At 39.3% G+C, this 144179-nt stretch overlaps 1 protein-coding gene across 1 annotated transcript; it reads right to left on the minus strand.

Moving 5' to 3' along the window:
• Positions 1 to 29396: 29396 nt before the first annotated feature.
• Positions 29397 to 97311, minus strand: TDRD3 (tudor domain containing 3). The gene is made up of 13 exons (XM_084272043.1): positions 97233 to 97311; positions 94166 to 94231; positions 82803 to 82963; positions 80557 to 80698; positions 73180 to 73251; positions 72481 to 72630; positions 71670 to 71810; positions 68360 to 68516; positions 67878 to 68003; positions 55335 to 56173; positions 53737 to 53862; positions 35583 to 35719; positions 29397 to 29641 (listed from the first exon to the last, which is right to left on the minus strand). Exons 3-12 carry the CDS (start codon positions 82874 to 82876, stop codon positions 35600 to 35602), a joined length of 1947 nt encoding a protein of 648 aa, XP_084128169.1. The 5' UTR covers positions 82877 to 82963; positions 94166 to 94231; positions 97233 to 97311; the 3' UTR covers positions 29397 to 29641; positions 35583 to 35599.
• Between the last annotated feature and the right edge of the window lie 46868 nt (positions 97312 to 144179).

The raw sequence follows: 144179 nt of genomic DNA on the forward strand, positions 1-144179 counted from the left end.
ATGCAAGAAGAAAAATAGGATAATTTTAAAAAATCAGCTTAGAAACTTATACAAGCTTGGTCTCAAGTGAGACTGACAAATAGAATTCTTTCCATAAAAATACCTTTAGAGTAATCTGAAATTTTCAGGGGGAAAAAAAGGGGGAAATTTTCTTATGCCTGGAGATAATGACTGATTTAAGCAAATGAACATTGTGAAAAGCTTTCTGCCAAAACAAAATACAGTTTTGAATTTTGTATTCCCTGTGGTGAATGTAATTTTTCTGCTTAAGTCCCATCCCCCAGAAAACAAATAATCATCAGTGAATAAAACGCAGGAAAAATCTGTCCTACAGACTGAAACTTCTTTAAACTGCAAAAAGATTCTGGAGAGAGGTAAGAAATGTCACACACTGCTCCATACCCTTTTTTAATTCCCCTGGATATAGATTAGAAGGACCTCTTGCATCAAGGCCAGTATCTCCTAATGGAGTCAATCAAGCTATTTCACCTTTAGTAAATGCATCCAAAACCCATGCTCTTCTGAAGGTTAGTAACCCTCTTCTAGTTTCTAACCTAGCTTTACCCATGGAAAAATGAATACACCTGGCTCCTCTTCTACCATTTTCCTATAAGTCTTGTTTCCTAGCATTTGCCCTGGATGTGTTTCTGCTATGCAATCAGACATCCTCTTGCTAGACTAAACAAGCTTTTTTTCTTTTAACTTGTTCTGGGAAGATTTGCTCTCCATTTCCTGATCATCTTAGTACCACTTTCCTGCAGCATTTTGAAATCATTTGATGTCAAGGAGGTTATATGAGAGTAAATCCGCAGTAGAAAAAAATAGGAGATAGGCTATGGAATGGACTCAATGGTACCTGCATGCCATAGGCTCTATCTGTTGTTTATAAGGGAAGAAATAACACTGTATCAATACCCTGGCCTCTATAGCCTCATTGCTTTCCTTTGTTTCCTCTCAACCTGCTTTATTATTAATTGCAAAGAGCAAATCATAACAAAATTGGAATGCAGAAACTGGGCTGTGCCAAAAAAACCTCTCCCTAACCTCAAGGACATTTTGCCATTAGCAAATGCCTCATATAAAACTAAAAATAAATGCACAGACTCAGCTTACAAGATTTTCTTTCTACAGTTTCTCCACACTGCCAAGCCACAAAAAACCAGGCAAGGGCAATAGAGCCTAGGGTGCTCTATTTCCTCTCCCTGAAGCTTATAATTGCTTATATATTAGCTTATGCTTTGAGAGTTTACAGCGTAAAGCAATAAACTCATTATTATATTAGTTCTGCCTAGCTTCTTCTTTTGGATTTAAATGGAAATGTATAACAACACATATAATTTTCTATTTCATTGGACTGATCCCTGAAGCCGTACAATTTTATATGTGGAAACATATATCTGAAACCTGGATCAGCCCTGTTGCTAACTTGGGTTCCACTGCTAGATCAAAGTTTCCCAAATAAGAAAGGCAATTTCAACAGTATAGGCAAAATATGGCAAGAAGAGCTTACTGAACTCTGTAGTACTTAAAATAGATATTAGATTAGATATTAGTCTCAGGCTGACCTACCAATAGGTGGCAGTACAGCACAGAGTCTTCCAGATGGAAAACAAAACAAAAACCAAAAACCAATTTTATCCGTTCCCTCACCACATAATTGCACCAAACAGATGTGGTAGGACAAAAACATACAAAAAATTCACATATTATATCTAAGTAAATAGGGACCACTTATATCGACTTAAACAGCCTTACTATGCAACAGGTAACAGCTTTAGACTTAGAAAAATGTTGCATATTTTTGCAGTTGAAGTCACTTACTGACTGAAATATTGGCAATACAGTCTGAGAAGGAGAGAGTTCTCCTTCTTAGTCAGAGAGGCATTCCTCACACCCTTCCCCTGCTCCAGGATGGGGTCCAATCCGTGGGAGACAGTCCTTCACGATCTTCTCCAACGTGAGTCCTTTCCCATGTGGCTTCAGCTCTTCACCAGCTGCCCCACCGTGGGTCACGTCTATGGGGTGCAGCCATAAATCATAGAATGTCTGTTGGTCCTCAGGCACCAGACTGCTCTAGCCTGGTCCTCCACAGAGTCACAAGCCTCCCCCTGCCAGCAAACCTGCTCAGACATGGATCTCTCTCAGTCATCTCTGTGTCTCTGCCTCTCTCCACAGGCTGCTGGTGCTGGCAGAGGCTCACTCCAACATGGATCACAGCATCTTCTGTATGTCTCCACTTGCTCCAGGGGCATCTTTCTCCTCAGCACCTGGGATGCCTCCTCCCCCGCTTCACTGACCTCAGCATCTGCACAGTTCCTTACATCTTCTCACTCCCTTCTCTGGTGGCAAAAAGCGTCTGCTTGCAGTTTTTTTCCTCCTAAATGTGATTCCCAGAGGCGCTGTGACCATCACTGGTGGGCTCGGCCTTGGTCAGCAATGGCTCTGGCTGTTTGCTCTCTCTGTTGAGCCTAGGTAAAACTTCTTACTGCTTCTTGCAGAAGCCAATGATTCAATGAAATGTAATAATGCTGAGTAGATTGATATAGATGTAGCTTAAGAGACGATTAATATAGCTTTAACACAAGCATTTGCACCCTGCAGCCCCCTTGTTCTCCACCAGAACCCAGGCACGCAAAACTCCAATGTCAGTGAACATTTCAGAATCATAGACTAATTAAAGTTGAAAGGGACCTCAGCATGTCATCTGGCCTGATAAGGCAATGTGGGAAGCTTTGCCATTAGATAAGGTAGCTCAGGGCCTTATCCAGTTGTTTGGCATATTTTCAAGTATCTTCCACAACGTTTTGAGGCAACCCATTCCTGTCTCTGATTGCCTGTCCCATGATTTGGTGTTTTTCCTAATGTCTAATTACGATTTTCCTGAGGCAGCTTGTATCCACTTACCTCCTCAATCCTTTACCTGTGCACTACTTAAGGGACTAACTCCACCTTCTCCATAGAAAGAAAAAAAACTCTTCTCCCATTAGACAGCCAAAGAGATCAGTTTATTCATGGGAAAGAAGAGAAAGTTAAATGGTATTTACTTTAACAGTCCTGACACTACAGAATATTGAAAGCGTCTGTTATACAAGAACAGAAAAAAACAGCTTCAACCCGTGAATAAAAGCATGTGCTGTTGATTGCTAAGTTAACATCAGTAAGATTAACTTTCTCAAAAATTAGAAAGTAATTCATTGAGATAGGAAGCCCTGTAAAATGTGTTTTATAAACGGGGTTTTTTGTTTACTCCTGCTACTTTGCTCTCTGCCAACTCCAGAATATTTCCATCACATGAAAAGTAGAAAACAATGAAAAAGATTTAAATGATTCAGTGAACTTTGGCATGCACATTATTGAGATAAAACTCATACTCTTCTTTCAGGCAAGCCTTAATGAATTGTAAATTCTTCCCCTGATGGAACAGTGATTAGATATTGATTCAGAAAAGGTGGGTAAAGGGATGTGAACAACCTACAACAGAATCAAATTACAACAATGCTGAATCTCATTGTATGATGAAATGTAACCATCTTATATGCACTACTCAGCATGAGAAGAAAAAAAATTCCAAAACAAACCACCTTGCACAATTCTTTGTCTCAAAGGAAGCAAAGTACAAGTAGAAAAGTCATCATGCATTGCAGAACAGGCAAAATCCATCCCTGGAGTGAGCTACCTGAGCTCTTTCTCAGTCTCCAGATGGATTTTATTAAGCCTTCTATTTCATTCTTTCAAAATTGTCTTCATTTTTCTCTTGCTCAAAGGATGCAGAAAAAGATTTTCTTTATTATTCTTTTTGGAACAAACATTATTCTAGAGCTTCTGCTGTACAAAGAATAACGAGATTCAGTGTGTGTTGAGTGGGTGGCTTGAATAACACCTCTGTGTCTATATTTACAGATGGTTGGTTAAATGCAGAGACTGTTAATTGGAAAGTACCCATAAATTATGGTGGTAATCTGGTTTTATGGAAATAGGGTAAATTGGGCTGAAGTGACATATGCAAATCTAAAAGGAATTAACTTCATTTTCCTAGTTGATTTCAGCTCACCTGTCTCTCTAATATCCCACTCTCCCTCAGGATACTTGAATATTTCACTAGATGTGAGGTTTTTATGCCATACTGTCTGCATCCAAAACTTTAATCTTAAAACAACATGCCACAGCTGATTCTACCTTACCAGAGCACAACTCCACCTTAACCCAGCAAAGTTCACAGTATCCACATCAAACTCTTCAGATTCTGGCAGTGTCCCTAAACCTAATCCCAAACCTGTCTGTTAAACTTCTCTATTGGCTGCTGTCCATCCCAGGTCTTGTCAGAAGTCATGTACCCACTATGCTCGCTTTTTGAGTAGACCAAAGTTTCCAGGCCTCCATGGTCCTAGACTGGTCTTTTGCTACTCTTCACGTAATAGATGCATTTCCCCTTTCCTCCACCTGACAGAGAAGACTCACACCTTCCCCTATCAAAAACAAACAAACAAAGCCAAACAAAACAAAACCTGTACATACACATCTATCTTTTGTAGAAGCAGAATGTGTGCAAGTGTAAACATACATACAAAGGTGAACCCCAGTGGAGAAAAGGTCTGGGAACTGATCTATAGCTCTGAAGTCAAATGGCTCTGACTGTCTCACATCCATACACTGCACAGTGCTTGTGGAAGGGAGGATCCACCCCTCTCTCCTCACATCCATCTTTCCTGTTATTGTTCCTACCACAAAACTTTATTCTAAGTCATTTGCCAGGTCTCCCCTTGTACCCTTTTCCTTCTATTATGTTCTGTAGGTTTAATTCTGCTGTCCACCTTCCTCTGATCACAGTCCTGTGTTGTTTTGCAAATGGTTTCCCTTCACCTACCTTAATCAATCAAAGCTGATCTATTGAGCTTTAAAAGTTTCACACATCCTCTTGATTCCTTTCTTGATTCTTCCTGATCATCTTACTAGGTTGGCACATAATGTTGCACTCTCATCCTATGATTTCTCCTTCAGTGCAACCAGAGGATCCAGTATCCATTTTCCTTCTCCTATTCCTTCATGGTTATAACTACCTTAAATAATTCATTATCATGATCAGATCATATTATCTCAATAGTCACTCCTCCTGTCCAGATTATTTATTGCTATAACAGTACAGATCTATTTGATAACACTTAATCATTGACTTTTTCCCTTCTAGAATATTGATTATTCCTCTTCACTTCATAATCTTGTTACCTCTCCCCAAGAGTAGTTTCTCTTTTATCTGACAGCAGCTCAGATTTTTGAAAGAGCATTCAGTTAATAATCAGTTCAAAGGGTTTTTTGAACTCCAGGTACACCACATAACAGGATTATCTTTATTTATGCATATGTTAATTTCTTCAAAGTTACAAATATACTAAAAAAGAAGGATTGTTTTGGATTTTGTAGAAGGAGGCTGAGGCTGGGGGAAAGAACTGAGATGGGGGGCCAAACACCTGTGAAGAGAGCTTTATTGATAAATTTTGTAAGACTAACAATGGATAATGCAAGGCCTGCTGTCAGAGGTGTTGACTTCCAGTTGGGTAGGGATGCCCAGGTTAAGTACATAGGTAGGGCTAGCCAGGTCTTGAGACAGAAGAGTCTGGAAAACTAGCTTTAACATCGACTATTTGTTGTAGCATCCTACATCCTACAGAAGTAGCACTAGAGTCAGAGCTGGTAAAAAGGAACCATCTTTGAGGCAGAACACATTTGCTGGACTGTGGATCTAACTCTAGACTTAAGGAGAAACTCAGTAACGGTCTGGGATAGGAGGAACTGGAGATCTGAACGACATATTGATAGCTTTTGCCTTAATCCTAGTCAAGAAAAACTGAGATTGTTAGTTTGTGAGGTTAGGTTGAAATGGAAGAATTACATTTCCTAGTAAATCATCCAGAGCACACAGAGCTAAGATGACTTACAGAAACAACGAGGACAACTCGCTCTGGGCCAGATCAGTCCATCTGGTCATAGAAGTTGTTCTTGAGGAAGAGTTAGGAACTTATTGTAACCTCCAAGGATAACCCAGACAGAAAAGAAGGTAATGTAAAGGGCTCTTCAGAGAATGGTACAATTAGGATATAAAGATTAGATATTTGGATATTCACATTATAGTCAAGATTGTGGCTAGAATTAGTAGTATTTGGCCCAACAGGGGGAAAGTTTGACTTCCTGCACATCATTAATGTGGGCCAGGGAGCAGCCAGGAGTCTGTCTAATTAGAGAAAGGTTCTAGGTAGAAATCTAGCTAGAATTATGCTAAACTGAAATTAGGAATCAGTCCACTGGGACTAAAAAAGATTAGGTCTTCCAATACCAGTATGGCTAGAATGAAAGAATGTGCTGGGAGAAACAAGGCTTTGGTTATTGATGTCCTTATCTGAGGTTAGCAGGTATTTCAAGCATGATTAATCTAGGGGTTCAGCTGAATGAAGATGAGGGATAGAGATAAATCAGCTAGGGTTTTTGTATTGAATCATGGAAACCTTGAAGCTGAAAGCTGCTTCCAGGGAGGGAGAATGGCTGAGGTGACTCCTGAGGCAGGAAAGGCACTGTAGACCCCAGCATTGAAGACCTGGAGTTAAGATTAAGTGTATACTTTAACTTCAAGACATTTGGGGGTCTGTGGTAGTTCTTAAGAAATTTCACAGGGGTCAGAATGAACTTGAGAACAGCATATTGCTGGGCTATTTCGAACCTAATCTAGGTAACTCCTGATTTCCAGCCTACATGTAGTCATTGCCAATTTACATTAGGTTGTTGTTGCGTTCAGTTAATGATCTAGTGATACAGGAATCACTGTGCCCATGTTCCAATTACTATGCAATTAAAATCAGCCTCTAGTGCAAATAACTCTGTCGAACTCTTCAAACCAGAAGGAGACACTGTGTGGGTCTTACAGCCTGGGAAGGTTATTTTGCAACTGATCCACCGAGAGCCCTGCACAAGGGTACCACACACTGGTCACTGCCAAAGGCTGCAGGCAAGAGCCTAACAGGGCAGAACAGTTTCTGCCTTGCTTCCTCTGATCATCTTCTCCCCATAGGTAACCAAGCAAGAATATGAAGGGATTTGACATTGTAGAGGCAGGCAAAGCATATTGAATCAGCTTTCACTTCAGATCAACGGCAAAAATATACACAGTCACTGAATCTGAGCCTTCTCCTAACCCAAAACATAATACCATAAAAAAAAAAAAAAAAAAAAAAAAACAAAAAAAACCAAACCAACAAACATGAATCCACAACAAATGTAAAAATGCCAAAAATCTTCTTCAGTTCTTCCAAATACCATGGGGGTGAGTACCCACAAGCAAGAACAGCTTCTGAGGCAGTTCACAGAGAATGAAGTCCTCTCTGGGAAATGCAATACAGAGTAAATACCAGAGCAGCTGGAAGATAAATATAGGAGTTCTTTCCCAAACATGGAAGATTTAACTTCAATCTGCACAGGAGTCTGACTCCTTTTTAAAACTTTTTTTTTTCTTTCCTAAATGGATGATTGAAACTTGAAAATAGATATTTGTCCATCTATATTCTCCCCTCTCTCTATTAATGATTGTGCCTCTTTATGTCATCCAGCAATTCCAAATATTTTCCTGGATTTTTAAAGGGCCACTTATACCCTATTTTATATGTACCCCAAAGGCTTCTCTCCCTCCCCTCCAATGGAATCGAAGCATATACTTCCATGTTTAAACAAACCATGTTGCTTAAGAGGAAGCATCTTGTTGATATTTAAAGTTGTACTACAACAGAGAAGTGGGAAACACAGCTTTGCAGACCAAGATTTTTCCCTTGTTACTTGCTAAAAGATAACAGAAGCAATTATACACATTCAGGCTCACTTTCATCAATAAAATCTGAGGTGCTATCACCTCAGTGTGTTGGAACCACCTAGCTGCAGCCCATTCAAGAAAGGGCATTTAGTAGTTGAAAAAAACCCTAACATCCAAAAAGTGTGTTTAGGGTTCACTGTCCCTTTTGACAGAGCCAAAATAACTATCTATGCCCTCAAAAAAAGTTGCACTCTCATTTTATTTGCATACAGATGCCCATGCACAACTCACCTGCCTTGGTGCTTCTCAGCCTGCCTCAGAATTGTATCTACCAGGCCTCTGTCCACAACTACAAGTTGTTGTTCTCACAAAGCCCTGATATTAAGCTGTTCTTGAAGAAACACCTGCCTGGAGTCATCAACTGTAGAGCCTAAATTCCTTATACTACACTGGGCCAAGCCACCTTGCAGGGTCACCACTCCTCTCCTGGCTTCTGAGATGGGAACAAAAGCGTGATCAGGTAATGTCAGGGAGAGCTTCTAAACCTCTATCTCTCCTTAAAAAATGTACAACAAATTATGGACCCTTCCTTATCTGCCACAAATCTTGCCCTTTCTGGTGAGAAGTTATTCTGGACTCACCTCCAGCAACCATGTAAGAATGAGATTGTTCAGTTTAGATGTGGGGGGAGAAAAAGGCAAATTATAAGCTCTCAAAATGTAAATCCCCTTTTCTACAAGTGAAATGCTTTAGGGTCTGGAGTTTTCTGGTGGTCTGATGCCTTGGTACACTTTCAGATGAATTTCAACCAGTACTGCTGTCACCTCTAGGGCCAGCATCCAGTTGTAATTATCCCATTTCCAGCCTCCCCTTGGGAAAATCTAGATAATTGTTCTAGTGTTATTTGTTTTACTACCTCTTGAGTGAAAATTCTTTTCTGGTTTCAGTCATTGGGTTCAGGAACTCTCCACTCCTTATCCACTCCTGTAGGGCTAAAATCTGAGACAACCTGCTTAATCAACTCCAGCCTTCACACAGGCTTCTTATCTTAATTCAAACCAACTAGAATAGTGAGATGCTTAAGACCATTTAAGTTTAATGATGTATCGCGAGGTAGATAATGTATTCCAGGGCTAGTTGTAGGTATCACAGCAGGAAGCCTTTAAATTATCCACTGCTGTGAACACTCTCTCATCTATTGCAGGTCCCTGTGTCCTTGCACCCACTTAAGTTCTCTCCTTCACAGGACATTTTGGGCAGAACAAGAACTGCTGCTATAATTGTTATATAGGTCAAGAGCTGCTACTATTCCCGTTACCAGACACTTCTTATTCGCTAATCTTTAGCCATTTTGATTGCGTTTTACTCTGTATAAACTGGTTCTCTTTCCCATTAACCATCTCAATAAGAAAATCTCCAAGACACTGGGGTTCTTTTGCACTCAAACAAAATCTGGAAAAAAACAAAACAAAAGAAGGAGAAAAAGAAAAAAAAAAGGATATTTTTACCAATTTCATCTTAACAGAAAACAGCTCCACTTCCAAAAATATCACAGAATGACAGAATGGTTGAGGTTGGAAGGCACGTCTGGAAGTCATCTGCCCCAACACCCCTACTCAAATAGGACCACATTCAGGTGGCTTTTTTTAATATCTCCAAGAACAGAGACTCCACAACCTCCTTGTGGAACCTGCGACAGTGCTCAGTCACCCTTGCAGGATAAAGAAAGTTTCCTGATGTTCAGAAGGAGCTCCTGTTTCAGTTTGTCCCCATTGCTTCTTGTTCTGTCACTGACCACCACTGAAGAGAGCCTGTCTTCTTCACATCCTCTCTTCAGGTGCTTATATACATTGATTAGATTCACTCTGAGACTCCTCTCCAGGATGAACATCCCCTCAGCCTTTCCTCATGCTCCTGTGTCTCCAGCTTCTTGGCATTTTGCTGGACTCTCTCCAGTATGTCCATATCTCTCTCATATTGCAGAGCCCAGAACTGGGCACAGGTCTCCAGGTGTGGCCTCAGCAAATGTCAACACAGGTGAGGGATGACCTCCCTTTACCTGCTGGCAATGCTTTACCTCACACATTCCAGGGCACCATCAGCCTTCTTTGCAGGATGGGCACATTTATTTGCTTCAAGTGACACAATGCACTACGGATCCCCCTGGAGACACAGCCAGCCTCCTTTATCTCAAGAATTATTTTATCTAAAGCTTTCCTTACCTAACATAGAGAAGTCCAAAACTTCTAAATTGAAACTAAGCTCCTCAGGGCTGATTGCTATCAACTGTACCTATTTAAGTTAGCCAGCAGAGCCATTCACCTTTCTAAGGCTTTAAAAGTTCATACACTCTATTGCAGGACCGTAATTCCTTTCTGTCATACCCGTGAGGAACAGACTTACAACAATCTCCTTCCCAGCATCACCCCATTTTTACTAAAGGTCTGTATCTTCTGGGCAATTTAACAGGAACACGCCTGCCTCTGCAATAAACTGTTTCTCATTACTGTTTGCCATACTTCTCCTGAATCTGTCTTTGTCTCTCCATTAGAATTGGAAAACTCGATAAACTAGAGAAAAAAAAATAACTAGAAGAGCTCTAAACCCTGCTGTATATCAAAAAGAAAAACAGCAGCAACAAGAAAAATGCAGAGCTCTCAGCTTGCACCCAGACTACTGACACAGCCATGCTGACTGAAACCAAAGGTCCTATCTGAAGCTGCAAGGATTAAACAGCAGGGCTTTGCCCAGGCATGCCAAAGGGCATGCTTGGGCTGTGAGCAAAAAGGAAGAGTATGTGAGTGTGATCATCACTCCATCTCAAATGATTCTGAATGATTCTGAGGCTGTGGTAGCTCAGGAGGGGCAATACCTGTGATGGACCTAGGATGGGAATGCACGATCATGCAATGCTCCTCAGTGATGCGACACTGTAGCCTCCTTCTGTGTACAACTGCCGGCACCTACAGAGAGCTGTGAGGGGCTGGTAGCTCTTGATCCTGTTCTGGAAAGGGTATCTGAGGTAATGACTCTCTGGAACGACCCTTTTGCTGCAGAAGGAAGGAGTCATATGCCACCCTCCTGGCTCAAGTCCAAGACTGGCTTTTATTCTCTGCTGGTACTGTCCCCAACAGAGCTTGCAAGTTAAGTGCACCTTTTTGTTAGCACAGGTGAACCTGACAAGACTTCATAAAAATCAGGGTAAGTTTCTTCTCATATATAAGGAGTTCACACACAGCAAAAAGGTGCTAGGGGAGAGAAAGGAGCAGAAGAAAAAAGGATGGAAAGCAAGCAGATCCAAGCCCAGCACTGGGGACCATAACTACACTCACTGCAGAAGTTCCACTGAGGTGTAATCCTTACTTATTCATAGGAAAAAGTTAAACTGTCTCTCTCACTCTAATACTGTCCTTCACACAATTTTTTAAAATGCTATCAGAAACTTCTACCTTTGGTCAGTCATACTTGCTGTAAGTCTCTTTAACTGCATCACCTCCCAGTTCTGGAGGACCCCTTTGCCACAGGAGCTCCTGGGGATATGGCTACTATCTCATTAAATTCTTTAGACTTTCATCTGCCTGTATTTTATTTCCTGTCAAATTAGACTCTGTATTTATGAATGCTGTGATCTCTTGTGCATGTTACATCGTGAATTTGGATCTTAGCCTGAGCACTTGCCACCCTTAACCCTAAAAGATCCCAAATGTCTAGGCACCATTTGAACTCATTTCCTCAATCAATTCCTTTTCTTTTTCACCCTGTCAGTGTACATGTGACTCTTAGTCACACACAAAAGACCTACAAGTAACAAAACACCACACTGCCAGAGCCACCAGCACCATATAAATCTGGGTAGTTACAAACTAGTCTAGCTGCATGGAAAAATGCAAATTACTGTAGGATTTTCATGAAATATATACACTACTTGAATTTCCCTGTCGTATTTTGCCTTGTTATCTATCATAGCTGCAGTGGTGAGCAGCTTTCCTGCAAGGTATGTGGCCTAGTTCCTTCTGCAGTTGCCTCTATTAGAAAATATGTGCAAGGAGATACTTTGGAGTTGTGATATGGAGCAGAAATTGATACGATCAGGTGTAAAAATACTACCGAGCTAATAAACCACTTCTCTGCAGGTCCTCTCCCATTCTTGAGAAGAAAACTCAGAAGTTATCCCTGTGAGCTCACTAATATTTTGAGCAAAAGAGTGAAAGTAAGCATTAGTTTTGATACTCATAGTGCTCCCTGGGGCAAAGGAAATGAAATCATATTATTTCTTTGGTACCTTAAGCACCAAATGATCAAAATGCATCCATACATCTGTGGTGGTTTGACCCTGGCTGGAGGTCAGACACCCACTACATCTGCTCTGTCACTCCCCTTTTAAGTTGGACAGGGGAGAAAATACATATTGAGAGGCTTAGGAGTCAAGTTAAGGACAGGGAGAGATCATTCTACAATTAGCATCACAGGCAAAACAGACTCAACACAGAATAAAGGAAAAAAATCTCTCTAATTTATTACACTACCCTGCACACCCAGGGAAACCAGAGTCGGATATTGAGAAGAGCGACCAGATCTTAAAGCACCTTCTTAGCAGACTTCACTTTAGTCAGGATTTCTCATCCTTCTTCCCCATTGTGGCACAGGGAGGGGAAGGGAATGGGGGTTGCAGCTAGTTCCTCCCGAGATATTCTCCTCCTTAATCAGGGGGGCATTTCTCACACCCTTCCCCTGCTCCAGGATGGGGTTCCACCTACAGGAGACAGTCCTTTTCCAACTCTGAAGTTCTCCAACATGAGTCCTTTCCCACAGGGCTTCAGCCCTTCACCAGCTGCCCCAGCATGGGTTACGGCTATGGGGTGCAGTCATAGATCATAGAATGTCTCAGTCTCTCAGGCCCAGACTGCTCCAGCCTGGTCCTCCAGGGAGTCACAAGTGCCCACTAGCAAACCTGTTCTGGCACGGATCTCTCTCTATCTCTCTCTGTGTCTCACCTCTGTGTCTCTCTCCCTCTCTCCAAGGGCTCCTCCTCCAGAACCCAGCTGCTCAGTACATCTCAATTTTCTCTTCTGACTAGAGGAAGTTTATATACTGTGTTCCCCAGACCAACAAGTATTGTCACCTATAGATGATACACCTGCTGGTTGCCTTGCTCCCAAGACAGTTGTGTTTCATAAAAGAAACCAAATTATCTGGTAGGGGAGGACCCTGGGGAGAGAGGAGCTAAAGTCAAGCTCAGTGTCAAGGTGGTGGATCCACTACATCCACTTTGCAGAGCTAAAAAGAGTATGGCAAGAGCTGTATGCTGCTGTAGGTACTAATTAAATGTCTGGAAACATAGCAATTTGTGACAGTCACATTAATAGAATCAACTTAGCAAATCTTCTCATAGGATTATGCAGTTCCATTTGCATGACTTTGTTCTAACTCTAAAATTTATTACGTTATCTCCCTTTGAATGCAGGCAGAAAAGACAAATTAAATAGAAGTTAAGGTTTTCCATGCAATGTTAAACTTGAACAGAGGAACAACTTTTAGATGAAAACAAGAGAGACAATGGGAAAAGCAGTCCTTTGCTGTTGAACTTCACTCTACTTTATAAACCAATAAAAATACAGATTAATAGAGTCCTCATGCAATAAAAATGGAAATAAGACAGATATATTTCCTCCTTGCAACCTATTTAACTAGAAAATTCTACACTGTTCTGTGAGAAATACCTTCTCTGAGGACAGAAAGAGAAGGAATGAAGGGAAAGGTAAGATTTTGTATGACAGAAAACCAGCAAATTATCCAAACTGCATATGGTTCCTGGAACTAATAATACCAAGAAAAAAAAGATGAACGTACTTTGGAGGAAGAGGTACTGCCCTATTACTAGGTAGCCACGCAGCCATGCCCTGAAGCCCCACAATTCCAACTCACCTTTGAAATAGCCATGTTAAAATTTGCTTATTAAATGCAGGCCTGCTAGCCAACAGCAACCTGCTTATTAATAACAGAGGGTACAAAATTTCCATAGAAATAAAGAGTGGAAACCAAAACCAGTTTAAAAAAAAACAAGGCAACTCTTGACTTTTTAAATGATGTAGTGGGGACAACAACTATGCTTAGGTAAACCATTAACAAAGATTTGGGAGGAGCTTTCCAATACAGAAACAGACCCAAGACTAAGGTCACAAACTGAGCATCACCGGTTAAAACAGAATGCAGTGCAATTCGTAGCCAGCACGGTCAGAGGTGTAACATATTCCATTCATTAATGAAGACAAATGTAACTGAAATCAGAAATAAACCCAGTAGTGATTTTATTCATGCTTTTGTACCTTCCATTTCAAAGAATTTTGCACTAGAATCAGATGATTTTACAGAAAGCCGTTAGAGAAACATAACATCTGAGATAAAAAGGAAATTGCAGTTGTCAGACATGTTCCTCTCCATCATTATAAGTAGCATCTGCTGGAAATTATCCCTAATGAACAAACTGTGTTCTTAAATTTCTGCACAGTCTGAAAAACCCTGATTTAGACATTTTTCATTCAGAACTGGAGGGATTCAGCATTAAAAGACTGCATAGATGTTTTCTCAAAGTAATTAGCAGAGAATCACAAAACTCTGTCAAGAGGTGCTAAAAATCCATGTAATCAACATAAGGACTTTGAAGAACACACAGAGACAGAAGCTTAGATATTCTTAAAGTGAATAACAGTGAAGAATTAAGATCCATTTTTTACTGACTCCACTAATTTCCCTTCCCCTTAAAGATGGCAGAGTGAAACATACTGTCTTGAGGAAATTGAGGCAAAAACAATGTATTTGCCTGAAATGTGCTTTCAGTAACACGATTACACCTTTTCTTTTACCCTGAAAACATGGGCTGTCCTAAGGTGTCACACTATATGATTCAGCTGTCAAGGGCAAAGGGATTTTTCTCATTACATGCAGATCCAACAGCATTCGTTATGCAGCCTTCAACTGCTCTTTGATGAGGAATTTTAGTTCTGGACCCCTCAAAGGGATCCTGGATCACGGTAATTTTGGGGGCTACGAAATCTTCCAGCGTAGCAGGGAATGATTAAGCTTTTATAAAATGGAGCTTTGCTGAAGAAGCTTCCAAATAATGAATCCTTACCCATGTGAGGAAATTACTTCATGCAACCCATCAAAGACACTGCGGCTAGCTGACTCAGCTGTTTCAGGGGTGGTAACAGGCACAGGCAAGAAGCCTTTCCAGTTCCTGGAAACCGTATATTTTTTTTTTTGGCAGCAGGTAATGCATATATAAACACATATTTTTAGTCTCCTTACCTATTTATAGTTATTCTGGTCTTGAATACGTAGTGACAGAGGATGGTTATTGAGCACTAGGATGAATGAGCAACGTTTTCTCAGTTTCCCTCTGCTGGAGGAAAAGAAAATAAAGGAAATTTGTACATATAGATTAAGCACTTCCAAAATAAATATTGTAAAATATTTTTTTCATATAGTGCTTCTCCTCATATGAATTTTGAATTTTATTTTGTAAGTAAAATATCGGAGGGGTTTTCTTCGTGAGTTTAGCGAATTCGTCTAAATTCATTCAGTGACACAGTTTGAGCACAGCACAAGCAAAGCTCACTGCAAATGTTTTAGTAGAACACGTATTTTTAAAACCACCAAGCCAAGGAGGAGCCAACAAAAGCACAATGGAGGAATGTTTATTTACTATCAGGGAAAAACTTACCTACTTGTTACTGCATCACTGAAGAGTGAGCTCAGAGCTAATCCAGGTCAACATACAAATTCCATGAATTTCCAGTTCAAAATTCCTGTTCCTATTCAAACTGGCCTCTCAAGGAGTACAAAGGCTGTTTAGATTTGTTTTCAAAATGAAGCAGTATTTTACCTTAGAGATAAGAAAATTTCTGACTAGTATCTCTGTATATCCTGAAATTTAGGGATATCAGCATACAGAGAGATCTTATTCCCTAGAAAAGGAGATACATCACATAAACCATAGTGAGTATTGGAAGTACCCTAACAGAGAAACCAAAAAGTCACAATTCAAAAAAGAGATATCAAAACCAGAGCAAAATTAATGTTAAAATTGATGCTAGAACACAAACAAATATTATTTCTGAAAACTTTTTTTATTCTCTTGTAAGAAGTGATTATTTTAACAATGTATTTGCAGAGTTTTAAAACTGCTGTTGACCCAGGTACTTATTTGCAATTGTGGCATTCTTTTTAAGCATGTTTCTGTATCAGACCATATAGCCTTCCTATACAGCAGTTGATTCCTGCACTGTAAAACAAACAAAAGCCTTTAGTACATAGTCACAGTGTTCCGAGTATTCAACACTCTGTTCTGTTTGTAGAGCTTTAAAATGTTTTGAGTGCACCAGTTACTCCTCAGATCTAGTCAGAAGAAATGCAGTTCTGCCCAGTTTCAGAAGAGCACTTAAACCCAATAGTGCAAATCTGGATTCTGGTGACATAACTGAAAGAAAATTTGCAAGAATGGGCAAAGGTGATTAATCTACAGAGATCACAGATCAATAGAAGACATTTCAAGTCTGGCTACTCTAGATTCACCATTAATTACTACAATAAACCCAGCAGCATTTGCTCTATTTTATATCTCAATTAGAAAATGAGTGAAATACAGCCAGCGCTCACTCCTACTCATTGCCAGGTTATACCTTAATTGCAATGGAAGAATCCTAAGAATCACCAGGTAAATTGCAGGAGTAAATTACTGATTGCAGTAGGCTCACAGGATTCTTTGTCCATGTAGAGGAATAAAGCCCCAGTCACACCAGGGTCAGTACAACCCACGCTACAAAGCACCCAGCAGCTGGGTAAAAGAGAAGGCTGTCAGCTGTGACTAGACTGCTGTTGCCACAGAGCCAAAAACACAAGGGATGAAGCATGGGCAGAACTTTCAATGGGAAGTGGCTGAGTGGATTGCTCTGTTTACACAGAAAGGAGGGTGTTGGTTGACTGCAGGCTGAATATGAGCCAGCAGTGTGCCTGGGCGGCCAAGAAGGCCAATGGCATCTTGGCTTCTATCAAAAACAGTGTGGCCAGTAGGTCTAGGAAGGTAATTGTGCCCCTGTACTCGGCATTGGTGAGGCCACACCTTGAGTACTGTGTCCAGTTCTGGGCTCCCCACCATAAAAAGGACATTGAGCTCCTTGAGCAAGTGCAGAGAAGGGTAACCAGGCTGGTGAAGGGGCTGGAGGGCAAATCCTATGAGGAATGGCTGAGGGAGCTGGGGGTGTTTAGCCTGGAGAAGAGAAGGCTGAGGGGAGACCATATCACCACCTACAACTACCTGAAGGGAGGTTGTAGAGAGGTGGGCGATGGTCTCTTCAGCCAGGTGACAGAAGATAGAACAAGGGGAAATGGCATGAAGCTGTGCCAGGGCAGGTTTAGATTGGATATTAGAAAAACATGTTTTACTGAAAGAGTTGTCAGGGCCTGGAACAGGCTGCCCAGGGAGGTGGTTGAGTCACCTTCCCTGGATGTGTTCAAAAAAAGGGATGAGGTACTTAGGGATATAGTTTAGCATAGGATGGGAATAGTTGGACTTCATGATCTTGAAGGTCTCTTCCAACCTTGTGATTCTGTGATTCTGTGAAAAGGGAGAGAGGATGATTTTCAGCCACAGCCTCTGCATGGCAGAGTAGCACACACGCTTACCTTCCCATAGGGCAGAGGCAGTCATACCCACCAGCTGTGGGGCAGGGTTATCTTCTAGCACTTCCTGGAGCTGGTGAGCCCAGTGTTGCCCAACTTGCTCCCAAGGGCATGTCCTCACACTTCTCGAATGATGGAGACATGACACAAGGAGATGAACAAAAATCCTTCTGCTTTGGCTGCACTGGTACAGCCCCTGCGTTTATGCCACTGTAACCTGTTTCCATAAGGAACAGGAGATGGCCCTTTAAACGACCATAAATCCTTGCAACAGGAGGACTCCTACCAATATAACTAGCTCAGGAAAGAAAAAAAAAGTATACACTTATGTGATCTAGTTATTACAGAGAGGCACATTTCAATGTACCCTAGTCCTGGGCTTACCTGTGTTAAGATACTTATAACAAACTATGTTCTATAAATAGCTGCTCTTTGAGAAGGTAAGGCGTGCTAGGCTCCAAGGCATGCATTTCTCTAAGAATACAAATATTAAATGACAGGCCTTAGGTGAATGAACAATGATCTTAATCAACCACGCTCAATGAACCATAGCATTATAATTTGATCTTGTTCATTACAGATTACTTGGCATTAGATAAATTGGAAGTACTTTTTGAATTTGCCAAGCAAAGCTGAGGCCTCTCCTCCATAATTCCTTCAATTAATCACATAAAGATGTTGACTTTTATGTCATATTTCGGGTTATTTATCTTATAGCATATCATGGCTCATAAGAAATGAGCTCACAGTATAAATCGTCACGCAAAGGAAAGTTTTAAATATGCCAAGAATTTTCATATTTAGTACATTCAACTCAGTGGCTGGAGGAATTGGACCAAAAAAGGCTCAATAAATGTACTCTTAAAAATGTAGTCTCACATAAATCCTCAGGTGATGCTTTAGTTCTACAGTCCACAGGCAAACAGAGAGGAAGAAATGTGAAGCGGTGTGGCAACCTAACAGAAGACAGCATATTCTGATCCTTCAGATTACTCTGTGACCAGCACGGTCTATTCCAAGTTTTATGGGATAAACAGATATATGTTACAGCTCCTGGAGGTAACTGCTAGCAATGAAACATAACCATTGAGAGCAAGTCCTGGAGGAAAAGAGCATTTATTTTTCATTAAATGTGCACGTCAGGATATGCCTACCCTTATGATTTGTACAGTTCCAAGCTTCTTTAGGGGCAGTTTGGAGAGCATGCCAGGAGCACCCTGTTCCTCAGGTCCTGCTTCTGGGAACAGACACATTAGTCCAGCTTCTCTGTTGCCAAGTTGTTGCTTGTCAGACTTTGTTAATCTTGTGCCCAAGGCTAGCCCTGCTCCCAACATTGTCCAAGACACAGATTTCCATTCCACATTGGAAACAAGTAGCTGGCACAGAGATTTTACTCTTACAGTATTAGACTACTTTGCTTCTGGGCCCTACCACAATCACAGAACGTATCACTGTCAGCAGATTACTTCCCTGCCCTACTTCCAAGCATTCCAAACAGCATATGTAAGATTAAAAAAAAGTTGCTCCATCCTGGTAATAACATAATGAGCAACCTCTTCTTCCTCAGGCTCAGTTACTACTGTCCGAGTTCGTACATCAGGTGTGCTCAACTCTTTCCCTGTCTTTATATTCAGGGTGAAGCTTAACATCCAGTCAGGTCAACACCTTGTCATGAAACATCAGCAGGCTGACCCAGAACTCCAGTGTCTGCTAGCAGAGCAGGGTTTTGTTCTGTTGAGTGACAGTCGTTCTGCATACAAGGAGCATGAGTCAAGCTACCGTAGAAACATATTACAGCAAATTGACAGAAGCAGCATGAGGTCAGTCAGCCTTAGCCACTGCACAATCCAAGTCATTCTTTCCACCACGATTACCTCCTTATCTTTACTTCCTTTATTTTTAAAAATACCCTGTTGTTTGATCTCCCAGATGTTTTACAAGATGGGTTACCATAAGATGTAAGAAAATGCACAGAAATTGTGTGTTACAGCATGCTGTAGTAACAGGTACTGCCTGCCATGTAGCCTCCTGGCAAATTCCTCTTCCTGAGCAAAGGTTTCACTTGTCTCTGAAGAACAGATCATCATGGTCTGATAAGCCCCCAATTACTTGAATAATTACCTCATTATTACCAACTAAGCTTTGTCCTACCAACATTTCTTTTCCATCTGCAGTGCTTAAGGAAAGGGAAGATGCTTCAAGGACCAGAGCAGTCACTGAGTGCTGACATGCTTTCTTTGCAGAAGACCAACAAACCTACTGGCCTGGAGACCAGTAATGAGTACCCACAGGGGTGTCTGCTGGGATCTGTCCTTTTTTACATCTTTATCAGTGTCCTGAAAGAGGCAATGAGATGGTTGCTCACAACGTTTGACACCAAACTGGAGGTGAGAGGGTAGGAAAGGACTACCATTCAGATGGACCTGGGCAAGCTGGAAGAATGGGCCAATAGGAATATCATTAATTAAAGGACAAATAAGAAGTCCAGTGCTAGGGAAGGAAGAAGGCCTTGCAGTGCTACAGGCTGTGGACTCGCTGGCTGAGATGTAGCTCTGTGGAAAAAAAGACATGTGGATACTGGTAGACAGGAAATCGAACTGTTGGCTTTCTGGGCTGCAAGTGTCCATTGCCATGCTGAGCTTAACATCATGGACTCGTGCACCTTCAGGTTCCTTAGATGGTCTCAGACCAGATCTTCTCCTATAGTGGCCAGTTCCCCATTCTCCCAGCCTTTGCTTTCTCTGTCCTTGGTGATGAAGACTGAGGCAAAAAATTCATTGAGTACCTCGTTTTCTCCATATCCTTGGAAACCAGGTCTTCCGTTTTGTTCTGGAGGGGGCCCACATTTTTCCTCATCTTCCTTTTATCACTGACACATGGAAACTTTTCTTGTTGTCCTTGATGTCCCTGGCTAATTCTGTCAGGGCTTTAGCTTTCCTGGTTACTCAGTTTCTCTATATTCATTACCAAACTACCTGCCTTTGCTGGAGCACATGCCCGTGTCCTGGTTTCAGTCAGGATGGAGTTAACTTCTTTTGTAGCAGTGGATGGAATGCTGCGTTTGAGAGTTAAAATGAAAGCAGTGCTGGTAACACCCTGATGTTTTTAGTTGCTGTCAGACAGTCAAGCACTTTCTCAGCTCTTCATAATTCTCTATTCATGAGAAAGGAGGGGCGAAGCCAGGACAGGTGACCCAAATGGGCCAAAGAGAGTATTCCATGCCAATTACGTCCTGCCCAGTATAAAGGGGGGCTGATGGGAGGAGGAGTGGGGCAGCTCCGGGACGCGCGGTTTTGGGGGTCAGTTGGGTTCCGGGATGGCTCTGGGTGGCACGGCCTGAGTTGTGGGTTCGGTGAGAAACTTCATTGTGTATCAACAGCTTCATATATTTTTTGATCTAAAGTCCTGTTAGCATTGTTATATTTTATCTTTCTGCTACTTTAGTAAACTATCCTTATCCCAACCCACGGGCTTTTTGGTTTCTTGGTTTTGGGGTTGTTATTTGCCCCTTCCTTTTCCTTTCCCTTGCCTCTCCCCCCGTCCCCGCCCCCTCCTTCCCCTGCTCTTTTCCTTTAAAGAGCAGGCAGCTGCGTGGATCTCGGCTCTCAGCAGGGGTAAAACCATGACAGCCCCATGAGGAGAAGCCAAGGAAATGGTGTCTTGTTCAACTGGAGGAGAAACAGCTACAGACAGAGGGTGCTAACAGCAGCCTTACCACAGGAAGCGTTACCGAAATAGTGCCAGGGTCTCCAGAGTGGTGTATGGCAGGAGGAAAGACAACTAGAATACATTAAAATAGGACAGTTTCAGACTGTATATAAGGCAAGGCTCCCCCCTCTCCGCCCTCCATGAGGGCAGTCAGTCAAACATTGGAGCACAGAAAGCTAATGCATCTGCCTCCCCAAATGTTTGCAAGTCCTGACTGGATAGAGCCCTGAGCAATCGTATTTGATCTCATCGCTGATCCTGCTTTGAGTAGGAGGTTGGCCTAGAGGTCCCTTCTAACGTGTGCTGTGCTGCAACACTATACAGCCTTTTCCACTGATCAAAAGGTGGCAGACACACGAAGAAACAAGCTCAAAGAATTAATCAGTTCAATGAAGGCACAGACAGCTGAACAGAAAGGACTGCCTGCATTATAGGCATGAAGGACCACAATGAGTCATAGAGCCTCCTGTGAGAGGATGCGACCGCACCGCAAACGGTTACTGAACCGGACTCGTGGGGTGCTGTTCTTCCATGCCCTCACGCAGCAGGGTTTGGAAATTGCTTACAAACACCTCAAGGGTCAGATGAGAGCTCTTTCAACTGAAGGTCAATGGTGACATAAGCCCAAGTATGTGTAACTGAACACGTTTAGGCTGTAGTTAGAAGATTTTTAGCTTGCTAAGGAATTAAATCCCGGAACGGTCTGGTAATAGGAATAATTTGGAATAGCAGAACTAAGTGCTTTCAAGAGCTCAGAATTTTATCAAGGGGAGAAGTTAAATCAATGTCCACAAAAAATTAACAAAGTCCTCATATGTAGAGGACTCGGGAGACTCCTATTTACTCCGCTGAAGAAATACCCAGATAAAAGTCTACAGCCTAAGTAATGAAAGTCAAAATTACCTTGAAACTGTGATATTAAAATCTAAAGTAGCACTGATAAGCAGTCTTTTGTATAAAAAAGACAGGGATCTCCTGGAGAGAGTCCCTTATGAGGAAAGGCTGAGTGAGCTGGGACTGTTCAGCCTAGAGAAAAGAAGAATAAGGGGGGACTTCATTAATGTTTATAAATATCTGAAGTATGGGATGCAGGGGGAATTGGCCAGCCCCTTTTCAGTGGTCTGTGGAGACAAGACAAGGGGCAATGGCTGCAAGCTGGAGCACAGGAAGTTCCGCACCAAAATGCAGAATTTTTTCACAGTGAGGGTGACAGAGCCCTGGAATAGGCTGCCCAGAGAGGTGGTGGAGTCTCCTTCTCTGGAGATATTCAAGACCTGTCTGGATGCCTATCTATGTAATATGTCCTAGGGAGCTGCTTTGGCAGGGGCGTTGGATCCAATGATCTCTTGAGGTCCCTTCCAACCCCTAGGATTCTTTGACAAAAGGATCTGAGAGAAAAGTGCAGAGTGGTATTATTCCTGCCTGGTTAATGCTAAGCCAGAAGTTTCCCCTGTTTTACAGATTTTTTTTTTTCCCAGAAAAAACGACATACTAAACCGAAACTAACTATTGTTATTGTTCTGCATTATGCTGGCTTTGAATTGTAGGTGTTACATCATCTAGGGAAAAGTCAGAGAAATGACTGATGCTATGGTTACCAGTTTGCAGGCTGCAGGTCAAAACCAGCCCTACTGAACAGTGTGGTCCAGACTCCGGACACACATTTCCTTGACAGATCCATGAATCACCCTGTGGGTACCTGTCGCCCAGACAGAACATAATTGTACATAATGAAGGAACAGTGTGACTCACCATTCATGAGTGATTTCTATATAGTAGGAAGTACAAAAACTACAGCAGGAAACATCAATGTTTGGATCACATAAGGACATAAATTTAGTTTAGTATCACTAGTATCAAGGAAACAACAGTACATAGCTATGATTACATCTAAACACCAATGAAGAGAGAAAACAAAAAATAAAAAAACCTAGTGAGTGATTATTATTATTGTTGTCCTACTAGAAAACAGCAGCATCCCACCTACACTTCAAGTAAACATCCTCATCAAGATAATTATTAAAAAACAAAAGTCAAACAAATGGTAGTGATACTTTCAAATGATCTTAAATCTCATATTCTTTCTATAAATACTGTGCATTCTATTAATTAGAAAAACATGCAAATATTTAGGTTGGAAAAGGCCTTTAAGATCAAATCCAGCTGTTAGCCTAATGCTGCCAAGTCCACCACCAAACCATGTCCCTAACCACCACATCTACACATCTTCTAAATACCTCAAGGGATGATCACTCAACCACTTCTCTGTACAGCCTGTTCCAGTGATTGACAATTCTTCTGGTGAAGAAATTTTTCTTATACCCAATCTAAAACCTCCCCTGTCACAACTGGAGCCTCTCTCCTATCGTCCCATTGCTTGTTACTTGGGAAAAGAGACTGACACCCATCTCACCACAACCTCCTCTTAGGTAGTTGTAGAGAACAATAAGGTCTCCCCTTAGCCTCCTTTTCTCCACACTGAACATGCCAGTTCCCTCAGCTACCCCCATAAGACTTACTCTCTGGACCCTTCATCAGCTTGGTTACTCTTCTTTAGGCACTCTACAGCACTTTAGTATCTGTCTTACAGTGAAGGGCCCAAAACCAAACAGTATTTGATGTGCAGCCACACCAGTGCTGAGTACAGGGGGGTGATCATTACCTTAGTCCTGCTGGCCACCCTATTTCAGATGCAAACCCAGATGGCAGTTGGCCTTCCTAGCCCCCTGGGCACACTGTTGGCTGATATTCAGCTGCTATAGATCAACAGTCCCATGTCCACGTCAAACCTCTTCATTCAAGCCTTGGCAGCTTTCAAGCCACTCTTCCCCAAACCTGTGGTGCTGCACAGTGGTGTTGTGACCCCATTGCAGAAGCCAGCACCGAGAGCTGTTGAACCCCATACAGTTGGCCTCAACGCATCAATCAAGCCTGTCCAGATCCCTCTGTAGATCCTTACTACCAACAAGCAGATCAACATTCCTGCCCAACCTGGTGTGGTCTACAAACTTACTGAGGGTGCAATCGATCCCCTTGTCCACAGCATTGATAAAGACAATAAACAGAACTGGCCCCAGCACTGAGCTCTGGGGAAGACCACTTGTGATTGGATATAAACTGGATTTAACTCCATTCACCACCAATCTCTGTGCCTGACCACCCAGCCAATTTATTACCCAGCAAAGGGTACACCTGTGCAAGCCATGGGCAGCTAGTTTCTGCAGGAGAATGCTGCAGGAAACGATGTCAAAGGCCTTACTAAAGTCCAGGTAGACAACATCCACATCTTTTCCCTCACCTACTAAGCAGGTCATCTCATCACAAATGGAGATCAGGTTAGTCAAGGAAGACTTGCCTTTCATAGGCCCATGCTGACTGTGCCTGGTCACCTGTATGCACCATGCGACAGCACACTGTATGCTCTATAACTTTTCCTGGCACCAAGGGTTGGACTGGCAGCCTTTTAGTTTCCTGGATCCTCCTCCAGCTCTTCCTGGGGATGGTGTCACATTTTCTAACCTCCAGTCAACTCTGACTACCCTGGTTGGCCAGGGCTGCTGATACATGATGGAAAGTGGCTCGGTGAGATCTTGCACCAGCTCTCTCAGTATGCCAGCTTCCTCATTTAATGCCAAAGATTTGAAGGGATGAATATGGATCTAGGTGCCTGTTTGTTTTTTTTCCAAGGACCAGGAAACAGGGTGCTGTGGCATCTAGAGTAGCCTGTAAGGGTAGATGTATAATGCCTTTTTCTAGAATAAGTCAGAGTACAACCTTTAGTCACTATGCATTCCCCCCCACCCAATAAAGGGTGGAGATTCTCCTTAACTCTCCTTTTGTTGCCAATATATTTATAGAAACATTTTCTATTGGCTTTTATGGCAGTAGCCAGATTAATTTCTAGCTGGGCTTTTAGCCCTTCTCTTTTTTGCTCTGTATAGTCTAATGACATCTTTGTAGCCCTCCTGATTTGCCTGTCCATTCCAAAGACCATAAATTCTCTTTTTTTCCCCCAAGTTCCAGCCAAAGCTCATGGTTAAGTCAGGCCAGTCTTCTTCCCCATCTTTCAGCAATTGCAGCAGCCTGCTTCCGTGCCTTTAAGATTTCCTTCTTAAAGGGTTTCCAGACTTCACAGACTCCTCCACCCTCCAGGACTGCCTCCCAAGGGACTCTCTCAACCAGGCTCCTGAACAGGACCAGGTCTGCCTTCCCAGAGGCTGCATTTCATGATGCAAAATACTTTGCAGGCAGCAGTTATCTGGCAGAATTGTTGCTGTATCATCACTTGGATAGCTATGCTTTTACACCTATCTTGTCCTTGTTGAAGTGTACACAACTGCCCTTTGCAACACACTACTGATACAGTATTCATCCTTACCTGTGCAACCAGAGCCCCAGCTTCTTCCATGTTTTTCAAGTACAGAGTACAGCCTCTCACACTAAGTTAGGAATAACTCAGAGACCAACAACAGCATCTTAACCTCTCTACCTCCGATTTCAACTGAGACTCCCAGCTGCTGCCTGGCTTCTTACAAAGTGCTGGAGTCAGAAGGAGCTAAAGCCAGGTTCCTCACAGGTACACAGAGACTGAATGAAGTGCTGTTTTCAAATATGACTCCTGTATATTGCAATTGTTCAGATCTTCAATACTGTGGAAAAAATGCCAGATTCCACAGCCACAGAACACAAAGGTTCCCAGCTAGCATGCATGGCATGTTTTCCCATTTCAAAACTCTTGCAACTGTTTAAAACTTTCTAAATATGCAGCAGGCATCAGCTTCTTAATTTAAATTCAGCCACATTTTCAGTGGTTTATGTACAGCTGTAAGATTTTAGTCTTTTTTTTTTCTTTTGAAAATGAAAGCTCAAAGTTAAAGCAACTGAGACAAATGGAGCAGTAGAGGTTGAATTTAATTGTAATTTCTGAGGTACCATACACTGAAACTTAGCTACAAGCTCCTACTCCTGATTAATTACACCTTGATGTATCTGAACTTTGCCATAACAATGCTAAAGTTTTTATATACCTTTTAATCCAACCAGTTGGTGTAAAAAGCACACTACCTGACCATCAAGAATGTCTGTTATTAGGAGCATTTGATCATAAAATACCTAAAGGGATTGATATGTCAGAGCAGTGAAATGCCAGAGTACATAATCTGTATTATTCCATCAATTAAACTCATATAAAATCTTTGATAATTGGTAGGAGTGAGGATGAGCTGCCTGCTCTTCCCCCCACCAGCCCCCCTTTTATGCTGAGCATGACATAACTGGCATGGAATACCCCCTTTGGCCAGTTCAGGTCACCTGTCCTGGCTGCGTCCCCTCCCTTCTCGTTAGCAGGGAAATATGAACAACTGAAAAAGTCCTTGATTGCTTGGCAACAACTAGAAACATCAGGGTGCTATCAGCCCTGCTCTCATCCTAGCTCCCAAACAGAGCATTCCATCTTCTATTAGAAAAGAAATTAACTCCATCCTAGCTGAAACCAGGACATTATCAAATTTTCACATTAGATTTTTTTTCAAAGTTGAAGGAAGCTGTTTTACCTACTCAAGTAGCACATGGAACACTAACATCATATATGCTATTCTAGTCCCCCAGTACACATCTGTAGTTTAGAAACATATGGTATAAGATCAAAGCATTCAAGATCCCATGAAATACTGAACTGCCTGAAATAACACGGGTAACTCCTGAGCAACACTTACCTATGAATCCATTTGGAGACAGAAACGTATTAATCAAGCTGGATGAAGTATGACAAGGCACTATGATTACAAATATTTTCCTTAGAAGCAACTGCAGAATTTATTTTTCAGACCATCTATGGTGCTCCGTTGCTACTACACACCCATCGTTGGCCTTCCCACAGACCCCACTCATCAAGAGAACTCCAAAATTTTTCATTTATTCACTAGCTTGATTTCTATGTGGATGATCAGTATCCAGTGCTCCTTATCAACCACTAATAACTACACAGACACAGCCCCAAGTTCAGGAGCTTACTTTTGCTGTTGCTTCTGACAAATTAGATCAGTTTTGAAGACCTGCCTAGTTGTCAAAACGTTTTCTGTACATAATTCTAAATAAATTAATCTTGTTCTTTTGTATATAAAGTTTACTACATTATGGCCACCAAATTACTGTATTTGTAGTTTTGATGGATTATGCAAAACAAGAAAACAATTTTTATACATACCCAGTTTATCACCATGTTATTTCCAGGTACAGGAATCAATAAGAGCGAATTTACAAATTCTTGCTTTTCAGAACAGGTTGACAGAGTTTTTATCTACTCAAATCGCTTGTTCTTCAGATCCTCAACATGCAGAGCTTTCAAGAGAAGTTACTTCAGTCGAAACCACAGCAGAAAAGAACCATAAATCACACCAAGACAGCATGTATTTTCAAGATGACTCTCCAGCTGTTTGCTTACTCTAGGTCTCCAGTTCCTCAGCACCGATGAAGAGACCAGGACATGGCCCTTGCTGTTTTGCAAACAAACCCAACATTCTCAAATATACTTCATCTGCCTACAGGCAGCTGCACATATATAAAGTAATTTCAGAACACCACAAACACTACACAGGAATACTGCATTATATTCCCAGCCTTCAAATTTTCCTAAGTAGGCTTTATGATTTACAGGTCACTACATCAGACTGCAGTTTTCTGAATTTTATGATTTAGTTCACAGCAAGAATCAAGGCTCAAAAAACCCATAAAAATTATTTTAATTTCAGAAATTGCTTTGGTACACTGATTATAGAGCTCATTTAATGCACAGGAAAATCAAACCTGCTTTTTTAGAACGATGCTATGGCTGCATCACTTTATGAAGCTGAATAGCTGCTATCAGTGGTCTGAACAATAATTCTGGAAGTAAAGCATCCAACATCCAACGTATTAGATCTACCATTTATTTATTTGCTGGTACAATTTAGCAGAACTGACCAGAATGACTCATAATATTTGGAAACTGGTTTCTAACTTAAATCTAACAAACTTCATAACCTTTCTCGTGTGTCAATTAATCGTAACTTCAACATTGTAAAGCTCATGTTTTGAGTTTCCAAATTTCTTCAGAGTTCTTAGTGAGTTGCATTGTAATTCTCAAGAAGCTCCTTAGGACCCATTAAGGCAGCAAGCATTTGGTTCCTTACTATTCTGCAAATATTTATGTGCTTGCTAAGATCTGACTGCATTTGGACAGTAATCTACATTATGTACTGCAAATACATTCAATTACATCATCAATATAAAACTTCTTTTCATCCAGATAAACCAGGTTCTGTCCAAACAGTGTTTTGTATGTGCACTCAGAGAAATTCAGTATAATTAGTTGCACAAATTATACCACCAATACATCTCAGGTAAAATTCTGCCTTTACAGAACTACCTCAAAACATATGTGCTACTTTAATCTTAATTAAATGATCAGAATAAAGCTTAGAAGGGATTTGCATGGTACACAGAACTTCAGTGCTTCTCAGCTATAAGAAATAGTGAAAATTCAACTATTTGTAATAATCACATAAGATTCAAAGATACAGCTTCGAATAAAAGTAGTTTGACATAAGTCTTTCAAGCATCAATGATAATTGAAAAATTCTAGTAATATGAGGCAATAAAAGCAGACTTTAAAGCTACAAGAAAGTTAGAACCTACTATTCAACAGGTTGCACATGTGTGCATGTATACACATATTTGTTTAAAATACTTATATGCACCTTTCAATATTTTTGTTTAAACAACTTTCCTGTACCTTCTAGAAACGTTACTATTTCAGCAATATAAATATCCCTAAAAAGAAAATATTTACCTAAAATTACTTTAGAAAAATGACTATTGAAGGTGATTTTTTTTGTCTTCAACATTTCAGTCACAGATCATGGAAAAAATAATGGGCAAATTTGTAATTTGGACTTCAGCAACTTTGGAAAATAAACACAGAAAAGACAGTCAAAACCTATTCATAATTTCACTGTGCAATAACCAGCGTAATTTCTTTTAACATCTTTCACTACAGCTAGGCTAAAATCTAAATTAAATGCCCAATCCTGTCTGCTTTTGAGAAAATACAAGTTTCACTTTGACTTTACCAGAAACAATATTCGAACCAAAATCAATTCAAAATGAGTAAAAATCATGAAACATTAGTATTATGTTAGCTAACAATGGGGGCTCAGTAAAAAGAATACAAGGCAAAGAATAGAATAGTGCACTGTGGTTTTATTGATGGCAGCAATGACAATTTGCCTCTTTCATATGTAAAAAGTATTCAGCTTCATATAACTAAGAACTTTAAAAAAGTCTGTTGTGGTGTCAGGTCCAAATTCCTTCTGCTCACATGAGCTTTCCTCATTCCATCCTGTTGCTTGGGAAAAGCCAGAATTTCTTCTAGAAGTCTTCAGCAAGTTGGAGCTGCCAGTGAATTTCCCCCCCATCCCGAGGTTTCTAAATGAAAGAAATAAAATACAATAGATAAGCATAAAAACTCTCTGGTCTTAGCACAACATGCTCTTCACTGTTAGTTCATTTCCTTCCTCCAAGAATGAATATCTGCTTTTCAGTAGAGATCTAAATCTTTAAAAGAACGAATCAGAAGGTTGCCCTTCAATACAATAAATATGATTGGTATACAAGGAAAGGATGCTTTCTGGAAATTACTTCTCACAAAAATGCAGTTTGCCCATTGGGTAAGGACTTCAGTATAGATTTTATAGCCAAGTTTGACAGAGTGTAAATCAATTCTATCGTGGTATAAAGGAAGAGCCAAGAAACAGATAACGACCAATCGTTCATAGGTTCACACTCTTGGGTTCTTTCAAGCAACTCAAAAAGCCATGATCCTTCAAAACATTATTGATTCCTTGTTCCCCTCTTCTCATACTATCATGACTTTCTATACAGGAAGTGTAAGCTCAGGAAAGAATATTTTATTTTACAGACCTGTTCAAGCTAGTATTTGACTCATTCCCTAAACTACCTAGGGCGGTTCAAGGGCTCTCCGAGCAACACTGATAAAACTCTGAGTTAGCATTCTCTACCTCAAACTGCTGGGTATTAATAAATGTCTAGGTCAACTGTAACCACAGTAAGTACTGACTACCCTATACTTCTGCTACTTCCCCTTAACATTACTACTCTATCACTCTGTCTTCAGCAAGTCAAGACTTCTTGCGAGTCTGTATCAACTTTCTTAACACCTGAAGCATGGAAGAGCGTGGCACCAATCTCTTCAGAAGGACAGCATCATCGAATGGTTTGGGATCAGAAGGGAGCCTTAGAAGTCTACTAGTCCAAATCTCCTGCCATGGGCAGGCAAATCTTCAACTGGATCAGGTTGCTCAGAGCTCCACCTGAGCTAACTGCGAATGTCTCCAGGGATGGGGCACCTAAAACCTCACTGGGTAACCTGTGACAGTGTTTCATTATCCTCATTGCAAAAGATTTCTTCTTTGTATCTAGCCTGAATCTCCCTTCTTTTAATTTAAAAACATTACTCTTTGTTATATCATTACAAGCCCTACTAAAATGTCTGTCTCCTCTTAAGACACCCACTTTAAGCACTGATAGACAGCAATAAGGTGTCCCCAGAGACTTACCTTCTCCAGGCTGAACAAGCCCATGGATACAGATTCCACTTTTAAGAAACAACTCAGGATTAAAAAACTTCAAGTAAGAAAAACAACTTTAAAAACTTAATCCTCCTCACACTTAAGACCCCATTACATTTTTGATACAGATTGTATGCTGGTATTTGTCAATACTAATTGCAGATTTGCCAGGGAAGCTTCAACCCCTAGATAAGTATGCTGAACACTAAGCCAGGAAGCAGTGCATTGTTGCACTAGTGCTAGTAAGTCCTCCCTGTCAAGTGATGTAACATCAACATAGATAGCTCTAAAAGCTTTTGAGTCAAAGGTGACATATCTACAGTATGGAGATAATGTTTCATTTTGTTACATCTCTACCATACTCAATACAAATATGGACAGTGAACTTTATTTTTAAGATGAAGTTGCCTTTCAAAACAAAGCACCTTGGCATTTTAAATGTATTTATAGTATTTAATATTCTATAGAATTTACTAATTTATAATATAAAATAATCATCAACAAGGGCTCTCTACCTCTTTGCAGGAGAAAAAAAAAAGTTACTTTACATAATACAGAAGTACTCCTCAGAGAGTAAAGGTGTCATTAAGCATTCTTCAGTAGTAAGCTGTGGAAAGCGTTGTCTCATTGGATCCCTTAAAACTCCTCCTGATAAATCATGCCTTCATCTAACAAGTTATCAAAAGCATGAAATAAGAACAGTATGCCATGCCCTCAAAAACTCTAGGTAATAAAAAGAAGGAAAAAAAACATACAGGAATCCACTTCCAGGAGATGGCATTCAATATTCCTGATTTTTACACGTCAAGACAGTAAAGCTTCACTGTTGTACAAGTCTGGGTAAGGTGAAAGCAATTTAGAAAAGGACTAAAATTTGACTTTCTGCCTACATTTAAAAATCAGAGAACTCACTACATCCACCACTTATTTTTGGAAAAGCTTAATAGATTTTCATTACTGGTTTCCCCTCGAATTCCACTGTTTAAAACCAGTACCTCATCAGGTCAAGTGTTATGCATTCCAAACCGCAACTGAAGTATAAGATGTATAGTAGTACAAGATGCTCTTTGGGGAGCTATAAGCTGTATCCAATAAATATGGCCACCACAGTACTCACACTAAACACCCACTCACATCACTTTACCTGTCAAACAAGACAAGTGAAGACAGCTACACCGGAGTCTACAGGAACTACAGAAAGCAAATCTAGCAGACAAAAGCTACTCTGTATCACAAAGAAAAAGCTTCTGGACACAGCACTATGATGAGTGATTGGTGAGGTTGCACCTCAAATACTGTGTTCAATTTTGGGCACCTCACTACAAGACAGACACTGAGGTCCTGGAGTGCATCCAGAGAAGGGCGACCAGGAACTGAGGTTGTGTAGTCTTGAGAAGAGGAGGCTGACGGGAGACTTTATCACCGCCTACAGTTACCTGAATGAAGGTTGTAGAGAGGTGGCTGTTGGTCAGGTGATAGGACAAGGGGGAATGGGCTCAAGCTGAGACAGGGAAGGTTCAGATCAGACATTACAAAGAAGTTCTTCACCAAAAGGGTTATCGGTCACTGGAACAGGCTGCCCAGGGAGGTGTCTGAGTCACCAACCCTGGATGTATTAAAAGATGGGTAGATGAGGTGCTCATGGATATGGTTTAGTAGAGGATGGGTATGGTTGGACTCAATCTCAAAGGTCTTTTCCAACCTAGTGATTCTGTGCTATTTTTATTCTCAAAAATATTTGCTATAGAGTGGATCTGAAACTGAGGAAGAAGTTCCAGTTTTGATGCTATTCAGAGATGACCACAAATCCCCCACTCTTCAAGAGGAACGGAATGTTCAGTTTTTCAAATACTCACTTGAACACAGTGGCAGAGGAAAAAAAACTCCCTATTAGAAATTCTAGACAAAAGAAAGGATTGTTTTGACTGAAAATAATACAGGACCTAATTATGCCTACATAGCCCACCCACACTCTGTACAGAAAACATCTGTTGCTTCTCCATTTTCTTTTTCTACCTGAGTGATCCTTGCATTCAAGAATCTAAGATCAATTTCCTGCCGTGACAACTTTTTAGTGTTAACATCCTACAGCTGTTACATTATTTTATACTGGAAATTTTCCGAATGCAAGTCTAAATCTGATCAAGCAGTTTAATTAAAGTAGCTAGATTTAGCAAATAATTTTATACTAAAAATACACAAATATTCAAACTGACTACATTCTAGCCATTTAGAGAGAGTTTTCACTTAACTACCTTTCAAGACAGTTCAGTTGGAGTAGCCAAAGAAGATGGCATTGACCATTTTGATCTAGAAAGAATGAATCTTCCTATCAAACAATAAGTTTTTTTTTTTTCTCACAATCAATTTGCTTACAGCAACAACTATTTAAGGTGTGAATAACTCTTACAACACTTGTTATTTGTATTGCAGGAAAAAAAAAGTGCAGAGTTAGAGAATTCCAGCAGAGTTAGACTTACAAAATTAGCCAAAATTTACCAGGTTTAACCTGCCACTGATTGTACGTAAGAGATTTGGATAACAAATTGGTATTACCTAATTTGAGCAGATGTTGAGGTAAACCATCCTAGGCCAAAAGAGGACACAGGAAATACCTCATTTGATCAACTTAGGAAGAAAGCTTAAAATTACTATGATGAAAAAAAATGTATTTGGAAATACTGTTAATAAAAGATGTACTTCTTAAAGCAAAGTAGTTGCTGAAAAATTATATTCAGCTTGATAACACATTTTTTTTCCAAAATATAGCTTGAATTTTGCTTTTGCTGGATGAGAAGAGTCCATTACTACTTGTTGACAAAGGCATTTCAGTTTATTTAACTGACACTATTTGCCACCTGAAGAAAACCCCTTGCTTTAGAGATGCCTGACAGGAAACAATAGTACTTGGATGGGGGCAGGGTAAGGGATGTAACTGTTTATTTTTTATGGCAGGTGGGTTTTGATACCATGACTGCTGTCCATTTAAATTAGGATCCTGCTAGAACCTTTAATGTAAGCACAGTAAAGAAAACCTGCAAGGAATAACCACCTGTGCCTTAGAAAGGTTGTTCCTTACTTGCCAACAATTCATTTGCTCTTCTTGAGATACAGGAATTACTATCACGCTCTCTAGATGTCTGTTCCTGCCCCCATCCCACCCCAGCTGACTGAAGCAAAACACAGTTTCCCAGATTTATACTGTGAAATAAATACCAGTATCACCTAAAGACAGAAAAAATCCCCTTCCATGGTTCTGAATGCTGCCTACACTGAGCACACTTCATTCAGCTGATCACAGTGACACTCCTCTGAACTAACCAAGCTGGTTTCAAACTCAGCTCCACGCACATCACAGAATTATTTCTGCATAATTTTTTTTGCAAGATGTTTATTGATACACTTAAAATAGGAAATAGAATTGTATGGAGAAAAATAGAATAATTATCACCTTGGCAAAGAGTCAGAAATATTTTTTCTTTTATACTACCAGTACTTCCCCAAATGAAAAAGGTATTTTAGAATACGATCACAGAACTAAAATCATACATTACTGCATCAAAAGCTGCAGAGATCAGCAGCACCTATTAAGCCAACTGAAGGTGGAGGACTGGAGCAAGGAAAGGAGCTGAAGAGAGCTTGGTAAAAACAAACAGGTTAGTAGGAATAAAAAATCTGATTCAAGGCAAAGGCACAATGTAGATGTACACCAAAGAGCATTTTCCTTTACGAAGCTGTCTTCGTTCAGGGCAGACTTGTAATCAACATTTAAAAATTAAGGATTTGCAAGATCCACAAGCAAAATGAAAGCAGTACAGCATACTTGATTTGTTTAGTAAAAGAACTATTTTATGTGGCTATCCTTTTTAGATTTCTATATGCATGTATCAAGTGTATTTTACCAGGATGATGTATAAAACCTGAATTTCTGCTAATTAATAAAGTATGGGTGCAAACGTATCCTCAAGATTCAGAGTATGGTAAATATTCTTAGGCCTTGGAACTCCCCATTCAATAGTGAGTTCACACATGTTTAGATTTTAGAGTTGCAAATTCTCCTTCCCATGCTAAACAATACAGGAAGAGTATTTAATCACATAAATGACATAAAAAGAAGAATATGGGATTTGGATAGATACAGACAGTACTGAGTTCATCAGTGACCACAGCCACTTACTTCAGAGTAAAGAAGCTGAAAAGTACATGAATAAAGGAAAACTGCTACTGCTCTCAGGTAAAAAATTACCAAGTAAAAACCAGATAAAACTTTTTTTAACCCCCCCAAAGTTTAGAAGCAATAGGCCAAACATATCTTCCTTGTAGGTGATCACAAGTAGCTGCTAAACTAAGAAGACTAACAATAAAAATTTCACTTACATGATAAGACACTGACTTAGTATCAGTAGTTCTCTGTAGGTATAGCAATCACTGCCCTATGCTTGCTCCTTATAGTAGGTCATACATATGCTGTTGCTTAGTACATAAATATTTTTAATAAGAAACGAGGTTTTATTTTTAATAAGAAACAGTTTTAAATTTAAACAAATTTAAAGTCGTTTATTTGCTCGTAAAATGGTGATTACAATAATTTATTTGTTCAAAATATTAATCTTCTGCAACCCAATATGGAGTTCTCATGCAACCAACTACTGGCAAAGTTGTAGAAAGTTCTCTCGCAAACTTCACAAAGACTGAAGTTCTGACTTCTTCAGAACACTGAAGATCTGTTTTTCTTTAAATCTAAACCCATAAATAAAACGTCAATATCATATATTTACCTTTTATTTCTTATTAATCAGTTTCTAGCTCTTGGGGGTTGATAAAATTGTTGAGTAGGTCGTGTGGACCGTCTTGGCTGACCATCGCCTCCTCTGCGGAATTCTAGAGTTTGCTCGTAGGTTTCTTCCTCTTCCTCCTGCAGGTAAATGACATTGCTTTAAAATGGAAGTCTAGGTAAACACACTGTATGTAAGTAGGTATATGCATACATACACACATATGAATGAATTCATGCACATAGAGCAGCTGGAGATCATGTTCTGATGACCACTTAATAAAGTAAGTCAGATAAATGCAGTGAGGTGCTCAAACTTCGTCAAGCTAACAAAAACAAGATAGAGAATCTCAAAACTCAAATCCCCAAGGCAGCAGCACAAGTTATTAAATATTTGCAGGGGAAAAAAAAAGCATATATATTGAAGCAAAATTATTTTCCAAGAGTCATACAGGCAACAAACTCAAGAAGCAAGATAACCTCAATAACCTGCCAGAAAAAGAATAATATCAGCTTTTGGGAGTTTAGAAATGTGCATGGAATGAAAATAATAATTAGGAAATGGAAATAGAAGGAATTCTGGCAATATGCATACTAGAAACACAGATCTGAAACAGCAAACAAAAATCTGTGATGAAGCAATAATGAAAAAAGCCTACGAGTATAGTGGACAGCAATTTAGATATGAACTTGCTATGTGCAGCAATAATAAATACAAGCACTGAACAATGAGAGGAGTGGTAATTACATATTTGCAATATTGTATTCTCTCCCAGACATCTCAATACCAGTAAAATATTGACAAATTACATGGAATTCGGGGGGAAGGGGAAGAAAAGAAAAATAATCAGAAGACAGGAGACAGATTTTCAAAGGAAGATTAAAATAGCTACATATTTGATTTGGTCAGGAAATACTGAAAGGAAAAAATCTTAATTTGGTGGAATATTTTATTTTGAAGGTGGAACACATTAAAGACAGCAGAATCTTAAGAGCATTAGCGTTGATAACAGAATTAGAAGGAAAAATTACAGGCTGAAAAAATTAATAAGCTTTCTGAACAGAAGTATGTTCAGGGAAACAGTTAAGAATTTATTTCTTTAATATCCTCACACTGCACTGTAGCAGGCACCAGGTCTAGAGGGAACATGCTGCAAGAAATCCACTTTTGGGAAAAAGTAGTGAGGAAATAACTCTAAATTCCCTTTCATTCACTACACAGGAGCATACAGAAACAAAACTAAAAAACACTGATTAAGTCATTAGAAGTTTGTCAACAATTCCAATGCTCAGGAACTGTCCTAGAGTGCAGCATGCAGGTAAGAGCAAGTCACAGCAGTAAAATATTTCAATGTAAGAGACAGAAAGGAAAATCTACAGCCAGAGTTTTCTTTCTGTTGTGAAAACTCAGATCTTACACTGAGAAAACCGCCCTCTTTGAATCATCTTGAATATCAGTAAACATGCATTTTTAAACTAACAGTTACAGACAACCACATTCCTCGTGGTAATGCCTCCTATTTACAGGGCACATCTGTGGCTATAGCTGCCTTTCCAGAACATCAGATTAAGCCCTACAACAGGGAGTCTGTACAACGACTGCAAAAGAAAACAAGATTTTTCAACATAACTGAATAGAGCACATCTGACATGATCTTTTAGTTTAACCGTAGCCAAAGGCGAGGAACCATGGGTTTCTGCCACAAAACTTACTTTTCTTAGTGTACCTCTTTTACTGCGTACAGCACTATTGATTCCCTCATATAAAGAGGTTCAGAGACATTGATTTTCAAAAAAAAAAAAAATAGAAAAGCAGATGTCTAACAAAATAAATCCACAGTTTGCAATAGTGTCAGTACTAGTACAAACTCTCCACTTAAGTCTATCAAATAGTTTCCTGTCACTGATGATGCAAGATGCACTAGGATCAGAACATTAAAAGATAAGCTATAGGCCTGAAGTGGTCTAAATACCTTTAGTTCTTTCAGTATACTCCAAGAAACCTGAATCCTTGAAAATAGTTCCATGTTATTTGCCAAAAGAGTAAAGAAAAATGCAAGGTTTTTTAAAAGTTCTTTTCCAAAGCTTCAATATAAGATGACCTCACTCTTCAAGAATTGGGGAAATTTCACATGTCCAATACTGTGATATCTCCAGAAATGGGAAAACTAAGTAGCATATATGAATGACTGAAAGTTTAGCACCACAAATTGGTGTTTTCAAGAGACCGTAGCAAATTAGAGGTGAATCTTTTCTTTGTAACCTTGGCAGCCTTACAGACATCAAAATAGATTAAATAGTTAAGTGCATCACATGTCACCTGTACCAGCCAACCCCTCTCTCAAGTTAAGTATCTCAGAGTGTATTTTAGACCGGCAGATCTTCATCCAATCTCAAAGCTAATCCTGTTAATAGTTTGAATTCCATAAAACCCAATTAAAACCGCAATTTGTCTTACACATTGCTGGTTTGGTGCATTTGTATTTAGACACAGAATGAAGAGCTTCAGAGGCATGCATTTCAATTCAAGTATTTTTATTATAACAGGCAAGAGTGAAATCCGTAGTCACACTCACTTTGAGGCTCTGAGTGAAATGAACCCAAGCAGTGCAGCAAATTATAAGAACCAATATCAAAATATCTGAACATCAAAACACCTTTCAACTTCTCCCTCCTCCTTCTCTGTGCAGAGACTCCCCACACAGTTACCACATAGTTATCTTGAAGTCTGCCATCTTTGCATCAGATGACACGTTGTCATTTGTTTCTTGGATTTTACCTGTTCACATTTGATCCTAATTGGATTTAACATTTTAAAAAGTAACAACTTGTTGAGGCACGTCCTAACTGAACATTGCTTCCTGTTTTGCAAGGAATTGCAATTATTGTCTGCCACCATTTCAGTCCACCACTGCTGATCTTTCTATTGCCATTTTGTTTCCCTCTTAAGGATTCTTTCTGGGTTCATCTTTATCTCAATTTAGTTAAAAATCTCTTCATTCCATGCCCGAAACTGCCATCCCTCTTCTGGAAAAGCATCCTCTCTTGGTCAGCCATATTTAGTACCTCCGATGTTCACGTCTTTGTTTTCTCTGTTCTTCAACAGAAGTTTTTAGCTTCAGTTGTCTACATTTCTTCCATCATAACTCTACAATCAGTTAGGTCACACATCTTGCCATCCACTCTATTTTTCAATTCTTTCTTGCTGCTTGCTTTCAATGTTTCAATTATTCCATTTCCCATTTCCTTATCCATGTAAAATCTAGATTACATTTTATAAAGCAAAGGTGGACACAAATTTCTCAGAGCATTTTCATTCTTCTTCCATCACCACTAGAGGTTTCATGTTAACGCACTACTCCAAAAACATAGGTATTTTATTATCTCCATCTTATTATTTATCTAATATTCCAAAATCCAGGACTGATTTTTTTTTTTAGTACCTCCACAATACCTAAACCTAGGGCTCTGTACCCCGAGATAAAACGATACTGCCAGGCACAACTGCAAAAGGTCAGAATAAATCTGGCAGATCCATAGGAAAAAGCAATGACAACGCAAAGAATGAAATGCACAAAGGAATGATTGCTGTAACAGGCTAGATTGTCATGAGACACATGGTGGAGGATGTCAGCGTTCTTTAGGTATGTAGAACACGGTGGTGAACAGGGAAGCATCAGTCACTGCGCATTTCAGCATTCAAGACTCAAAGTCTGCTGTCACTTTTGATGTTTTTGTTGTATCTCATAAGACAGACAAGAACAAAATAAGTGTAAAATTGGAGCACATTCAAGTGCTTTTATTTTGGATCCACATATGGTGAAGAGCTTGTACCACACCACCATACTTTACCAGCTGAGTACATAACTTCAGTCCAGCCAAGTGACTGCTAGCATGCTTTTACATAAAAAATTCAATGTATTTCAGAGCTGAAGAATAAAGTTATAAATCCTGCATTTAAAATATCTTAATCAATTTACTCTTAAAATTAACAATATTAGAGCTGAGTAAATTTGTATTTCATTAAAAGCTTTCTCACTGAATTTCAATTGCAAGACTTAATTCATCATCACATTCACAACAGAACTGTTTAGAAGCCAGGGGAGGTTTAGATTTGGTATTACGAAAAAGATATTCACTGAAAGGGTTATCAAGCACTGGAACAGGCTGCTGAGGGAAGTCGCTGAGTCACCATCCCTGGAGGTATTTAAAAGATGTATAGACTTGGTGCTTAGGGACAATTTAGCAGCGATTTGACAGTGCTAGGTCAACAGTTGGACTTGATCTTAAAGGTATTTTCTAACCTAAACAATTCTACAGAAATTTATTTTTTTTAAAAAATACATTCCTTGAAGCGCTTGCTTACAACTTCTGAAGACAATGAATAGGAGTACGACAGGAAAGAGCAGGACAGAATTTATGCAGTACATGAAAGCTTTACTGAATGTTCTGCTCCCATACATTTGGGATGGAGTTGCAAGTCACAGCTGAGCACCTCCAACAGTTTGCCACCTACTAACTAGTTACCTCTTGTCTAGTCCTGCTTATGAACAGAAAATCCTGCTCTATTCAGTGGGCCCCTTTGCTGTAGTTTCAATTACAGCTCTCTGTGGGCTACTAAGGGATAAGCACAAGAGCCTGCACAAGGAGGCATGAAGCAGTAGTGTGGGGTAGTAGTGTGGGGCCAGGAATCACGGAACGAGACGCAGAAAGCAGAAAAAAAAAGCCACAGTTATTTTCCATTTCAGTAATGTCAAACCACTGCTTCAGGTTAAGTTCTAGATTTAACTTCACCCACATTCTCAACGCGTGAAAGACTTGCTGGTCTCAGTACGTACAAAGAGTGCACAGTTCCTTGCAAAACAGACTTCTTCATTTCAACTCCCAGTTCCTGGTCCAGATTTAACGCCTCTCCTCAAGTGCCCACTCTGCTGGCAACAGTTGTCTCTTGCTGTTAACACACCAAGTGATCTCTTGTTTTTCTGGTAAAACTCCTTTCTAAATAAAACTTGCATTATTTGTCTAATCACCCAGTGTCAATCTTTGAGCACTTTGATTTTTTTGCAGCTTCTACTCAACCCATGTTTACATCAATCAAAAATACTCTTAAGACTTTCGAGGCATATTAAACAAAACAACCAAACACCAACACCCCCCACCCTAACCAAACAGAAAACCTAACCATGTCATGGCCATATTGAAAAAATTCACAAGTTGCCTACAAAAAGCTAAAAATTATTTAAATTTCTATATATAACACATCCTTTGCTACATATAGCAATTTAAATTGCTATATATAACACTTCTTAAGAAAAGAATCATTAGCTAAAGCATCTACAGTATTCAGTTAAACTTTTACGTTACTGAAATGGAATCTTACAATTCTGTAAAAGCTAAGAATGAAAACAGGTTTTGAAGACAAAATAGGTTTTGCCATTTAATAAAAGCACAAGTTACAACCTCAGCTTTAGGGCACAATTTAAAAAAAAAAAAAAGCCAACTATCAAATGAGGTGTGAAAACTCCAAGTAAAAGAGAAATTACCACTAATGTAGATTTGCAAGGATCTTTACCAAGTAGTGACTTTGTGAGTAGAGCACTTTGAAGTGTATAATACAGAGTAACTCAACGTATTTGCTCTTGATCAATTTTCTTTGCAAGTTACGCTTGTTACTTATAATATCAGCTCCTCTCAAAGTAATCTTGGTGAGCATGCAGATGCTCACAATTTTTTTTCCACAGTACACATCTAAATTAGACTGGGCCTATGGCCATAGTAATTTCTGAGTTAAATTATAAGTGAGAAGGACAATTGGGATTCCAGGTTATACTGACAGATCTGCATAGAGCTGACCCCTCACTCCTGTCAGGTCCTGCTTTGGCAGGGGGATTGGACCCGATGATCTCTCGAGGTCCCTTCCAACCCCTATGATTCTATGGTTCTAACTGATATAAACTCTTAGCCATGTGCCTTCAAAGGAGTCAGGATCGCATTACTTTTTTTTTTTAAAGAAAATGTACGTTTAGTATGCTCACACATATCATGTAAGACACGAAGTAATACATTACATAACGAATTGTAAGGATGTAGCTGTGTTTAAATAAAGTTATTTTACAATAACATTTAAAATGTAGCAAATACATGCTAAAATTTACATTAACTTTTTATATAACGTTTAGAATGTTAATTTAAGATCCACAATTACTATTGTTACTTAGCTCTTGCCTGGATACTTTGAAGTCTATCATCACACTACAATTAAATCTTTTCTAAGTCAGGGAATCAACTATGTGACACCCCTTTAAATCGGCAACCTGACTTGTAGGCTACAGTACAGTAAATTCTGGCTACTAAGAACACCACTTTCCTTTCTCTTCTCCTGCACCTTTTTCATCACTTTCTTCCCACTTTTCCTTTCTTGCTCAAGTGTGTAGTTGCAACCTTCACTAATCCAGGTTCAAAGGACAGGATGGGTAAGATCAAGGAGGAAGAACTGCTTCCTTCTGTCAGCACTGCTGGCTGGTAATTAGCCCATCCATGAAACCACACTCGTAATCACTCTTCATAAATCCTTCTTTTCATTAAAATAATCTTATGGAACATGCAATTAGCCTGCCCTTATTCAGCTGCTATGAGTGTGTGAAACAGATTTTGACATTAGAACCAATGAATTAAGATCAATGAAAGGTATCTCTGAGGAAGAAAATACCTTACAGGCCGAAGCAGAACTTACACCTTCTCATCAGACTGCATGCATGCCATTAGGCATGCATGCCAGAGAACATGCTTCCACAGTTACTATTTAGAACAGCAGTAAAAACAAAACCAGCATTAAAACTAAAACCTTTATACAGGTGTATAAGTGAGTACACACTACATGTACAGTACTCACTATGTAATTATTTGATTTCTACAGCAAAAACATCAATAGCTTTGCTGAAACTTTTAGCTTTGGCTTCGCTATATTAAAATATGTCAATATTTATCAACTAAAACTTTAATACATGTTAATTTAAGATACTAAATTTGCAATAAATGTTTCAATAATCCTGAAAAAATGGATATATATAGCATTAATATTTAAATATTTTCATCTATTTTTTCCTCTGCATAAAATATAACTAGAGCTAAGCTTTAAACACACATAATTTTAAAATTATTCTGTTAATATACATCTTCAGTTTTGAGTGAAGCAATAAACATTAGAAACTAAGTAACAGAAAATTTGCAGATTCTTCAGAAAAATCCAGAAATCTAAAAACTGATGGATGGACAAGGAAGCTAATAAAACCTGAAACAACTAAAAGCAACCAAACAGTTAACATGGAGTCAGATATTTCTCTCTACTTCACTGCTTCAACTCTGAAACCAAAGCACTCATTCATTTTCTAAATAGACTATTCAAATTACATTTCTATAAAACTAGGATAATGTAAGTCTGGTGCATGATTATCCTACAGACATTTGCTAGCTTATCTGTTCCCCTTAAGGGTATTGCACACGTCATTCATACTTCCAGTCATTCCCTGTGGCACATATTAAAAAAAAAACACCCCTCTTCTTGTGAGGTTCATAAATGAAACAAGCATTCCCTCCTGCAAGCTGTCACCACGCTCTTAATACAGAAAAAGGTAATGAATTTTAAATGTGTATTTCTAAGGAACTTTTAAGCCATTCACATCACACCCCCGAAACAAAACAACTACCAACTTTTATTGGTAAAAGCTTCTTCACAGTGAGTACTATCAATATCAAACTATGAATACCTAAAGGTTTATTTTTAGCAGTATCTAAAAGAAGGTACCTGCTACATACATAACACACAAGAAGCTGACACATCAAGTTTTCTTAGTTCAGCGCAAGAAAGCCACAAACCAGAAGCAGAAATGTTTTCAACAAAACACATTTAACAACATGAAATCAGTAACAGTAACCACTGTAAGGAGTTACGTGCCGTAAGTAATGCTACTCTAACGAGTAATAGTGCCAGTTTGTGGAAAGCAGCATTGAATTAAAGGTTCATTACCATCGACAGGGGGGTTGGAGCTCTATGACCCTTGGGGTCCCTTCCAATTCATGCCATTCTATGATTCTATGATCCTTCCCCTCATATATAATTCTTAGCCCTTTCCTCTCCCCAATTTTCCTCTTTTAATAAAGTATTCATCCAGTTTTTCAGAACATCCCGTTGAACAAAGATGTTTGGAAACATTTGGGTTTTTTTGTGGTAACACATACGTAGTCCTAAACCTACAGCTAAAGGAACACTTGCATAGTCTTGGGGAAAATCGTTGAGTATTCATTTTCCTTGCATTAAGTGCACTCGCAAGCGAAACCATACACGTGCATATAGGGGGATGGGAGGAATTATCTGCTGTATTACTGGTCTTACTTTAGTATGTGTTCAGAAAATTCTGCCAACCAAAAATTCAGAGAGAAAACACAAAGTAATAGTCTGAGAAATTACCTAATGCTTTGCTGTTAGGGCACAGAAACATTATCAAAACCTAAACAGGGAAGCAGTTAGTTTTGATGACGTTTTAGATGAAACAGAATGCTGGGTGCACACTCTCAACCATGACAAAGCATACCCATCAACACACATGCATATGCAATAAACACACACCATGACAAAAAGTATTTAAAGAAACATGTACAGAAAAAAAATTGAACAAATATATCCCAAATTCTAGAAAAAACCCCAAAACAAACAACAAACCAAAACTGCTTGCAAGTGGTACTGGGACACAGCAATTTAAGAAAGTCTTAAAAGTGAAACTGCCTATAAAGCTACTCAGAATAGTAGCTATTCTGAATAGCCCCAGAACAAAAGAGTATCTTAGCTTGAAAGCCAGAACACCTACATTACACACGTTGTATATTTATATTCCATAATTTTTTATGGATATATAAATTTTATAAAATAAAATACATTGAATTGCACCTATATTTAAATTAACTACTACAGTAAAAAATAATAGACCATGTCATCCTGCAAGTTCTACAACAGGATCAAGAATTATGATGGGCAAAATATGCTTATGAACATTAGGAACTTTTAAAACTGCTGCAGGATAGAAAAAGCTCTGAAATCTAATGTTCAATAAATTTTTATCTATGCATAATTAGTCCATAAGTTAGGAACAAATTAAAAAACAAAAAAAACAACACCCAAAAAACCCAACCCCCCTTAAAAACTTTTTCATTTGCAAGAAAAGCAAAAGCACTACAGAATAAAACCACACACCTCAATTTACTCACATTCATGGCACTTCCATTCCTTCCTTGATATGGAAGAAAGTCCTTTTCCAGGTTGGGAGGTCAACCTTTGTTGAGTAGCTCCCTCCCTTAACTGGCCTGGAACTTGTGGGAGATCAAATCTCTCACTGGGGACTCAACTTCTCTCCTCATTCTGCACAGCAATGATGAAACTGTGACTTGTGATGCAATTTTCAATAGCTAGGCCTCAAAACACCCAGCAACAGGGGTTGCTGACCTGCTGCTGTAAGCTAACAGGTGTCAGACATCAAAAGGAGCCTGATTACATGCACAGCTAAAAGAATTGAGACTGGGCTGGGCCAAGAAGGAAATCAAACAAGACAACAAGCTCTACCAAGTCTGCATCAAATAACCTGTAAAATTTTACTTTCAGCCCTACTATTCAAGAAGGTTCATCATCACAACCTTGTGTAGATCCAGGACTGAAGATTGGTGTCCCTGCCTGTGGCAGGGGGGCTGGAACTCTACGATGCTTGGGGTCCCTTCCAGCCCATTCCATTCTATGATTCTATGCTCACTGTTCTGGAGTGAAAAGGTACACTATGGGAGCGCTCCACCAAACAAGGTACAAACCAAGATTACTGCAATAGCTAAATACCACCATTCTAATTTTTTCCTACACACTATATGAGTCAATATAATGTTGGAAAAGAACAAAAACACCCAGGTGTTCAGGAAACAGATCTACAGAAGGAACAAATTAAACAACAAAACAGAATACTGTGGCATAACTAGACAAATCTTCTTGCCAAACTAAGTAATATGTAATGAAATTGAACTGCATGACATAAGCTCTCAAGATTTCCAGTAAGAAGTCGGAAATAACACTTACACTCTCGATACTAAAAAAATACTTAGTAAGTATTGGTAAGAATGTAATGAAACACAACAACTGCTTGCTTTCATTAGAGAAACAGGTATTCTACTCTGGCAAAGAGCTCTTCAACACCACACTTAAAAGGAGGATGGAATTAATATCAAAAGCCTTTACATTCCACCCCTCCCAGTAAGTTAGAACAATTAGTCAGTTTTATACTTATTAAAGATGCATCTTGGCTAACTTAGCAAAGATATGAAGTATTTTGCATAAACTTTGAGGCACATACTGTTTCTCCAAAACTTTGAAAAGAACATACTGAGGCAGCAAGCAACTTTCATAGGAATGATGTCAGATCAAAACATTTCCTCATCTGTTTATGCTCTCTAAAATATTCTGAGAAAATCTGACAAATTGCTGCTATTCTTTGACAACAAGAACAATTATGTCTCAGACATACACACGCACTGTTTTAATAATAGTTTATAAATGTCTCTCCTGGGACATGAAAGAAGCCTACAAATAGCATTATTAATATGAAGAAAATACAGCATGAGTAGAGCCCTTGTCATTGTTAGAAACCTTAGATTATTCTAATAAAACAAGCCAAGAGAAGGTGAAAACCACATCTCTCACCACCCAACCAAACCAAAAAGCCCAGGAGTCATTTCACACACTTTAATGTTTACAAAAATACAAATCACCTTTCTGCAAAAATTGCTTTCACAGCCAAATTGGTTTTTAGTTCTTACATTACAGAAGATTTCTTGTTTACAGATATTATTCTTACTGATAAAACTTGTAAGTCATCAAGCAAGGAAGAAACAAAAACCCCAAGCATTCCTGACATTAACCATGCCTATACAAGGAAACTTTGGCACATTAAATAACATATACTATATACAGTAAGAGGGACCAAGATCTGGGATCATATACACACATCCCATTACAAATTAGGTTTGTCTTCTGTAATACCAAACCATATTTCTCTTCCCTAAAAAAAGCCATCTGTCAGGAATACTACATCAATTTCTCCAGTTTCATCTTTAATAGAAAAAAACCCCTTTGAATTAATCAATTAAACATGGACAAGCTCAGAACTCTGAAATATAACATAGAGAGGGAAATCAGAAAATGATGGTCACGGCAGTAGTAGTCCTGACATTTTTACACCTCAAACTTCTTTTATGTACTTTAGATGTTCAACACACACAACACAGAGAAATTTGGGCATAAAAATCCTTCAGAAGTCTCCAAACAAGAGTAAGAAAAACTTTCACCATGTGATAATGGGATCGAACATAATACTTAAAACAGGTTAAGCTATGCTATCTCAAAATAAAAATTGCAAGTGCCTTTAAAGGAGGGTGTTTAGTGAGGCATAGTGTCTCTCAAAAAAAAAAAAACCCAAACAACCTTAAGATTCCCATATACAGGCATCACTATATGCAATTACATGTAATAACAAGGTGGGGGGGAAGTGAAGGAAAAGAACAGTCTAATACTTTAAGTTTCCTGTTTTAACTGTCATAAGTTTTTTTCATAACTACAAACTTGAAGAAGAATTGGTCCTTAATCTGATTAGTACATCTGGCAATACTTTATAGCAGTATTTCACAGACTGATGAATATGAAATGTTCTAGTGGAAGACTCAAACATCTTTTGCAATGCCTAGTGATATGGGTAGAAAATTAAAAGCCATTGTTCTATGCCCACTTAGTATAAATTGCTTCCTCTCAATTGAAATTTGCCTTTTACTTTATTAAAAAAGTAAAATCCTGATCCTTAAGCATCTTTAAATGTCAGTTGCTTCATTTCAGCTAAAGGCCAATAACTTTCAACTTAAGTTATGATCACCTGTCTATATTCCAACATGGATACACCAACCCAAAGCCTGATAACCCATCTAACTTCTCAGAGGATATAGATGGTAAAGAAAAATACTTAGTAGCAGTTTATCAGGGAAATGCTTTGCACAACAATTATCTCTAAATACAGCCTCCTAAGAGGCTGGGGAAATAACTGAATTACGTCATTATCCTGAGAGAACCTGAGGGTTAATCCCACTTAAAGGTTATGTATGGCAACGCTCTGACAAAGATGTGATGGAATTTAAGGCAACATTCCCAGGAAGTAAAAAGTATACCCAGTAAGGAAAATTTTAGAAAAAAAATTAGGACAGACTATGTAAAGTAATTTTTCAGTCTGGCAGGACAGAGGCAACTGAAATCACTGCATAAGGGCAAGCTGGAAGAAATAAGGTACATCCCAACAAAATACCTACCTAAATCTGAAGTGGTTTAATAAAGATGACAGACTGCTTTTTGTGGAAACTAAATCCACACTAGTAACTTTTTGGATTTAATAAACATGCACCACCACTCTGTAAGAAGGGTAGTCCAAAATCCTCAGCCTTCATTTAACCTGTAATTATGAACTGTAAATTATTCTAGAGATTTTCCTAACAGTTCAGAAGCCAGAGAACTAGAGACAACAAAATTTTGTCTGATGCAACTCTCTTAGGGATATTTTTTTCTACAGTAAGCTCAGAAATGGTAAGTAGACTGCAAAATGCTCTTTATCGGCCTTGGTTTTAGTCTAGTCAATGAGGACACAAAAGCTAGACAGGAGATTCAACCAAGACACGTTTATCTACTACACCTACTTAATTACTCAATGGGAAAGACTTCCTGCCTGACACTCTACATAACAAGATCATAGTGTGATGACAGGCTGTCTAGGTCAAAGAGCTGTGACAAAACGGCATCCAATCTTTCAAGGAAGAATTTGCCTGTCATGAATCAAGACACTGGAATGGGTTCAAATCTTCCAAAAAACAGGTGGGCAAAAGCCTCTTCCATCTTAGAGGCAGCTGTAAGCCTTTGCCACTAGTGGTTTTCAGTGTTGCTCTCCACTGCTGAAGAAAGGTTCAAACAACTTCTGGAAAACTCAACAGCAGTTTATTACCTTACTTACCTGAAATAAGGGACAGGTGTAAGAATCATAGAATGTCTCATGTTGGAAGGGACCTTTATATGTCATCTAGTCCAACCCCTTCCACCCCCTAAACCCTGAATTATAGTTTAAGATAATTTAACACCCATAGAAGCTGTTAGAGCTCTGTGAGGTACAAGACACATTACCAAATTTGAGCTCTCAAATGTTTGCTGGCATGAGTCAACTGCAATCCAAGACACTTTACTATTTTCTTTCCTCAAGTCATTCCTTACTGGAGCAATGACTTGAGGAAAGCTGCAAAGCGGTTTTTCAGTCACCACAGAACAAAAAAGATTACAGAAGAACTAAGATTCTGCATACCTTAATTTTTGCTTTCTTACCTCTTTAGGCAGAAATACAATGCAAGATACAGGAAGAGGAAACTAAGCTAAACTACAGACTTCGCTCCATAATCAGTATTTTTAAGTGAATTAGTATAAACAGAATGTTCGTATGAATTTTATCTTGTTCTGAACACAATCAGAATAAAGCCATAATGTACACTGCTGGGAAAAACTACAATCTTTATTTCCTTCATATAATAAGAAAAAAAAAAGAAGGGTAACCGCAGTGTAAGTGGCAGAACAAGGCCTATCACGTGACTAAGGAATGCAGAATGAAAAATGGGAAAGTAAGGACTTGTCTTTGGGGGAAAATGCCACAAGATAAGCACTCAGGCTACACATTTTCATAATTTATTAAGGAAAAGAAATCCTACAAGTTAGAGAATAAAAGTAAGGCTTAAAGTTTAAATTATTATCTTGACTTTATTTCATTTATTTTCCACAGAACAAGCTAACAAATGAGTCATGATGACCCTTAATGTTTCATGCTTTTCGGTTGTTAGTATAATCTTACATATTTTACAATAAAAACAAGCAGTTCTTATTTCTACAATGGCTTTTCAGTTAGTTTTTTCATTTGGATTATAATATTTTCATTAAGTGATCCCCACTACATTGAGGGAAACAGAAGGATACAGTATTGTAGCATTACATACAAAATACTTAGAAGCACTCTAAAACAGTGGAATCCAAATGTACTTTTATTATTAAAAAATATTTATGGATTTCACACCTGAAACATTTTACAAGCACTAATAAAAGAGTTTTAGTGTTCTTACATTACTTATGAGTATTGTACGCAACTATGGAAAAAATCCCCACTAGATTTTTTGATTTATTTTATATAAAAAAAACAGGTTTATCTTCTAGCCACACGAGATAAACAGCAGCATATTAGGTGTCAGAAGAACTGAAAACTTACAAGGAATCATGACAAACTGGGTGATGAGTAACATACAGTTAATTATCAAGAAGTCTTAAGATCATCTTTTTCAACTGAAGTGGAAAGCACAATGTATCCTGAGAAGTTCAGGCATATTCAATCTGTACTCAAGGTGGAAAAACAACCAAAACCAAAGCAACCAAACAAAAATAAACCCCAAACAAAACCCACTAAAATGACAAAACTTATACCAATGAAGTGCAGTTCAGTATTAAAGATTCAGCATGAATAGAGAGCAGCTGGGGATAAAGAGAAAATGAAAAACAAGGTAAAGTATTTTTGTTAATTTACTATTTTTGATAATTATAAAGCTTGCTAAAAATAGACCAGAAGCACAGGTGCTGAAACAACAGGTCATGCCATGTGATAGTATTAGCTGCTTCGTCAAGTGACTGGTTGAGCAACTTTTTTCTTTTTATTTTCCTTCTGCCCAGTGGTATCTTTTCACCCGTTTACATTTGTTGGAAAGCAAAATACTTAAATTTAACACAAGTACCAAAACATATGATGAAGAAACAGTACAGAATCAACACACAGACTAGTTTTCTGTCTTTAAGTCAATTCACTAAATCTTTTCTTAGTATCAGTAACTCTTTCAAAAAACTGGCAATATTAGGGCATCAGAACTCACACATAGTATACTTCTACTATACTAGTAAGTCATCAGTACTGACAGCTAAGAAAGATTTCTCATTCTGGAAGTTACCTAGAAGGACTGAAATAAAACTCAGCATAACACTTGTAACAGAACAAGTTTGTTCTTGCTGATAACATCCATCAGTGACAGAAAAGTAATTAAAGCCAATTTAAAATCTGTTTTGCTCCCTCATGAAGAGGGCCTATCACAATGTTATGTCAATCCTATGACAAAACATTAAGTAGTATGAGAACTTTCTTTTGTTTTTGTGTGTGTTGTTTCTACATGTTATTAATATGAACACCGAGGCAAAGAAAATGTGACCAACAGTGTTCAGCTTAAAAGACAAACCTGAATATCAGAGCATGACTCCAATGGTGATTAAGAACTGCAAATGCATAACGAGGACTAGAGTCAGCATCCAAACACAAAAAAGTTGATTAGCACCTTGTTCTTTACTTTCTACTGCAAAAAGCCTATAGCTGAAAGGACCTTTAACCAAGAAAATTGCAAATCCTCAGGAAGAAAAAATAAAAAATTTGTTTACTGTGAAGATGGTAGTTGGCACTTATCTTAAATAACTATATGATCTAAATTTAGTTGCTTGAACATCTGCTTTTGACCTAGCCTCCTTTGAAAGGAAGAAAAGAACCTGGAGAAAGATTTCTCATTTCTGAATAGACTGAAAGGTCCTTAGAAAATCCTTATTTCTCCACAGTAAAAACTGAGGAAGTCTCAATGACTAGATGAGGATGCAGCATGACGTTAGACTCTGCTGCTTTAGCAAGAGAATCAACTCTGTCTCATCTCTGAGTTAGTTTGTTAAAGCTGAGACAAGACAAATTAAATTGGGTGGGGAAAAACAGTCCATTTCATTTGACTCACCCTGTGGCTACACGACTGATGACGCATTAAGGCAGCAGAGGGGAAGAGGAGAAACATGTGGTCAGACACAGGTAGAAGAGGCAGAAAGAAGGACCACTGCTTTAGATCAGCACCTCACTGCTAGATCAACTTAGTCCTAACACTAGCTCAAATTCTTAGACTGTGAGAGCTAACTTTTAGGGAATTAAAACAAAAGCCACTACTCAATATTGCAATCCAGTGTGCGAAGGCTTCTTACTAACACAGAAAAAGGGTCAAAGTAAATACATTCGTATAGTAAGAAACTAGCACCTTACAGCTCAGCTATTAGGATAAAAAGGAAAGGGGATAAAAAACCCCAAACCAAGGTAAATTTTCAAAGAAACAGCAATTCATCACCTGGGAAGTTTCAGGTATCTTTTAAGTATAAAAAGGCCATCTCAAAGGCTGTAAGGGCATCTGAGTGCTACAGCAAGTGCACAAGTTAAAAAAACAATGGCAGAAAACAGTAGTTGACTGTTCAGTCCCTGCAGCAGAAGTAGTATGGCTGTATGACCCAGAAGTAAGGCGAAAAAAAAAAGTCATAAAGTAATCCATATAGAAATATGAGTAGTTTTTGTGCAGCTTTTAGTATTAAGAGTAAGCAGCAAAGAGTTGTGCATTCCTGATTTAAAAAAAGAAATCCACCTCTACTTCCATGACATACACAAAAAACGCTTTTGAAAAATCCAGGTTCCATAAAGAAAATGCTTCATAACCTCATACTTCTAAACCTCATAAACCACATTTTGAGGCATAAACCTCTGCCTCAGTATTTGGTAAAGAAGAAACCAGTGAAAGAAGAATAAAATCATGATACAAAATAAAGGGATACAGATGTCTATTTTTAGCCATACATAGGTAAAAGCCTTCAGAATATATTTTTAAAGACTGTTTCCTAACTTTCACAGAAAAACATAAAATGTACATGTGTTGTAGTTTTGTGTGGCTGGGTTCTGGTGGAAGAGACGGGGGCTGCAGGGGTGGCTTCTGCAAGAAGCAGCCAGAAGCTCTCTGCAGGCCCCAAAGAGCAAACATCAGCTGGCTCAAGGCTGGAGTTGTTGCTGACCAAGGCTGAGCCCATCAGCGATGGTCACAGCACCTCTGGGAATCACATTTCAGAGAAAAAAAAACAACCCCGCAACCAGCTGCTTTTTGCCACCAGAGAAGGGAGAAAATGTAAGGAACTGTGCAGACACCAATAAAGGGGGTGCAGGTCAATAAAGGGGTGTGGGAGGAGGCATCCCAAGCACTGGAGAGAAAGGTGGCCCTCCAGCCAGTAGGGAAGACTATGGTGAGTAGGTGTTCTCTCCGCAGCTCATGAAAAATGATGAGACACCATCTGTGGCCCATGAAAAGGCCCCACACTGGATCAGGTGGAGACATACAGAAGATGCTGTGACCTGTGCTGGAGTGAGCCTCACACTGGAGGAGTTCGTGGAGGACTGTCTCCCATGGGTGGGAACCCACGCTGGAGCAGGGGAAGAGTGTGAGGAATCCCCACATTGCCCCCCGCCCCACTTTCCCCAGCTAAGGAAAACAACTCACACGGAACTGACTGAAACCCCCATTCCCTGCCCCTCCCTGTGCCACAATGTGGGGGGAAGAAGGGAGCAAAATCCTGACTAAGGTAAAGTCTGCTAAAAAGGGAGGGGTGGGGGAAGGTGCTCTAGAGATCTGGTTGCACTTCTCATTACCCAACTCCCGTCTCACCGGGTGTGCAGTGTAGTGTAATAAATTAGGGAGTTTTATTTCCTTCTTTCTGTGTTGAGTCTGTTTTGCCCACAACGCTAGTTGTGGAATGATCTCTCCCTGTCCTTGTCTCAACTCCTAAGCCTCTCAGTATGTATTTTCTCTACCTGTCTAGCTGAGGAGGGGAGTGATAGAGCATCTTCGGTGGGTGTCCGGCCTCCAGCCAGGGTCAAACTACCACAATGTGAAATAAAACAGAAAACTGTTTTTAATAGAGTAAGCAACAAGTTTTTGGCTGAGAAGTAAATTATTCATTTTCAAACAGTACAGCTGAAATTTATTGCACAGGAAGAATACTGCATGATAACACACTTTTATGAAATTTCATATAGACAACTAAAACTTGAGATTTTGTTCATGTATTCACTTAACTATTTTTCTACACATGTAATTAGCACTTTGCATGAGTAGGCATTAATGAAGGGTTACATATTTTGTACAGACTACGTAATTTATATTTTCTAATACATTTTGTTATCACATACCCACGTGTCCGCATGAACAGGCCTGATGTTGCTGAGAAGCACCTCCTCGTAATTTCCATAATCACAGAATTTCACAACTGCAGTTGTCCCAGATGAGTGCAGAGCTTCAATTTCTGCTCGGTAGAACTTAAAAAGAGAAATTTTAAAAAGTCATAAAATAATACCTGGAATACCCCAAATAGCTTAACTACCTTTTTGCATATAATTTTTATATATAGACAGACACAAACACATACATTTAGTTGTAGCATTATAATTTGAGTAAGATTTGTAGCAGATATTAAAGCAGATGTATTAAACCTTCACATGGTAGACTGCAAGGATATGGGAGAACGTACTTAGAATACACACTGAGAAAAATGTGGCTTAAGAAATTATACTGAACATTTAAATACTTGTTTTCATTTGTCTCAAAGCAGAACAAATTCATCACTAATACAAATGCTGTTGTATACAGAGAATTATTACTCAACAAGACTTCTTTGAAAATAAATACATCAGTGCCTATACTGGACATGCTAATATATAAACACATAACAAAATATGATAAAAATATGCTAAAATTGCCCCATCAAAAAGCCCTTTTTCTAAACACAAAGCTTAAATTATTTTTACATTTATGTAAACATAGATCAGGTTTCTTAAATCACTTCTACCTACTTGTCCAAAAAGGACCTGGGACTACTGGTTAATAGCTGGCTTGTTACTGACCCAGCAAAATGCCCAGGTGGTCAGGGAGACCAACAACATCCAGGCTTGTATCAGAAACAGTGTGGCCAGCAGGACTAGGGAAGTGATTGTGCCCCTCTATACTCAGCTCTGGTGAGGCTGCACCTCAAATATGGTGTTCAGTTTTGGGCCCTTCACCACAAGACAGATATCAAGGTGTTGGAGCATGTCCAAAGAAAGGCAACAAAGCCACTGAAGAGTCTAGAGAACAAGTCTTATGAGGAACAGCTGAAATGGGGTTGTTTAGTCTGCATAAAAGGAGGCTGAGGGAAGACCTCATTGCTCTTGACAACCATGTGAATGAAAGGAGGTTGTAGCAAGGTAGTTGTTGGTCTCATCCGGAAGTAAAAAGCTACGAGATTACAGGAAGAGACTCATGCTGTGCAGGGCAGGTTTAGACTGGGTATTAGGAACATTTCACCACCTTCACCAAAAGGGCTGTCAATCACTGGAACAGGCCGCAAAGAGAAGTGGTTGAGTGATCATCCCTTGAGATATTTAAAAGATGCATAGACATGGTGCTTAGGGACACGGTTTAGTGGTGAACTTGGCAGTGTTAGGTTAATGGTTGGATTTAGTGATCTTAGAGGTCTTTTCCAACCTAGGTACGTTTTATGACTAAGTCAAATGCTTCAGTTAGGAGCGTAGTCACCTAAATTAAAGAAACTGTTACCTTCAAGATGACTGAAATTGAAGTTTGACACAATGAATACACGAAAAATAGCTCATAAAATTTAGAAATAGAACAAGTAGCTAGCCCAGATGCATGAACAAGCCCCACAACTCTGTGCTGGCATGCTAAATGTCCCACATACATGTAAAAAAACATTAAATGTAAAATTTTAGGTTCTTATTTAACAAAGGCATACCTTGTTGTCCTCCCAATAAAGAGCAAAACATTCATCCCCTGGTCTCCAACTCTTTCCATATGCCGTATGAATTGATGGTTCTAATATTTTCTCTGGTTTGATGGGCCCAGATCTCCTTTTGGGACCAGTGTTATAATACAACATTTTATCATCAGAAGATGGGATTGTAGTGTGTCCTGGTGATTTGATAGGTCCTACTCGTCTTCCTTTCTGATGATGCTCAGTATCTCCATTTGGTACAGCATTAAAATTATCAGTTCTGCCAGGATTTTGGTAATCATTATTAATATCAAAATGTCGCTCACTTTTTACCATAAAGGCTTCACTACTTATCGTTCGTGTCTTCCTATCACAAAAGTTTTCAGAATTGTGTATTTGGTTTTCCCTTTTCCCACGTTTCTGGTTACTGTTGTCTGTAGTGTCTTGAGCAGCAGAGTTCTCTTTGAATTCTGTGAAAGACACCCCTTTTCCTACTCTGTTTTGCATATTGTTATCCCTTTTTTTGAAAGTAATATCACTCTGGTGAGTGGCTATGGGATAACCCAGATCCTTTGGTCTATCATTTCTAGGATAATGTCTGTCACTTTTATTTTTTTCATCTGTCCAATGTTCTAGAGAGCTGTGCCTTTCAGGACCTCTGTTTCTTGGTAACCCACCACCTTCTAAAGTCTGCCTTGAATTCTGAATATCCCTTTGGAAACGAGGGGGTTTCTCATTCCTTGGCTGTCTCATGTCATTGCGAGAAATGTGTCTTGAATGATTCTCTTTGATGCCATTCTGTTCTGGATTCATAACTTTGTGTTGTACTTGATGTGGTGGCTGAAATTGCAATTTTGGTTCTACAAGGAAAAAAATTGTTTCAATTAGTGATGTATTTAGAAATAATGTTTCAGATGCTAAGTGATAAACCAACATTATTATTCAGACAAATATGCAATATTTACCTTTATGAAACAGAAATGGACCTTACACGGAAAATTTAGCAGAGACATCCAAACTGTAATTCTGAGTTATTGGAAAAAATACACTACTTAGAAACAAACTACATATCAGTATAAGAAAAGCCAGGCATAAATTTCCAAAAGGTTACACATTTCTCCCTATGGACATCAATAACTCATTTGAGTAACGCCCATTGAGACAGAAAAATAAAATTCCAATATAGAAAAAGGAAGAGGGAGAAAAATTAGGAGAAAAAAGGAATAGTTTTAATATGAATTAAAGCTTTCTGTAAAAATAACTTGTTAACAGCTACTCAGCTCAGAAGACAAAGTCAAGAAATAGAAATGATAAAATAAACACAGCTGACAAGCCATAGATAACATGAATAGTATCAAAGCCCAGAACTCTGGAGACCCTGATCAATGAGCCATAACAGGAACTGCTCAAGCATAACCTTCCAGAGATTCAACCAGAATTCTGACTGATGAGAAGAAAAACAAGATTTTTATGCATCTCTTGAGGAACAGTAAACTTGTTATGGGACGCTGGGGAGGAAGGGAGCTGTAAGGATTTGTAAAACTTTTTACAGATTTTTTTTTTTTTAGGAAAATATGGAAATTTTAATGTGAAATGTAGGTGAAGAGTCAAAGGACTGAAAACATCAAGATTAATCCAAATGGAATAAGCATAAGAAAATAAAGGAAGAACGAGATTAAAGAGGGCAGTTGCAAGTAAGCAGGCTCCTAGTGAACACACTTGCCAGGCCAACTCCTGCACACGATCACTGTAGCCCACCATCTTCTTGTTGAATTTTGTTTCTACAAATCTGTGTGATTAAGTTCTCTATTGTGTGTGTGAGGGACCTGTTAAACTTGAGACAGGATAAGCTCATAAGTGGGATGAGAAAGACCTGGCAGAAACCATGAGTCTGAAGGCCATCTACCAGAGAGACCACAGACATATATTAAGTACATGTGCATAACCCTCTTTCAAACTTCAGGTTATACTAGTCAGCAAATTGGACAGGAGGCAGCTCAGGTGGGTATCAGAGGTCAAGGGCCTGAGGCCAGGTGATACCCATGTGAGCATGTGCATGTGGGTGGATCCATGTGAAATCTGCTAGCAGACTGAAAAGAACCTGACTGAAAAGGAAAAAAAAACATTGTAGTGATTCATGTTTATGTGAATCATTTTGTGTCATGTAGGTGCCTGCAAAGGTGTCCTTCTCTTGCCTCTGCCCATCAATGACAATTGGCCTTATATGTATTGTGTGCATGAGCCCGACATGCATGCACAGGCCTGGCGCACTGCGCTCAGCCTGTCTCAGGCCTGGCCCTGAGTACAGTCCTACAGATAAGAAAAACTAAGAGCTTCAGTGCACATGTTAACACTAAAAACAATGAATGCTGATACCTGGCAGCAAATATATCTATCAGTTTTCATAATTACTTGCTATGTGGTAAGACATAAAATTACAATCTAAATTTTAGGGTTTTTTTTTTTTAATACTTCCAAGCATCACATGCTTATTAGTAGCTCTCAATTAATTAATTAGTTGTACTAAACCAGCTAATAATTAATCAGATTTTATTTATACATAACACTTGATTTATCCTCTTTTAGAAGTCAAAAGTGTTTGACTAAAATGACTCAGTGGTGGTTCTTTTAAAGTGACGTAAGCATCCATGAGGCTTACTGTTATTATATCTTGATAAAAATACACCTTACTGCAAAGATTATGACTGAAAGCAACAGGTTTTAATGCATGTAAAAGTACATATATTACTTGGAAAAAAACAACATTTTAGAAAAATAGGTTATTTTAAAAACGAAAATATAACATTTTAAGTGTTGTAGCATTTAATTTGTTATATTTTTTTAGACAAAATCCTTCAAGTTCAAAAGTAACTCTTGATATCGCTCCTTCAAGTGGAACATAAAAGCACTGTTTTTCTTCATTTTGTAGCTGTAACTTTCCTGCAAGTATTTACATTATACTTTTCCTCTTTCATATAATACATATGAAACTTCTAGATTTCCTATGATCTAGAAAGGTCCACCTACCTTCCTAATTGTCTTCCTTCAGGACACTGTTGATTTATACCTCTTCTACTCTGGTAGTGAAATCCTTGGGCTTTTACTCTTCCTATTTCCAATTTAAACTCTCATGTCTATTCCAAATGTTAACTGCACATGAGAAGACTGAATCGTTTGATGACCCCTGAATGTTTACTGCCTTGCATACACGATTAAAGATGCCTATATTACGCATAGAATTGTAAAATACTTCACCATAATCTTCTTCAATATTTTGCAACATGAAATTCACTTTTAAAAGTCAGTCACACAAAGGTAAAAGTAGAAATGGTACAAAGACTAGATAGGACATGTTAATATGTTGCTAGTTGGCAAGCTTTTAGGATTGACTTAGAATTTAAACATTTCCTCTCAATGGGTGTCATTTGACCTTTTTCTAAATGAAGAAACGTCTTCTGAGCTGAGACAGGGAGTCACCTCCAACAGTGTCTAGCACATACAAGGTTTCTGTACAACTGCAAGGCTTATACCCAAGACATGCAAAGCAGTTATGTTTAAGTTAGAGCATTGACAAAAAACCCTTATATATATATATACACACACATACTTTTCTGAGATTGAAAAAAATACTGAAATTTAATGAAGTTCCTATTCAATTTGATGTCATGTAATAAGTAATTCTAGCTATTGTCTATATCCCTCATCTTTTCTTAAGGTCCCTTTGACATTACAAAACCTGGACAAAATACATTTCCAAGTAACCTACTTCTGTCACAGAGCTGCAGAGATCTTCTCTTTCTACCCTTTTTCCACCTCTCTGACCTGCTTTCCAATAAAAGGTACAAGCATTCTCACATGGGACAGTATCTTCTGTCTTTAGAAAGGATATTTAACCTTTCAAATCCAGAAAGCATGAAGTCAGGACTAAAATGCTATTCATCTAGTTAACAAGAATTATCTGTAAAACAGGACTTTAAGATGTTTCTTTTAAGGTAATGGCCCACTATTGTACACATAAGGATGGAGATTTAAAACAGAGTAACTGCTAAGGAAAAAAAAAACCCAAAAACACTTAAATACTGGCATTAATGGCTCCACCCAGAACTAAGTAGTTAGGACTAATTTCTATTAGCTTATTTTTCAAACAACAGAAATTCTGGTAGTATGTTAATAAAAAAAGGCCATATACTGCAGACTGATTTAACAAAACCAAACTTCTAATCTATCAATTGCACAAGTAGGACTGCTGGATGATCAAATAAGCTACTTATACCCAAATTAACACCAAGTGGACTTTAAACTGTATTGGAACTTTCAGTTCCAGACTTCTTTTAAATATAGGAAAATGTAAATTATACCAAATGTTAGACAGCATGGAAAAAGACTAGAGACTTTCAAAACAATGACCAAGCATCTTTTTTTGAGGTCTGTTTACTGTGACACGCAAAAGCTGCTCACAAAACACCTGACATTTTCCTACTCTAATGCTAGGTATTACGTATTTTAACCAAGCAGTGTCTTTGCATCATGAATATGCAGTTATCATGCTTAAAGGTTCCCACTGGACTACATCATACACAGCAGCCTTGAATGAGCAGGGTGTATTAACTGTGGGAATTGCCAAATAACTTTGCCTACAGTAGACAAAGAAAAAAGCCTAGAGATTAGAATATTGCAAGTTATTAATTTGTGCTGTCTGGCCTAATCAACTAAAAAAAAAAGGGAATAAGAAGTTTCTTTAACAGAAGAAGTTAAGCAACGAAGGATGTTATTCAGCTAGTCTACTGCAGCTGCTGTTCCTTGCTTCTACTTTCTGCCCCACTGCCAATAAACCATTATCTAATCTTCCCAAATAAGTAATGGTTCCTACAGTGCAGTAACGAAGAAATACTAATTTGGCACTTAACGAGAATGTCTTGTCAAACAGCGACATGCTTAAGCCCAGTTATCATCATTGTAACCAGACTTCTGTGAACATGGTCTCAAAAAAAAATCCATTTCAAAATTAATGACAAGGCTTTTGTCGTCTGCTGGGCAGTTGAAGATTGTGACTGCCAGTGCTTCTCAGTTTGAAGCCATCACTCATAAGTTATCTTACTCATTTTAGTTTTTTGTATGGGGTGACCCAAGACGACCATACAGACCAACCACATTGCCTTGCTTAGAAGAAACCAGCAGGACATGCTGAGCTGGAAATCCCAGCCGTCACAATTTAAAAACGCTGCTCTGTGCACAATGGAATTTAAGTAGTACAGCTTCCTGTAGCACTCTGTCATGGATTTGATCATGTTTAATAACATTAAGCTCAAACACAGCAGCCCTTCCCACAGCAGTGCCAATAATTTGGGTTTCTCCCTCCAACTTGAACGAATTATATTTTTCTGCTACTTTATGAGAGCACGCCTTTAAGACAGCTACTGCCAGGCATGCTCTATCTCATACTGGCCAAAGGATTAAAAAGGTAGAAGGAAGTTAGTAAACCATTTACACATACTTCATGTAATGGAGTAAAATTCCAGCCACTCAACAGCTTTGTCAAGTTACTTAAATATCACTATCATGCCTTCTAAGAAGTAGTAGCACCAAGGAGCTCTGATGATTAAAAAAATTGTCAAGAAAAACCTGAAACCTTCTGCCCCTGCACCCACTACAAATTTGAATTTGCATCATTAAATGACCAAAACAAAAATTTATTTTTTAAATTACTCCAAGTGTATGATATTTACTAGATTTTTCTCTCACACATCTAAAGAGATGTTACTGACAAAAATACAAAAATCTTCTCAGATACATGAACTCCATATAGATAAGCAGAAGGACAGAAATACACATCTGAAAGCACAGAACTGTCCTTTTCCTTTGGCGTTTTTGGGGGCTGGATTCCTAAAGATTTGGGTGTATGTCCTCCTGCTTGCAATAAATGATTGTTCTCTACTTACATTCTATTTCTTCTGAGGGACATTTGGGTGAAGAGTTAATATGAGATATTAAGAAAACCTCTGCTGAAGGCAACTGTTTGCAAACTCTCCTCACAGTCAGTACCCTCTTTCATCACTTACCTTCAGCAGACAACATATCTGCAGCTAAATCAGGGGGGATGCAGAGTGAGCTGACGCAAGAGTTCACAGGATACTGATGTTATATAACATCATTCAAAAGCATACCACAGGATGGTCTGCAGTTATGGGATGCATATTTAAGGAAGAAAACTAATGAGTTTGTTTAGAAGAGAGAAGTCAGTATGGAAGAAAACGTCTTTCACAAGAGGCTAGAAAAGCTCAATCCACACAGCTGACACAGCTGATGGATAAAGCAGAGGTCAATTATGTCTTATAAATAGCTACTAGGAAACCATATTGATAGGTCTCTGACAAGAAAAGCATAATATTATACAGCAGTTAGAAGCCGAGTATAGAAAACTCAGATGAGAAATGAAAAAAATTTAAACGCTCTTCTTTAATTGCTGAAACAATTAACCTCAGAGTAGAATTAATTCACTGCCTTTAAATCATAACTGCATGTCTAAATTTGTATTTCAGTCAAAGCCTAATTGCTGGAGCAAGAAACTGAGACTACAGCCTACGGCTTCCTCCCTTCTCCTTAAGTGACTCCTATTAACACACTAGGCAGACAGGTGACCTCTCACTTGCTTTTTCTGTGATCCTATTAATGTTGTCATTTGTTCCACAGGAGCTTCATTTTAACAGGAAGACCATGAAACGTCCACCCAGACCTAAGCCTGTCTCTTGGGAGGACTGAAGAGGCAATTCTGCACAGCCCAGAACTCAAATGGTTATGGCCTGCTACATCCTGGGTCAATGCTCTAAACAAAACCATCATAATGTTTCTCACCACCTACCCCACTGAATAACAAACAAATAAATTACTATTAAAAAAATTATCTCTGCTTGAGTCTTTCAAAGATGCAGATGTCTGCCACGAGCTTTTATGGCTTTTGATCCTGAGCAGATGGAAGTACCAGCCTGTTCTCAGTCCCTAAGAATGGAAGACAGAAAATAACCTGAAACACGCCTGATTCTCAGCATTCTGTTCTTTATTCCTTAACTTTATAGCCAGAGCTCTTGGAACTGTTTTGTTCTACCTGAAAATCCTTATGTTTACTTATTTAAGCTGGCAAAGATGGAGGAGTTGTTCCTCGTAACAGAAGAAAAATAAGAAGATTAATGGAAAAAAATCTTTTGTGTTCAGTAGCAGAAATAATCCAAGTGCAAGCAAAGGCAGATAGCTGACAGCAATTTTGTCTATTATTTTTGTTATCTCTCACAGTCAGCAGGTTTCTCTCTCCAACCAAAATTCAAGCTACCTAATTTTCATAGGTGTTACCAACCATAAACAGTTATAAATAAATAAATATGCAATATACAATTATTCATTTGTTTTAATTCTTTGCATCTCATTTAAAGAAAGTATGTTTACTAGAAGCTATGTTTTACAATTAAAGAACTAGCAGATCAGAGTCAGGTATTGAATGCTTTCAACAGCTGTAACTACTTAAAATAGTATTACATTAACTCTGAGAAAAGGAGAAAGTCTCATAAGACACCATTTACAGGACAAAAGACTAATATCTTGCTTTCTTATAACCAATTTAAACTTACAAGCAACTCAAGAAACAATAAAAAGCTTAATGTGCTGTCTTATCCCTAAAAGGAATTAAAGTATCTCCTGAACAAAATAGAAAAGCTATGTAAATTCATAAATATTTTCCTACTTTGTCTAAATCTAGCTATTGAAAGGTACTAAATCAAAGATAACAAATTAAATAACTGGTTTGCAGTTCCTGTTCACAAATCATAGAATCATTAATTTTGGAAAAGGCCTCCAAGATCATCTAGTCCAACCATCCCCCTACCACCTATATTACTTACTAAACCATGTCCCTAAGTACCTCATCCAACCTTTCCTTAAACACCTCCAGGGACGGCGACTCCAACACCTCCCTGGGCAACCTGCTCCAATGCCTGACCGTGCTTTCTGAGAAGACATTTCTCTTGACATAACCTGAACCTTCCCTGGTGCAACTTGCAGCCATTCACTCTCAACCTATCACTAGTTATCTACAAGTAGAGGCTAACCCCCAGCTCACCACAACCTCCTTTCAAGTAGTTGTGGAGAGCAATAAGGTCTCTCCTGAGCCTCCCCTTCTCCAGACTAAAGAGCCCCAGTTCCCTCAGCTGCTCCTCATGAGACTTGTGTTCCAGACAATTCACCAGCCTGGTTGCCCTTCTCTGGACATACTCAAGAGCCTCGATGTCTTTCTTGTAGCGAGGGGCCCAAAACTGAACACAGTATTTGAGGTGCAGCCTCACCAGAGCTGAGTACAGGGGGATGATCACCTCCCTGGTCCCACTGGCTGGAACCACCTAGTTCAGTTACTGCAAATCCAGAAGTGAACTGAGAAATTCCCAGGTACAACTGGAAATACTAGATAGGGAAAACAAGGAGAGGTACACAGAAAGAAGCAAGTCTGTCCTCTGTGTGCTTGAAAAGAAACAATTCCTCTTTTCCAACACTTTCTCCCCAGATCACATCAGCAGTTTTTTAACGAAACGTGGCACAACACGTAATTAAAAACAAATTGTCTGCTAAGCAAAACTGCCTTTTGTTTTTGCTTCTACATAGACTCTCAGTCATTTAGAAGAAATTACAATCTGTCTAAGGGGCATAGATACCAAATGCTTGTGATAGTGGTAAATATGTCAACTCTGGGTAATTATATGCTCCTGATCACATGCATCAGTGTAATAGTAGGGGGTCTGCATATTTATTCAAAACCAGTATCCCTAAATCCCATCTCTCTATCTAAAAAACAAACTGAGATTTTAGACACCATATGGAACAACAAAGGGCCAGAAATACTGCAAAACAATCAATCTTAATTTCAGTGGAAGCTGTACTACACTACACATAAAATCAGGAAAACCTGCCTGCCTGGGCCCTCCTCAGTAGTAACTGTGCAGAAAAATCAATGAAGAGACCTTATCCTTGGCTATCTAACATTATATACTCGAGTGGTTTCTAGCAGGTTCCACAATGAGCCTTTAATTTCTGACCACTGCTAAGAACTACATGTCTCTCTACTGACAGAATCAGATCAAATACAGAAGGTGCTAGTAATATACATCCTGTTTTCTGCAAACACTTGGATGCAGGCTTCACGAGAAAAGAGCTCGCAGTGCTAAGTATAATCACTACAGGTATGTCATCACTCTAACTACTGTTAACACATCATCTGAGATTGCATAGAACGTAAGGCAGTTAATGATAAAAAATTTAAATGAGAAAATTTTCAGCCAGAGAGGCAGAAAAATAACACTTTCGATAGAGTATTTTAAGGTGTGTTTGAATTCATCAGACTGTACAGGTTCTCAAACCTGGCAAAGAAAAAATGCGCTTTTGAAGGGACAAAACCTCTGCAATTCAGTATTTCATGTCTATGTATTTCTTGAAAAATCTATTTGAAGCAGACTCTCCATGATAAAAATAAAACCTGGCACTGAGACAGAGGCACAATCCTATGGGCTAGACACATTCAGAAGGAAAATAACAACTATCAAAATGAAACACTGCAAAGGTCATTAACTTCCAAATAACAGAATGTACTAGAACAGGCTGCCCAGAAGGGTGGCGGATGCCTCGTCCCTGGAGGTGTTCACGGTCAGGTTCGATGGGGCCCTGGGCAGCCTTGTGTAGATCCAGGCCTGCAGGTTGGTGGCCCTACCTATGGCAGGGGGGCTGGAACTCTATGATCCTTGGGGTCCTTTCCAACCCAGACCATTCTATGATTCTATTCTACGATTCTATGAAGTATTATTTCTTCTTCAGAAGAAAAAAGCAGAATTATTTTTTTCAATTTCAAGAAGTAATCAGAACACTTCCTGAACTTTTCAAGAATGCTAACAAGTTTTTGGCACTATGGTTTTGGTTGTGGGGTTTGTTGTGTTTTTTTTCAAAAACGTTTGACACTGGCATATACACTAGATTGTATATTGACCATTGTGAGAATGCTAAAAAACCCACAAGAGTGTTAAAAACCAAAAAAAAAATAAAAATAAATCAATATAAACCACAAAACTTATCCAAAGAAAAATAATATAAAAACCCAGCATCTGCAACGTGAGAGAAAAATGATAGTGCTATTTTCATTCATATTAACTGTAAAAAGAAAATCTACTTCATCTTTGGTAAACAAAATGAGTTGCTAAAATGCACTCAAACATAATTCCCTGCACATGCTTTTAAAAATGTGATTATTTGAATTCCCTAAACAGTTTACAAGATTCTATCAGCTAGTGCAGAATGCATGTCTATTTGAATTGTATTTTCTTAAAATACTTCAAATTTTTGACAAAACCAGGGAAGACTTGATATAAATGTTCATTCTACAACTAGCTGCATTTCATAAAGAAACCCATAAACCAAGGAAGACCTAGATGCAACTAAAATATATGAAGATATATAGATATTTAAAATCACTTGTTTTGTGGGCCAAAAAAGGACATCGTTGCAACGAAACTCAACCAAGGTAGAGCAGCAATATAGTGCTTGATATCAAAAGAACCATAAGCTATCATGTTTATTATAAGCAAATACCTTTCTGTTCATAGTTAAACCTTAGCACATCACAAAAACATTGACTGAACCCTAAAATGGCTCACAGTACATCTAATTCTACCAGCAGCAAGGGAGTCCTGGGTTCACTGATAGGTTCACCAACTCCTGAGCCCATCTGCTGAGGTGAGCTTTCTATGACAAAACATGTGTCCTTGTTCTTTGTTGCCATGTCCTCCTTTTTTTTTTTTTTTTTGAGAAGCAGCCTCTGTGCAGCTCCAAGAACTGAATTTCTATACCCTGCTCTTCCCTCCAAATATGCTTTTAGTTTCTACAAGTTGCAAAAAAGTATTAAGATGCATTAATGCAAAATGCTACACTGCTTATGCAAGTAGCAACTGTACACATGCAGCTTCAGAGCTGCTTAAGATCTAACAAAAATAACTCTTGGAAAGCATATTCCATATGCTCAATGGAAAGCAGACAGTACTAGTAATTTTCACAGAAAATCGTGGGTTTTATGCAATGACAGAGTCTACTTGGATGTTCTAATTTTTAACTCAATAATGACTCTCAAACACAACAAACCTTAAACTCACTGCTGTAGCACAGACACATATTAGCACATTTTTAATACATACAAGTTGTAAGCAAAAATAATACATTCAACAGTAGATCTCTCACTCAACTAACCAAAGCAATGGAGATCTTCTAATCTTATTTCAGATGCAGGTGCCTACTGGCAATACAGCCATTCACACCTTTCTCAGCAGGGCAACTGGCTGATTTTCATTTACTACGAGCTGGTTTTCTCTTTTTTCAATATTATTTGTTTATTTTGAGATTTTTTAAAATCCTAAATCCAGTGAAAACACACAGAACAAGAGTCCATTATTAGCAGTCAACAAAGACTATTTTGGAATAATTACATATCAATGCAACTATTTCTTACATTCCCTAGAAAATTCCAAAATGTTAAAGAGTTCACATTAAAATAGTATGACTTTTTTTCCCACTCTTTATGAAAAGACTCATTTTGTACGGAGAAAAAAAATATTACGACTCCATCACAAAACCTTCATGTTAAATAATGGAAGCAGATACTTTAATTTCATGTTGGCTGCTGAGACACCTCCAAGGCCATACCCAAAACACAAAATGATCTCCATTTATTACTCAGCTTACCGCAAGTTGTGCTTTAATATTACAGCAGCCTCTAGAGACCTCAGGAGGTATGGAGTTTCCACTTTTTTCTTTTAACACGTCTGTCTATTAAAGTTTCCAAAGTACTGAATGACTCAGGCATAAACAAACATCCTGATCTATATATTAAAGAAAAGTAACTAAAAGGACATTAAACAAAAAGCCCAGATCTTCTGCATTACATCCGAGAGATTACTTGGCTTGCCTTTGTCTAAAATCCTATCTTTCCCTGTTATTCAACAGGAAAACCAGAATAAAATAGATGTTTAATATTTTACTATGGCCAACAGTACTCCCCCTCCCCCAGACAGGGGGGGAACACAAATCCAGTTAAGCTTATTGCAATTACCAAGCTCTTAAACAGGCAGCGTGCAAGCATGCTGTTTATATACTGAGAAAGTAGCACTGCAGTTATGGCTTTTTTTCTTTACTTACTTCAAAGCACATTAAAGTTTCAAGTCTCTATCAGATAATATTAAAAACCAGGGATTTATTTCACCTTATTTCAAAATTACTGAGTTTTAGAAGTCTAAGCCTCAAACAAACAGCCTAAGCTCTTCTATAATCAAAACAAGTACAAGCCACCAGTGCCATGCATTTGACCTTTCTTCAAAGGAGAGGAACAGCTCTCTAGCACTCCTTGTTTGTGGGTTTGCTTTGGTTTGTTCTCTTATGGCTGACTTTGGAGGAAGTTCTAGGCATCATATTTAGATGATATCAAGTTAGAAAAAAGAATTTCACCAACACTGTCTGATATTGGTTCTAGACAGATTAATTTCAGTAACTTACCATCTACTGTTAGAGTACCCATTTTGGATTCCAAGAAATCAAACAGCGTGCTTGGTGCAGATGGTCTGGCATTTCCCAGCTCCTCTTCATCTTCAGCTCTTATTCGGCCTCGGCCCTTCCCTTTGCCTGTAAATATCAAAAGCCACTCGTGAGTGGAAATAGATACAAAAGTGTACTCAGTTTAAAAAAAAATATTTAATTTATGAAATGTTTTCATTTTCTATCTCCACAAAAATTCTATTACAGACAGAATCAGGTAATTTCTATTTAGGAATATTCAAGCACATGAGTTCAAATTTTTAAAAACTGACAAGAATACACAGAAGTCTTTTCTAAGCATTTACTTCCCAGTTTGCCATGCATTTTAAATTACAGGAAAAAAACATTTAGATATGCTGTTCTATAACTACATTAGTAACCCATCATACACAAATTCCTTTGCCTGGAAAAACTGTTTTAAGGCATTTCTTTGCAAGTTGTACCTCTAGGTGGTGGTCCCTGAATAGGTTTCTGTTTACCGCTGTTCAGAAGAAAATTTAATGCTGCCTCTACGCTGTTATTGTTATCCATAAGTGCCTGTCTTGCTGCTTCTTTGCTGAAACCCATCTCTGTTATGTGTTTTAGAGCCTTTTCATCAACCTGAAATAAAGCATACACACAGAACTAAGCATAAGATACAACAGGCAGTCTACAAAAAAAACCCCAAAATAGAAAAAATTGTTTTTTCATTACATTTAAATTGAAACATCATTTCAGATTTCCATTTTATATAAAATAACTTCACATAAAAGTTCCCTTAGGTCTAACCAATCAGCTAGTAGAGGGGTTTTAATATTATCAGTACGATGATTTTTAATCCATCCGATTTCAGATCTAGTGATATGTTGCTTCAAGCACAAATTGCTGTAGTCCAACACTTCCTTTGCTGTATACCAGAACAGCATAACATTGCTGTAGTCCAACACTTCCTTTGCTGTATACCAGAACAGCATAACATTGCTGTAGTCCAACACTTCCTTTGCTGTATACCAGAACAGCATAACAGACTAATATATTTTATCTAAGAGGAAAACTAAAAAGGAAACTCTCAAATTAATAGTGGTATAAAAACTAGCTATGTGTTCCTGTTTGAACCCTTTCACAACTATTACTGACAATAGAAAACCTAGTTATATACTTATTAAAAAACACAGAGAAACTCTAACCACTAAAGGTTCTGTAGAATGAAACAAATACAATTTGCTTCTGCAGAAATACAAGCTTTCTTATTCTAAACTGTATCAAGCATGACAGCCAAAACACAAAGCAGAAATCACAGAGCATCAATTACAGAAAATAACCTTACGTCTGCATTGGGCATTAAAGCACTCGAGTGAGAACTGCCTCTTCCAGTGCAGACAGACCTACGTGTTCTAAACATGAAGTGGGACTAGGCCCTGTAGCCTTTCTCATCCCATACCCAATCAACAACAGTGCCAGTTATCCATCTACTGCAACAGCTGTAACCAGCTACATCCTTAACAGGAGCCCCATGAACATAATGTTTTGTCTACAGGTTCCAAAACAGCCACACAGTGACACTCAAAAAAACCCCCCAAAACCAACAAAGAACAAGACCCAAATCCAACCAAACCTAACCTCTTAGATACATACATCAAGCACCTTCCTTCCCCCTCTGCTTGAAAGAGCACAAACCTTTATTGCTAGAACGATTTAAATTTTAAGTGTGAGAGCTGTGTAGCAAATAATATTTAAGCCTCCCTTATTTTCCACAGTATTATGATGCAATTTTTTCCAGTCCTCATTTGTCCTGATGTATCAATGCATTCATTTTTTGTGTTAAATTCCAGCTACACACTGTGCTCTGGGGTAACAGATAAAAGCAGGCCTCCTTTCTGGGGGCAGAGACACAAAGTCAGTGTTATGGTTGCTACCTCAATACAGATTTCTCAATACAGCAAGCAATTTCCCAGATACAAAGACTGTCTGAGAAAGGAAGTAGCATCTTAAGTATCTTTGGATGTCAAAAACACCCCAATTTCATTTACACAAATCTTGCTTCTCACATACAAAAGGGGAAATAAAATTGTGGAACATATCCCAGAAGGACTATTAGGAGTATGATTGACCTCTACAATCTATTGCCAGGAAAAAACACTTGTTTCTTGTTTTGTAGGTAAAGATACAATGCTCCAGGTTCCTCAGAAGGTAACACAGCAGATGGTTTAAAACCTTTAATCATTCTAAATAAACACACAAATCAACAATCAAACCCTCTTGAAGTCACAAGTCTATAAAAAGACAAAACAAATTAATTATTCACTGTGTTAAAGATCTAAAAGTCGTTATTTATAACCAAAAAAGGCTTTCTATGTAAGCTTAGTGGCTTCATATTTCCTCCTTCTAAACAGCACCTAAATGTGCTAAATGACGTAAAGGTTTTTTTCAGTTAGAAGTACTCCATTTTACAGTGCCACTGAAGACAAGTTTCTTGCAGTTCAAAAACCAGAATAATACTTCAAACAATTAGAAAATATAATTTTGGGGGGGGTTCTTGGGTTTAGGAGAGAGTGGGGGGCATGTGGAGGGGTGTTTGGCATTTTATTCTAGGCCTGTTTAGGTCACAAAGCAGTTGTGGAGAATGACAAGATTTACCACCTGCACCGGGCAGAGCAATGGCTAAATGACCTCTTGAGGTCCTTTCAGCCCATGTTTCTACAATCCTGTACTGACATTTCTGAGAACAGTGCTGAAGGCAGCACTGCTGGAAGCTCCCCTTGCTCCAAGATGGCATGTACAATACAAACAAAATTATAACAGGCAGTTACTGTTCCTAAATGTCTCTTCTTCTCATCGTTAAGCCTTTGGTAAAAGTAAAGAAGGTGGAAAATATTCAACATAAATTGTAGTTATAATTTATATATTAATACTGGTTTACCGAGTTACCATATTGTTGCAATGCCTCTGTCAGTCTGCTTTTACCACTCAAATCAGAATCATTAACTGTTATAAACACTTGGAAATTCCTTTCTGGAACTGTTCTCAATAATGAATGCTTCCTCCACTAAACTTTTAGATTTCTGAAGTAATCAAACCAGGAACTTAAATCTTAAATACACTTAATTTGATGTAGTGATCCCTTACTTATCAGTAAGTAGAAACTTATGAAATACACTGGAAGGCAGTATTTTGGATTAAGGGCCATAGTTTGGATTTGCTAATGGTAACCCACCTCACTCAGAATGTAACATTACTTGTGACCATGGAACCATGATATTTCCTGTCACAATAGAAGCATTTCTACTTTGTTATTTTAAATATCAACGTAATACTTAGTTTTCTCAATGTCACATAAATGGTTTAGAACATTTTTTTTAAAATAAATATTAATTTTTAAAATGACATTAAAATATTTGATATTATTCACATTGAAGGATTAAAGTCTTCCTGCCTAAAATGAATTAAACCACATTAATATTCAAAACTGTTAAGCTTACTTAAACAAGAAAATAAAACTACACTGTCATGTCCTATACCATATATACTACTACTAACGCTTTTGTAAAGACCTCAGTTAAATTTTACTGGATTAGATGACATTAATTTTTTTTTTGAAAATCACAGACTCATAACTATCTCAGTAAGGTACAAAGGTAACTTAAGCATTCTAAACAGACTTAAAAATAAATTGGAAGAGAATTCCACAGGGTGTTTTGGTTTAATTTTTGATACATTTGTTTTTTATTTTTTAATAGAACATATTTAAGGCTTCGTTTATGTCTTCCACCTTACCAGTTCTCTGTAGACACCTTCATTCTTTCCCTCAGGTTTTGTTATCTTCTCTTTCTGGAACAGTTCCCTGTTTCGATTCCCTCCAGCACTCACACTGAGATTACTTCTGCTACTGCCACCACCTCCTCCAAACGTCTTGGTCTTTAGATAAGCACAAAAGTAACAATTCAGTAAACAGAACTTATGAAAATAACCCTTAATATTTAGCTAGTAGAAAAAGTGCAGTAAATTTGATGCAGCTGTATTTTTTATGATCATGCTTTGCATCAACAAATAAAGCAGTAATTTACACACACAAAAAAAGATGAACTTACTAGGTGGGGCCTCTATTTTCCCCATGCCCTAATGAGGCTGTAAAAAGGGTTTATAATTCTAGTTTTTATGACTTAACAAGGAAATTGGAGAAATAAACTGAAAATAAAAACCAAGGGAGAACATAAAAATCTGACACATTAAAACTAAACTTCCTAGCTATTCTTTCAGGCTGAATGCAGGGAATCATGAGGTTTGAAGAACTGAAAAAAAGCAGAAGACAACTGATAACATGTCTTTATTACTAAAATCTCATTAGCTAAATTGTAAAACCTACACTTTTTCATCAGGGGTATCAAATCAAAATCATATCTACAATAAAACATTATAATACATTAGCTTTATTAAAACAGGGCTCTCTTGGATTCATTCTTCTAAAGTTACGTGAGTAGAATTCTAAGGCAGTAAGCTTCAGAAAACTTTTGTCATTTAAGAGTGAAATACTTAAATTAACAGATCAGTCACAGTAAGTAAAATGCTGCAACACATGCATTCTAACCTCTTTGCTCTTTGAAACTTCTGCAATAGCAGCTGTTCTCTGCTTCTCAAATTCATCGTTGTCTGCAACAGGTTTTACAGTATTTGTCATCTGCAGAGTCTTTCTGCGATCAAGCTCTCTGCTGTCCACTTGCACATGAGACACACATTTCTGAAAACACAAAAGCAAGTTTTAGCTAACTCTTCTGCCTACTCTCATTTGGAAAATTAAAAAAACACAACCAAAGAAACCCCCAAACCAAACAAACAGAACACCAAACAAAAAACAACACCCACCACAAAAAGAGTATTATTCCACTACAGTATACAACTTTAAATAGAAAAAAAAATGTACACCTAGGACATATCTAGATGTCTTTGCTGAAAGCCAACTCCCCTGGTCCACCAGGAAGGCCAAAAACAATGAGATCTACATTTTAAGCTTTTTAAGATTCTTATAAATACCTTTGGTGTTTAAGAAGGGAAGAGGTTATATGCCTATTAGATCTGACAGGAAGAATCAGAGGCATATTAATAAAATCTTAAGATTCAAATTGAGAGGAAGTGTTAAATATAAATTGTCACAACAAAGTGACAGGATCAACTTTTTCTAAAGTGTTTTGATAGCCTTTATCTAACTGGAGCCAGAGCCCCTAGATATCATGATAAAGTTCTGTTTTTCTTTAAATGAACTGATGAAGAGAAGTAAAGTAAACTCTACCTGCCCAAAAGGTACAAAAGGGGGAGGGCCACCTTCTGTTCCAATGTTACTCCTATTGTGTTTTGCTAAACTCTGTAAGAGAAAATATTTGATTAATACATTGTTAAGAGAAACCAGATTATATGATAAACATCTCTATTTCAGAAAATACATGAAACTTGCAAGAGGAACATTTTAATCACAAAATAATTAAGTCTATGATGTAACATTCTAAGACACTTCGAGCAAGGAGAAGGCTGGATGAGGGGCAAGGGGATGAAGAAAATTATGAAAAGTTGCAGAATCATGAAGGCAACACATACAGGAAATGGAGAACATTCAGTTATACACCAAAATATACAATAGCAGAAAACAGCAGCCCACAAATGTGTCAAAGAAAATATTTGATTATGTGTTTAAAAACAGGGTAGATGAGGAGGTACTTAGGGATGGGAACGGTTGGACTCAATCTTAAAAGGTCTTTCCCAATCTTGCAATTCTGTGAAATAGGCAGATGTTTCTTTAGACAGCCCCAGTCACCTTTCTGCCACAAGAGGCTGTAAAGTCACAGAATCACAGAATCACAAAGTTGGAAGAGACCTTTGAAGATCATCAAGTCCAACCATTCCCATCCTATGGTAAAACATATCCCTAACTACCTCATCAACCCTTTTTTTAAACACATCCAGGGAAGGTGACTCAACCACATCCCTGGGCAGCCTGTTCCAGGCCCTGACAACTCTTTCAGTAAAAAATTTTTTTCTAATATCCAATCTAAACCTGCCCTGGCACAGCTGCATGCCATTTCCCCTTGTCCTATCTCCTGTCACTTGGCTGAAGAGACCATCGCCCACCTCTCTACAACCTCCCTTCAGGTAGTTGTGGGTAGTGATAAGGTCTCCCCTCAGCCTCCTCTTCTCCAGGCTAAACATCCCCAGCTCCCTCAGCCACTCCTCATATGATTTGTCCTCCAGCCCCTTCACCAGCCTGGTTGCCCTTCTCTGCACTTGCTCAAGGACCTCAATGTCCTTCTTATGGTGAGGAGCCCAGAACTGCACACAGTACTCAAGGTGTGGCCTCACCAATGCCGAGTACGGGGGCACAATCACCTCCCTAGACCTACTGGCCACACTGGTTTTGATACAAGCCAAGATGCCATTGGCCTTCCTGGCTGCCCGGGCACACTGCTGGCTCATATTCAGTCATCAGTTAACCAACACCCCCAGGTCCTTCTCTTCCTGACAGCTCTCCAGCCAGTCTCCCCCAGCCTGTAGTGTTGCACGGGGTTGTTCTGTCCCATGTGCAGCACTCTACACTTGGCCTTGTTAAACTTCATCCCCTTGGTCTCAGCCCATCGGTCCAGTCTGTTCAGATCCCTCTGAAGAGCCTCCCTACCCTCAGGCAGATCAACACTTCCTCCTAGTTTAGTGTCATCTGCAAACTTACTGAGGGAGCATTCAATCCCTTCATCCAGGTCATTGATAAAGATGTTGAGTAAGACTGGACCCAGGACTGATCCCTGGGGGATGCCACTCATGACCGGGGTCATACAGTTTTAGCATGTCTAAGAAAGGATCAGGCAAATTCAGCCTAGGAAAGGCGAAGTTCAGGAGGATCTTATCAATCTGTACAAATGTCAGAGAGAAGACCATAAAGAAGACAGAGCCAGGCTGTTTGCAGTGGTGCCCAGTGACAGGAATACAGGCAATGGGCACAAACTAAAACACATGAGGCTTCACCTGAACAACAGGAAACACTTTTTTGCTGTGAGGGTGACTGAACACTGGTGCAGACTGTCCAGACAGCATGTGGAGTCTCCATGCCTGAATGTGTTCAAAAGTTGTCTGGATATGGTCCTGGGCACCCAGCTCTAGGTGGCTCTGCTGGAGCAGGGGGCAGGTGTGGACCAGAGGTCCCTTCTATCCTTAACCACTCCATGAAATTCATGAACCCATGTATAAGCAAATACTGAGAGGATTATTTAGGACTGTATTCCCTGATCAAGATAATACAGTTCTAAATGCCAAGGCTGTTTAAGAGCTCAGCCTGTGTGCTCTTCCTTTTTTGCCACTGCTGAAAATAAAATATTGTGCTGCTAGAACATTTCCCCTATGGAGTTACGAAAAGCATGGTACATATGTTAAATTCATGACCAGATCTTTGGTTTACAAACACCATAAAGATAACAGTTATTGAGACTTTATAAAAGTGCTCTAAACTTACTCACGATCAGGAAGTCGGTGGCCTAGGCCTGAAAATGTTCCCAAATAATCTAAATTACTACCAGCCAAGAACAGTGAAGTGATGGATTTGTTAAACATTGCATTAAAATATCTTGTTCATGGCCCATATACACTTTCTTCATAAGCTGTGATAACAGCAGCATCCTGCAGAAGAGCTAAACTCACTGGAATCAACTTTTCATTGTGTGTTCATTACTTTGTATTAAACAGAAATTCTTGGTTTCGAAAGTGGAGAAAGGAAGAACAAGTCCTTAACACTGTTAAACAAAGTTACATGTCCTATAATGCAGCTGCTTTATCCTCTTCATTTCTTATTGCACCCCTTTCTCCCCACTAGGACAGTAATCCATGATCACATAAATCCTTTACTACTCATTGACAGAGAAAGTTTTAATTACTTACGGCTATATAAGACATTTACCCATATATTTATTACCCTGATGTAAAATTAATTTAATTCGATCATGTGACAACTGCAGTACAAGTGTGAATACATTTTAAGCCATTATACTGTCAGATAATTGCTTAAAATAAGGAAAATATTAGTGCAGCTAACTAATACCCAAATCAAAAATTTTGGTCCACTCCAGAAGTTAACTACTTTTATTCAGGACTTAAACATTCTTGAAATCATTTATGGTTATTTATTCCTTCCAAGGATGAAAAAAAAATATTAAAAAAATTTTTTTCCTCATGCCTCAGAGCAAAAAACATGGATAAAGTATTCAATAAATTATTCAAAACAAAGCACTCTGAAGTGCAGAAATCATAATTCTTTTCTGCTTTACTTTCAATCAGTTGACTTAAAGTACAGCCTTAGAATTACGAGCTAGCCAAGGGCTGATCACTGTAGCATGCTCATACCTTCCCATATCTATTAACTGAAGTGGCACAGTACAAGTCATTTCACAGCCAAGTCACTTTGTTCCCCCAGGGCAGGCAGTCTAGGTGAAATAATCCCCACAATTATTTTTGCTGTTGCTGTTTTGTTTCTATCTAGAGAAGTGTAGGCTATTCTGGAATGAACTTCGGCACTGAACCAAATCATAGTAAAAATATTTATATGGTAGTCTAAGAACTCCAGGATTTGGTCACAGGTAACTCCTCATGTCCTGCAATTAGGAAGATACTTGAACTGAAGGCCATGCTTATTTTTGCTTTTTTCCCAAACCAGAACCAACGAAATACATAAAGAAAGAGACTGCTCCAAACCATCATTCAAACATGTAACATGGGAACCTGCAAAAACACGCTTAAAAATTACTTGCTATTTAATAACATTTAGCTACATGAAATTTTAATCTTAATTTATTGCATAAAATTGTTACCCAGAATGAAAGAAGGCTACTTAACGGTAAATAACAGCCTTGATGCTTTCTTCTCAGGTAGCACTGTCTGCTACAAACAACTGCTTTGGAAATTCTTTTTCTCTATGCTCTGACTAACACGCAAACCAGCAATAAGAATTGTATTTTTAAACTTACAATTACATTTTCCTTGTAGCAGAGCAGTAAATAGCATTTAACAAACACATTTAGCATGCCTCTTTTGCCCTTTCTGCTGTGTTTGGATTGTGACATTAGAAAATACTTCCTAGGGAATCTCTCAAGAAATAAAGGTTTAGAATATGAGACTAAACTCCTAGATATTATGTACTGTTATCCCCTCACACCTTTCTAAACTCAATTTTGAAGTGTATGTACAACTACTCCCATTCACCATGAGGTGACCTCAATACCTAGCCTCACCTTCACCAAAAATGTAAGAATCATCAAGTATACTAGAGAACTTTGCCTTTAGATAACCCATAATTTGTCAGATTCTATGTTTTAAAAATATAAGAGCCTACACAACAGTCTCACCAATCATCCCAGCAAAATCTGTTTCAGCCTTCACTTACAGATCATCTGGTATTTTGATTAATAGCAACAGAAAATACTCTTCCTTCGTAAGGAGGTTACCAGCAACATCTGACCGATACTGATCCTCACTGATTGAAACACCAGTCACCACCAGAACAGCAGGAACGCTATCAAACAATAATTATTTGGAACTGTATTCTCACCTAAGTCAGTCCATGACACATTACTTTATATTGCCAAATAGCCCAGAAAAAGAGATCTCACAGTAACATTCTCATTTACCCCTTATTTATTTACTGGCACTTAAACAGTGACACTTTGAAAAAAAATTAATATATATATATATTTCTAGGCAAGAATTACCTTACAATAAAATGGAATGCTACAAACAATACCACATTTATTCCACATGAACAATATTTGCAGTGTGATAATACTGCATTCATTCCACACACACTGTATTTGCAGAGCAAACCTTTCATTGATTCCTCCCTGAAAGCAATTTCAAGCATCATTCTAAACAGAACAAAACAGTAATGCAACTATGCAACTGGAAGCTGAGACAGATGCAAGGGTAATTTAAGACTGGACAAACAAATTCTGAAGTTTTGTAATATAATTTGACTTAACAGCACTTTTTCATTAAGTGTAAAAGAAACTCATTTCATCACCTGTGCAAAAAGCTCTGTTAGCATTTCTTAGACATTGAAGCAGAGAAAAAATTAATTCAAAACAAGTAATTTGAAATAGCCACACAAATACAAGTTTTCTGACTTCTTATGCATTTCATTTAAGTTTCAGTGGTAGTATTACACAAGGACTAGCAATGTCCTCACTCAGGTATCTCTGAGTCGACAATCTTGCTTACTTGTCAACCACTCTCTTCTGTAAAGCTTTCTAAATAGCAGTGAAACATCAAAGTTCATGAGGGAACTGATATCAAAGTAGCTTCTTCTATAGACTGCTTTGAGCCCTATCTGTCTAGCTGTCAGTCTGGATATAGAACTGCAACTACAGTTTCCAGTGGTCATGGTTCACCTGTCCAAACTGATTTCTTGTCACCCACAGCTTTTCTGATGTGGCCACATTCATGCTGGGAACCTGATCATGTGCTGTGAGCTGGTCACTGAGAACAAGAAGAGGATACTCTGGCAAACCGCATGATGGGGCTGGGGAACTGAGGGTGTAGCAGTACGCAATACTTTACCTTGCCAACGGGAATCAGTGAAAAATGTAGTTACTTCTCTTTTAAAACACATCACATCAAGCCAACACAACTAGCTGACAAGTGCTGAAAGTTGCAGTCAGCAGCAAACCAACAATTACTAAATCGTTTGCTTTCTCATAAGCAGAATGTTTTATTTCCTGATACTGACAAAAATGAGTATTTACAAAGCAATGTGTATTTGCTGAAGTCCAGGCAGAAGAAACATGAGAACAAGACTATCCAATATATCACCAATAAAGCTACATGATTTTATTGAGCCTTCTGTTATCAATTAGACGGCATTGTTAACAACTCTTCACTGGACAGAACTCATAGGACTTTATGCTAAATACAAATAAAAATTGTAAAATGGGATGTTTCTATTAGCCACAGAATCTTCTTAAGCAAACAAGCAGCTTCATTTAAAACCAGGATTGAAAAAAAAATTTAAAATGTACAAATTTAAAAAAACAAACCAAAACCAAACTGTTTTCAACTCTAAAAGCACAAAAAGGGGGCCAAACAGAATCTACTAGAGTAGACACTGTGTATGTAACTCAAACATTCAAATAATTTTTGACCCAGTTTGCTCAAGTCTATAAAATGCATACCAACACTGAAAAGGACTAGCCATAACTAAATTGACTGTCTAATTTAGCATCAACAGCAATAAATTAAGTACTTCAAATAGAAATGACCACCATGTTCATAAGCAAAGAATTAATTTACTTCGGAGATGTGGATGTAAAAAGAAATGCGTGCTGTTTGTAGTAGGGTTACAACTTGCTACACTTGGAAATGCATGAAAAAAAGTCTTCCTGTGGCAACTTTTATTCTTTTGGGACAGGAACCCAAAAATAGAGTAAAGGGGCTTATAAGCATTTATGGTTTGGTGTAAGATTTTAAAACCCCCAATTTGTCTTCCTAATCATGAATTCACTTAAGCAGTAATGAAATCTGCAATACATAATTCATACTTACAGTTACCAACTTCTACGTTTCTGTACTTCCCCCCCCCCCCCCCCCCCCAAATACAGTCTGCAGATGGCAACTGTAAAAGGACAAATTCTGTAATATTTTGGTACCTAAACACATCGTTTAGGAAAGAAGCCACTAATAAATTTAATACATTTGACTAATGTTTTCAATCATTGCAGACAAGGAAAGAAATCAGTCCCCATGCAAAGATGACTTTCTGTCTGCCACAGGATGGGTGGCCTAATGACAGGATACAAAGAAGGTGGAGTAACTGAATGCCTTCAGTCTTTACCTCTCAGGGTAGCTCTCCGCAATCTCAGACTCTGGAGGTAAGAAAGTCTGGAGAAAGGAAGACCTTCCCTTGATTAAGGGGGATTGGTTTGGAGATGGTTTAGGCAACCCCAGCATGAACACATCCATAGGCCCTGATGCTCAGGCGAGTGCTCAGGAAGCTGGCAGGTGTTTTTTATTGCTATGCCACTCTCCTCCATGACCCTTGAAATACGATGAACAGGAGAGTTGCCTTAGGACTGGTAGAAAGCCAGTGTCACCCCATTTTTTAAAAAGGGCAAGAACGAGGACACAGGAAACTACGGGCCAGCCAGTCTCACCTCCATTCCTGGAAGGGTGATTGAACAGCTTATTCCAGAGGTCATCTATAAACACGTGGAAGTTTATCAGGAATGGTCAACATGGATTCACCAAGGGGAAATCACGCCTGACCAATCTGTGATGGCATGACTGGCTGGGTGGATGAGGGGAAACCAATAGATGTTGGCTGCCTCTACTTCAGCAAGGACTTGACACTCTCCTGTAATTCCCTCATAGGTGAGCTTTGGAAGTGTGGGTTATATGAGGGGACAGTGAGGCAGATCGACAACTAGCTGAACTGTAGGACTCAGGGTTGTGATAAGCAATGCAGAGTCTAGTTGGAGGCCTGTAGCTAGATGTAGTATTGACATATATTTGACTACATTCCTAAAAACACTGAGACAGTAAAGTTCTAAAGGCTTATCATAGGAAAGGTTACTTTCAACACATTAAACTTGATGTCAATAAATGTAATATGCATTCTGTAAGATAAATATTTCGAGTGGTGTTACCTCACCCTTTGTAACTCCCACTTTTCTATAAGATGCTCCACTTCACCTCCGAGAACTGCTGTGTTACTGTCATCCAACAGCAAGAATCCATTTCTCACTTCAACAATTCCTGAAAGCTTAATTTTTGTTCCAGGTGGAGTGTTCAGGCTAAAAGCAGAAACAAAACCAAACATTTCAAATACCTTAATTAACGTTCTGCCACCAAAAATGCATACAATTCTACTGTTATTATACTTCTACCAATGTCATATTTTGTAATTAAAAATTAGCATCAAAAACCTTTGCAATAATTCCTTCAGTATGCACAGAACTTTTCAATAGCTTTACTGGAACGCTTCCAATTCATTACACAAAAATGCCATACTGCAAATTAGATTCTAACAGAGATGAATGTTTGCAAATTGTCTGTTTGGTTAAAATCCAATTTAACAATACCAAGCTAAGGTTGAGATTTGTTTAGGCTAACACTAGATATCTCAAAGTCAGTTATCCAAGTTCCTCATTCTAGGATGCACTTATAGTTAACAAATTGAGGATTTCCAGATGGTTAATCATCTGGTTTAGACATTTAACTTAGGAAAAAACAAAGAGCTGTTTGAAAAGCAGCTTTCTACACAGAACTAACAATCAGGACTGTACCAGAATAAATATAAAAAACGTGTCTTGTAGTGCTGCTTCTCTCATTATTCAATCATTTAAAAACACATGGATGCTCTCTATGGTCAGCTCCCACAAGGAGGTACCTCACTTTCTTTTCATATGAATCTACCCCATGAAAAACAACAGATGCATAAAAGAATCATGCATCTCTAAACAGTAGCTGAAAGCTCTGACAAGAAGCATGATCTGAAAACTATTACTCTTCTTGGCAGAAACGGGACAGAGTCAGTTGTAACCTTCCAACTGAGCAACCATAACCTCTTTAATATATGCTAAAGTTATTGTTGCAATCACAGGACCATACCACACAGTGAGGGATATTCACAGTGGAGTCCGATGATTTCAGCACTAGTGGCATTAACCTGAGCAATATTGATGGATTTGCACTATTATTCTGATAAAAGCAAAAAAAATTAAGACAAGAAAGCAACATGCAAAAAAAAAAATAATGAAGGTTATGTAGGGGTGTTTATGTGTAAATCGAAGTCCAAGACATGAAGAACTACTTTAAAAGAAAACTGTGTTTGAGGAGGTATTTAGTAATTTAAGGAAATACTATGTACTGAAACAGCATGTTATTCCAGGTTCAGAGTCCAACTTCAAACCCAAAATAACCACATATAAAACAAACTAAATTTTCATACTACATTATTTCAACAGAAGAGCTCACATCATTATTACAGACTGTGAAGTCCTCTGAAATTGAGGGTTTTTTTATCTAAAAGTTTCAAATGATGTCTTCTACTGTATTTTGTGACCTATAAACTATTTACACAGTAGCCTCTTCACCTTCCTTTTCTGTTCTCTGTTTATTCAGAGTGGAATGTGATATGATAGTCCCAGTTCTGCTGGCTCAAGCTAAAATTAAAGATCCGTTAAGTGTTCTACCTTTTTATGAGAGCATTGCTTCAATCTACAAGCTGGCTTCTGCTCAGAAGAAGCAGTTTAACAGTAAAATAGACTTCATTTTTAAATGTCATCTATCTATATCTAAATGTTGCAGCTAGCAGAGGTAGAGAGATGAAGATTTTTTTTTTAAATCAAAATGCCCTGAACTAGAGCAAAGAGCAAAGCACACCATGACTCCAGATTTTCAGCATCTTCATAACCACAAACACACAAAATCACAATATTCAACAGTAACTGGCCCTCTTACCCTTCATTTTTAATGGAAGAAATACTTACTAGTTCAATCCAAGTTAAAGCTTTGCCCATGGTAAAGCAGCACTAGTTGCGTAATTTTACTGTCAGGCCTGTGACATTCCTGGTACCAGTATCATAAAAAAGATCTGCTACTACTAAAAACTGGGAATTTGGCTTAAGATTGCATACCCAAAGTGCAATCTACTCTGTCAACTCAGCAGATGGCTGGATAAAACCACTTTCCTCCATTATGTACTTGAGCATAAAAGGTAATTGTGTATTACATTCATCCCTTTCAGTGCTGAATTTCAGGTTCTCCTTTATGTATAAAATCTGAGAGGGAAACCTATTTTGTCAACCAATTTTTCCACATTATTGCTAATGACACTTGCATTATTTTAAGGATGCTTAAGCATCAAAGCAAGACTTTCAAGAGACAGTTATTCACCTTATTTTTGACATACTGCTGTATTCTATAGCTGTGCAGCTTGTGTGTCCATCAGTCATCTGTACACGTAACATTCTAGGAGCAGCCTGAGATTCTTCGTTGTCCTTTGGTGCAGCAACATTGCGTATCTTCTGTATCTGCAGAACACACGGGCCTTCTAGCTACATATGCAAAACAGAAAAGACAAAACTGTTGACACCATGAAGGAAACACAATGTAATATCTATATACACTAGCAGGTGCCCCCAGGCAAAGGCAAGTGCAATTTGATCAGGCAGTCATGTTCAATTTCTGTCGCTCACGTATGGTATGTTCTAAAGCAGGACAAAGAATGGCTTTTCCAGAGAAACAGTTGTTAGGCTTCATTCACCTCTGATAGCAATTATACAGAAGAAGTTAATTTAAAGTTAGATGGGTGTCAAACAATACCACAAATATTGTCACATCCAACATAATATTAAGTCCAGGCAAGATTTCATATGCTGTGTCTCCAGGTCTCGCTGACAAAGCGTTCTAAAGAAACAACCAACCAGCTTTGAAGACTTCCTGGTTGTAAAACCACTCTGTGAACACCAACTAAAAGCAAAGCTTCTTCCAAGAGAGGTGCAGTCAAAATGTAACAACCTCAAGAGCAGATATTTGTTAGCTACCTAATAATACATTATCATCCCATACACACCATAGTTTGTATTAGGAAACAACCAAACAACCCCCCAAACCAATCAACCAAACCAATTCATCACATTTCCATTATATCTGAGTACAGAGCCATCCTAATCCCTCTGAGAAATAAAAATTAATAAGCTGTTGCTGCTCAACTCATCTCTAGCATCTAAAAAAAAAAGAAAGGAGGAAGTGCACCTTTCATTGGCTTCTTGCCTTTGAGAAAAACAGGTACCCCAGAACACAAAATGAGAGCAGATAACCAGGAGGTAAATATATAGAGAGACACAGAAATGAATAAAGAAAAGAACCAGTGAAGCTACAAAAAATAAAAGATAAAGAAACAGGAACTTACTTTAGGGTTGAAACTAAGAGAGAAAGGAAATTCTTTAGAATACCAACAAAGCATGAAATTGCACTAAGATTAAGAAAATAGTCACTATAAAGAGCAAAAGCAGCACCCTACAGACTTCACTTCAATGGTTTTGCAACCAGAAAGTGATACCTCAGTTTGCATTGCAAGGGACCTCAAAGATCCTCTAGTTCCAACCCCTATGGCATGGGCACAGACACCCTCCACTACACCAGGCTGCCCAAAGCCCCATCCAACCTGGCTGTATCTAAATACACCCTCTTTTAGTCTAAAACCATTACACTTGTAGTTTTGCATGGCTGGGTTCTGGTAGAGAAGGGGTGCTGCAGGGGTGGCTTCTGCAAGAAGCAGCCAGAAGCTCTCTGCAGGCCCCAGAGAGCAAACATCAGCTGGCTCAAGGCCACAGTTGTTGCTGACCAAGGCTGAGCCCATCAGCGATGGTCACAGCACCTCTGGGCATCACATTTAGGAGGAAAAAACAGAAGCAGCTGCATTTTACCACCAGAGAAGGGAGCGAGAAGATGTAAGAAACTGTGCAGATGCCAAGGTCAGTGAAGAAGGGGAGGTAGGGAAGGGGAATGAATCACTCCGGAAGCCGGGGAGCAAGATTCCCTTGCAGCTCATGGAGAAGACCATGGTGAAGCAGACTGTCCCCCTGCAGCCCATGGATGATAACAGAGAACAAAGATCCCATCTACAGTCCATGGAGGGCCCCACACCAGAGTGGGTGGAGATACCTGAAGGACCTTGTGACCCCCTGGGAAGCCCACGTTGGAGCAAGCTCCTGGCAATGAAATCTGCAGCCTGTGGAGAGACCAACCCATGCCAGAGGAGGTTTGCTGGGGTGCTTGTGGCTCTGTGGGGGTCCAGGCTGGAATAGTCTGGCCCCGAAGGTCAGCACCCTATGGAAGAGATCCATGCCGAGACAGTTGATCAGGAGCTTAAGTCCCATGGGAAAGGACACACACTGGAGAAGTTCATGGAGGACTGTCTCCCACAGGTGGGACCCCACACTGTAGCAGAGGAAGAGTGTGAGTAATGTCCCCTCCCTTTCCCCTAGCTAAGAAGAAAAACAACTTGTGAGGAACTGACCGAAACCCCCATTCCTCCAGTTCCTGCCCCTCCCCTCCTAAGCCTCTCAGTATGTATTTTCTCTCCCAGTCCAGCTGAAAAGGGGAGTGATAGATGGACTTTGGTAGGCATTTGGCCTCCAGCCAGGGTCAAACCACCACAGTCCTTTTCAGCACCCAGCATGGGGCCTGAGGAATTTGAGATAAGGACAATAATTGGAAGAGGGAATGAGCAGAACAGACTCAACATAGCTGGGTAGTCTAATAATTGTGGAAAATTTCTTTAGGGATGTAGATTTTAATGACGATTCTTAAATATGTGATTTGCATAGGCAAGGGGTGGAATGGATTCCCTTCCATTACCCTTCATATTACCACCTCATGCCCTTGTAAAATGTCTCTCCAGCTTTTGATCTTGGTCTTGAGACAACAGCAAGTAATACAAAATTTCTAGGTAATTTTCCTATTCTTGATGCCTTTCAAGTAAATTTTCAATTTGAAGGCATCTGCATTGTCTATGACTTCAATCAAATCATGGAAAAAACCAGTATTTAGGGTGGAGGATTTTTCAAAAGCTCGAGTTTTTTTATTTAGAAACTACTGAAGCTTGAAGCCTTGTTCCCTTTTTTTTTTAATACAAAATATTTCAAGAGAAGAACAATAGTATTTTTAGTAAACACTGTCTGAAACTTGTTTCATTCAATAACAATTAAAAGACCAATTCTGTTTCTCAGATGAATGGATTTTTTTACTCTTTATTTCAATAGAAGTAAAATTGAATAAACTAACATATAGCATGACAGTAAGTTCCCCACCTCCATCAGTTAACTACAGCACAGAAACCACACAAACAAAAGAAGATCCTTTCTTTGCTGGTGAATGAACTCATAGGCTACTTCAACAACAGTAGTTGATAGCAATTTCTTTCACAAATGTTGAGTAAATTTAGCTCTAGATACTTGCCTTTGCTTTTAAACAATCATTTAGTAGATATCTTAGAAATCTGGAGTGCAAAACAGTAAGACCTATACTAACTATATGCCAATATACACTGTTTTGTGTCTCAGTGTCAAGCTGTCCTGGGCTCGGCTGGGATAAGGCTAGTTTTCACAAGAAGTTGGAATGGGACACAGCCAGCACAGGTGCCATACGACACCATGTTCCATACCATACGACATCATCTGCAGTATAAAAGGGGGCTAGCTGGGGAGGAGCAGTGCAGCTGCAAGACATGCAGCTAAGGGACAGTCCAGCGTTGGGACAAGTCTGAGCTGTATGGTCGAGTCACACAGTTAAGTGAGAAACAGCATGCTGTACCACCAGTTTTGTATATTCTCTTCTAAGTCCTGTTGTTACTTCCCTCTCCTTTTGCTGTCCCAGCAAACTATCCTTATCCCAACCCGCAGGGTTTGCCTTTGTCTCCCCATTCTCATCCCCATCCCACCATGGAGCAGGTGAGCCAGACGCTTCCTGGCGCTCAGCAGAAATGGGCTGCTGTGTATAACACAAGCATACACTACAATAAGAGAGAGATGCATATTTGTTGTGCTAGGACAATAATGTCCACTTCTTGAATGAAGTTAGTTATGGGTCACTTCAAAAAAGCAGGTGCAAATGAGCAATGGTCTGTGTAGTTCTCTCAAGTATGTACCACATTAACACCACGATTATTTTCATTGACTTAATCAGGATCTTAGGGCATCCACATCTCCCAGTCCCAGTTCTGTTCAATTCCCCTCTCACCACATAAATCAAGGTCATAGCGACAGGAGAAAATAAAGTCAGTCTTCCTCAAGAACAAGGACAGCCATCCCAGGGTTCCAGGAGGAGCCAGAAGACGTGACAGTACTCGAGTGGACTATTTTTAAGTGCCATTGTGAGAACAAATACAGAGGAGGAAAATTATAATAAATTTAAAAAAAAAATAAATCAGTTTTGGTCAACAGGTATGCTTACGAGCTTAATCAGAGTCAGCCAATTTGAAGCCTCTTCAGCACTCAGGTGCTAAATGTCATATACCAGAAGGCAAGACAGCACATTGTTTATCCAGCAAAAAATTTCTAGTAAATTACCAAGTATCCTAAGCAGTAGAACTGGTTGTATCCCCACTATTAAGGTTGTGGGTTGCTTTCCATTATAAAGACACAGTTTTCAGTTCCCTTACTAATACCTTCAAGTCTCCATACAGTAATGCTGAATGTACCAGACAATTTCTTCATCAGCTAGAGGTACCCCCCCACCCCCAGGAAGGGGAAGAAAGAGAAAGCATTTAAAAACCTCAGCTAGGTAAGTTTATTTCTAAAAATGGACAATGTATTTGGCTTGTGATTAAAGCAAGTTCTTTCTTTCAAGAGTTCTATAACCTCTACCCTTTGAAAAAGAGGACTGCAACTTGACAACACTCTGACAATACCTGGAATGAAAGGATTTTTTTTTCTTAAATATATCTGGCAAATGACTATTGAGTATATGAGACACATGAGAGGAGGAAAAAGTAATAACTTTAATATACAAATATAAAAACTCTAAAACCAGCCCATAATGGAGACTATAGCAAAGAACACATAAAACACTGACTGATTTGCCACTGTAGTATAACCCAATAGTCCATTAAGCTGAACCTTTCCCCTGATCTTGTGAAAAAACCACAAGTTTATTACAGGATGGACACCAAAATTTGACACGTACAGCCACACCACAGCAGTGATTTCCTATGAGGAAAGGCTGAAAGAACTGCAACTGTTCGGCCTGGAGAAAGACAGTGGGCACAAAGTGAAACACAGGAGGCTCTGCCTAAATATCTGGAAATACATTTTTACTCTTGTGTGTGATTGAGTACTGGAACAGGACACCCAAGGATGTTATAGAGTCTCCATCTTAGAATACACTGAGAAGACATCTGGACACGGTCCTGGGCAGCCAGCTCTAGGTGGTCTTACTTGAGTAGGGACACTGAACTCAGTGACTTCTTCAGGTCCCTTCCAAATCACAACCACTCTGTGATCCTGTGACTGTTTTCTTGTACAAAATCCTGTATTATTACTTAGGTAATGCTTTCATTTTTAAGTTCCAAACAGTACAGTTGTAGCTGGCTCTAAGTATCTACAAACTGGACAAGCAACATGCATATTGTTTAAGGCAGGAACAGTATGAAAAGCAGATCAGATGATGTTAATTAAAAACAAAAGAGAAACAAGCAGGAAAATAAAGAAATTGCTTTTTATGTACCACGGTAGTAGTATAAAACAGCTTTCAGTGATTAGAGTCTAAAGGATGCAAGTAAGAGTACTAGGCTGAATTACCTTTGTTAATAATGGGATTAATGATCAATAGTCTGCTTACTTTTTCAAGTTGAAAAGTACAGTACCATCTTGTACTATGTAACAGTATCATAATATTCAGACTGTAGGTTTTGCATTAGCTTATTAGAAAACTACAGGGTAGGTCAGTATCTGAAAACTGAAATAGCAGAAAGATGCACAGGAAGAATGACAAGAAATGGAAGCTTAATAAAAAGTCATTGATATGCATCACATCCTATTCCCTCTTATCTGCACACGCCATCAGTGCTAATTCAACAACACACAACTCCTGGGGCAGGGCGACAACCAACCAAACACCTAAAGTAAGCAAGTATCCATACTGTAATGTGACATACATACTCTTTCCAGACACAGTTTAAATTAACTGCAAAGTCATTCACTTGTGTGTAATCAGCTTAAAGATTTCTCCAATATGAAGAAACGAATCTAAGGATCATGTCATGTTCAGAAAGAAAATCTGAAGCATTTACACCCACTGACTGGAGGGGACTACCTGATCGACAGCTGGAAATACTGTATCTCCAACAAATCAATAGCCTTCCCAGCAAATCCTGAAAGTCAGTAACTACTGTGTGCCAGCACTCTTCAAACAGTGCTTATACCTGTCTCAATGCCTGCCAATTAAGACATCATTGCTCGCAAACAGGGATTAAACCATCACTGCCCTGCCATCCTTCAAATGAAAGCAGATGCTCTGGATCAAGCTAGGGTGACAAAATATCTAGAAGCATGCTTGCCAGTATAATAAAGACAAAATTTTCTAATAAATTAATCTCTTCAGATCCTTAAGCTACAGAGAGAAAATTTTAAACAATGCACAACAGCTGGCTAACAACCATAGAATAATGGAATGGTTTGGGCTTGGAAGGAATCTAAAAGATCATCCAGTTCCAACTCCCCCACTATGGGTAGGGACACCCTCAATAAGATCCAAAGCACCATCCAACCTGGCCTTCAACACTGCCAGGGAGGGGGCACCCACAATGTCTCTGGATAATCTGCTCCAGTGCCTCCTCACCACCACAGCAAAGAATTTCTTCCTTATATCTGATCTAAATCAATCTATGATCCTTCAGCTTAAGGCCATTACCCCTTGTCCTATCACTACATGACCTTGTAAAAAGTCCCCCTCCAGATTTCCTGTAGGTCCCTTTACATACTCGAAGGCTCCAATAAGTTCTACCTGAAACTGCTTCTTCTCCAGGCTAAACAAGCCTGACTGACAGTTTGTTTTAACAGGAGAGGTGCTCTAGTCCCCTGATCACCTTCCTGGCCCTCCTCTGGGCTCCCTCTAACAACTCCATGTCCTTCTTATGTTCCAAAGACCCAAAACTGAAACAGTACTCCAGGTGGGGTCTCACAACAGCAAAGCAGACTCCCTCAAACCTGCTGGTCGTGCCCCATTTGATATAGCCCAGGACACGGTTGGTTTTCTGGGCTACAGGCTTGGTTTGCTGGTTCATGTCGTGCCTCTTTCATCAACCAACACCACCAAGTCCTCCCCCTCAAGGCTGCTCTCAATCCATTCTCTACCCAGCCTGCAGATGTGCTTGAGATTGCTCCAACCCACGTGCAGGACCTTGCCCTTGGCCTTCTTGAAATTCATGCAGTTCACTAGGGCCCACCTCTCAAGCCTGCCAAGGTTCCTCTGAATGGCAGCTTGGTGTCATTGGCAAATTTGATGATGATGCCCTCTATCCCACTGACTATGTTGACAACAGAGATATTAAACGGTGCCAGTCCCAATACCAATGACTGAGGAACACCACTTGTCACTGGTCTCCACTTTGACATTAAGCCACTGACTGCAGCTCTTTGAGTCTGACCATCCAGTGAACTCCCTATCTACAAAGTGATTCATCTATCAAATCCACATCTCTCCAATTCAGAGATAAGGATATTGTGCAGGACAGTGTCAAAGGCTCTGCACAAGTCCCAGTTGATGACATCAGTTGCCCTTCCTTTACCCACCAATAATTTTCAACAACTAGACTATAGTTTACACTTTTCAAAACTGTTACTGCACTGTCTTCCTACAGGCACTGCTCTAACACACTCAAACTGATCTGAGACAAAGAAATAGTCAGCCTCTCAGAAAATGTACCTTATAATATCTAGCATTATATAATGTACATTTTATCAAAAACATGAAAGTAATCATGCCTTTTCCAAGAGATCCTGAGATAGCTATTAGGAGCTAAGAACACAATCAAAACACCGATTAAGGTGAAGAGCTCAAGGCCCATATAAGGCTGCCAACCTGTTATGTCTCAGTTCGATCTGTCAGCACTGGCACATACACAGTCTTGTCAAAATCATCTCAATTGAAAAAACACAACCAACCAAATACTTTTAAGATTATTTTTGACACAGACTTTCAAACGTAGTTACATCATATCTTCTGATATAGCAATTGCTGTGACTGAACAGTGCAGACAACGACCTCAGGACTGGAGGGTTGGTTTTCTTTAATGAGATGGAGTGTGTTTTTTTTAAATGCCTGTAGGAAACCTAAATCTATACTCAAAGAAACACTAAAAGACAACAAAGCACAATTACTTGTATTAACATAATGAGATAGAAACTGGGAAGCATATGAGTAACCTTACACAGAAATTACAATTACTGGCAACTTATGTTTTAACTGCTTACCATCAATCTGTCAGTACTCAGAAATCATCTCGCAGCTCAGAAATGAAATCCTGAAATCCTCTGAGTGCTTCTTTTGGAATGAATGTTCCCATTGTAATGAAAGTCATAAACACTCAAACCCAGGTCTGCCTTAAACATAACATCATCTCTAAATTATAACTTTATAGGTGTCTTTGCATTTTTGTTCTGTTAAAGATACTTAACACTGCTATGGTATATATTCATCTAGGTGAAGTGGGAGCATTCGGCTTTTTCAAATCCTATGCAAATGTGGCCATCTTGTGGTTAATGCTGGTAATAATTTTTTTAAATCCACAGAAAACACAGATACACATGAGTGAATAAAATGTTTCTGTGCATTAATGACTGAAGTTGAAAACCACCTATAATGGTCAAACACCCATGTAATTTCATACTAGGACTCTGACAGCTTTAATGCAAGTATTTGCCTGTTGTACTGATGGAGCTGGGTCTCTCCAGCCTGGAGGAAACTGAGGGGTAACCTCATCAGTGTAAAGGGTGAGTGTCAGGAGGACAGAGCCAGACTCTTCTCAGAGATCTCCAAGGACAGGACGGGTGCAAGCTGAAGTGTAGGAGGCTCCATGTGAATATTCACAGAGACCACAGAATCACAGGGGTTGGAAGGGACCTCGAGAGATCATCGGGTCCAACCCCCCTGCCAAAGCATCTCCCTAGCTCATATTGCACAGATAGGCATCCAGACGGGTCTTGAATATCTCCAGAGAAGGAGACTCCACCACCTCCCTGGGCAGCCTATTCCAGGGCTCTGTCACCCTCACTGTGAAAAAGTTCTTCTGCATGTTGGTGCGGAACTTCCTGTGCTCCAACTTGCAGCCATTGCCCCTTGTCCTGTCCCCACAGACCACTGAAAAGGGGCTGGCTGATTCCCCCTGCATTCCATGCTTAAGATCCTTATAGACATTAACTAGATCCCCCCCTTAGTCTTCTCAAGACTGAACAGCCCCAGCTTATTCAGCCTCTCCTCATAGGGGAGATGCTCCAGGCAAAAGCTGTTTCATTGTGAGGGTGACAGAGCCCTGGAACAGGCTGCCCAGAGAGGCTGCGGAGTCTCTTTCTCTGGAGACATTCAAAATCCACCTGGACGCATTCCTGTCTGACCTAATCTAGGTGATCCTACTCTGGCAGAGGGTTTGGACTAGCTGATCTTTCAAGGTCCCTTACAACCCCTAACATTCTGTGATATGCTGAGGGGAGAGCTGCAAGTTTATTAGGGATCCTTTAATTTAACTAGATTTCTCTCACTCCAACTTTTCATTTTCTGAGATGTTCGGTTTTACAGAAACATAGATACATTTGTGTGTGTACAGATGCAGAAGCTTTTTCCTATGAAAGGGTAACTGCTATATCAGAGGTATTACAAAGCACCAACCACTGCAGTTTTCAAGCCCACATCCCTCTTTTTTTCTGCGATGATTTTGTATTTTGTGGAAACAAATAGCACAATTGCACCCTCTTTAGTTTCAGCTGAGAAACGTGAAAAAACTCAAGTGGTGACTTCAGCAGCTAAACTAGAAGCAAATGTTTTAGAGCATGCAAGTGTATTCTCACGTGTAAGAGAAAGCTTTGAAAAAGTTGAAAATTCAAACTATGTAATGACAACAGAAATTTAAAACATCCATTTTTAAAGGAAACAGACAAGTTACCAGGTATATTATCGAGCGATTAATGACAAGTGAACAGCCATATCTAAAGAAATCCTCCCATAATGCAACTAAACACTGGAAAAAGAAAAATCACTTGGAACTGAAATCATTAATGCTAAATATGGCAAGTTTTGCCATACATGCAACCTTAATACTCTGGAGAATTATATTTAACCAAATACATTTGGATCTTGTGAATCCAAATGCAAAGTTTGGTAATAATTAACCAACTGAGAAATGAACAGTACAGAAACAGATGCCATGAAAAGCAAATATTATGCTTGGTTTTCATAGTGCAAAAACATATTACTGAAGAGGAAGAAAAAAATTAAAATCATAGATATGAAGGAGTAAAATCAAATTCTTTTAGGTGGGAAAAAGTTATTTAACCATTGAAATACCCTGAACAGTATGCTATCCAGAAACCTAAAGAAGTAACCAATCAGTTTTGTAGTCTCACCTTGATTTTTATTAAGTATTAGCTACAAAAAACCCCACCAACAACGAAAAAAACCACTTGACTTCATATAATAAGAAGTAAAGTTAAAACCTTTCCCAGAAAGTTAGTTTAAGAAGTAGTATGTTGCATGCAGACTGCTGCCTGGCTACAAACTATTATCCTGCAATACACTCTCTCTCTCAAGCAGGCTTTTCATGTCTGACAATAATGTTCCTGCTGTTGTTCTAGTATAAGCCACTATTTTCAGCACTTACTAGTCCATTTAGACAATAGCATCAGTGGAAAAAACAAATCTGAGCAGCTTTTACCAGCCTCTCTCATCAATTTTGGCTTCTTGTAACAAACCCACCCTGATTTATCACTATTTGAAGTTCAAAAGGAATCAAAAATGTTTCCTCAGAACTTCCACATCAGTGATACTGACTATCAATATTTGGAAGTTAGGGACAATGACCTGCACTGAGAACTAGTACTAGGTTTAAAATAAACCTCATTTATCCGCTCTCTTTGCTGCATGTCAGGAAGAAAACAGGAAGGGTGTACTGAAGGGAACAAACTTAGTTCTTTATCTAAACACACAACATATGTTAAAAAGCTGGCACATCCAAGTTTTGAGTCTAATACTATTCTGTAGTATATAAAGTGCTATACTATCTAAAAGGATTTATCCACATAACCTATAGGATACAGGGTGACAGGAAAATTACATGAAGTGTATAGCTGTAATCATGTACATCAGTAAGTCAAGCAGCACAGCATCAACACGTATCACTACATACTGTAACCATACTTCTGCTTTGCTTTATTCCTGCCCTGCTTTGCTTGCCTTGCAAGAATAAAGGAGAATAAATGAACTTCAGGAATCATGTCAAGATCAAACAGGTTAAATGACTTGAGCAATAAAGTTGTGCAGGTAGTTTATATTCATTTAAGCATTTCAAAGTTAATAAAATACACCTCTCTATGAAGCCTAGTGGACTAACCAATATGCTCATTTATTTTTCCTATAACATAATCAAATATTGAGTTACTTTTTATGTGAAATGATGACACCACCAGACTAATGCAGCAGCAAAGGCTGTCATCACACAGAAGTCACAGAACACAGAAAAAGTGAAGTAGAAAAGCATTGTCTACCTTTTCCACCTTTCCACCATTGATGTCGCTGGGAAGGAATTTCTTGCCAATTGTTCTTAAATCTGTCTGAAATTAATACAGAAGACAAGAGAATATTAACCTAAAGTATCCTGTTTAAATAGTATTTTTCCATAATGCCAACTATTAGTAGACTATAAAAACATTCTAACTGCATATGATGGGAAAAAAAACAAACCTTGCAACTAAAAGTTTACAACAGGAATCTTACACTACTTATATTTTTCTTTTAAACCCATTTTCAAAAATGATTATGATGCTTTTAATACATGAAATAAATTGACTAAGTATTGTTTAATTATTGGAAATAACTGAGGCTTTAAAGAGATAAAAATTTTTCTTCACTCTCCATCTGGGACTTAGAGAAAAGCTTTTTTAGTTATTGTGTTTTTACATACAGAAATCCTTCATAAAAGGTTGGGATGATTTTTGCAGTTATACCTGGAGTAGAAACTTACACATCACATTTCCACCAAGCTCTTTTTCACTTAAATGGCCAGTTAATTCTTTTGGAAGTGAGGCAGACAGCTGCATGACATTATTCAGCAACCATGCAACATGGCCACTGACAACATCATACTACTGTACAGTACTCATGATCAGAGGACCAAACCTCCATGCAAGCACCTTCCTCAACTAACACTGACTGTCTGGACAAGCGATCTGCTCAGCGTGATGCATGACAAAAGGATGCACTGGATGGCTAAAAGTTGCACCATGTGTAAATAGGAAACGGAATTAAAATTAGGAAATGGAATAAAAACTAATTAAACTTTGTACATTAGGTTTTCACTACGTTTACATTCATTAAGGAGGAAAAAAAAAGCACACAGCAGTGCAACCCAAACCACCTATGTTTTCTAAACTGCACTGCTTAAAATAAGCCTTAAGAGAAAGCACTGATACAGATCACTGTACTGCAGCTGAAAACCATCCTTATTTTTTTACAATCATAAATACTTCCAAAGGAAGAGCTAAATGCAATTACTACTGGAACTTGCTGTTAATACAAGGCAACAGGCTAATATTTCAGCACCCTAATCTAGAACTTTGCAGCACTGCATTTTAGTATGTACAATGAAAACAAGCAGCATATTCTGTTTTTCAGTGAGAAACAGCTACTCTACAAACAGGAAAATAATTGTAACAGTGCTGGTTTATTGTATTTATTCTGAGTATCTATAAATGCTCAAACCACTTTCTGTTGCAGAAGACAGCTATAGATAATGGTAAGAAAGCACATTCTGTTTTCAGTCTAAGCCCACCTGAGGGAAGTGATCTGTCACCTGTCAGTTATTTATCTCTGAATAGCACACAGGCTCCTATAAGCTGTTCCTGTGTGTGGAGATGCTTTGCAATCACAGCAGCAGGAAGTGGACACAACTTTCACAAACTTTTATGCAAAATAAAATCATCTGAAGGACTGAAGATACATTTATGCCCATTTCATACTTAGTTTAGCAATTGACAAAAAAGAGAAGGTTGGATGACTTAAGTTTCTTTTGCCTGGAGCGCATCTTGAGCAAGAATTTGTAAAAGGTGGAATCTAAATTCACTGTTATCCTGTTGTTCAAGCCACAGTGCTGTTTCCTACTTACTCATCAGGCAACTTAATCTTCTGGGTATCAAAACAACCGACTTCGTGACAAAAATATTGATAAGCAATTAAAACTGGATTTGAAGTACTTGCATAACGTGTCTGGCTGATTTCAGCTTTTACTATCTACTGAACAAACCAAAAATACAACATAAGCATGCATGAATGATCATGCTAGTACTTGATCCATCATATAATTACATGCAGGGCGATGCCCAGCAACTTGGATTTAATTTGCTTTCTAATAAAGCAATAATGCATTCTTATATATATATATGCATACTGCTACAGTCTAAAAACTAAATGCTTACCTGGTGTACATTCTGCATTACATTCTTTGCATTACAATTTTGCTTTACTTCTTTTCAAATTACATGCAAGTATGAGTAACAAAACACATATTTCGAAGAATAAGTGAAAGAAGCAGAAGAGATCTTATTTTCAGACTATCACCTTACACCAACAGTGGTTGAATTTAAAAAGAGGACAAAATGATCCCTAACAATTCTCATTCACGATTTTATTAAGAAAGAATACTTTTCTCTTAAGCACTCTACTACATTGTTTTTCCCCTTGAAATTACATAATGTTATTAAAAAGGACAAAGTTTACATTAATCTCTATACAGTGCACACAAGCTTTAAAACCACCAAATATGGATGACTGAGAAGTTTTAAACAAAGACCATTTAAAATATGTAAAACTCTACCTCATTATTTTGATAAAATAAATTAAAAACAAGTAACCAGTACAAGGATTAAGTAGCTGCCCCCTTTTCATTGCTACTGAAAGGGAGCAGACCTACCGATGTTTACCAGCAACGTAACTCTGAAAAACAGGAATTGAGAGTCACACTTGTCTCAAATCCTTAAGAAGTATTAAGGTTTACTCCTTCTATGTTGTTTTTCTGTCTTGTGTATTTCTGCAACTATTGTTGGCAGGAATAGCAATTACTAATACAGATTTCTACAGTAAATAAAAACAATGCCATCTCTTCGTAGTTACATAAATAGGTACACATCACAGGAAAATGCACCATCAGTTTAATACACTTTAAGAAGTATCATGTTAAGTCAAATTAAGCAAGGGTGCTTTACTCATCCCAACAAACTAGTATGTCCTTCTACATTTCATAACAGTGTTAATACACAACACTTCTGATTTTATTACTGCTTGTACTTAGACTTGAGATACACATTTCATAAACACAAGAATATTCTTCTATGTCAACTTCTGTCCTTTTTTCTCCTCCAGGTTTCACAGTTTGGTATAGGTGTTTTCCAAATAAAATTTACCATTCATACACAAGGAGAGAAATTGATATTCTGTCCTTTACGTAAATCACACAAACAGCACCACACTTAGCCACACCAACGTACACCTGAAGCATTAGATACATCATTTTTAGCATTATTTTGTCAGAAAAAAAAAGTTTTCATAGTCATAACTTACATTAAGGGCAACTAGGATAATGTCATTTGTATTAACTTTCTCAGAGGAACTTATGCAAGCTTCAATTCCTTCATCTGAAAGATACCTGTTAAAGAAAAAAAATATTATTATGTTGCTTAATTTATCTAATAGGGAAACATTTTTTCTGTATGTAAGATTATAATATTTAGTAGTTTCTGTCTTTTGTGTTGGTGAAGCACAGATTTAAAAATACGTGCAAAATTATTTCATGTAAGCACTGAGATAATACTCATTCAAAAATTTCTTCTTCCATAATTTCTTACCCAAACAAAAAACCCCTGCATACTAAATTACAGCCATCAAACCAATTATGTCAAATAGGGTAACATTACAATTCTCATACCTGCTCCTCAAACTATAAGGAACTTGTTTCCAAATGGACCATTTGGGCTTTACTTGATGGAAATGGCATATTTTCACTCATGCACTTGCAAAGAAAAATAAAACAAACCCACCCCCCAAAAAACAACACCCAAAAAAAGCCTCATCCCACACAATGCAAACAGACATCTGTTTCTAAAGAGCAAAGACTGCATGGTTAAACACTCAAGGGGTAGGTCACTTAACATTGCTACCCCAAAAAAATGTATTGTTTGTCTGAGCTACAAAAGAAGGAAAAAGATAAAAATAGAAGCACATTACAGTGTATTGATAGTCAAATGCAGTGAACAAGTTTAAGTAAGAATAGAAAACCTCCACAATCAAATCTGGAAACAGCATTTGTGACGATCATTCTGCAAAAATTCTGCAAGAATATAATAAATTTCTTCATCTCAAAACTAAGTAAGTTTTGAACAGAATCAGCTACTCAATTCAAAACGACTGACCTAACCATCAAAAACACTTTAAAAAAAATTAACTTAAGTGGTCAGAAATCGTGACATTTGTTACTCATTTTGCCTATTTTCTTTATTCAAAGCCCAGTTTTCATTTTCACGTAGCTGGTAATCGGCCTTCTCTGCACAGCTGTGCATTTCATTTAAATGCATCACAGCAACCATCAAATAATTGATATTTGCTACTCAGTCTGAAACACGGTATTTGTGCAAATAACTGCGCACCAAGAAATCACCATTCCCCGAAGAATAAAAGAATGATTTACGAAATAAAGTTTAATATACATTAAGAAATATTAAAAATAAATATCCCTGAGTGCTTTAAAAAAATACTCCATTCTAAAGAGAAGATCCACAACATAACACATGAAGACGAAGCACACAAAGGAAAGGAGACGTGATAGGCTTATTTTAGCTCAGGTAACATGGGCATCACACCCCTCCCAGCTCTGACAGAGCTGCCAGATGAATTAATGATCCCAGTTGTGCTGTAACCCAAGCACGTGATGGGATCTAACCAATTCAAGTTGGATATTGGCATTGAGCAAATCTTGAGGCAGAAGAAAAAAAAAAAAAGAACAAACACCACAAAAAACCCAAACCCAGATGCAATGAACAGGAAAAAAAATGCACGTGTAACAACATGAGAAAAGCACACAAAGCCTTATGATCTTTCTTTTGGTTTTTTTATAAGGCAGCACACACTTGAGGAACACAAGGTGGCAGGATTTGATGGCCTGCATGGGAATGAATGCAGGCTTTCCCAGCTGAGTGATGGTGAGCTCCACTACCGTGACCTGTAGGGATTCAGTAGTGGAAAGATCTCATTCGCTGCAGTCAGAAGGTACACTAGAACAGCATTCCCAGAGGAAACCAGAACAGATGCATCCTACAGGCACCACCATACTCTTCAGGCTTCAACTGTGGTTTGATTATACCAACAGCCTTCCTAGAAAGAGCAGTAGCATAAACTCCACAAGTGTACCTTCCGTTACTTTCAGCATAAAACTGAACATAAACCAAATACCAGGGGCTGGGGGGAGCACAAAACCCGTAAAATGAGTTTTAGACTGTTGGGCAAGTCATGGAAATGTTCCTCCTCTTCTGCTTCTAACTTACATGAAGTTGTTTTTCAATTCTACTGAAAGTAGCTGGCCTGCAGCACCATTACAGTTTCTAAGCCTAGTAATCAGATGTAAGCACTGCTATTTCCCATAAAGAAACAAGAAAAAGAAAGAAAAAGATTTTTAGAGAACGAATAAATAACAGTCTGACCTAGGATTAAGTTTTCCCTATATAGGACAAAATTGATTAAACCCACTATCACAAAATTCACTGTTGAGTCATGGTTTACGTTCTTACTTCAAAGTGAAGACAATCAGAGTTGTCAAAATGCCACTCTGCTTTAGTCCAAATTTTCAGATTGTAACTTCATGTACACATATTTATATATAAATTTTCAGTTTAGTTTGTCTCATTACATTGTAAGTTTTTTGAGACAAAAGGATAAAGAGAAACCCACTAGACAAGACTACTCATTTTTGACTTAATTAGGGCAACAGCACTTAGCAGAAACACTACTCAACTGACTGAAATCTCTGCCAATTTGACAGAGGCATCAATCTATCTTCCAGGCAACAGATTGATTAACATGGTTATTGAAAAAGTATTCAAAAGTGCATTATTTGTCAACATTTAAGTGGGGGGGATACTTTATAGCTTGAGGTTGGTTGGGGTTTTATAGATACTCTCCTGAAGAAGCTGGCAGCCCATGGCTTCCACAGGTACACCCTTCACTGGGCTAAAAACTGGTTGGATATCAGGGCCCAGAGAGTGGTGGTGAATGGACATAAGCCAACTGGAGACCAGTTACAAGTGGTGTTCCCCAGGGGTCAGTACTGGGGACCATCCTTTTTAGTATCTTTAGTGATAGAGGGAATTAAGTTTGCAGATGACACCAAGTTGGGGTGGAAGTGTCAATCTGCCAGAGGGTAGGAAGGCCCTCCAGAGGGACTTGGACAGGCTGGATTAAAGGGTAGAGGCCAACGGGATGAAGTGTATCATGGCAAAGTGCTGGGTCCTGCACTTTGGTCACAGCAACCCGACAATGCTACAGGTTTGGACAGAGTGGCTGGAAAGCTGCACAGAGGAAAAGGATCTGGGGTTGTTGGTTGACACTTGTCTAAAAATGAGCCAGCCACGTGCTCAGGTGGCCAAGAAGGTCAATGGCATCCTGGCCTGTATCAGGAACAGCACAGGCAGCAGGACCAGGGAGGTGATCATCCCCCTGTGCTCAGCTCTGGTGGGGCTGCACCTCAAACACTGTGTTCAGTTTTGGGCCCCTCACTACAAGACATCGAGGCTCTTGAGCATGTCCAGAGAAGGGCAACCAGGCTGGTGAAGGGTCTGGGAAGACAAGTCTCATGAGGAGCAGCTGAGGGAACTGGGACTGTTTAGCGTGGAGAAGGGGAGGCTCAGGGGAGACCTTATTGCTCTCTACAACTACCTAAAAGGAAATTGTGGTGAGCTGGGGGTCAGCCTCTTCTTGTAGGTAACTAGTGATAGGACGAGAGTGAATGGCTGCAAGTTGCACCAGGGGAGGTTCAGGTTATAAGTCAGGAGAAATGTCTTCTCAGAAAGCGTGGTCAGGCATTGGAGCAGGTTGCCCAGGGAGGTGTTGGAGTCACCATCCCTGGAGGTGTTTAAGGAAAGGTTGGATGAGGTACTCAGGGACATGGTTCAGTGTCCCTAAGTACCTCAAGTGGTGGGGGACGGTTGGACTAGATTTTGGAGGCCTTTTCCAACTTTAAGGATTCTATGATTAGTACATGAAAGCATAAATTACTTAAGGAATTAAGAACAAGTCTCAGGATCAAAATTATTTCAAATAACTACCTTGGGAAAACTACACTGAAGAACCTCAACAAGGGAGAAAAAAAATTGCAATGCTTTACAATAACATGCCAGGTGTTGCTTCTGTGCAGCAGGATGTAAAAGCAGTTTTCATCAGAAACTGTGAGAAATTCATCAGGGAACAAACCACAGTGAGGAAACACTGTACACCAGGAGCCAAAACACAACTTTCTCCTTCTCTCACAGAAGCTTGGAACTAGTATTTCATCAAGTCAGCATTTTCTATTTTGCTGTAATACAGACTATAAAACAACAAGTACTGCAAATACATGTTCAGATTTTCGTTACAACCTTAGAGAAAGTTCTTGTTTAAAGCTGATTTCTTTTAAAATAAATGCATTTATACTGAAAAACATACATAATCTCTCAAGTATAAAAAGAAGTTACAACAGGAAAAATTAACTCTTCGACTGGCATAATCCTCCCCCCTTTTCCAACATACAGACTGCAAAGTCTGAAATTCTTTTTCCAAGCTCTGAAGTAAACAATCCCCTTTTCTATCCACTCTTAATAAGAGTATGTGATACACTGATCATAGGACCTTTGCAATATAAAGCCATTCAACCTTTTTGTTCTCTGTATTAGATGAAGGGAAAAAAAATCTGATCCTGAAGACCAAAGACAGCAAAAACCTTCTCTAGAGTCAAAGGGGATGGGGCATCTACCACATCTCTGGCCAGCCTGTGTAGTCCCTCACCACCCTCAATGTGAAGGATTATTTCCTTATATTTAGTCTGAATCCTCTTTTGCTTTAAAACCCTTACTCTCTGCCCCATTACTACAGGTCCTACTAAGTCTGACTCCATCATTCTTATAAGCCCCCTTTAGATATTGAAAGGTCACAATAAGGTCTCCTGATGGGGCAGAAACCTTCTCTCCTCCAGGCTGAACAAGCCCAACTCTCAGCCTGTCTTCATAAATGAGGTGCTTCAGCTCCCTGATCACCTTCCTGGACCTCCTCTGGACTTGCTCCAACAGCTCAATGTGTTCCCTGTACTGGGGACCCCACAGCTGGACACAGTACTCCAGGTAGAGTGTCCCAAGAGCAGAGTGGAGGGGAAGAATCACCTCTCTCAACCTGCTGGTCACATTTCTTTCGATGAAGCCAAGGATATGGTTGATTTTCTGGGCTACAAATGCACATTGCCAGGTCACATCCAGCTGTTTATCCACCAATAGCTCCAAATCCTTCTCAGCAGGGCTACTCTCAATCCGTTCACCCCTGAGCATGTATTGATACTGAGGGCTGCCCCAATCCATGTGCAGAACCTTGCACTTGGTCTTGTTGAACCTCATGGGCCCTCTTCTCAAGCCCATCCAGGTCTCTCTAGATGAAATCCCATCCCTTCAGTGTGTCAACTGCAGCATTCAGCTTGGTGTCATTAGCAAACTTTTTGAGGGTGCACTCAATTCCAGTGTCTATGTCCTCAATGACTGTACTAAACAGCACCAGTCCCAAATAGGAGGAACACAACAACACATTTTTCCAAGTACTTTTGTCTAAGATAAAGGAATAAATAAACATCTGAAAAGTGTAGAGTGAGGAGCACCTCAGCTCCACAAAACTCTAAAAAGTCAAGGGCTAGCCAGTAGCTGACCACTGACATCTCCTTACACCGACAGCAGCAAGACAGATTATACCCTTAACATAAAATACAGATAACTATCCTGGAAGACAAGCCTGAAAGACTGAAAAGGAGACAACTATGTTCCAAACAGCAGCTTAATTTTTTGCTTTACCCATCAAGTACTTCAGCATCCTAAAGAGATGTTTGTTTTAAATTTCCTTGAAAATGTAAATAAAATTTTAACCACCTGGAAAAATGAAACAACCACCAAAAAACCCCTAACAAAAAACACAAACACACACACACACAAAACTCCACTGATTCTCTCTGAGTATCGGAAACTAGAAGAACATACATTGCATTCACCTTCAGTTTCCCAGAAAAGAAGTACTGACTAGACTTTTCTTGCACGTTTTAAAACAATCTTAGAAAGTTATAAATTGAAGTAATGCAGACAATTCAATTTATTTCAAAGGAATTATACCAAGTAACGCTGCATGACTCATATAGGGATTTTGTGGCCTTGGAACATTAATATAAATTAAAAAAAAAAAAAAAAAGAAATAAAATCTGTTTACAACCAAATAGGCACAAAGCTGCTGCAAATGGTTGAGATGGTTATTTGTGGAGCATTCTCCTGGGAGGGGAGACCAGGAGAGAGAGGAAAATAAATGCTTCTGCTGCAATTCTTCACATTATGCTTGCTGAAATCTGAGGGATATGTAGTACCTATTCCTCCTCATGCCGAAGCTCTGCTCATCCGAGACATGTAGCAGCACAATCCTCTCAGCAACAGCTTTTGTCAGAAAAATACCTAGTAAGTACCTAAATTCTTACCCTACCTTCACATGAAACATTAAAACAAAACCATTAGTAATGAATCAGCTTTTTCTATGTGAACCATTCACACATAAATCCAAATCCGCAATTTTTCTGTCAAAACCTTCTCAATAAGCTTCTGTGAAAAACAGATTTCAGTAATTCTTCCTTTGTAATGCGCAGAAAAACATATTCCATCAGTGACAGGCAGAGCTGTTTTCCCACCGCTCCCTCATATCAAGTGTGATGTCAATTTAATAACCCCCTTTTGTGCATTATAGGTGTGCACATTCTCCTCTTCAGTATTTCCCATTGCCAAGAGCTATAACTCCACAGCACCAATCTCACCTGCGCCTCTACTTATCCCATTTTATCTCCCGCTTTACTTCATCAGGAACAGATTAAACCTGACGTGGCCTAAATAGACAGATTTCTCTACTGCTGCACTATTACACCTATGTCTGAAGCACTGAAGAAAACAGCAGTACACCAAAGGAAGATGCATCTTTTCTTGTCCGCTCTGTACTGATGGATCAAATACTTGACCTGCAGACAAACACACGTCTGTACACATAATACACTTTAAAACATTTTAAATAAGAGCTTTATTCTACAATTAAATCCACCAGGTTTAAAAAAAAAAATCCTAATAATATTTTTCCCCTCACAAACAGCTTTCTTGAAAAGCATGTTTTCTCTATTTGTAATTAACAGGCCATGCACAAAAACAAGTCTTCAATCTTTTTTCTATCCCATATTACCTTTTTCTACAATTCTTGTGTAACTTCCTCCTATCACCCCTACAATTAACATTTTAAGGAGAAGCTCTCTGTAAAAAAGTAATAAATAAGGGAAATTAATATTAATAAACACGCTCTATAAATGTTCACATTTCAGATTCACAACTCTTCATAGAATCACTGTGATATTAGCAGAAAACACAAACTGCAAAGCCGATTGAGATAATCAAGCCTAAACAAACCATAAAAACAACAAAAAAAGAGGTTTTAAGGAGGGGGGAGCAGGGCGAAATCAGAGATCTTGGACATTTTCACACTTGATAACGCCAGATAAGAAGAGAGAACAATTTTAACGATAAAGCTAAGTGCAACTTTGCAGGACGCACTAGCACAAGTGCACCACTGGGTGCCAGTGTTGCTCCATAACAGAGGGACCGTCTCTCCAATATTAGCTATTTAAAAAACTTGAGAGTTCTCTTAATAGGATTTCAAAACGTTCTGCTAAACTTCAGTAGTATGAGAGGAATTATACCGCGGTGTTACAAATTTTACTGAGGGGCTATCATTAGAGTTATTAAGCAAAAACAAAACAGAAAAAAACCAGCCTTAAACAGACTGACCCACCATAATTTAAAATATTATTTGGCTAAATGTGAAAATCAGATTTTAAAGAACATTTCTTGATACCCAATAACCTGCATAGCAAGACCTGAAAGGCAACTGACACTGTTCTTTCCTTGAACACCCTTCAGTCTTTTATTTAAATAATGATGTAGTATTATACAAGCTGCCACAGAAAATAAAAGGAACTGAAGCATAAAAATAGAATAGGGAACATCTTAGAAAGATGCAAAAGCCCTGCTAAAATTGCAGCCAACTCTTCCTTTAGCCACACCGCAAACAAATGTAAGACGTGACAAATGTAGATTTAGTGGCCTTCCTGGCAATTTCACTATTAATATTCTCACACCCCAAAATGGGTGTTTTTTCTAATGTCTGACTTTACTGCACTGCCTTTTCTGTTGCCTCGTTTTCTGCATGTCCATAGAAAAAAAGACCATGCCTTCCCTTTTTGCAATCACATTTAAAGACTTTCTTCCTACACATTGTAGATCTTGCTCTGTCTCTTGTGTATCTGGTGTATCTTCCTCTGTATCTTGTACTTATACTGATGATTATTGCTACCCAAGTGTATTTTTTTCCTCTTATCTCTTTTCCAATTTGTTAACATCTCTGTGAACTCTGACCCTGAGCACTCGCAGCTTCGCATACCTAAGGAGCTTTATCTTGTGTTTAAGCTTAGAACTTCATGCCTCATAATCCAGGTGTTTAATGACAGTATCAAATAAAACTTGACCTAGAAGACACCTTAATGCAGCCTCACATTTTGACAGTGAACCATCCATAGCCGTTCTTCTAATACAGTCAAACCAGTTTTATGATTGCCTTACAACTTTCTCTCCTTGAAAATTCAAAACCAGAATGTTAAAATAAACAGAATGTACTGTATTATATCACCACTAAAAGCTAAGTCTGAAGTAGAATCATACTAGCAAAAACCTATTTGCACCATCCAGAAAGCACACTGAGAATTACAGAATTCTAGTTGTGACTAAACATTCAGATGAACCAAGTTCTACCTTTAAAATATTACTGACGGTCCTGAAACTGGTGCACAGCCGCTACATCACCTCAGGTACCCAGACAGTTAAACTCACATCCCAGATACCTAACTTTTCACTCCTGGGAACACACCACTTCCTTAAGTGCAGCCTCCAACCCAGGTCAAGCTGAAACCCCAGAAAGGAATTCATAAAATATGCATTCCTAAGCTCAAGTTCTCGAAGGTTTAACTGACAAAAATAAAGGCCTAAACTCCTCTAGGATGTTTATGACACTTGATTTTCCATAAAAACACCAACTAAGACAGACAGTGAGTTTTTAGAAGAAAGCAAACAAAAAAGGGGATTTTTTTACCCGTCATAGTAAAAGCACAGTGTCTACAATTGCTGCCCCCAACACACCCCCCTCCCTTTTTTAAAATGTGGGGAAGCAAGCACAGATTTTACTGCTAGATAATTAACTATTTTGTCAGTGAAATCATGACCTAAGGAAAGAACACTGAATGCTCAGAGCCAGGGAAAAAAAAATAATGCAGCAGTGCTTTACACAAAACTAACACGTTAGCTTCTACCTAAGTCACTTCTACCCAAAGTGTTCAGTAGGTAGGGTAGAAAGACCAACAATTTAGGAGCATTACAATCCTAAACATACCCAATACTGAACACTAAAAAAATTATTTCATTGCTCAAGCAGTATCAGCCTCGCATGTGATGGTGAGGCCAAAGTGCCATGCTCCTTGGGCACCTCCTACTCTCCAAACAGTCTCTCTGATCTTGCTGCAGAGCCACTCCCTTCTACCAACACCTGAGAGGTAAAGGCTTTGGACATAACCACTCCCCCAGCTAGCAGGGGTTCTTCCCCTCTCCTACAACACAATGGGAGAGAAGAGAGCTGCCTTACACCTGGGTCAGTAGGTCCTAGGGAAGGACTTGGTGCTAAGGAGGTTCCTGCTGCCGGTCACTGAAGGCAGAGGTCACACCAACACTCCCTGTGATACTTCGAGTCCTTCCAAGCCTGTATTTATAGTGTGATTTTTAGTCACCTTTACTAAGCCACCTTCTCATCCATTTCCAAAAGACAAGGACTATTTTTATACGAAAGCTTGAGTAACCCAGTGATGGTTTTAGAATTATCCTTTAATACATTTGACATGCAAACAGAAGTATCAGTCTATTATTAGGTTAGCCTGACAGTCCATCATTCTTTCTCACACCTCCCCAGACCCACACACCACTCTTCTCTTTTTAATTACTGGCACATGTATTGTGTGAGTTTTTCTCCCTCCAGCCTCCCTGAAATTACTCTGTTCCAAAAATTAAGTATCAAAAGCAAGTTTTCAGCATGGTCTTTATCAAGTTCTTACACAGAGAATATGCATTTTAAGACAGTTTAACACTTGCAGTAGTGAGGTGTTTATAGTAGTACCTCCCACAGTGTGATATGTAGCACGACTTATGCTTTTTGCAAGTCTGTTTTCTTCTACAAAGTTCCTGCTGCTGGAAATGCAAACACAAAAGTGTCCAAAACTACATTACGAGACTGGCAGCACATCTTGCAACCATTTCACAACACACAAGTTAAGAAAAAGTTTGTGCTTGAATCAAACATAAAACTTTTAACACCTTTGCAGCCACATCACCCGTGTCCAACAAAGCAATCATCAGAAACCTCAGATTCTATGCTTGCTCTCTCTCTAATGTAATGTATTTCACTCTCCAGATGCTTTATCTAAACTATGCAAGCAAACTTAAAAACCAGAATCAAATTTCCTTTATAATATTGGTTCCCAACAGGAGAACATAAAATAATGACTTGTAAAGCCCTGAACGAGAGTCAGAAATCCTAGAAATTAGAGGACGTTTCATCACATAGTTCTACAAGGGGCTGTTTTTGGGACACCCGCTGTTCTTCTTCAAGCAAATGACTGGGAAAGGGAAAAAGGCATGTGGAGAAGCCTCACTTGAATAGACAAGAAACTACTAAGCAGGGTACTCTCTGAAAGGGCTGTGCAGCTGTTGAATTTACTTCCTTATACTTTCAAAAAGCTCAAATTAGATGGCCTTCACTGAACGCTGTAACGCTCATCTCCTTTCACGGGCATCTGTAAACAGGGTAAGAAATCACTGAAGGACAAATAAAAGCTACAAATTAAGTTGTCAGATCTGCATGTGGTAGATTTTAATAAATTGTACAGCTGCACTTTTAGGGTATTATTTGTGATATACTTTTACATTGCACTAACAGCGCTGTCAGTATGTGCAGAGGTAACTACCCTCAAGGCTTACATAAACAGAAGTAAACAGACATTTTATTTTCAGCTTTAAAACAACTGCAAAAGCTGCTGATAAATGCTTTGATAGGTAGTTTACATTCAAAAATTATTTAACAAAATATAATTTTTTTCATATTAAAGATGTCAAAATCTGAATCACTTGTTAGGCAGTAGGCAATGAAGTGATGAAAACAAACGGAACTTTCCCCAAATAAAAGAGCACAGTCACCAGCTGCTTACTATCAGTCTAGAAGAAACTTTTGCCCATCTCACCCATGGCTGTATTTTCACTTCTGAAGACCTTCATGAACACAGGAGACAGAGAGCCCAACCTTCTCTACTGGAGTAACCAACCAAGTTCCATAACCCAGAAATAACCATCAACCACACCAAAATGCAGACAAGGGAATCACTTAGATACCTGGTGGTGAAATAAAACTTGGGAGTACCTGAGTCAAATGGAGAATTCTCATTTGCTTTAGTGGCTGCATACTATCTTTTTTGTTGTGAAGATTAAGAAAAAAAAATGTAGATAGCTCTTGTTTCACCATGTATTTGTTTACATATGGAACCTTACAGGTAAGAAGTTTCATTAATTTCAAGCAAACAGCCAAAGTCTCAGAACAATTAGATACTTAAGATACTATAAAACTTATTCTTAAAGTGTGAAAAATTATTATTTCATGATTAAGAGTTTCGTGTTTGTGACTTCCCAGAGAACTTTATTCCAAGGTCATTATTACTGATAGCTTAGGCAAAATGGCAAAGGGGTATTGAATTTTGTGCTTAAAACCCTAAGGCTAGTGGGACATGCTTCAAAGGAAAAAGGGAGTTTAATTATACCAACCACACAAATGAGAAGCCAAAAGAAAGACTGATCAAAAATATTCTAGAGGTTTGATTTGATAAAATCTTATAATAAATAATTTGCAAAGAAGATGCAAGCAACTTGACAGATAACAAGGCTGATGAATGACTGAAATGCAAAACCACTGATAGATAAAGAAAACACTGTAATACACAAGCTTTTTTATTTTAAAATTTATTTCTAAACTACATCTCTACAACAGAGATTTGGAAGGTTTCCAAACTAAATTTATTGTTGAAATATGTATCTAAGCAATTTTCTCAAACTGGTATTACAACATAAAAAGTCTTAGAATAAATACAGCCATAACAACAAAACCCCCCTGGCTCAGCGAGTATTCACCCAAGAGCTCTACAAGAGCCAAAATACAAAACCGCTGACGTGCTTTAAATCAACACCTGTACCAGAAGAATGGAAAACAGTAAAATATCACACCAACATTTTAAAAGGAGCAATCACATGAAATGCTAGGAGTTATACAGAGCCTTATGAGTGAAGTCATGAACGTTATAAGAGAGGCTGGAATTTGTAGGCTTGTGAGAAGCCTGTGAGCTCTCAGCTGAAGACATTGCTTCTGGCAGATAGATGTCACACCCACAACAATTAGACTTCTCTGAAAGATGAAGAAAATGAGCAGGGGGAAGGGCACAGGGAGGAGGGGATGGTACAACTGTTACTGAAGTAGCTTTCGCAAGATCGTTCACCAAAGTTTCTTAAAGAAACTGGATTCTTAAGACACAAGAAGAATCCTATCTCATATATTAAAAAATATCATTAAAAATCATATGGATATGAGGGCCCTCTTCTTGGGGATTAGTGGGTATATTCCAGGTCTGCACTGTGTACTACAAGTGTTAAGACAAAGGACTGGATAGCAAGGTGGCAACTGGTGATGATGACACATAGTTCTAGATGACACCACAACCTAAAGCTCACTGCCCTCTGTGACCACAGGTGAATTTTAACATTAACAAAGTACTTCACAATAAGTAAACAACAGTAACACAACATGCATAGTACTGAGCTCTAACTTAGCTATCATTCATGAAAAATATCCAGTCACCTGGTTATTTTCCTGACGCTGACTCACTGCCCAGTAGTTGTCCAAAACACACAAAGAATACTAGGACCTGTTTTAAAACAACATAAAACACATTGCAAAACCATCCAAACTGAAACAAAATTACTAAACAACAAGACTGCCATACATAACTCTCAGTTAAAAAGCTGAAAATTACAAGGTATTTAATCTTTAATAGGAACTTGCAGCACAGGAATGGCTTCCCTGGAGTGGCTGCAGAATCTCCATTTTACTGGTCTTCAAATCACAGCTTGGCAAAGCTACAGCTGACCTGATCCACAGTCCTTCTTGGAGCAGAAGCTTGAATTAAGATGACTTTCAGTAATGTCTTCCAACCAAACTTTCTGCAATTTCAAGAACTCAATCCAATTTACATCTCTCTCTGAACATTATATTTTAATATGCAAACAGAGAGGCTCAGTCTTAAATAACTTAAATTTATGCTGCCTTCAGTGACAGCATTTTATTCGTATTTCCATGGTAGTTTTATATACATATTTACTTTTATATCCATGATTTTAAATTCAACTGGAATTATGGCACAATTTCACAGATGTTATTGTCAGCCCTTTTGTTGGATGTTGTGTTTCTTTCTTTCCTCTCATACCTTGGAGCAAAAGCTCTTTAGCATTTATACATTGATTTGATAATCCTTCAGCAAATAACTTAATTAACATATACATTTTGTGTTTAACTGTAAAGTCAGCTGCTGATACTGGTAAAGAGAGATAAAGATACCAAATCCCAGTTCAGAATACATCTAACACTTCTAGGTGGCAGGTTTTCCATGTTTATGAGGGAATAAAGTGCTCTGCTTGGAACTGCTGCCTCAGCATAGGCTCAATGCATGTGCCTTCAAAAATTATGGAGGAGTTGTACCATAATTTCCCAATTTGCTAACATTTATATAAACATACAGCAAGCAGTTGATACATACATGTCCTCTGTGTAACCAAGCTGATTAGATAACAGATTACAGAGCTCAGCTTTCTATAAAAAGCCAGACTAGAATTAACCAAGACCAGCCTCTGAGCATATACAACACAACTAATGAAGTGGTAATTTACTGTACAGGAATTTAGTACGTATTTTCATTAACTAATGACTTGGGAAGGAGTTGAGAATCAATAATGCCTTCAATACCAAAACAGATCTGGAAAAAACTACCACATAGATAAATGTAGGCAACAGAGTCTGTGTTACTGATACTGAACTGGTCCTGTCCACCCTCTCCCCCCAAAAAATAAGAAGTCATAACCACAAATTCTAAGTGTATATAACCACTTTTAAGAATCTGGATGCAAATTTTGCAACTGATACTCAGAGATTTTATTAGCTGGGAATTTAATGTCACTTTGCTTAACACCCAGTGGGAACCCAGCAACTCATTCTGGCTTACCAACACTATTGGTCATCCAAAGTTAAGATACCACCATCACTTAGTTGGCTAAATGATACAAGTCTGCAGTTTGGTGATACTGAACACCCCTAAAATCACTCTCTGAAGGATCTCACTGGAAGTCAACACTGACAAAGTTGCCCAAACCCTTCATCCACAGAAACCAGTCTCTTATTCAAGACAGGCACAAAAGAAAGGCAAAATTAGAACTAGGATGTGAATAAAGATGAAATTCAGGCTACTACTACCAGCAGTGACCTGACGAAATAATGATTACTTAAAAAAAAATCCTTGATTTGGGTGTAAAATAGTATGAATTTTAAGTCATCACCTTGCTGTTAAATTTTGTGTTACACCTTCACAAGGATATATTTGTTAATGTGCAGTTCCAGAATCACCTTGGTTATTTTATTTTTTACTCAATTTAGTACTGTTCTCATCCTGCACTTAAACTGATATTACTACCTTCTGAATTTATATAATTAATAACTATGTTTTTCCAGATTATAAAATGAAGGTAAATACAGCAATTACAGTGTTTATGCTAAATTATTATTGCAAGGTACAAAAGCAAGGCTGTGATGTTTCTGGCACTCCACTGCACAGGAAAGCAAAGTCTACCAACAGACAACCAGCAGTCAGCCACCAAAACAAAAGGAAGCATTTAAAAATGTGAGACGTGGCAGCAGGAAGTAAATTCCATTCACCATACTAAAATTCAGAGAAAAGCAAAGCAGCTCCAACAAATACAAACATGAGTTAATAATGAATTTTTTGTCCTCCCTCATAAAATAATCACTAAAGCATTTGTTATCCTGAAGTCCATGAATTGTTTTGGATAATCAGGAAGTATTTCTAAAATCAACACTTTTATTTCAGTCTTCTGAAACTCAGAACAAATAACTGGGAAGTGATCAAGTTGAGTATCACCACTGGAAAAAAACAACCCAACCAAACAAAAAACAGTTTCCACAAAACCTTATTATATGTTTTGAGATTTCACCTTACCAGTGACAGCAAGGTCAGGAACCTTATGAAACCAAGGATCTCTACAAATGCTCTCCTATCTAGCCTGCCTCTCCATTCTGTCCATTTGTCTTCAAATAGTGACATTACAGGTACAGCCAATATTTGTCGACATTTTTAATTAACCCACAAGAATGAGGTGTTTCCTCCGTTATCTAAAATAACTGAAAGCAGAAGATAAGCATACATAGCACTTCTAGTGAAGGAAGGGTTCATTTTTGTTTATTCTTCTTCCCTATCTTCCTTCTCCCCATGAATCTAAGCAGTTCTTACTCTCAAACTGAAGGACTGCCGACAAAAGCAAGGTGATCTCATGCAATAATATGCAAAACAGCATGTAAGACACCAGGGCTTTATGACTGAGGTCGACAAGACAGCTTTCAAAACGGGCAGTTCACAAAGCTCTCAGACAAGAGATCCACAATATATATGTATTTCCTTGAAAGTACACTGTTCTCCAGGTTCCTGCAGTATTATTAGACTCCCATACACAGGATTTATGTGCTAGCCTATAAATCATACAGTGATTTATGTACTCAGAACTAGTTTTACTTTCAGTACTGGCCAAACAAGCACCACAAAATAAGTTAACCCAAACATATTTTGTAGATTTAGGTGCAGAAATAGGTGTAGAAGCCAGGTGTATGTTACTTGACCACACCTGGATTACTGCTGCCAGTAAGCATTACAGACAGCTATGAAAGCAGAGCATGGCTTTTAAATATTGGAAGACTAAGTTACTTGGCTTATCTTTTCAAACTAAACCACCCCAACTCTCTTAGCGTTTCCTTACGAGGTCATGCTGTTTTCTAGCTCCCTACTTAAGACTTCTTTTTCTGTCTTCCCTTCTCCCCACCCACAGACCTTTCACAGAGTGCTGTACCCAAGCGAGACTCACTAACTCCAGCTAATGCCTTACAGCACCTTACAGCACCAAGGGACCTTGTCAGGTATCTTACAAACACTACACATAACTGAAAAAATCTTCTAAATATTTTTCTGCAGAACTGGTGCTTATGTACCCTATGATATGCAGGTGACTAATCCTACCTACACCCACAAAATAATCTGCATTAAACCTACTGAAATGCATTGCCTTTGTTTCCCTTCTATTCCACACCCTTTTCACAGTTTATTTTAGATTCTGAAGACCTGCCCCTGAAGTGGTTGAAACCTTCCATGTTTGGTACTGTCTCATACTCTAAGTAATCTCCCATCTTACAGGCAACTCTGTCTGCTCTAGTAAAACTACATTTTCTCTTAATTTTCTTAAAAAACCCGAAGGCTTCATTAAAGATACAAGACAGTACTGCTTTTTCCTTGTCAAAAACTTGTTATGTCTTGTTCCTAAAATTTTTGTTTGCGGTTGCTTGTCATTCTATGATGTTATTTTATAAAAACACTGAAAAAATTATCAAACTGTTTACAGAACATGATGTTAGCCTGAGCGTTTTCAGATTCACATTTCTACATGAAAAATATCTAAAGGAGCAGTAACAATGGCTAAAGCCCATGAATATTTTCTACCAGTGTTTTTCTCCTGCCACGTTTACTGAAGTGCAAAGTGTGAATCATTCAATTTTACATACAGCAAAAAGCAGACATTTTGGAGGCAATCTTGCTACCCTACTGTATGTCAACAATTCTAACCTAATCCTGGACAGAGACAATCCAGATTAATAGATCAGAGACATAAAATAAGGAATGAGGTGTACTTCATACAATAAAAACACTACCTTAAGCAGTTCCTTGCGATACTACTTTGTTATAAGGGGAGATAAAGAATTGCCTTCTAGAAAGAAAAGCCTACTTCCCACTCCTAATTAAAATGAGTTTAGAAAAAACAAAACCAAAACCCAACAAAAATATCAACTTTTGAGAGAAAAGATTTGTCCTACTGTTCAGATTTTGGGTAAGACTTGGTCTTTTAAACTTTCCCTCTGTGCTAAGTGCTAGGGGCTGGACCATTACACCAAGTGCAAGCATTCAAGTATGGCATCTGAAACGTAACTGATGCCAGCTTACTGCATATATATATTCTTTGCACTGTGTACAGTTCTGCATGACAACCTGGGTCATAACAGCTTTCACTTAAATGTTGATAGATACCATTCACCTCAGGTGAAAGAGAACAGACATGAACTGTAACTTGCTCCTGCACATGACAGTACTTCAGCAACAGACACCTTACTGATACTTCCATAGTCAATGACTCAGTCATGTGGAATCTTAAGGTGAAAACAGAATTTACTTTGTGCAGGGTAGTTTCTCACAGACATTGCCTCACAGTGGGGAAGCTTCTCAGCAACAACTGCTAGAGGCATTAATTGCATAGTTTGCATGCAAGCCTTCTAGTACAGGCAGAGCATTCCTATATATAGGCCAGACTTGTTCCCCAGAGACAGCGTGCACTGATTTGAGAGGGGTTACAAAGGGTAATTTACACACGAGTTGGCTTCAGAACCTGGGTGTAGGCTATTTGGGCCCTGAAGATGATCAGAGGGTTGGAGTACCACTTCTGTGAAGACAGGCTGAGAGATCTGGGCTTGTTCATCCTGGAGAAGATTCCGGGAAGACCTTAGCCTTTCAGTACCTAAAGAGGGTCCTCCAGGAAGGTGGGAGAGTGACTCTTTAAAAGGGCATGTAGAGATAGGATGATCGGTAATGGCCTTAAACTGAAGGAGGGTAGATTTAGACCAAAGGAAGAAATTTTTCAGTTGGGTTGGTGAGGGGCTGGCACAGGTGGCCCAAAGAAGCTGTGGTTGCCCCTCCCCAGCAGTGTTTAAGGCCAGGTTGGACAGGGCTTTGGGCAACCTGGTCTCATGGAGGGTATCCCTACCCATGGCAGGGTGTTGCAACTAGATAATCTTTAAGGTCCTTTCCAACCTCAACTGCCCTACGGTTCTATGCATCTTGTAGAATGGAAGCCAAGCAGTTTCTGGCAGCACCTTACAGTCAAATTTTTGCTATGATGAATTCAGGTGGTTCTGCCAGTACATTAATATATAGAATTAATATAGCTTTTGCACGTTGGGGGGGGTGGGGGGGGGGGGAGGGAGGGGAGATAATGCACATCTGTAGAAGGAAAATCCAGGGCAAAGATTATCTAGAACCTCTCAGTGGCAGTCTCAATCCTTTTTATGGACACATGGCATGGTTTGCCATCAAAACAGCAGCTTGCAGTTAGTTGAAGCAACTACAACCACCTTTAGCTACAAAAGGTAAAAATCCATTCCCTTCATTTAACAATGCAGTGTATTTGTGCTATAAAATATCTTAGCCTGTAAAAAAACACTGTTGTACACTTGAACACATTTTCCCAATTCCAGTTCCTTCAAACTCCCAAGAGGTGACTGTTTTCTACTGGGGGAAGGGGCTTCAACAAACTTCTTAAAGTACATCTGTCAAGCTTTTTATCTAAATATAAAAATATGCTGATTCTAACCTGCCCTTTTACAAGCCACGAAGAAAAATGCTCACTTGTTTGCCCAGTTTGTGTTAGACCAAAGAGCTGTTCCTAATGCATCCTACTAAAACAGGAATGGAATAAAATAAAATTAAGTAAATTTTCAGCATACTGCAACAGTTTTGCATTGCTGGAAATATGCACCTGTATACTGAACATTTATCTCCTTCTGCTAAGTATAAAATAAACAATATGCCTTAGCAAAACATTGCAGAACATGATTTCCCAATTTTCCACACAGATGCAGCATTCATGAAGCTTCACTCTTTTCCTGAAGCGAAGACATAATAAGCAGAGGAGTATTCACATCTGAGAGGTTCAATGTATACAGAAAAACGTCTCAGACAAAGATAAGCTACTGCACCACACAAGGAATTCAAACAATCAATAAGCAAAATTCCCAGACACAAAAACCCTCCACAAAGACTCATCCATGAACTTCAAGGATGGAATGCCTCTGCTCCAATCTTTTCCTCCCTCTGCCTGCTGGGTACTGGGTTCCCTTTTTCCTCCTGAGAGATATGAAGGATAACTTTAAGTTCATGTAAATTTGTAGTTTGTACAGATACTTAAACTTGCATACTTTATACAATTCTATAAGTTTATGTAAGTTTAGCTTCCGACACAGAAAAACTGTATCCACATTGATTTGTGTTTACCTTACGTTTTGCTCTTCGTTAAAATCTTAAAGGATTTTGGGACAAAAAGGTTGTTCACTTTTTCCAAGTCCATTACCTCTTCCTCTAAACCCCACCTGCTTCAGCCTTGGCCCAACAGCTACAGTAACACCACCACTATAGATTAAAAAAAGCCCCAAGGAATATATAAATCACTTTCAAGGAGTCTGTTTAACAGTGATGCATATACATTGTGGCACTTGTTTTTACACAGATCACCTGTTTCCAAAAAAGAGATTCTCACAGTATTTTTGAAGGTATCTTACCCTTGCTCTGCTGTAACACTGTTCCACATACAATGGCTGCTGGCTACAAATGACCAGTAAAACGAGAGTTAACGGCTACTGCAAATAAAGTCACAGTGAGCAGTGAAAGTAAGCAGCTAGCAGCTCTCTTCATAATTTGCAAAAACATCTTTGCGTTGATGGCAACACCTCCATCCACAAACTGGAGTTCACACTATGAACAGCTGATCCTTTCCAACCATTTACAGCTTACTGCAGTTGAAAAATTTTGTCTGTCTCCTCAATTCACTCCTCTTGACAAGAAAACATGTGCATGATGGTTACCATCATCACAGGTAAAACAGTAAAGTAAAAAAAAAGTAATCTAGATGATAATAAAATACTGGGTTTCAAAGCATAAAGTCGTAAAAAATTATACAGGATCAAAACCAAAAAAAACCAAAACAACACGCCCCCACAAAACCAGAGCTCTTTTCTGCTCAGAACTTACACTGAGATGGGTACCAAACCAAAAGAAATGAGGGCAAAAGGCCCTCACTGCTTTGACAGCCAAGAAGACTTTTTAATGACAGTATATAAAAAAAACCCCTCTCTTTAGGAAGGGATGTGTAGTACACAGCAAAACCAGTGCCTCAAAGTGTGGATACTGTAAAACCTTAAATATTTATTAGCAAGAAAACAAAACTTTTTCAGAAACTTAAATTCTTGTCTTTACCAGAGTTCCCCTGAAGATATTCTGGGGTACAGGGAAGAAACACAAGCAGCTTTCCCAGCACCAGAGCAGCTTACAAGAGCCCTTAACAACTGTATTTCTCAGACTCTAATACTTCTCAAATATTTTAATACAACTAACTGTAACTTTCACCTTCACATCCAGTACCCAATATGAAATCAAATTCATTTTCATACAGTTACAGCTGAGAATTCAGAGCACTGGTTGAAAACTACTACAGAATTGAAAAAAAAAAAAGTCTTCTTTGACAAAAAGATTTTGTGGGTTTTGTGATGCTGCTTTCACAACCCCCATTAAGATAACAACTTAAGTTTTGGGACTGCTGTTTTATATTTCTCCACGTGGAAGTTACTACACTGTCAATGTATTTTTTAGAATACAGAAAACTTATAATTTCTCAGCATTTATGAATCGTAGCATCATTAGCATTTTCTGAAGTAGTCACAATCACAGCATACCTTTCTTTTACAAACTTAGTGTGAAACACAACCAGGTTTACCAGTACAATTATGTCTGATTAATTAGAAGTGAAAAATTCCCATGTAGTTCAGTCTTATATTGTCATCTATAACTACAAGAATCAAAAATTACCAAACTCTAAGCAGTGAAAATTGCAACACACTAACACAACTATTTATAAACTACAATTAAACATTCCTACATGTCTGTTAATATATTAACAGTGTAACATCACTCCTAACAACTCACACCATCCTGAGCTACAATAACTTTGTTACAAAGCGTCATACTTAAAGTCAGAACAGAATTATAACAGAGAGTTTTTTACAAATAACAAAAACCCGTGTTTGCAAAAAAGTTCTGTTTTCTTTCTATAACTAGCTTTAGTTTTAGAAATTTCCTACTTTAAGAAGAAATTCATTTACCAGCTAACAGTATTAAAGAAATCATGCAAAAATTTTCAGTTCAGACTGAAGACTTTATTTTCCCCAGGGAACTGGAGCATTCAAATGCTCTAAGAATATACAAAAAAAATTACGGCATTCCAGCAAAAGAGATCCTGAGATCTTCACACGGGCAATTTAAAGCACTCCCTATTAAGGTACCTCCTAGCATTGTCTGAGACACTGGCAGCTCCCAGCTCAGGTGATGACCAGGCTCCTACATGCTGTGTCATACCTGCCAGTCCTCAGTCCCACCTGGCACTAGGCACCTGCCTGCTCTGGTAACATAAGGGAGTCCTACAGCACCAGGCTGGCACAGACAAGCTGTGCTCATCCTTTACCATGAAAAAGCAAAGCCTGTGCCACAGCTGACATCATCAAAAAAGCAGCAACAACTTTTTCTTAACCTCACAAAAGCATGGGAGGGAAAATAAAATTTGAGGTAGGAAGCATTCAGAGGCAAGAGGCAGGCATTTTGATAGGCACATTTGGAGTCTTTTTAATCTACAACTAAACATTTGAAAACAAACAGTGAAAGATCTCTCACAAAAAAACCCACTCTCCTTCCTCTATCATCGTTCCTCCTCCACATCCTCTAAGGAAAAGGCATGAGAAGGGGACATTTATTTTATATACAGTGATTTATTAAATCTGTTGCTATAATTAAATACATAATTAAAAGGCAAAACTGATGTTTTCTACCATGGTAAAAAAAAAAAATAAATAAAAATCACTGGACTGTATTATATATCCATCTTGACTATGGCTAAGCAACCCAGAAAACAAATACTCCTTTAAGAAATAGCTCAGGTGAAAGACCTGACCCTCTGACCCAGGCCTCCAGAACCAAACGGTGAAGCAAACAGCAGAAACTCATCCAAACCTCTAAGGCCTCAAAAGGCACACAGCAAAGGCCAGCTCATCCTTTATATAAATATATAAATACATCCACAGCTAGGAACAGGAAGAGGCAATCTGCAGCTGAACTAGTGCTGTTTGAACAGTTCTGAGGAGATGCAGTGACCCTCACGGCAGAGGGTAAGCGAGATATTTGAATCTGAGCAAGTCACACTCCGCTCCGTTTGTAACCACCACGGCAATCTATCTTCCTTATCTTGGACACCTAGCTCAGAAAGAGATGAATGGCCTTCTGGAGGTAATTATTTCTGCACATTTAATGGAGACTTAAGAGTAACTAGCACAACACAGACATCTAAATTTTAGACAACTAAATTTGGACAGAGGATTAAACATGTCTTCTGTTGGAGCATAACTACACATTCCAGGCACTAAGAACTATACTTTCCAAAGCACAGGCTAAAATTTACCCAATATTTGAACCCAACTGCAAGACCCAATTGTCAGAAAACAAGATAAAGCCTCTAGAAAACAGGCAGACTCATAACTCTAGGAAAAGGGAAATTCTCCCCTCAGAAATAACAAACATACATAATCAAAGTTTTCTAAGAATCCCAAGATATCCCATAGTTTCTTAAACACTGAAGAGAAAGTTCTTCTTAGAAGGAACTAAACTTGTGATTCCCACTTTTTTTTTTTCCCCCTAATAGGAAGACTGCAACAGCTACTGCACAGTCTTGTAGAGGACTTGGCCAACAAGTTAGTGAATCATTTTACCATCCTCCGCTAATGACCAAACTTGTTGGCTCACAAAAATAACAGAGATTCATCTGGATGGTTTCAAGGAAACTGCTACTTCAGACACGAAGCTATTTTTACACCGACAGCACCAACGGCTGCAATGGATTCCAGAAGCACGCAGAAGGGAGCCAGTGTTAAGTCAGGATATGACTGAATAATGTCCCTTCTGAAAAATCACTGTCTCCTAGCACACAGACCACCACAATACTCGCAGCCATCAGCACAGTCCAGTCTAGAACATGTTACCATCTGACAGTAAATAACCGCCTCAGCAAGCGAGTAAGGTACACAGCTGCACGCCTCTCAATGCCTGCTAATGCAGGTGTCAGTTTCAGCAAAAATGGCTATTGCTTTCTCACCAAAGAGACACCAACCCAAGTTTCTACTCTGTGTAACTCAAATTTGCAACAAGTAGTATGCAGTTAACAGTAGCAGTAATGCAAAAATCTTACAGTCCGTTTCACCCTATGAGGGCAAAAAACAAAGCTCATCCATCTCTCACCACCTCTCAGAGTGTTATCAAGTTGATTTTATAACCATATTTCACATACAGATAGAAAATTCAGGAATAGAAAAAAAAAGCTTTTATTGATAATTTATCCGATAGCACATATAGAAAAATCTATAGGCTGCTTTCAAAAGTGATACCTATGTATCACTACACAGAAATTGAAGACACACTAAGGTTTCAAAGAGAGACACAGAAGAGTAAATCAAACATTAATGGTCAAACTGCAGTTTCAGAAGGTCTTTTTATTCATATTTACACACACCACTTCATGCACAGGCTAAACCATAATGCAGAGTCACTCTTATTTTCAATAGCTGCTATCTGAAGTCCACACCACACACAAAATTATGCCACCCTTGAAATTTCATGGTGGGATTTTTTTGTTATTGTCAGGATATCCTATTTTCATCAGAGAATCCAAATGAAGAACATGAAATAATTAAACCTGCCTTCAAGGGCTTCTCTAAGTTGAAATAACATTGCCTTCCTTTCAACAACAGGGAATTAAGCACAGCTAGATTTTAGTTAAAAGCATCAGCAAGACAAGCATCAGCTCTGAATGCCCTGCTTGAAACGACTCTTTTCTGTTGTCTGAGTAGTTAGTGTTTTCACACACGTAGAGAAGCAAGCACTGAAAGCACAACAGCCAAGCTCTGCACCTCTGAACATCCCGACTTCAGCCTTCCCCATCGCTCTGCCTCCATCCCTAGACAGTATCACCACCTGTTAACTTCTCAGCCTCCCGCATCTGACGCAATGCGATCTTCTCTCAATTGCCAACCGCAAATAAGGAGACAGTCAGCAAAGTGGTATCGAGTCTCTCTGTAAATGCAGGGAGACAAGGTGAAAAGTACTTTGGGAAGTATGCTAAGGCAAAGCAACTGGCATCCAGCTTGCCATTTTTCTGTTCTCATAACATATATTTTATTAATACCACAATGTCAATACACACAGGCAAAACCATAATGCAGAGTCACTCTGTTTTTCAATAGCTGCGATCTGAAGTCCACACTACACACAAAATTATGCCACCCTTTAAATTTAATGGTGGGTTTTTTTTTGTTATTGTTAGGATATTTTCATCAGAGAATCCAAATAAAGAATATGAAATAATGAAACTACCTTATGACCTTAAAGGTTCAGAAGTATTTTTGATACACCAGAGCTCCTACTTAACACTGAACATAAAAATATTTTTTATATAATCAACTAAGATATTGTACAGAAGGCATTTCCCTTTTCCCCTCTCTGTATTCCACTGACAAGCTGTAAATGCCTGCCTAAACAACTCAGTAAGGGCTTCTGACTTCCTGTACACTCAAGACTGTGCTTGCCCTTTATGGCCAACTATTTATCTTGTCTTTACAGATTTAAGGATCTAGTCAATGTCTGCTCAAAAATAAAATAAAATAAATATATTCCTCATGAGACCATTTTCACATCCCTCTCAACAAACATGACTGCCCCCATCTCTCTGACATTACTGACAACCCTTTGAAAGATCAAGAGTCACTGCCTGCACCTGGCAAGACTATTATGCTATTTACTACCTCGAAGTTAAGAGGAGTTAGTGGTTTGACAACAGAAAATCTGGCTTTCAGGAAGACTGGTCAAATTGCCATATGACTCTCAGTGCTGATCTCAAAGTTGCTTCGTCCTTACAGATTCACCAAGATAACTCCCTTGTTAACAGACTCTTCCCTGAACCAGCCATCATCTCATTCTTGCACAGACAGCACAAACCCTTCCCTACGTATTCTGCCTAACTTCACAATGACATCATACTCCCGTCGTACATCAGTCTGACTGATGGATAAATATCTATTCCTTGCCTCCATGCTCACAGCTGCGAAGTCAAAGGCTTCAGTGAGAGTCTCACCTCACAACAAGCTGCGCAGTAACACATACAGAACATCTCTGATATGAATTAATTGACGTACGCTACTCATAAGCCTGAAAATTTCAACATGTCTGAAGTAACTGAACTCAAGGTCCATCTTCTAGAGGCAACATGAGAATATATCAAACTTACATAATATTAAGTGTATTCATAGCTCCAGCTGTGGTTACTGGTGAGCTACAGTAATCTGTGAGCAACCCACTGGGTGGGGAGAGCTCTACAGGGACTAAGACTTGAGCTGTTCAGCTCCAGCCATCAGCAGCATTTATGCACTGCAGCACCACATCAAAAGAAAGCAAACAAAAACACCCCCCACAGCACATCTCTTTAAACTGCTTGCATGACTGAAAACTGAATGGTTCAGAAATGTAAAGGACCCAGACAAATAAAGGGATGACATAAGTGACATATGAGGATTAAGGAGAAAACTAAAAAAAAAGACAAAGTAAACTTGTCTCTGCCTTTTTTATTTTTGATATCACTCCAACAGAGACCACTCAGTTCTCTGCAGTCTGATGCTCTTTCAAGCAGCATTCAGAAAAGATATCCAGAAAGAATGGAGCAACGTGAAGCCTGTCTTCATTGCTGCAAACAGGTAACTAGTACGACAGTCATTTTGTCAGATAACTTGTTGCTTTATTTAAATGCTTTTCTTTCCTTTTCTCCTCTCTCCTTGCTTTTTTCTCTTCATGCTTTACAGTTATTTGACCGGAATTAATATGTTAGCAAATATAGGAACACAGGTCCATGTTCTTGTTATCTATTCAGTGTATTGCAGATTAATTGAAATTTAGAATTAACTGCACTTCTGTCATCCTTCATTAATCCCTCCCCCGCCAGCTACTTTAGGTTCTGCTTTCCTTACAAGTTTCACAGACAGTTAAATCCCAGTCTGCTGCCATCTGAAGTATTAAAAGCTGAACACCTTAGTGCGTGCCTGCTCTTGATCTCTGCCAGGAGGTTGTAGTGAGCAAAACTAATGTCTCAGAATAAGTAGGGAAGTTAAATTCACAATTTCTGCTTTCTGATTCTCAGAGAGAACAACATAACTAACAGACTTAGGACAAGTCATGGTGCTTCACCATAGAGCAGGGAAGAAGTAAAATGTGTAAAGCAACATTTAGCACCGTCATCTTCCTTAGTTTGGATACACTGCCTCGAATCAAGATACAAGTCACCAAAACTTCTGTTTTCTATTAATAGAATCTCCTTCAAATTATGCTCTAACACTCTGCAGGATAATTAGCTGTCAGTAATTGTATAAACCCTATAAAACAAATCGTAAGAAAAGAACATCCTTCAGCCATTTTTATTTTAGATAAATTCTGGTTAAATCCTTTCTGCACCTGTTGAAAATTTATCTACCTCGACTTTCAGGAAAAGGTCACTTCCAACCTGTCCTGAACCATCAGCTTAGTTACCGCTTCTAAAAACATCAAGGGATTGAAAACACTTCACCACAGCTGCACATTTTTCTAACAAAGAATAACTGCAGTGGATAATTGTAGAACAAATATCTTTGTGCACAAAAAATAGAATTCAAATCAAAGCACTGCATGAACATTAGCATCTCTCCACAGTTTCTGTGCTAGGTATCTCAGTCTTTGTCAATTCCTTCTGTTGAAGTTGCTGCAAACACTAAAATACACGGAGACAAAGGGAAAAAAAAGAAAAATAAAAAGAAAAAGGAGAAAAACAGACTGACTCACTAAGCCTAAGGGGTAATTTGCCTGAGATGCTGAGGCAACTCTAAAGAAAGTTTCATTATTTATGAAGTGTGGAATGGCATCAAAAAGAAAGACTATTTCACCACAGCATATATTACAGATGCACAGACAAAGCACTCTCCTGCAGCAGTCAGAATACACGATTCAAATCCCCAGGACCTAAACTGGTATCCACCTATATGGAAACACGGTAGCTGCTGAACTGACAGCCATGAGGAAGAGACACACTTTTGCTAAGTCTCCCCTCCCTCCTTTTGTACTCAACACTTACAAAAAACCAAACACTCCACAGATGAAAGAGATAAACCATTATACATGAAGTCTAAGTTTTGTCATTTTTGTTTTAGTGAACAAATCCAAAAGTTTTTAAAATGCAGTTGAATTCAATTACCCTCAGAAAACAAAGATTATATATTATGCAGTCTGTCCAGCAGCCCTGTCACACCAATGAATTCTCATCACGCAGGCCAATTTCTGCCAAATTTGACAGAGAAACAGAGGTCTCAAAGACACCGAGTTCCCCTAAGTTTCACAGAGTTCGGCTGCCGGGTAGAAGCAAGACATACAAATTAGCAGTTGCATTGTGGAAAAGGGAAACAGAACTTGGCTCTCATCCATTTCAAGCAGCAGCAATCAACCGGTCAATTGAAGCACTCTCCTAGCTCCAAACCAGCCATAACACATGCTGGTGCTTGCCAAACGGACAGGGACGTGAGGGGAAACCAAATGGGTTCTGAAATAGAAGAGAAGAAAACGAACGCATGATAGGACACTGGCACTAGAGAGCACCAGGGGCTTTGCAGAAGGCAGTCACAAGAGTCAAAGGGGAATGTTTACATCATTGAGTTTAGCTTCAGAAACCATGGGCACAAGTCAGAAGATAAACACTTTCAGATTTCCAGGTCTTAGAAGCTTGTTTTCAGCTTGTTTTTCATTTCATCAATACAACCAAGTAACCGTACAATGTCATGACTCAAAACCAGACTGTTCACAAGTTACTTAAAAGTTTATGTCCCAATATTCCTATTAAGAAATAGTGAAAGTGAGTGTGTGCCAGAAAATTTAGGAAGTAATTTTAAGCTAAACAGTACAGAGTGAAATATACATTGACATTGTGTACAAAAATATAACTCACAGAAAAATATAAGTCACAGGTAGGGACCGGACTTCAATGGATGCAGGCAGACAAGAACCAGCTAAGAATCTGCCAAGTCAGGTATATCATCTTCACAGAGAGATATGATGTGATAAAGCTAAACCTTTAATTCTGCACGTTTAACAAGAGGCACATCCCACACCCAGTCACCAAGTCCCAGGGAAGCCCACACAAGCCAAGCTCCCTCTCTTGTAACTGTAAAAGGCTGTTCACACTCTTACAGCCACTCTTCTATCCAAACTCACAAGTACAGCATGGGCTAAATGGTATCAAAGGCCACACACTTGCAATTTTGAGGCTTGCATGTAATTTGTCATGCGCTATATTTAGCTTAATAAGCTGCTAATTAACTTTTTATGGGGGCTGTATGGGGTTGAATAATACTACGTTCGCATCACGTCACATTTTCTCTGTGATTTGGTACATTACTCTAGAGAGACACAGATCGAATGGTAACATATCATTTTCTTCTCTCCCTGAACTTTTCCTAAACTCTCTCCTTTCAGAAGCCTCTGCCTGCCCTTCTTTATTTGACAGCAGCAAAGGGGATCAAACACACAAAATACCCTTTTTTTGAAGGCTGACTGCACAGCACAGAGTTCTTCACCATGAAAAAGACCGAGGATGGAATTTTACGTATCTATATGGTTGCATCAAGAGAAAAAGGGATTGGTTATTCACCATTTCTAAATTAGCAAGTGGGAAACTCAGCAAACAGCGCTTCACCCAGCATATGAAGTTGCCATTCACTATTCTGTGGCTGATAAAATTTTACATAGGTTCAAAAAACAACTGCATAGATCCATGCAGAACAAATTCATCAAAACTCTATTTCATAGAAAGAATCATCCAGCTGAAGAAATTGCTGAAAAAAACCCCAACAGTTAAAAGCTGGGGGAACATTCGGAGACATCTTCTCTGCATATCTGTCACACTCTCAGGCTTCTCTACAGACATCAGTAATTGGGCTTGATTAGAGACAGAGAACTGGGGCACAAACTTTGATCGACACGGCAAAGGATAGTGCAAGATCACCCAACCATAGGGACTGAGGAAGGAAAGATGTGGATGGGGAATAGAATGATTTAAGTTTCCTGGATCTGTAACAAAGTTAACTCAAAGTACCACTTCCACATAAAATGAAGAGATCTTTTATCTTTCTTGTTAGTCTCCTGTTCATAAACTTGAGAAATCAGAAGTTTAAGTGGCTGCCAGACCAAAAAAAATATAAAAAGCATTTTAGCAAGGTCCTTATTAAGTGCTCACTTTCCAAATCGTGTTTTCCATAATCAAGTAGTACATCACAGGTTTTTTCACTACACATCAGCATAGCTTATGCTAGCATAAGCACATCAAAATTATACTTATGCAACCACTCTGTATGAAGGAAATGCACAATTTCTCATCATGAAAAATACAGCAGAACTTATTTTCTTTTTTACTTTTGGGGAGGGAGAGTGCAGAGGATGACGTGACCGTAAAAAATGATTGATAGAAGAAGCAGGGCCCTAGCAGTTCCTTGGCCAAAAGGAACATCAAAGAGCTCGAAGGTAAGCATTGCTGAAGCCCCTGGGGCTGGGAAGTGGCTGGACAGAAAGCAGTTCTGGGGCTTCATGGTGAACATAAACACAAGCCAGCGAGCCCGCTCGATGGTAAAGGCTAAAAACATACTGGGCTGCATTAGCAAGGCTGTAGGCAGCTCCCCTTCAGAGTCAGCCCTAGTCTGGGCACTGAGCAGGGCACTGGACTAGAATGGCCTCTCCAGATTTTGTCCAAGCTATTTTTTTACTTTTCTTCAATAAAATATATTTTGAGTATCTCAAAGCAAAGCAAAACCTGGCACGTTTATAAGACATAATACACAAAAATGTTCTCTCAAAGGAAAAATTTGTGCTTTTCTTCCAGTAAGGATACCCAGAAGTTAGCTTTTTGAGACTGAAATACATAACATACAGTATTCAGGCATAAGTAACAAAAGGTTATATTTGTAGTAGATCAAGTATAATTTTTGATCACCTAATTTAGTTTATCAAGTGTACTCATGAAGGAGACCATTAAACAGTTCTCAATTCAAGCTGTAAAATTTTCACTTTATTGCCAGAAAGAAACAGCACTGAACCATAAAACTACAAAATGAAACTTGGAAACATCATTAATTGGTATTTCGCTATTAAAGCACGTCTTCACTATCAGTGGCAAAGACCTGGACTACTTCTGCTTCAAGACACTTTGTATTAATTTCAGAAATACCAGAAGCTTAGTGTCCACAATGTCTGCTGACTCACAAAGCAAATGCCTTGAGTTTTATTTTTATATTTAAGCCACAATTTTATCACCAACACAACATCCCCACGAAACTGCAGCTAGTACTGTTCTTACAGAATTGATTCTAGTGCTCTAAGTAAAAAAAAAAAGAACATGACTTTTGTACACCCTGTGCACATTCCTCCCTCCTACATCTCAAAATTGACAAAAACAAGCAAGTTACAATCTACTCCGAAGACAAGGATAAAAGATGAGTCCTTGTTACTGAAACAAATAAGTATATAACTGAAAATGCCAAGCAGAAAATAATTTATTTTACAGCTGTGGTCATCAATGCTTAAAATAACACACATACCTATTACTATAACTGCACAATTTTAATGCAGCATAGCATTTTTTTCTGTCTAGGGAGAAGTTAATTTCTAACCTGCAGAAGTAAAAAGCTTCTTTTTATTCCACTTTATGCTAAAGACAGCCATTTCTACAGATCTTTAGAACTAGATTTGTAGCTTATTTAAAAAATAATAATCATCAAAATAAGAAGCATAAGGCGCAGGTACTTGTGCAATGTGAAAACCACACTAAAACTCAGATGTGCTTACAATTAATTATTTAAAAAGCTGTACAGCTACAAAGATTCATTTATTTCTAAAACTGAAAAAAAAAAACCCTAGGAGATGTGTTGGAGGGCTTCCAAAAATTATTTCCAAGCTTCAGTTCATCAGCTGCACATGAGGTACAGAAGTCTCATTCAACCACTGACCTACAGACAAGTACAGGTCTGCAAACAGTGTAAAGGTGATCAGCCCAATTACTACAAAACCAAGTCAGGTATCCCCAAGTGCAGTTTAAACATGAAATCAAGAGCTTACGTTTCCTAACCAGTAGTTTGGGGGTTTTTATTATCATTATTATTAAAATGCTTTAGCTGTAGCAGCAGAGTTTTACTATAGCACTTTCCCAAAATTCCTAAGAATTGAAAGACCTGTTTGCACAAGCAGAAACTGGCATTTGCTGTGAACAAAAAGTGACAAGGTAAGACACCAGCGTTCCCTTTCATATGGGGAATTTCACATTCTTTGAAATAACAGGTAAAAATCAGGAGTTCAAGCCATTCCTTCAGTCTTGGGCTTTATCTTCACATTACCTGTTTTAAGTAATATTTTCAATTTAGTGTTTTATCACTGTAGGTTGAGGAAGGAGGATTTAAATTGAGGGTTACAACACAAGAGATTCATCTACCTTCCCAGCCAGCCGATCAGGAACAGGAGAGCAACATGACGTCTCCACTCTCCTTGCTTTCTTTTTTTTTTCCAATGACATTGTAACTCAAGCTTTCTCTTCCTCTCCTTCCTAAATCAGTCACAGGAACATTTAACCTGACAGAAAATTACTTTTTTCTGGTCAGCCAATAACTAGGAGGAGGGAAGAGGTCAGTTATTACTATCTGTTATTGGAAGGTAAAAAATATGTTATTAATTTAAGAAGCAAATAACAATGGAACACAGTAAAAATTCTGCACAGAACAACAAAAAAAATACACTCAAACCTGAAGAAGAAACTGGGAAACATTTAGGAGTGGAATTCTTTAGTTATAAAGCACTAAATCTCTCTAGTGCAAAAATAGGATCATGACTAGAACATAGCAATTACTCTTCTAGACTAAATTAAGCTTTTTCCACTTCTTCATGTTATTATTGTACAGCGACACGGTTCGGTTAGGAACTGAAATGTAAACTAAGAAACTAGAAGAGATAATGAGTAATCAAGTGATCAGAAAGTCATTGTTTCTTCCTTTTTCTCCAACTCCCAAATTTAAAGAAAATCACACACTGGCAAACCCTTGGAGCACTGTCCAAGGTACCCTTTTCCATCTCAAAAACCACAGAGAGAACTTTTTTGCCCAAGAAAGATCATAATAAGCATCAACCTTGAATTTCTGTAGTACGTATCAATCAAGGTTGAAAACTTGGTGGATTAACAAAACTCAGTACCCTAAGCATAAAACAGTCTCCAGGTCCCAATGACTTTCTCCAGTTTAGCCAGTCCTTCAAAAGGAAATTCTGAAATGCATGCAAGAAAAGTTTCAGGCCAATCTGACAATGAGAGACACCACCAGCCATTGAAAAAAATATTTAAAGTTGTTCCATACTTTACTGCACTTAATGAGACACAGAAACAGTTTGAAATCATTATACACCTCATGTTCAAAACCCATTTTAGCTATTAATCTCAAACTGGTTTAGCTTACCCTGATGCATTCACTTCATTCTGATTCTTTTTTATATATTTTATATTATTTTGCATCAAAAATAGATAAACAATTGCAGATAGCACTCAAGTGAAAAGTTGCAGAGGAATCTGGTTAGTACTTGCCACAAGGCAGAACAACAAGATGTCTCAGACTAGTTGAATGGCAACTCTCCAGTCTATCAATAACTATGAGTAATACACATGTGTAAAGGTACATTACATATGGCAGATGTGATTTTAAAAACACAACCCTGCACAAGCTTTTAAAACCAAGAATCCTGACTGTGCTCATTATACATTCTATTTTGAAAGAAAAGCAGCTTGATGGATCACATTTTTTTACGTAACAATCCTCTCAGCATTCCTGAGCTACTCACTGCTTCAACACAAGATACACCTCATCCAGAAATCACTACTCTGTGGTCAGAACCCGACCCCTGAAATTTCATCACCCACCCTCTCTCAGATTCTTCACTGACTTTTTTCCCCCTTGCACTCTCCTCCAAATAACTTAAACAAAAATCTTTGCACTTGCAAGTACTTTCAACTATAAAACAGAAAGTGTTCCAAGAAGTTGAAAAAAAATAATGCTTCATTAGTATTACCATTATAAAACAGTAATTTAGAATTCAACATCAACGCTTTGTATTTAAAGCCATCTTGGATACAGGATCACAGCTGAATAAAGAGAAAAAAATATGTACCTGGAGCCTTCCAGTAAACTTAATTGCCCTGATGCCCTTTGAAGTATCCTCCACTCCCACTGTAGTGTGACCCTAACAGTAATTACAGTAACATTAACCAAAAGAAAGGATAAATGTGCTTCCATAGTAACTGTAAAATTGAATTGTAAAATTATTGTAAAACGGTAATTTCTATTTCTATTGTTCTATCACGCAGTGCTATGTAACAAGCTGATCTAGCTGCTGAAAGCTGGCTTTTCCCCATTCAGTGCACTGCCATCAGCATCAGAGCTAAATAAGTGATTTCATATATTCACAGAATGGGAAAATAATGTTATTAATGCACTCGGTGAAAGTCCTGGATAGCATACATTTCTAGCCTGTATTTTAATGGTATAGCCTGGTTTACATAGGTGTAAGTATTTAAATGCTCAGACAACTGATGAGATTGCTGTTTATTAGAACAGCACAGGAAAATAAGAGTGACACTTCAGCAGATTGCAAGAAAACGTTAACATGAGTCTCCACAACTACTTAACAGAAGAGATTTAGCGATAAGCACACAGAGTGTTATCTGGCAGCAATAGCTGCAACGCAAAAGTGTCCAACTCTTCCAAGCAACACACAGAGATGTGCCCAAGATAACCTCACCAACTCCAGCCTCTGATAAGCTTTCAGCAAGAGGCACTGCTGTCATACAACAGATGCTGGAAACAGCCCCTGCAGTCAGAAAGTGCTGGACAAGAGCTCTTCCACGCTCTGCGCCTTGAGAAGATGCGCCTCTCCAGGACTTGTAACAGGCCACAGCAATTCCACATACAGAGGTCACAACCACAAAGAGAGCTTGCTTTCTTCATCTAATGAAATTCTTTGGGGTTTCTGCTGAGATACAAGCTGTGAATACTGTTTCTCACCCACATTTCCCCAGGAAAACGTTGGCAGCGACCCTAAAGCACGAAACCAAACACAAATATTCTGAGGCTGGGGCCGTGCCAAAGACACAGCTGCCACACCACTGAGAGTATCTTGAAGCTGCCTGAACAGACGTGGCTTTTTCTCCTCTGGCTTTCCTCAATAGCCCATTTTCAGACATGACACAGCACAAGAAGCTCCTAGCTGTTCCTGGAGCACTGTGACACAAACAACAGGAAAGAAAAAGCCAGTCCTGACCATGCCCCTCCCCAGAGAGCACTCTCTGACAAAGTGATTTCAGCAGTCTGTTCTCTAACTCAGAGTTAAGTCTTTGCTTACTGTCAGTTAATGCCAGCACTCCCATTTCCAACACCCATGCTACATTTCTCAAAGTGATCAGCTCAAAATGATGCAACAATGCTCATCAGGCTTCAACTACTTGCCAGTATTACAAAGATTATTTAAACCAGTAACTAACTTTCTTCTTAAATACATGAGGCAGCTCAAAGGTTGTACATGAGTCTTTTTTCCTTCTGACACCTCAGAACTATACATTCCATTAAGTATGTAAAATATGATCAGAAACATTCACACACCATTCATCCCCCAGAGCACCTTTCCTCCTTATTGTCAGCTGTATTAGAATTATTGTTATTGGAACTAAATACGCTCCTTTTGCTCGAAAGTAGTAAAAAAATATAGACTCCTGAAAATATGAATATGCACAGCTTCCAGAATCAGTCTTAAGCGTAATTATGTTTTTATTACTATCACAAAATAAGCTATTGACTAAAAAAACCCAACTGATGTATAGGATATTTTAAATGTTTCTAAGCATAACTCTATCTTATTCTTCAGGACAGCTTCATACTTCTACATACTCCTACGTGTATTATTTATATTAAGCTGTAAACGTTAATGCTGTAAACTGCTGTTATCCAGCAGTAAAACTTAGTCAACACATGCACATAAAAACCCTGCTGAACAGCAGTTTGTTATCAGTATGAATGACAACAGAACCTTACTCCAGAATTGCCAGCTACCTTCCCACCAGCTAAGTTGCTCAGGGATTCAGGGTTGGGGGAGTGTAAGCACACAGAGACTGGAGGAAAAAAAATTATATATATATATATATCAATCAAGAGTCTCATCATTTCAGAGAATCTTTGCAAAGGGCTTTCTCCTGATACCTGGTTCCACTATACCCAGCATTTACTCCAAACACCTTAAATTTCTACTTTCTAGAAGGTGGAGGCTTCCTGACTAATAATTTAAACCTCCAAGATCACAAAAGTTTAACACACACCTATTTCTACTTTCACTCAAAATGTAACAAATACCCAACACCAGGAAAATGCAGACTTCCTAAACACACTGTTGCTTTCATTAACTCACTCTTCCCTTGAAAAATTCATTTGGGTTTGTTGGGAAAGGCATATAACAATCAAGCATGCTGCTATTCCATCCTGCTCAAGCCCATCTCAAATCCTCACCAAAATCTTCTTTTTACATGCTCTGCTTACACTACACAACCAAAATTCATGGGAGGGAATAAGTAAATCAGCCCAAAACATGCAATCACAACCATGTAATAAGCTCCACCTAATCACCTTCTTTGGGTGATCAATTAGCTTACCAACAGACAAACTGAGAGAAAATATTATGGAACTCAGCAGACATCTCTACCTCAAGAGATAATGTGTTCAACAGGAGGTCAGTAGAAGAGCACAGGGAGAAAAGAGGCAGGAAGAAGGAAACTACTATGTCACTGAGTTAAACCCATTAACTGACATTCATCCTAATAAAGTATTTGCATCTCAAAAAGAGAGCAAAGCCTCTGAATCATAAGGCTTAGGAAGTAACTCCTGAAACAAGATCCATTACATGCAAAATCTACTAGGACTCCAAAAATACGACTACCTATTGGAAAGTCTACACATTCCTACTGAACTCGCTGATTGAAGGGGATCAACCTGAGACACAGTATAACAAGAGAAGTACGGCCACTGAAAAGGTGGGTGTTAAGAAAAGGTCTGTGACAATTTAAAGGACTTTCAGCTTTAGATGTGTTGCAAGCACACCAAGCTTTTTTCTTTTTTCTTTTTATTTTTTCCTTTGGTTGAATAAAGGGTTGACAGTAGCAACATCATCACTCTCAAGCTGCAACAATTCTCTAAACCACAGACCTGTGCTTCAGGTTCCTAGCAGATCATTCAAAGAAACCAGCAGGTAAAACCAGGGTCCCCAAAGACGATGCATGAACCGATTAGAGATCTGGCATAACAAGATGAGAGGAGGAGAGTCTCTCCCAGCAACTAACTACTGGAGGCTGAGTTGCAATAAGGCAGTGGAAATCACAGCAGAGACTGAGTGCATATGTCACTGACTGTCACACTTTATCTTCTCCGTCCCGTTTCCAACAGCCCTTTTCATTTCTCTCCAAATTCCCACTCCCTCTTCCCCCACCTCCAATTAAGAGGAGAAAATCCTTTCTTCAGCAGAAATAGGGTGAAGACACCTACCTAACAACATACAAATCAGAACATAAATGGTGCTTTTCTTTACACAGTCTAGATCTAGCTAACACAGTTGCCTTTTGTCCAGGGTGGCCAGAAGCAGATGATTCAGGCAGAGAACATGAAACACAATAAATACCTGGAAGTGTCAAGGATAATTTCTAGCTTTCAGACACTTGAGAGCAGGTAGTCCAACTCCACCATGAAGTGCAGCATCCAGTGCATCTGTCCCTGCCTGACTTTGCCTAATTACAATTTTAACCCACTTATATTATTCTGTTCCACAATATCATGTGGCAATTAAGTTCCACAATTTAATTACACGTTGCCTGAAAAGCTACTTTAGTTTTCACCAGGTAGCAGGTTTAATTCACTGGGTGGCCTAATTCTTCCTTCAGAAAAGTAACTTTTATTGCTTTCTATTCACCAGCTTTGTATGATCTACAGATTTTATTCAGCTTTATCACCTCTACTCTAAGGACTGTTCTGTCTTCCAGACTAAAGATCATAGAATCATTATGTCAGTGTGGCATTTTCCAGGCAAACAGTGTGGACCAGTCTTACTCATAGGTTGGAAAAGACTTTTAAGGTCAAGTGGAATTGTTAACCTTAGGGTACCAAGTCCACCACTAAAACACATCCAACCACATCCCTAAGCATCACTCCTACACATACCTCCAGGGAAGGTGACTCAAACCACTTCCCTGGGCAGCCTGTTCCAATGACTGACAACTCTTATTGGTGAAGAAATTTTCCCTAATCTCCAATCCAAATGTCCCCTGGCACAACTCGAGTCCATTTCCTCTTGCCCTATCACGTTACTTGGGAAGAGAGACCAATCTTCATCTTCCCAGCACAGAGGCTCTTCCACACCTTTCGCTCACTTTTTCCAATTTCTATGAAACATTTTAATGTGCACTGTTAATGATCTGCTCACACCATTGATATACATAATGGCCAACAATTATTTTGTTATTTGTGGACAATTCCCAACAGCTTTCTGACCACTGCCCTTCTCTGATTAACTAACATTACCAAATTCACAACTCATCATTGTGGAGATAAGTTTGCATTATATTCCCATGCATGACCATCATTTGGCATTCACCAAATGATTTGTATGTGAAAGGACCAGGCAATGATATAATGAGATATTGCTGCAACTACCCAAAAAACTTCAGATTTTACCAACAAACTGCTCCCATGCGACATTATCACTCCCTAAAACTATCCTTTAATCCGAGGAAGCTCTAGATCCCAATGGAAATCTACTGGTTATGGGGTTTTTTTTTTCCATTATGAAACAGAAATGTACTTACTGATATTTTCATCTTTGAACCACCTATACTAATCTACAGGATAACCTTTGTGGTGGATTGACTGTGGCTGGCAAAGCTGCTCACCCTCCTCAACTGGACAGGGGAAAGAAAATAGAACTAAATCCTCATGTGCTGAGAAAAGGACAGCAAGATCATTCACTAGTTACCACAATGGGAAAAATCAGACTTGATTTAGAAAAATTAATCCAATTTACTGGGAAACAAAACAGAATAATGAGAAACAAAACCTGAACTTTAAAACACCTTCCCCTACCCCTCCCTTCTTCTTGGGCTCAACTTTACACACGGTTTTTTCTACCTCCTCCAGTGGCACAGGGAAAACAGAATGGGGATTGTGATCAGTCCATCACACATTGTCTCAGCTGCTCCTGAGAAGGGAGAAGACTCCTCAGACTCTTCCCATTGTCCGATGTGTGGTCCCTCCTATGAGGGTGTGTCCTCCACAAATTTCTCCATTGTTTGTCCTTCCCACAGGCTGCATTTCTTAACAAACTGCTCCAGCATGGGTCCATTCCATCAGATGCAGTCCCTCAGGACCAGACTGCTCCATCATGGGTCCTCCACATGGTCACAAGTTCTGCCAGCAAACCTGCCCCACTGCAGACCTCCTAGAGGGTCACAGCACCCTTCAGGTGCATCTGCCTGTTCCAGTGTGGGGTCCTCCATTTGCTCCACCATTAGCAGAGGGACAGCCTACACCTCATCATGGTATTCTCCATGGACTGCAGAGGAATTTCTGCTCCAACTCCTTCTTCACTGATCCTGGTATCTGTAGAGTTGTTCCTTTCAGATATTCTCACTGCTCTCTCCAGTTGCAAAATGCTACTGGATTGGTTTGTTCCCCCATATGGTATCCCAAAGGTGCTACCACTGTCACTGATGGTCTTGACCAGCAGCATAGGGAGCCAGCTGGCATGGGGTCTATCAGACACGGGGAAAGCCGCTCACAAAAGCCACTCCTATAGTCCCCCCACTACCAAAACCTTGCCACGCAAACCCAATACACCTTTTACCCTTGGCAAATAAGCATTTGCTTGGATATCTTTGATCTAATATTTTACCCATTTTCAAACTAATCTTCCTAGCTTCTTAAGTGCTCTGTAATTCTAGTGTTGCAGCACTGAATGAGCAGCAATCTTGCAGGACTTGCTAAGTAAGAAATCTACTTTCATCCTATGTGTTGCATGCACATTAGATAAACTTCACTAAGTTCTCCCCCTTGAGTTTTCTCTTCTGCAAATTGAGGCATTTCAGACATGTTAGTAGTCCCCTACAGCCTTCCATCTACTTATATTAGCTACCCTTCTTTGCACCCTTTTAACTATTAATTATAGCCCTAAATCAGTTTCTTGTAAAAGTTGGAACGTTTCTACCTGATACCAGTCACTTGTTACCACCTAGCATCTTCTTTTAAAATAGTAAAAACAACCCCTAAAATTAGTGTGTCAGTTTCTTGGGCTCCTTTCCCTTAACAGAAGGTAAAAGGCTGGACCTTTTCTGCTACTCCAGAGTGAAAATGATAAAGAAATCGGGTTCTAGCCAGTAAGAATGCAAACTGATCAGACTGGCATGTAAGGGATACACCTGAAAAACAGCCAACCTGGAATGACACGGGATTTTGTTTTGTACTAGCACTTCAAGATTTCACAGTGCCAACCCAGACTTCACAAAATGCTTATATACATGACAAAAAGACCACCAAGAATCTCAACACAGATAAATCTCTCATATGAATCACTGTCTTATCCATGTCTAAGGAATATTTTGTATCCAGCCTGGGCTTGATCCGTATGCAGGGACCAATTTCAGCTGAACTTTTCAAAGGTGTTTCAGTGGAGCAGCAAAAGAACTGTCAGGAAAAGCAGATCATCTTGCAGGCTCCTGGAACTGACTACTTTGCCAAACTTCTGGTGCACTCTTAGAAAGAGGTGTTAGATTCACCCCGTAAACACTTCCCTGCATTTCCAGGCATGCACCTGCTTTTCCTTTAGATCTTGGATCACATCACATAATCAGTCCTACAAAGAATTGAGTTTGAACAGACCAATCTTGCATCTTAAGTTACCCACTACACAGCATATTACTTGCTGAAATGCCTACAGTTCAGTTTGAAGTAGTTTGGTATATACCAACTATATAGTTTTTACTCACAAATTATATAAAATCAAAACTACATTGATGTTCTCATGAATTACTAAGCACTTCTCTTTTGTTTCCAACCAACCAGTACAATTCCAATTCCTCCTCACTTGCAGAAATAGCTTCTCATAGTTGGAACACTGTTTACGTACTCTGCAAAATATGTTGAGTTTCACAAGAGTATATACTTTTTATACTTACTAATTTTTATGGTATCACAAACTCCAATTAAAAAAAAAAATCATACTACTTAACAAGGAAACATTTAGTTGTACTAAAAATTCTTTACTTATCCATCTTGCTTTCCCACATTCAGAAATCAGTCAGCAGACCCAGGATCTCCAGGTCCACAAGCGAAACCCACTGTAGGATATGGCATACTGTCCATTTTTGACAGCATGTAGGCATTTCCATGTAATCACTTCCCAGGTGCTGCAAAGATCTAGGACACTGAAGAGGTCCTGGCTTGTCATATTCTCTTGTGACATGCCACCTGGGAGACTTCCAAACACAAACAAAAAATTTGTTGCAAGCCAGTGAGAAGTATAACCAATGAACTGCAGAACACAAGGAGGATGCATTCTGCCATCCTTTTGGACTTTGCTTCTAGTAAGAAGACAGGATGCAGTAACTCAGGTTTTGTTAAGGTCTGTATTTTAATGGGAACACTACAGAACTGGTTCCAAAATTCATGACTGTAAGTTAATACAAAACATAAATCTTTTTGCCCCCCAGCCATCCTCTTCATGAGTGTCTGGCAATTAAATAAAACGTTAACACAGAAATGCTTCTCCAAGAAAGAATATCTCTTTCACTGCAACATAATACAAACACACCTTATCTCATCTCTAAAGCTGGAGCCAGTATCTTATTCCAAGGTATAGGACACTATGTGATGAGAAGAACTAGCCCCAAAAATTAATACTTTTAAAAAAGCTTTGCCAACATCTCTTCAGAAAAACTACAACTCTGCACACAGAGGTTTTCCCCCCCCATAAAAAGTCCTATGCTCTACTGACTGAGCTAGCCAGGCTCAAACTCACCACCTTATGATTAAGAGTCCTATGTTCTACCACTACCCCAGCCCTTTGAGCCCTAAGTGCTGGAGCTGCACCGAATCCCCTCTCTCCAACAGGTCTCTTTTACAGGGAAGTGATGTCAGGTGGTGTGGAAAACAATCCAGGCTAACTCAGCTCACCTGTGATGACTCCTTGGGGAGGTGGACTCTAGCCTGGACAGAACCAGGACATTATATTAACTGCACAGTGCTACTACTTTACTTGAAAGAGAACATTACTTCATATTCAGAATCATAAAAAAACAAAAACTAATTGCAGAAATTCACGTAACAAGCATCTACATTAACTCTTCTCAGCTTTTGAAGATTTAAGAAAGTTATATTGAAAACAATACAGGTGGTTTCTTAAAGTTAGAAGATTTTGCAACTGCAGAAGAACAAGTTTCTGAAATGCCAGAATGCTGCTGCAGTTTAAGAGGAGACAGATTTCAACATATTAACCCAGCTTAACTTTTGTACAAGAAAACATATCATTTTTAGAATCACAAGTCTAGTTTGAGTTGGAAGGGACCTCAAAGATCATCTAGTTCCAACACCCCTGCCATGGGTGACAGTACTCCAGGTGGGGTCTTATGTCAGCAGAGGAGTAGAATTGCATCCCTTGACACACTGCTCACTCTTCTTTTGATGCAACCCAGGATATGGCTGTTTTTCTGAGCTGCAAGCACACACTGCTGGCTCATGGTGAGCTTCTCATCCACCAAGACCCCCAAGTCCTCCTCAGGGCTGCTGTCAATCCATTCTCTATACAGCCTGTAGTTGTGCTGAAGACTGCCCTGACCCACATGCAGGACCTTGCACTCAGCCTTGTAGAATTTCTCAAAGGCAGTCGCATGGTCTAAGCACCCAAACCCCTGGCTGTGGCACCAGTCCTGTAACAATTTGTTGGCTCACCAGATTCACCCTTTCATACCCCCTCCCTTTGCCTGGGAGGACTGATGAAATAACTACTTGTGCTCCAGCGTCCCTTATCACCGCTCCCAGGGCTCTGTGGTCCTTTTTGATGCTACTCACCCTGTTCCCACCTCTATCACTGGTGCCCATGCAAAACAAGAGCAGCAGGTAACAGTGGAATGTATGAGGCTTGGCAGTTTCTTGGTGACATCCCTGGTCAAAAACCCCAGTAAGCAGCACACCCCTCTACAGAGAGCGCATCAGGTCAACACAGGGGTGCCTCGGTACCTTTCAGAAGTGTGTTGCTTACTACTGTCACCCACTGCCTTTTCTTAGTTGTGCTGGTTGCTATACAGGGAGCAGCTTGTGCTGCCTTACTCAGCTCTGGAGTCTCTCCTGATGTGGCAGGTCTTTCCTCTTCAGTCTGCAGAGCAGTGACATCAGATGACAGCAACAGCGGCAAACAATTTGGTACAGAACATGGTTTAACCACCAGTCTAGTCAAGCACAGTCAGAAGTATACCACATAAAACACCCCTGAAGGCTTACACATACATGTGTTAAAGAACTACTAGTAACATGAGAAAACTCATCAGAGTAACAGCAGAACAGTTCAAAGCATGGATGTCCAGGGTTATCATGCTTTAAAAGCACATGAACACTTAGCTAAACAAGATTTGTGAAGCATAACTTCTTTCCCCACTCCACCTCACATTCCTCAACAGTACACCCATTCATCTCCCCATCTTCCACACCACCCCTTCCCAATGCAGTGAGGTCAAGGCATAATTCCATTGGACCTGATAATCACCTTGTTACTTGCCCAATCATCTTTCAGTCCCTGCCTTTGGCTCACACCCTGCAGCACTTCAAGAATAACAAGTGTTTATAGCTGTTCAAGAGTATATGCCCCCAAGGAGAGAGGCAAACACCACATAATAACAAATCGTTTTCAGAGGCAACTCATATTTGTACTGCCAAACCTGCAAGCTATTTAACAATGGCAGTTGTTCAACTGACAAAGTAGTAAAACAACTGAGGATTGAAAACGGTGTTATAAATTTTTGATTATGCAATAGAAAGCAAGAAAACTATGAAAAAAAAATCACTGTTATGGAAAGCTTTCTCAATTTTGGAGAGGAATAATTATGGAAGAGGAGAAAGTTCAGTTTAAAGTTACAGCTAAAAATCCATTGAAGTAAGCCCATTACAAAAATTAACACAAACAGGTATGATTCTTTTAATTCACTAACAGCCAGGAATCACAAGACTGTGCACTCTAGAGCCACTTAGAACACTAATTTTTAAATATGATATGCTTATCCAAGAAGCAGCCCTAAAGACACTAAACTTGAAACACATGTCCTACGAGGAGTGGCTATAGGCTTTGGGCTTAGCTAGTTTGGGGAAAAGGAGGCTGAGCGGCAACCTTGTGTCTCTCTACAGCTTCTTGAGGAGGGAACATGAAGAGGGAGGTACTGAGCTCTTCTCCCAGGGATCCAGTGGCAGGACACATGGAGATGGCTCAAAGCTGCACCAGGGAAGGCTCAGACTATTCATTAGGTTTAGACACAGCACTTCTTTACTGTGAGGGTGGTCAAACACTGTAATGGGCTTCCTACAGAGGTGGTCAACAAGCCTGTCAGTACACCATGCCCTTAATAACATGCTTTCGCCTTTGGTCAGTCCTGAATTGGTCAAGTAGTTGGAAGGACCTACCACTATCACCTAGTCCAACAGAACTGTTCTTTTTCATTCTAAACTACATGATGTCTGTTTTAATCTTTTACAGCTTGGCTACATATGAAATCACAGTCCAGGAGAACCACTAAGTTAAACAGAACGTATTCCACAAAATGTCATTGGAAAGAACGATGTTTCTCACAATTTGAGCACCTTTTCTTCAATTAGAGCCCAAGTAAGTTGCTTTGTGTTTTGGTAGTAGGCTTCAAGCTTTTGTTTTGGTGAAAGACATAAGCAGTTGGGGAAAAAAAAACATAAGTGCTGACTACTAAGCAAGTTACTTTGATAAATCATTTTTTAAAAATAACAATAATTTTTAAAAAAATCAACCTGCAAGAGCACCAAAACACTTCTAGGCTAGCGAGTGAGAGTTTGCACTACGTATTTGAGAAGTACGACTCACTGAAACGCATTGTTCCAAAACAGGTACGGTGTGCCCAACGACCAGGGCCGACTGCAAGGCACAAACACCTGGGGTCACACCTCACATGCACATTTACCCTACTTTAGCTCTACTCCTTCGATCTTATCTTCCCTGCTGAAGAGGAACACAGTGTAATTACAAACAACGCTATCGGCAGGCACCAGGCCCCCTGGCATTCGCCACCGGCGACACCCAGCCGAGGCAGGTCCCTGGGAAAGGCACGGAGAAGGGTTTCCACCAGCCCCCGCCGGCCCTGGGACCCACAGCCCCCCGGGCAGGCTGGTGGCTCCGACGCGGGGCGGCTTGCCCGAGAAGGGGCCGGGGGGAGCGCCTCTCTTCAGGCCGTCAACGGGGGCCGACACCTGCTCCCCACGATGAGCCCAAACCCCTCCGGCAACAGGCCCCAGGCGCTGAGGAGCGGGAGGGCGGCACCCCCCTTCCCGAGGACACAGCGAGCAGTGCCAAGCCGGAGCTCGGGGGGAGACGCCCCCTCACCGCCGCACGCTTCCGAGGCAGGACTCCCCGAAACCCCACGCCGCTGCTCCAGCTACCCGCAAAAACGCGCTTGCCCCCGGCCGCGGCCCGCTTCCCCAGGGAGGCGGCGGGGAGGCTCCGACGAGGAGGGCTGGCGGCCCGGCCCCGGCGGCGGGGAAGGCCGCGGCGAAGCCGAGGACGCCCCCACTTACCAGCCCGACTCGGAGAGCGCCGCCCTCGTCCTGTCGGCCATGGCGCCTCCTGCCGCCGCTCACCCACAGAACTTGGGACCGTCAGGGCGCAGCAGCGCGGCCGGGCCGGCGCGGGGCAGCCGGGCGCTGCGGGGAGCCCCGGCACTCGGAGGAGGGACGCGGGACCCTCTCGTTCCCCCGCCCCTCGGCCCTCTCCGGGATCCCGGCCCGGACAGCTCTTTGGCGGGGGGGGGAAGGGGGAAGGGGGAGGGAGGGGAAGGGAGCAGAGGGAAGGAAGGGGCGGAGGCGGCGCAGGGAGAGACGAACAAAGCTTGCGACCGCCTGCTACGGGGTTGAGGGAGGCGGTGGAGAAGGCGGGTGTTGAGCTGCCTGCCCGGAAGTCGCAGCCGCCATGGCGGAGAAGGGAAAGGAGTGAGGGCAAAGAAGGAGGAGGAGGGGCCGCCGGGCAGGGAAGAGGTGGAGCGCGGGCCTTGCCTCCCGCTTCAGGCCTCCGGGCCCCCGCAGAGCGACTAGCTGCCGGGCCGGACCGGACCGGACCGGACCGGACCGGACGCCTCACGCAGGGCATTCACGGGCCTGTGCCGCCCAGGAGAGCCCGCGGTGGGCGACAGCCTGCCCCCTTGTAGTGCCGGGGTGTGTTTTGACTGCATTTCGTCCATAAATAATACCATGGCTACTAGGGTCTCCTCCAGGAGTTCTTTCTTCAGCTGTGCACGTCAGTGCAATTAGATTTTTATCCTCTATAGCCAGTTCATTCATTGCATTCACTTCTCCCCCTCTGCTCTGCCCTGGTCAGGCCCCACCTGAAGTACAGTTCTGGGCTCCCTGGTATAATAGAGAGAGTCCAGAGAAGGGCTACAAAGATGATGAAAGGCCTGGAGCATCTCCCCTGTGAGGAAAGGCTGAATGCACTGAGGCTGTTCAGCCTTGAGAAAAGAAGGCTAAGAGGGGATCTGATTAATGTTTGTAAATATCTTAAGTGTGGGACTCAGGGAAATGGCCAACCTCTTTTCAGTGGTCTCTGGAGACAGGACAAGGGGCAATGGCTGCAAGCTGGAGCACAGCAAGATCCACCCCAATATGTGGAAGAACTTTTTCACAGTGAGGGTCATACAGCAATGGGACAGGCTGCCCAGGGGGGTTGTGGAATCTCCTTCTCTGGAGATATTTGAGTCCTGCTTTGCCAGGGGAGTTGGACTCAGGTCTCTTAAAGTCCCTTCCAACCCCTACAATTCTGTATCATATGAGTTATATGCTTTAGGGCAACAGTTCTGTCACCAATGACACATGTGGTACCCTGCATGGCTGCTGGTTTTCAGAAAAGTTGGGGTTATTTTAATCAATAATTATGAATGCTTGACACAGTAGAAGGAAACAAACCCTATGCTGTTCAGTCTCTTACCTTTCACCCCTTAAGTTTTTTTCTGATCTGGAGTCATAACAGAAAGCATATACACCAGCCTTAAAATAATAACTTTCCACTCAAAAGACTGATGTATGTGGCCTCTGTCAGCAAACTCTCAAAACAAGAAGTGTTGGACTCTCAGAAGTTTTAATAGGTTTAATCCTCATGCTGGTCATTAAATAAAATAAATAGCACAGGGAGCTTTATTAGCTGGGAAAGTGCAACGATACATTTTTGATGCAAGCTCACAGAGAGTAATCACCAAAGCCAGCTACGCAAGAGTTCAGTAAACCCAGCCAACCCAGCCAGCCATATTCTTTGTGGCCTGAATAACCACATCACTGACTTGGATTTTCAAAGGTACCACAGGCCAGTATCATGAATATGAGCTTCTGTAGTGATTCAGCCCCAAACAGTGGCTGAGCCGCTCACTCACTCCCAGAGGAGAAAGAGACAGAGCCTCTGTG

Source organism: Gallinula chloropus (assembly GCF_964237585.1).
Source record: "Gallinula chloropus genome assembly, chromosome: 1".
Classification (NCBI taxonomy): domain Eukaryota; kingdom Metazoa; phylum Chordata; class Aves; order Gruiformes; family Rallidae; genus Gallinula; species Gallinula chloropus.

What these genes read in the sequence shown, in the direction of transcription:
- TDRD3 (XM_084272043.1), bottom strand. Translation starts at nt 82,876, where the DNA reads ATGTTACGTGTACAGATGACTGATGGACACACAAGCTGCACAGCTATA. An exon ending in AAAAGTGGGAGTTACAAAGG is followed by an intron (nt 73,252 to 80,556) that starts GTGAGGTAACAC and finishes TTTCTCTTACAG; the next exon opens with AGTTTAGCAAAACACAATAG. An exon ending in CTTTTGTACCTTTTGGGCAG is followed by an intron (nt 72,631 to 73,179) that starts GTAGAGTTTACT and finishes TTGTGTTTTCAG; the next exon opens with AAATGTGTGTCTCATGTGCA.